Source organism: Seriola dumerili, unplaced genomic scaffold (assembly GCF_002260705.1).
Source record: "Seriola dumerili isolate Sdu_G_001 unplaced genomic scaffold, Sdu_1.0 BDQW01000322.1, whole genome shotgun sequence".
Taxonomy (NCBI): Eukaryota; Metazoa; Chordata; class Actinopteri; order Carangiformes; family Carangidae; genus Seriola; species Seriola dumerili.
In genome coordinates this window covers 3,062,340-3,172,175 of record NW_019174577.1, presented here as the reverse complement: position 1 = coordinate 3,172,175, position 109,836 = coordinate 3,062,340, and the positions used below count along the sequence as shown (strand labels likewise).

At 41.0% G+C, this 109,836-nt stretch overlaps 9 protein-coding genes across 12 annotated transcripts; 5 read left to right on the top strand and 4 right to left on the bottom strand.

Moving 5' to 3' along the window:
- Nucleotides 1-8,500: 8,500 nt before the first annotated feature.
- On the bottom strand, nucleotides 8,501-17,350 carry LOC111232182 (scaffold attachment factor B2-like). Its single transcript, XM_022759580.1, has 21 exons — nucleotides 17,082-17,350; nucleotides 16,674-16,770; nucleotides 15,571-15,635; nucleotides 15,254-15,460; nucleotides 15,106-15,165; nucleotides 14,960-14,993; nucleotides 13,764-14,172; nucleotides 13,353-13,396; nucleotides 13,158-13,267; nucleotides 12,912-13,061; nucleotides 12,349-12,437; nucleotides 12,009-12,058; nucleotides 11,804-11,883; nucleotides 11,543-11,685; nucleotides 11,081-11,186; nucleotides 10,643-10,839; nucleotides 10,256-10,433; nucleotides 9,992-10,074; nucleotides 9,810-9,868; nucleotides 9,524-9,578; nucleotides 8,501-9,397 (listed from the first exon to the last, which is right to left on the bottom strand). Exons 1-21 carry the CDS (start codon nucleotides 17,232-17,234, stop codon nucleotides 9,280-9,282), a joined length of 2,487 nt encoding a protein of 828 aa, XP_022615301.1. The 5' UTR covers nucleotides 17,235-17,350; the 3' UTR covers nucleotides 8,501-9,279.
- Nucleotides 17,351-17,754: 404 nt separating this feature from the next.
- LOC111232180 (mucosa-associated lymphoid tissue lymphoma translocation protein 1-like) lies at nucleotides 17,755-25,026 on the bottom strand. 2 transcript variants are annotated; one of them, XM_022759577.1, is made up of 17 exons: nucleotides 24,944-25,026; nucleotides 24,289-24,459; nucleotides 23,851-24,017; nucleotides 23,043-23,173; nucleotides 22,639-22,786; nucleotides 22,353-22,540; nucleotides 21,813-21,909; nucleotides 21,541-21,591; nucleotides 21,049-21,141; nucleotides 20,713-20,916; nucleotides 20,108-20,285; nucleotides 19,940-20,014; nucleotides 19,640-19,767; nucleotides 19,185-19,334; nucleotides 18,891-19,048; nucleotides 18,540-18,677; nucleotides 17,755-18,243 (listed from the first exon to the last, which is right to left on the bottom strand). In XM_022759577.1, exons 2-17 carry the CDS (start codon nucleotides 24,441-24,443, stop codon nucleotides 17,806-17,808), a joined length of 2,499 nt encoding a protein of 832 aa, XP_022615298.1. In that variant the 5' UTR covers nucleotides 24,444-24,459; nucleotides 24,944-25,026; the 3' UTR covers nucleotides 17,755-17,805. The 2 variants fall into 2 exon arrangements, with proteins under 2 accessions (XP_022615298.1, XP_022615299.1); XM_022759578.1 differs by having other exon boundaries at nucleotides 18,585-18,677.
- Nucleotides 25,027-25,042: 16 nt separating this feature from the next.
- On the bottom strand, nucleotides 25,043-28,286 carry mrpl54 (mitochondrial ribosomal protein L54). Its single transcript, XM_022759579.1, has 3 exons — nucleotides 28,078-28,286; nucleotides 27,571-27,724; nucleotides 25,043-26,973 (listed from the first exon to the last, which is right to left on the bottom strand). The coding sequence occupies exons 1-3, from the start codon at nucleotides 28,202-28,204 to the stop codon at nucleotides 26,841-26,843; spliced, it is 414 nt and encodes a 137-aa protein (XP_022615300.1). The 5' UTR covers nucleotides 28,205-28,286; the 3' UTR covers nucleotides 25,043-26,840.
- Nucleotides 28,287-28,482: 196 nt separating this feature from the next.
- On the top strand, nucleotides 28,483-30,760 carry fam32a (family with sequence similarity 32 member A). The gene is made up of 4 exons (XM_022759576.1): nucleotides 28,483-28,599; nucleotides 29,565-29,709; nucleotides 30,205-30,258; nucleotides 30,524-30,760. Exons 1-4 carry the CDS (start codon nucleotides 28,526-28,528, stop codon nucleotides 30,590-30,592), a joined length of 342 nt encoding a protein of 113 aa, XP_022615297.1. The 5' UTR covers nucleotides 28,483-28,525; the 3' UTR covers nucleotides 30,593-30,760.
- A 105-nt stretch (nucleotides 30,761-30,865) lies between these two features.
- On the bottom strand, nucleotides 30,866-33,159 carry fh (fumarate hydratase). Its single transcript, XM_022759575.1, has one exon. It carries the CDS (start codon nucleotides 33,115-33,117, stop codon nucleotides 31,618-31,620), a length of 1,500 nt encoding a protein of 499 aa, XP_022615296.1. The 5' UTR covers nucleotides 33,118-33,159; the 3' UTR covers nucleotides 30,866-31,617.
- Nucleotides 33,160-34,118: 959 nt separating this feature from the next.
- On the top strand, nucleotides 34,119-41,317 carry hdgfl2 (HDGF like 2). The gene is made up of 16 exons (XM_022759515.1): nucleotides 34,119-34,325; nucleotides 34,830-34,906; nucleotides 35,549-35,690; nucleotides 36,153-36,329; nucleotides 36,724-36,846; nucleotides 36,982-37,050; nucleotides 37,166-37,346; nucleotides 37,482-37,566; nucleotides 37,693-37,990; nucleotides 38,133-38,263; nucleotides 38,374-38,441; nucleotides 38,650-38,720; nucleotides 38,823-38,924; nucleotides 39,459-39,615; nucleotides 39,739-39,856; nucleotides 40,153-41,317. The coding sequence occupies exons 1-16, from the start codon at nucleotides 34,254-34,256 to the stop codon at nucleotides 40,250-40,252; spliced, it is 1,971 nt and encodes a 656-aa protein (XP_022615236.1). The 5' UTR covers nucleotides 34,119-34,253; the 3' UTR covers nucleotides 40,253-41,317.
- Nucleotides 41,318-41,743: 426 nt separating this feature from the next.
- On the top strand, nucleotides 41,744-66,701 carry ap3d1 (adaptor related protein complex 3 delta 1 subunit). Of its 3 annotated transcripts, XM_022759479.1 has the most exons (34): nucleotides 41,744-42,025; nucleotides 44,923-45,018; nucleotides 45,966-46,046; nucleotides 46,233-46,313; nucleotides 46,405-46,512; nucleotides 46,724-46,853; nucleotides 47,584-47,723; nucleotides 48,138-48,211; nucleotides 48,334-48,383; nucleotides 48,840-48,889; nucleotides 49,300-49,348; nucleotides 51,176-51,321; nucleotides 51,802-51,950; nucleotides 52,073-52,303; nucleotides 52,953-53,184; nucleotides 53,386-53,531; nucleotides 53,698-53,839; nucleotides 54,253-54,324; nucleotides 54,525-54,600; nucleotides 54,885-55,084; nucleotides 55,569-55,642; nucleotides 56,009-56,032; nucleotides 57,427-57,595; nucleotides 57,847-57,990; nucleotides 58,433-58,486; nucleotides 60,235-60,348; nucleotides 60,625-60,780; nucleotides 61,294-61,341; nucleotides 62,368-62,557; nucleotides 62,745-62,833; nucleotides 62,944-63,029; nucleotides 63,222-63,343; nucleotides 63,550-63,629; nucleotides 63,795-66,701. In XM_022759479.1, exons 1-34 carry the CDS (start codon nucleotides 41,930-41,932, stop codon nucleotides 63,888-63,890), a joined length of 3,795 nt encoding a protein of 1,264 aa, XP_022615200.1. In that variant the 5' UTR covers nucleotides 41,744-41,929; the 3' UTR covers nucleotides 63,891-66,701. The 3 variants fall into 3 exon arrangements, with proteins under 3 accessions (XP_022615200.1, XP_022615201.1, XP_022615202.1); XM_022759480.1 differs by lacking the exon at nucleotides 56,009-56,032; XM_022759481.1 differs by lacking the exon at nucleotides 58,433-58,486.
- Nucleotides 66,702-67,834: 1,133 nt separating this feature from the next.
- On the top strand, nucleotides 67,835-78,710 carry LOC111232133 (ubiquitin-conjugating enzyme E2 R2-like). Its single transcript, XM_022759500.1, has 5 exons — nucleotides 67,835-68,150; nucleotides 76,607-76,693; nucleotides 76,922-77,019; nucleotides 78,131-78,265; nucleotides 78,416-78,710. Exons 1-5 carry the CDS (start codon nucleotides 67,968-67,970, stop codon nucleotides 78,636-78,638), a joined length of 726 nt encoding a protein of 241 aa, XP_022615221.1. The 5' UTR covers nucleotides 67,835-67,967; the 3' UTR covers nucleotides 78,639-78,710.
- Nucleotides 78,711-88,031: 9,321 nt separating this feature from the next.
- On the top strand, nucleotides 88,032-90,422 carry c2cd4c (C2 calcium dependent domain containing 4C). The gene is made up of 2 exons (XM_022759595.1): nucleotides 88,032-88,102; nucleotides 89,113-90,422. The coding sequence occupies exon 2, from the start codon at nucleotides 89,169-89,171 to the stop codon at nucleotides 90,420-90,422; it is 1,254 nt and encodes a 417-aa protein (XP_022615316.1). The 5' UTR covers nucleotides 88,032-88,102; nucleotides 89,113-89,168.
- Nucleotides 90,423-109,836: the final 19,414 nt, after the last annotated feature.

Sequence of the window (109,836 nt, the reverse complement as noted above, 5' to 3'; positions counted from 1 at the left end):
AGGAAGTGAAATGAACAAAGAATCAAAAAGGAAATGAAAATAAAAACAAGAAATTGAATCATTGTGAGCGGTCTGCTTTGTTAATCCAACATGAAAGACAGATCACATATCACTGATGTTTATTATACCTTAGTTAAATCTGAGTTGATTTTATTGATGGTGTGGCCTGAAAAGCCCGGACAGAGGCAGCTGCTTCTTATGGCATGGAGAATATCCAGGATATCTCAGAAAGATCTTCTGAGCGGTGTGGGTGTGTTACATAGCCCCCCACTCTCATTGGTGGAGCCCTGTTTATATCCAGTCTATGGTCGAGCCGTCTATATTTTGGAAACCGTGACAAAGCACAAAAGGATGACAAATGACCTCAATTTCTTGTCCCTTGCCCTCAAATCGCATGAAGACATAAAACCTTGAAAAGAGAGAAAAGCACATTCCTGGCCCATGTCATGCCATGTAAAACAAAAACAAGATGTTTAGAGACATAGAGCACACTTTACGGTGGCGGTTAAACCTACAGTATTTGTGGGGACATACAACAAGCTCAAAAAAATCCAGCTATGAGGAGGATAAGAGCGGGCCTGAGAGAAATGCCACAAACATTTGATGAAGGTGGAAAAACACGGACACGACCAGAAAGATTTGTTATAAATACATAACATAATAAATAATGTAATGTTTCATGCTTCATGTCGTATGGGCTTTGCATGAATAAATGAATATTTAGTATATTCCCTTTGTTTGCCAAAAGGTAATTCACAGACAAACAAATGTTATCCTATCTTAGCCCACATTACTACATTAGTTATCTTGGGGGGCAGTTAGACCCCAGGGAGGTCTATCTCCTTTATAAACAAATTGTTACACTACTAGTTATAAAGTATCACAATGTTAACTATGATTTTTAAGCTGTTTCAGAGGGCCGATAGTCTCCAGGGCCCAAGACAAAACATTTAGTTTAATGCAAAGATGGGACGAATAAGACAACCTGCAAGTAACTGGTTCACTTTTCTTCATGAAAGACTGACATTTCCTGCATGATTGAACCCTTTTCCTCAGTAATCAACTACTGCTCTATATTTACCTTCTCTAAAAGGTTCTTTTTATCGTACATGTTTGAATATACAGTATGTATACTTATATACATCTACATGTGTTAGGAACGTGATGCTTATGGTCCGACCAGCAGGCCCAACCCAGTGATTACACAGAAGGACAACGCCTTTCCCTCAGCCTGTGATCTCAGTCTTGATCTCTGCATTCACTGCGGTCACTGTGCTTGACCCCGAGGGAGATCCACGGTGATAAACGACAAGGCAGAGATGTTTCAGCATGACTGATGAATATCCTGTATGAGACACACCCAGGCAACATCATCCAAATGATGTTTAGCTTTGTGGAAGATGAGTTTTGTGTTTGTTTGTTAGTTTTTTTTTCTTGTGGTGGTTTCGGTCTGAATACAGATCTGACATGTTCCAGTTAGTTTGGCGTCTGACCCTGAGAACCTGCTGAGGAAATTAAAAGATCACTGCAGAGAGAACATAGATTTCCTGCTGGGGAGGAATTCCTTCACTTTCCTGTTGCTGCTTTTTCTTCTGAAGTCTTGTGAACCTAAAATGCTGCACATTTGTTTTAAATTTCTCTGTTTGCATTACTGGCAGAGCATCTTGTAGCCTGGAGCATGTGCAGAGCCACACGGTCCACTTCACGAGTCTACTGGATGTTTTCGGGTCCATGTGTCGTTTTGACTAATTGCAAATATTTGAATAAGCAATAAACACATCCGACATCCGACTGTTTCTTTATCCATTTCACGTCCTGCCTGAGAGTTTACTTGTGTTTACAGGGTCTAAAAGAGCAGACCACTGTAGCAAACACTCTCTCTCTCTGCAGGTGTAGCTGCAGGTGTAACTTAAACCACCAGTCACAACAACATACAGTCAGTCGTGCACACACAAATCCCTAAAAGTGAGACATAAACCTTATGAACACGTGTTTAAGCAGCCTCACAAACACACACTCGCAAACCCCCCGAAATGGTGAAATCCTCGATATAAATGTTCCTTCTGATGACTCACTGAGAGGCCTGATTCTAGGAAAACCGGAGCAGGGGTTTGGTTTCACAGAACGATGCAGCATAAATATTCTTGGCAAGCAAATTTTCAGGGGCCCCCTCTGTTTAACCATGTGTGTACAGTATGTGGCTCGCAACCTAAAGAGTGCGTTTAATGCACAACCAGCAGACGGGAGATGTGACGGCTGATTTTCATGTTTATTGAGTGTTTTCTGGTAACTTCTAAACCTAACATTAGTTGGTTTTTCTCTGTTCCTTAAACTGTATTTCCTGCATGTTGCTGCCTGTGCAAGGCCATCCTCTCGTTGTTTTTCATTACTTCATTGACACGGATCACGTTGTGTTCTCCTTTATCTGGATGTTTCCACCTTCTCTCATTGCCATCTCTGTCCAAATACGACAGGAGCTCTAATAACCTTCAGGAAGCTCTGCTGAAACCTTGAAGCCAGCTGGTGAAAATAACATCGAAGAAATTCTCTTGAATCATGGTTTCACAAGTCATACGATTTTCACATGTGGCATGAGAGCTATATCCAACACTACACTTGATTTTAGCTGTAATTGCCCATTCAGAAATCCCTCGGAGGAAAACCATTTCCAGGGCAGAAAGAAAGAAAGGCGCCTCTGCGGGAGTTGGGTTTTTATGAGTCTCTTAGTAAAGACGCTGTGAGGTCATGAAAGGGTCGCAGAAAGACGGAGAGTGTGTGTGTCTGTCTGTGAGGAAGGCAGTATTTTATTCCTCTATTCAAGGGTGACATGAAGAGGTTGTGTTATACACTTGTGCTGGCAGTTTAACGAGAAAACTAATTGATGCGCATACTGTTTGCAAGTACACGCAATCTGTGCACTGAGCGTGTCTCTTGTTTGTATCCACACTGTGTCAACTGCGTGCACCACTTTCATGAACCTTTCACTCCTCACTTTCCAGTAAGTGAAACACCGGTTAATCTAGAATTCCTGTGGAAGAAAAAAAAATGTTGTGTCTAAAATTTACCTCTGTTGAATTTAGGAGCTAATACATTTTGTTTCCAAACTAACCATTATTTTTTGTTTTATTGCACATGCATGAGCCTTGAATACTTTTTCAGGTGAAATAGCAGATAAAATCACCTCTGGGGCTCCGCTGTGGGCTGTTTTGCTTTTGCAGAGTCTTTTTTCCCCTCTGAGTCGATCTCAGTGAGGAGCATGCATTCCAATATACCACTGCCAATGTATCCTGTATGAGTGCTGGATGTGTGGTCAGGTGATATACATATAGAAATATACTGTATATATATATGAAACCAAACTCTAAGGACAGGTGCCATACCCTAAAGTGGCACTCCTACATAGCCAGTTAAGTAGGCATGTCTGTGTAAATACAGCTACAGTATATGTACACGTATGTGTGTGTGCATGCATGTGGTGTACATACACTACATGCAGACGAATGAGTGCGAATAGCAACTATGTTCCTCCATCAGACTGCAAACTAACAATTCCGTATTAACACTAATATTGTTATATATGTACATTAACACACACACAGACACACACACACACACACACACACACACACACACACACACACACACACACACAGGAACAAATGGGTTGGAGGCTGTGCATCTGTTGCTGTGTGTCAGTTGCTGTCCTTTATACATTGTGTCCAGTACACACATGCATACACACATTTGTCACGGACACAGAGTCCCAGCAGGAATAATTCAAACATAAAGCAAGCATGCATATATCAGTGTGTGTAGATGTGCACACATAAAGACACACACTCTGCAGTGGCTGTGTCTGCTCAGTACAGTTTTGTGCGGGCTTTCTCTCTCACTGAAAGCCACAATACCTTGCTTTAACATTACATAAGCACTCTTGCTCATGTGTGTCAGTGGTTTGTCTGCATGTTATGAGTGGAATGAAGCAGACCAGAATGAGTCCAATGTTCAGTCCATGACAACAGCTGGTCATGGTAGTGGGGGCTAAAGGGAGACTTGGGTTGTTTCGTGTGCAGCAGTCAGCACCAGTCTGGTCTGACTGGACTTTCTCAACTCACTGATGTCCCAATTCAGGAGAAAGAAGAGGTTTCATAACTATTAGATTGCAACTGCACTAGGAGATGCCAGTGTCTGGGTGGCAGCACAGAGAGAGGGTTGCACATGTGGAACTGGACATGTACTTCTGACAATGTGAATTTCCTATTTAAATTCTTTGAATTATTTTGCACCCTGATCTTATTTCAGATATTGGGTAGTTAGTAGTGTACTGTAATTGTTATTTCTACATAGGATTGGCTGATGAGTAAATGAAATTATGAAGTAGTTGATTAAGTTGTTTTGTTCCTTGTGCGACCAGTGACAGAAAATGATGCAGAAAATAAAAAAGATTTATTAAGTGATGGAATTTGTTTACAATGTTTAACATCCCATTTATATCCCCGGATGACAGAAGCCTTATGTTTGACTCTCCACGTGTTTCTCTCCTGAATGAGGTCTTGGACCGTGATGCCCCATCTTGGCTCTGGTCTGTTCTTTGCTCTCTTTTCATCAGTCTGAGCTGGATGTTTTTGGCTGACAAAGGACTTGGCTTGCTTCGCTCCTCTCATGCTGCTGCCCAGCAGCCCGGCATGAAGTCTGGGTGTTCTGCACATACACACTGTGAGAGGCCTATTGTTTCCACACTGATCGGGTCTGTGGTTTTGCCCAAATCCCTTAAAAATCCTGAACAGAAATCTCTTTTAAGGATTACAATAGCATTCTCATAAATTCTCAAAATGTAAAACAAGACCATCACAGTCTGTTTACAGGTCTTAGGGAGGTCCTGTGTGTGACTGGAGTCAGATGATAAGTTTGAAAATGAAAAAAAAAGTTGAGTTCTGAGTTGAGACTGGGCATTCGCCTGTGCTAGCATAACACACCTAGGCTGTCATGTTGCATTATAGGTGATGTAGGTAACAGGTTTTAACAAGGAAAAAAATGACATCGAATACAGAATATTGTTATTTTTCAATACATTTTTCAAATCTTGAGGAGAGCCATTTGACAAATACTTTCTCAAAACACATTTGTGGTGAGGAACACAGCAGACTGTTTACATCTGTGTACCTATCTGCCTCTTTCTCTGCATTTTTCTGTGGCTCACAACGCTGACACTCTGCAGACCTCCTTCTCTCCCCTGCAGGTCAAGCTGTTGCTCTGAGCCTCATTTCTGTTGAAATATAAAAACGGATGTTGTCACAGCTTTGTTTTCTCTCAGCTGTCCAAGGAAGCTCTTGGTGGATCCACCTGTGGTGGTCTCAGGTCCGGAGCCTTGCAGACCGACATATTGAAGAGCTTTTGCACATAAACGTATAGCATCAAACGAAACATGCAGCACAAACATACGACTCTGCCTCAGCTCCCCCGCTGCAGAGTCTCACATTCACATGCACTGCAACTGACTCAGAGATGTGAACCAAGCGTAGTGATGAAATATGGTAGAAGATGTTACTGACAACCTGCTGTGTGATATGATGTGAATTCCACTGTGTTTGTCTGTTTCTCACGTGCAGGGCAGAGGTGTGGCTCTGGCCCCTGCTGTACAGATTAAATTACCTGCTATATGATCACATGTGATCATGAAAGGAAAAAAACATCGTTTGTCTGATACAAAAAATGCAGTCAACTTAACTCACTGCTCAAAAGTTTATAAATCTCTATAAAGATGCAGATTCAGTCTGGTTTTAACTCACTGTCCTAATTATAGGACATTTTTGTGATATACAGTGGCATCAGAAAGTATTTGTTTTGTTGTGTTGTGGATTTAATTTTAAATGGACACAATCTTGGCCATCAAGCTATGCTCAATAACCTACACTGACAAACTGAAAACATTGACATTCATTTTTTTTTTTTTGCAAATCTTGCCAATTACAGAGAGGTCCTTGAAGAAAATCTGCTCCCGAGTGCACGTGACTCGAGACTGGAGCATCACCTGAAGCACAACCGTGACCTGAAGCACACAGCTGAGACAACGCTTAGTGGCACCAGGACAAGTCTCTGATTGTCCTTGAGTGGCTCAGTCAAAGTCTAGACTTACACCCCATAGAACAGCTGTGGACAGACCTGAAGAGGTTCAGATGCTTCCCATCCAATATGACAGAGCTTGAGAGGATCTGCCAGGAGCAATGGGATAAACTGCCCAAATCCAGGTATGCAAAGCTTGTAGAGACTTGTCCAAGATGACTCAAACCTGCAATTGCTGCCAAAGGGGCTTCTACAAAGTACTGAATTAAGGGTCTGAATAGTTTTGTGAAAGAGAGTGTCCAGCTTTTGACTTGTAATGAATTTACAAAACCTTTTAAAAGCAGGTGTCCTCTTTTTCAGTGTGGGTTAGATCTCACCCCAGGTGAACACCTGTGGGAGACTTTAGACTGATGTGTTGGACAGCGCTCTCCACCTCTGTCATCAAAACACCAAATGAGGGAATATCTATTGGAAGAATGGTGTTCATCCCTCCAGTAGAGTTCAGAGACCGGTGGCCCAACACCTTACTATACTAACACCTAATGTTGGTTTTTCCTTTCATTCGTCACTCATCTGTATTTGCAGCTGCAGGAAATTAGCTTGAGTTTCTGTGAAACGGATATAGATGGAGATATATACGAAGGAAGAAAGAGGACAGAGACACAACAGACACACAGACATGAAGGACACGTCAGTTAGCCGACTCCTCAGGACAGACTTCAGAGAAAATAAATTTTCCAAAGTTCAGGAATCTGGGTAAATGATGTTGCACAGCATGGGGGTGACACAGGGGATCAGTGGTATGTGTGCGTGTGGGTGAGTGCATTCCTTTTATATTGACCTCAGTGTGAGTGTGTGCTTGCATACACATTTTCCTGCTTTTAAGTGTGTGTGTGTGTGTGTGTGTGTGTTAGGCGAGGTGTCTGCGACCTTCTCCACCTCAGACCCTGTGTGCTCATCTCCCCACTGCTCCTTGTCATGCTGATTTAAGCTGTTTCTCTACATCTGGTGGACTATTTGTAGTTAAGAAGCGGTCAGTCGGGGTGAGATGAGGAAAAAGGTGAACCAGCTGCAGGGACCCTAATACATGTCCTGATTTTATCCCGCAACATCCTCTCACTCACAAGTCATGTTCTGTAGGCCTTTTTTTTCCTTCAGTGTTCTGTCATTTGTGTCCACAGGAATATGAGAATTTTTTTGCATTTTTTTTAAAGGTGATTTTACAGTTAAGCTCACAGTCAATTAATCCACACAATAGCATCAACTTAATGTCTAACAATGAATTTAAATGAGCATTTTCAGATCGTATTTGTGATTATATGACACCCTCTAGTGGACAAAAAGAAAATAACAGAGGAAAAATGAGGATTAAGATTATAATTGACCTGACTGCTTCATACATTTCCATACGAAACAGCAGGATGGGGTAGACAGACAGGTTGGGAAGATGTTGGCACAGTTACAAACTGATGCATGCTGGTTGCTGTGTAGCTGCAGACCTGCAGGATTGATATCTAGGATTAATATGTCTTTTGAAAGAGAGGAACTTCACTGCTATAAAGGGAACTTGGAGCCAGTTATAGATGAGATTCAATGAAGTCAGGGTTCCTTTCTTTTCTTAAAAGTAGAAGGAGCTATATCTGGAGCTCAGGACTAATATAACACTGACAGTAGGTGTACTCATGACCTATGAGTGTGATGTACAGGGGTCAAAACCGCATCCTACTCACCTCATGAATCATCCTACAAAATCATTTCCTGTTGCAAATAAATATACATACATACTCATGGATGAGCTGGACAGTGTGCTATTCTGCAATGAGTAAATTACATAACAAATACTGAAATGTACTGAGGTGCTATGTGTAGAAATGTCATGGCTGGATTCCAACCAGTTGTCCCAGGATACCCACTGGATTTGCCGTTGCAGCCACTAGCTTCTCACCTCATTCCTTCAGTCTAGGCTGGAGGTCTACTTGTGTAATAAATCCATTTTCATTGGACACGGATTAGCACTCCCTCAGCCATCTGGAAAAATCTCAAGGCACCACAGTAGCAGTCCGATTGCACATTGATACAGTATGTGATACTAGAAGTCGCAGCTTGGTTAGTGTCTGGTAAGGTAACAATGTTGAGTCAAAGGGGGCGAAGTTCAGTGCGTGACCTGAGAATATTTACCCCACCCCTGTAATACAATAGGAAGCTCTAATAGACGAGTTGAAATTCAAATAGTTGCTTCAGTGCATCATGCTGACTCACAAAAGTGTTGTGGTGTTACGCGTCTGGGAGCATTTGTTTTAGTAGCACGACTTCATAAAGACGAAAAATCTTTTATTCTTGTAGGCAACTTCACCCTGTGAATTTTACATCCGAGCTCCACTAGACCGCTGTGCTGAGCATGGCATTAAAATAAACCAAATAACACTGTAAACAGAGGGACAAGAAAACATAACACTTTTATGCAAAAAAACTAAAAAACACACTTGAGTTACAGAAAACTTAGGGTGACACATCATACATTAAATTTTAGATTTCATCACATCAGTGCACACAAACGCTCCAAGGGGGTTTACTACCTTTACCCAACAGTCACACAAATCAACACTATATACAAAAAAAGCACTGATTGAAATATTTAAGACAAAAAAAAAAAGTCTAAGAAGCTTGGATAATCAGAATGTAACATTTCTTTTAAAAACATTTTCTTGAGCAGGGAAATTTTCACCAACCATCTGTTTTAAAAAGAATAACGTCAAAGAGGAGCCTCAAGCTTTGAACAAGTTAACTGCCACAAAAGCTCATTTAACAAGGATGGAAAACTTCCAAAATGTTTTAGACAAACTGGGATACAGAAATGAGACTGGTGAGGTTAGGTCCATCAACCTACGTGTCAATAAAACATCTGAATTTACAACACAGAGCTCAGATGTGACTCTCCACAAACAGGCCAACCCACATACACGACACATTCCTGTAAGCAGACAGTCGTGTTTAACAAACAAGGTAGGTTGGACTGAATGATAAATATGAGGCAGGTGATCACAATGTCACAAAAAAAAATGAAGAACAAGAAAAATAGGTTTCCATCAAGAATGGATTGGAATTGTGTCAAAAAAGAATTCTTTATTTTAAAAAATGTACAAAAACAAGATGGCCACATCTTCCCTGATATGACCTCCTGAAACAGTCCCACTATTGTCTTCAGATAAACAGACATCAGTAGCGCCGACCAAAAGCTCCACCCTGAAGCCCGCTGCCCTGCATCAACTGGTTCTGTCTGTTGAGAGCTCCAGAGAGGGACTGAGATGTTCCTGTGTTCATGTAGCTTCCACGACTGGTGAGAGAAAAAAAAAAAAAAAAACAGACAGACAATGATTGGCTGCTCTTGTGAGCTTAAGTTCATCTTAAAAGGGATAACATCAACTTTGAGACTTAATTACAGCTGATAGTCACTACTTACCCTGCCATTCCTCCACGTGCCATGTGGCTCTGGCCTGGGATAGCACCATCTCTACCTGGAGTTGAGAAGCACAACATCAGACACACAGACCTAACACAGTAGTTAAAGCTCTAGACTGCCATTAAGCAGGACAACAACTATACACTGTTTTCCCTCAGTCTGCTACTATATCTATGCCATCTGCCACTCCAATCCTCAGAAGGCAAAACTACTGTACTTTAAAATGTAAATCATGCTATCACTAGCAGTACAGTCATTACACACAATACTGCACAAGTATTCATACTTTGCCATGTTCTGTCTCCTTCCATCTTCCGTCCAGAGTCCCAGTCTCGACCTCCTTCCCTAAGAAAAATAATAATAATAATAATTTTTTACATTATTTATCTTGTTCATGAAACATGGCCGCGTTGTATTCTTTCTAAGTTTTATGAGGCTTAAAATGGAGAAGCTCAGAATGATGCTCACCTTGGGTTCATGCGCTTGTCATAGCCTCCACCCCAGGCCTCTCGGCCATCTCTGCCATGCCTGTCTGACCTGTCTGAGAAGTGCTGTAAGAGGAGAGGAGACAGTTAGAACTCTCTCACATCCTGCTCCCGTGTGGTTCTTACAAATTTTAGGCTTCAAAGATTCACGTTTTACTGTTCTTTAGGGCAGTTGGTCACCACTGATCTTTGTGTCAGCCACACACCAACGCAATGACCCTGTGGGAGGAGGATCCATGTCTCTTACCTGACCATCTCTGTCTGCACCTATGCCACGAGCGTTGTCCCGCCTGTCCATCATCATGTCATCTTGGTAACGGCCCCGGTCTCTGTGGTCAAAGTCCTGATAACGCTCCTGACGACTGAAGTCTGAACGGCTATAACGGTCGTCCATGGCCATGCGCTTATCAGGCCAATCATCTTTCCTAAAAAAACAAAACAAAATAATGAATATCACTGGCTGAGCTTGTCTCTATCTGGATGATAAACAGAAGCACTGAAACTCACACTCTTATTATTGACGATATTTTAATACTGATTGAGAAGCCAATTGATATGAACCTCTGCTTAAGCAATAAATCCATTAATCAATCATCCTGTTTATCGTCACTACACCACGTCAGTTATTATTTACCTGCCATCCATGTCATAGGGCCTCTTAACGGGCCGTCGCTCCTGTTCATAACGCAACTGCTCCTGCTGCCGCCTCAGCTCCTCGCGCTCCCTGAGGATCCTTTCCTGCTCCCGCCGCCTCTCATACTCTATACGTAGCCTTTCACGCTCCAGGAACTGACGCTCCATACGGTCTGCATCGAGGCGCTGCTTCTCAGCCTGGGAATGAAGCCATTCATCACGACTATCAAATGATATTGCAATTTTTATATAAAAAGAAAGTTGGCAAATGGCTGTATGAGAGCAATGGAAGAATATATATGTATGGTGTATGTATTCAACAGACAAAGATTTGCACTAGTTAGAGTATAATGCAAGAAATGTGGGTAGCACAGATATCAATGCAGTAAGAGAAAGAAAAAAACCCTCCAAGAAATACACAAGAGTAGCGTGACAGTACCTCCAGCCAGTGTCTCTTCCGGATCAAGTGTTTCCTCTCTTCTCTCTCCCTGAACAGACGGATTCGCTCACGCTCGCGATCTGGACGATTGTCACGGTCGCGGTCGCTGAAAGAAAAGAGCAAGGATCAATCCGTGTTCAGTGAGACACCACCAACAGACGAGCACCAACTGTCTCCTAAGTATGTAGTGTCTTGAATGATAAGTGAGAAAATATAAGTTAATAGTGTCCATCATATGGATCAAACAAAACTACAATGACTTCTTCAGCCTTCCGACAAAGATCTACAGGTATCTACAGAAACAGATGCAGGACTAAAAAAGCTATTTCACATGGACCTCCACACGATAAAAATCTAAAGAAGTACAAGATTGTAATTTCATCAATTTCGATTATTCTGTATCAAACCATATTAGAGTAGGTTGAGATTACTGTTTCTGGGCCCTTTGCTGACGATCCTTACGTGTATCTGCGTCTTTCCACCTCTCTGATCTCCCTCTCTCGTTGTCTCTGCCTCTCCCTCTCTCTCTGCTCCTTGATCTGGTCGAATGACAGGATGTCTTTCTTCTCTTTACTAGGTGACTTGCGGTCCCGACTCTTTGTGCTCTGGAGAAAGGAGAGCGCGAAAGACAGGATAGAAAAAAGTTTAAGTTAGAGGCCGATTGCAAAAACACATTAAAATACATTGTATATTAGACATTCTCTATGGTGTATGTTTACTTACTCGCTCCTTGCTTTTGGTTTTGACGCTGATAACAGGCTCTCCCTTGGACTTATCCATAACTACAGTCCTCTCATTTCGCCCTGTGAAAAACAAATATAGTTGACATTGTCAAGAATACACAAATAATAAGTAAATGCTTTCAAGAGGTAACTTTTCCAGCATTTACTTGATACATAGAAACTGGGAAAGATCTAACTTTTCTCACCTTTGCCATCTTTTCCTTCTCCCTCAGATTTCTCATCCTTTCCATCAGACCTACAAAAAACACAACAGTGTGAGCTCTATCAGAGCCATATTAACCAACATTTTAACCAACAATTCAGTGACTGGTTTACTTTTCTCCCTATAGTTGACAGTTCATCGCGTCATTGTATAAATCAGGATCTCTCAACTACTGAGGTTACAGGTTACCACTGGGTAACGCCATGCTAAAAATGTCTGCACCCATGATATTTAAAGGCACACCGTATCAAAATACCAGGCCGCTAGGTCAGTTTTAGTAACAGACATGACTCAAACACAAGACAGCTCGTAAGCGATCTTACTTGGAGTCGGAGGAGTGTCTCCTGTCGCTGCCAGACTTCTTGATGTCATTCTTGTCTGCTGGCTTCTTCCCTGCCGGCTCATTTTTTGCCTACAGTTAAAACAAGAACATGTTTATTCACAAAAGCTGAAAGAACAGATTCAGTTTAACATACTGATTATACCAAAAAAGTTATATTTTAATCTTAGCAAAAAGACATTATTCAGTTTATAAACCCTCTCTTGATTTGCGTGTATTGTTTTCTCCTGTCATCTTCTCCTGTCAGTGCCTGCTACAGGAGAGTGAAGCCATAAACTGAAAATTTAGCAACAATATGTTTGATAAAAGCTAAACAACTATAATGTAAATAAACTTAATAAGATTTATTTTATTTTTATCCTCAAATCTTAATCTTAATAATCAAAGTGTATGTGTTGATTAAAACAGTTTCCACAGAGATTAAATTCAATAAAAGGAAACTGTGTTGATTCACTCAGATTCATGAGGTGTTTTATTTGGGTGGGACCTTAGTTATTAGGGGACCAATAAAAGCAGTAAAAGAAAAAGTCTTCCCTCAACACTCACCCGCTCCACAGAGATCATCCTGCCATGCAACTCAGTCCTGTGAAGGTGGCTGATACACTTGGTCGCCTCCTCTGTGGAGGACATGGTGACAAAACCATAGCAGCGAGCCCCGGGGCTCTTGGCATTGGTGACCACCTTTGCACCAACAACCTGCAGGACATTAAATTGAAATGATCAATTTTAGATGAAATATAAATGATTTGTAGGCATGTTGACAATGGTGAGAGATAGTTTGCATAGACTAACTTTGCCATATTTGCTGAAGAGAGTCTTCAGATCAGTCGCTCTGGTTGTGGAAGAGAGACCGCTGACCCACAGATTCCTGCTACTGCTTGCTGCAGCACCACTTCCAGCGGCTACACATTTACAAAATAAAGGAATAAGCATACATCCATTGAATATGAAAGATACAATAGGACATAAACCGCTTCATTCACTCACCCTTTTCATCTTTTGACTCTGTCTTGCCATCTTTTTCCTCAGCGCTAAAGACAAAGAAAAAAAGCCATAAACATACAGCAGTGAGGACACCAGGGCTCTTCTCACCTAAATGTATTTACTTATGTGTTTTATGGTTGAATAAAAAAAGTTGACAGTGATCAGCCCATCATGTACCATAGTGCCGTGCTTTAACAGTGAAAAAAATGGAACTATACCCTATGAAAATCACAATACATTACTCGTTAATGGGTAATAACGAGGTAATAGGTGAGTGTAAGGAACGACAAATGAAAACGGACAAATGCACAGAACGTTTTTACCTCCAAAAGAGCATCCAAATTTTTCTAGCACAAAGGAGCCAATGCAACAGAGATAGCCATTTTGGTTTCTAGTAGACAGAAAGCAACAAACCTCTTTTTCAGATCATCGCCCTCTACAGAAGAGGACTCTTTCACTGTCGAGGCTGAATCCGCAGCAGCTTTCTCTTCTGTCTTCTCATCCTCCTCACCCTTCTTAGACCCAATTTCTGAATCAACGGTTTCACCCACAGCGCCCTGTTCGCTTACACTAACAGCCTGCGAGCTTTTGTTTTCAGCGTCAAATGTCTCTTCTGGGACATTCTGTGTGTCCCCAACCTCTTTGGTGTCAGTCTCCATAACATCCCTGTCGCTCTCCACATCTCCAGGGGCGGCTTTGTCAGACACACTGTCTTCCCCTCCGGCGGTGGCAGCTTGCTCTTCTTCAGGGCTCGTCTCGTGGCTCTGGTGGTGATCTTCGTTAAGCGGCTCAGATAAACAAGACCCGGCTACTTTGTCATTTTCTACGGATTTAACAGGAATAGAATGGCACAGAGTTTAATCACTTCTGAAACACAGCAATGGTTAACGAGGAACTGGCAAGGCCTGGATTAGGAACGTCATGACCACTGGTCTGTGCTCTTACTACTATGTATTAAAACGATGAAGTAGTCCCTAATGAGAGACTGGAAGAGAACCCAAAGGCTGGAGGACAACCAAGCAACTAATGCGGCTAACACTTTGGCTCAATTCTCAAGTTGAACCACTTCACTCTGTTCACCTGATCCAAAGCAGACAAAGACTTCAGTGCTGAAGAGAGCCACAAGATCAGCAGTGCAGCAGTGGAGGCTCACTGTAGTCCATCTTCTTTCAGACTTTCCAAGTGTCCATTTGTATTGACCAGAACTTCAGCTCAAGTCCAGCATATTCATATCCAGCTGATTTCTGAGTCAGAGTCTTTAAAAAGATGTAATGGCTGAGGAATCTTGATGGATCTTCTTAGTCTTCATGTGGCAACCTAGAAACACTGCAATCACCTGCAACAGCTCAAACCTCCCTGACCATGAAATGTAATTGCTGTCAATGTGCATCAAATTGTTAACCACTGTGATTTTACAACGTGAAGAACGTTATTGGTAACTTGACCAATATTTGATGGGGAAATTATCAATTATGGATAACCCAACTTTCAGCACAAATTCAGCAATTTCCTTTGGGCTTCCAGTCTCTCTCTAAGCAAAGTGTTTGCATTCCAAGCTCAACACTGTAAAAAGATGCCTCCACCTTTTTTTAAACCATTTTCTACAGTACCTGTTTCTTCTTTCATGTAGTCTGCATCTGGATCCTGTGCCCAAAGAAAAAAGATGCCTTTATGAAACTGCACGCTTGTGGCACTTATATTTACCACAGTGTCACAAGCTTTACATACATGAAAAATATTTAGTGAGGGAACATACCATATTGACTGATGAGCATGTCATATATTCATCCTTATCTGTCATCTCAGACTCGTCCAACTGTTAAAATACAAACAAGTACAGCAACATTAAAACTTGCCGAGTTAAAATATAAGAATTAGAGGACAAGTTTCCAGTCTTGTTTCACCTCTGGACGTCTTGCTTCATCCTCTGACTCGAAATCCCTGTTGTCATGTTCATCTTCATTCATCTCTGCGTCTTCTTCATGGAGGTTCTCTGTTTCCTCGTCATCATCCTCGGCTGGTATTCCATTGTCGTTATCCGTCTCATCCAGCACGTTCATATCGAGGATGTCCATTTCCTGCATGTTCTCATGATCATCCTGCAGATCCTCCTGACAAAGAAATGGCAGAATTTGTTAAAAACAGTAACAACAATACAACAGCATGACCCAGAGCCTAACAACTTATTACAAACATTATAAAGGACTTTCAAGAAACTTACGTGCCCATCATGGGAGTCCTCCTCAAGAGTGCTGTCCTCTGGTTCATCATTCTCTTGCCTGGTATCTACAGAAAATATTCTTTATTTTAGACCAAGTTTTCATTGGGTGTCTAAGAGCTACCAAAGAAACCTGTTATGTTTGTACATTACAACCTCCAAAATTATCATGCCTATATAGACCAAACAAAATTTAACATTTTCAAACTCATAAAAAGGTAGATTTTGTGGCAGGGCTATTGCCTGATGCATGGCAGACATTGGTCAATTGACACACACTTCAAGAAACAGACACTGCCCGACACAAACCTAATCACATATAGAGGTATGACTACTCCCCTTGACATGGACAAAAACTCAAGGCTCAGAAGCAAGGACCACCATAAACCTTTTAGAGATTTAATTGTCAGTACTAATCCTCGTTGCTCTGAAGTGCCCAAGGAAATTTACACTGTTCAGTTTTTTTTGTTTTATTTATGTAGTGTCCTTGTGTTACATGAAAGGTGCTTAAAATTTAATCTAACATTATGATTTTCATCATTAATATTATTATTGTAAATGGAAACTGAATAGTGAAGCATTTATCACTATTAATTACACTATATTATAAATCAAATTTGGTAAAAGAACACTGATAAAGTTTATCATAAAGTATGCCTAATCAACGATCAAAATCAACTTTTCATCCATGTTCAGATTACACATCCATGACATCTAAAACTCTATTCATTTAACACCTGTTTCTGCTTATCCAACCTCTGTATAACACATTGTATCCTACCTGAAGTTGCACCCAATAACATGACAACTGAGTGTACAGCTATGCTCTGTACTCTGACAGATATGTGAGGTGACTATAAATAAAAGTACAATTGGTAAACGTCAGATTAGAGTCTCTCAAACACTAAAATATTTTGTTGCTTCTTAAGGCAAGGTGCACAGGCATTAAGTACCACGAGACCAGGTATCATGTGTCATTTGGCAAGAAGAGGACTCTCCAGTGTTGTTTCGTTTTTACTGAAGCTAATGAGACAAGACCTTGAGTCACATTGTACAAACATTAAAAGCTTAGGTTGAGGCGTGTGTGCAGCTTGTGGAGACTTTACCTCTGGCAGCCCGCTTAGGTGTAACGTTGACTTTCTTTGGTGCTGAATCTGTAGCCACAATAATTTCATCAGGATTTCCACCCTCCTCCTCGATGGCCTGTTTATGGAAAGTAACCCCACAATGTATTCTTTAATAGACTGTACAAAGAAGAATGACGTTTTCTAAAAAAACAACGTCAAATATGTACAAAGCCACGAAAAAAAACACATTTAGCTGTCAGGTGTTTGGCGCAAACATTAGCTAAGGGTTAGCATTAGCATATGGTTCAGGTCAATGGGTTCGTATTCGTAAACTCACGTAGCTTCGTGTTTATACTAGTTTGGCATGGTGCATTCACAAAGCCAGTACATGCATGCTTGTGTGGTAATTCTGTTCCTAGTTATTTAACAAGAGAGCAGTCAGAAGACCTTTTTCAAACGCTCCGACAGCACGCTCTTGACGCCCGTGGTGTCCAGATTTCGTTTCTTCAGCTCGGCCTTCAGATCGATAACTCTCAGCTCGGACAGCTTGCGAACCTCCGCGCCCTCCGGAACCTCCACGTCCGCTGATGGGTCCGCCATCGTTTTTCTTTGTGAAAATAATTCCTTAGCTTGAAATGACCTTTTTATGCACTTTATTTACTACTGCTACGTGACGGTTGCAGGCAGCTGGCTTGCAAAACTACTGCAAAATGGAGGCAGCGCGAGCAAGTGACGTCAGGCCGCATGCGCAGTACGGTTTTAGCGCAGAGACGAGCATTACACAGGCTGCATTTGGTAAAAAAAATTATGAATGACAAACGCATCTTGAACAGGAAATACATAGTCAGGGATGGCATTGAACTGTTTTTTTACGTTTGCACAAAAAGTTGATACAATTCATCTTCAAAGGTTAGCCTATTTTTATTTACTGCCTCTTAAATACAGAACATATCATAATTGATCTACAGTGTAACGGGTTATAATGTACCGATTTCTTATAAAAAAAAAAATGTTTACAAAACATAAAAACGTAATACAATTTAATGCAATGACCACATTAAATGGCAAATGGCAATGTCATAGGTCCCACCACCCCCACCCCACATCTTTTTTTTTTTTACGTGTACTCTGAGTTATCAGACCATAATGGTCAAATCAGGGATCATAATGCCTAGTAAGAGTGAAAATTGTACATGTCACTAAATTTGTAGTTTGTGTCATTTATTTGGCTGTGGGGCAAGCTTTTGCTGGCAACAATAGATTTAGTGGTGTCAAATACTTCAGGACTGTCAGTCTCCTCTGGTATATTGGCACTCCTGGATGCAGTCGGAGTAATGGAAGACTCTCTGCCAGTTTGTGCATCATATAACGATGTGTTTGAGGCTGACTCGACAGAGGTGAAGCCCTCGCCAAAGTAGGAGCACTCAGCAAGGTTGAAGGGGTCGGGGCTGAGGGATGAGGATGCAGAGCAGGCACGCGGTGGCCGTGGTTCATGGAGGTTGAGTTTGGAGACCAGTGGTTTGCCAACTGTCACTGGTTGCCTTTCCTGTACTTCTTCATCCATGTTGGAATATGTGTAATGAAGACAGACGGTGAATGTGAGCTCCCCCTATTAAGACAGTTAAGAGCAGAATGTGTTTTTTAGCTTTGGAGAAAAAATATAAAAAGGCTTGAGAGGGTCTGACCTCCTCCACAAAAGACAATGAAGTATATCTCAAAATAAAGTCCACTCTTCATTATAGACTTAATCAAATATTATTCAACATAAACCTTGATTAAAATACTTAAAAAGGTAGTAGTGTTATTTATGACTCTGCTCAACATAAGTAAATTATTTCCAGAGGGCACCTAAACATTAATAAGTTTTCATGTAAGACAGAAATCAGAGCAGTAATTATGTCTGACCCTGAGTCTCTGCAGGCTGCGGATGCGAGTGTAAAGACTGGGGACCTCTGGTGAAGGAAGATTTTCCTTGATCAATAATAAACTGCCAGCTTCAAGCAGAGTCTCCTGGTTACTCTTCTTCAGATCGATGTCCACATCCTGCCAAAGAAACATATAACACGGTGTAAAAGTCATTAAAGTTTGAATTTTTTGTGTGCTTCAAGTATCCACAATAAAAAATAAATTTCCTGCTTAAAATAGTGTATTGCCAAACACTGACTGATTCCAGGTCTCAAGCATGATGTGTCATTTTAAGCCAGAACTTTGTGTGTCATTAAAATCTCAAACTTGCATAAGTATCAACTAACAAACCTGGGGGAAGTCAGTAAGCTGAGCAGAGCAGGAAACAATTTCTTTGGGCTTCTCAAGTATCCGAGTGTAGATGACCATGATGTTGGAGAACTCTGCAGCAAACCCAAGCTGAACTGTCACGCCACAGTCAAACTTCAGGTAATGGCTCTTAGGTAGGACTATGAAAACAGGCATTTGAATTAGGTATGCTTTATTCAAAAATGTTCATGCCAACATTAAATAAATGATCCTACAGACATGGCAATAACTCTTGCTATATTTAATCACTTTAGTTGATTTTTGTGGGAAGAGTACCGTGAGCGACGGCCCACTGCAGGTTGCGAGCTGAATAGGATGCAGAACATTCAGCGGCCTGTATCTGGTCGGTGAGGGAGCGTCGTTCAGACAGATTACTGCGGAGCTCCAGAGCCTGCCTCCCGCGTGTGATTACACAACGGCCCATGTCTGGTAAGAGTAAACAAGTAAACAAGTAAACAAACATGTATAGGTTCCACTTCTTCAAGCTGTAAAAGAGTAATTCAACATTTTGAGGAGAAAAAAAAACTTCTGGCTTGAGATTTTCAAGAAAGTTGCTCATCTGAAACAGATGAATCAGAAAATCAGACAACCTGCACCACTGCAAAATACATTTGCAGATAGGAGTTGCATGTGAGCCACTTTCAGGTCACGTATTGATGCAAAGTAAATGGTGCAAATCTGTTGTAGGACGAAAGCAAGGATCTCATGGTTCACATGTGTGCTCTACGTACCTTCAGCCACTCTGTCTAGCATGACTGTCACCTTCTCATCCTCACAAACCCGCTGTTTGAGGAAGTTTATGAAGATGCCATTGGACACGTCTTCTCTCTTTACTTCATATGCCTCTGCATCTACGCATCTAAACACAACCAAGTACACATGAGTGACACCTTACACACTAAAGCAAGAAGACTGTTACATAATTAATACGTATTAAATATACGTCTCTTGTCTTAAACACTGGACTCATTCAAAGACAACAGGCGCTAACATAGTTTGGAAATTACTGTGTCGGAGGAACGGCAACTTACGTGGCATAACCATACACTATATTTGCTGTGACTTTCAGCAGTCCTGGTTGTACAATGAGATCATCATTTGGGTTTCTAAAAAAGAAAACATGTGACACACAAATATGCACAGCAGGTGGTCCAATCTTACAGGTATCTCAGTTCATTCTTTTAAATAAACACTGATACCTTTTGCGACACATGTCCAGCAGGAATACGTTGAGTCCGGTCTCTTTCTCCTGCATCCTGGTGAGTATATTCTGTACACACAGGCAGTGCTCTGATGTGTAGGAGTTTGGTGCATCGATGGGAACCATGAAACTGTTGCCGTAATTCTCATAACCATGACCAGCAAAGTATAGCAAGCCTGCAGAAGGAGGGACAAAGAAGTTTTATAAAATTTGATGAACTGTGTCAATATCACAGAGAATCAAAAACTTTAAACTAAAAGTTGGCACGTGTTATTGGTCAGATTCTTCTTCTCAGGTTCTCATTTGCTTATTTTTATTTTACTCTTAAATGGTCTGTTTTTAAAAGTTTATTTTTTGTACCATATTATAATTAGGCAAAGTTGTTTATATTTATTTCATTACATGAAAAAAAGTGACATATTCAGCAAAGAAAAGTGTATCATTAAACCATTAAACCATACGCTGACTGCAAGTTATACTGTAAACAAACATATTACATTCACTTGGGTCGGAGCAGTTTATAGCCTGTGTAATCTTTAAAAGTACGGACACAGAGACTAAACAAGCTTTGAGATAGATTGTCTAAATGGCTACGAGACAAACCGTAGACTCCCTTGTCAAGCAGCATAAGGAACTCTGTTACTGCGCTGTGCATCTCCTGCCAGTTGAGGTCGAGCAGAGAAACCACCTTGAAGTCCATTTGTCTGAGGAGATTGGTCAACTCATGGACGTCAGCGATGGGAGCACATAGCTGAGTGTGGTAGAGGTAGTTCATGTTGCCAATCAGCAGAGCAACTTTGCCTGTTGCTGTGGAGAGGAAGATAGAGCATCATGAAAGACCCGCTAACCTAATAAATGATGTCACGTACTTATTAACAGCTTATATTTTAGTCTACAGATACTGTATTGTAGCATAGTATTTGTTTGGACAAAACACACCATAGAAATGCTTGGCTAATGGTGGCCGTTCGACAATCTTTGGTAGCGGATTTATTCCTGGTGGAAAAGTTGACCTGTGGACTTCCTGTGAGTCTGACAAGACAATATGAAAAGAAAAAAACTTAAAAATGTCCCACACTATGTGATATAACATCAGCATGTTTAATGTCTTTTCAACAGTGCTTGGTAATCTCCCATACACATTGATTTCTTTTGATCAGATTGGAAAAACTAACCTGAGCCGAGTCCACACTTATCAAACACTCACACACAGCCCACTACTAGCTTAACTGCTTTGACACAAACACACACACACACACACACACACACACACGCACAAAGGCTTACGTGATACTCTTTCTTTCTCACAGATGTACAAACAAAAAACAGGAATCAAAGTGATTCAATGTTTCAGAAAATGACAGAGGAACTAAAATACTACTCTGGTTCTCTAATTTCCTTCTAATTATTTGATTAGAAAATAAACAATACCTGTACCACGATCAATTTCTTCCCAGGATGCCTCAGTAATGGAACCGGGACCTGCATAAAAGTGCAAAAAAATAAGTTATTCACTGCACAGTCCTACAAATGTGCACTCTCAGACTTACTGTACTGTTGTTCTATGCATGTTCACAAATTCCTCAGAAGTATTTACTTGATTGTTGTTAAAAGAATTTTAACATTAAGATCTCTTTGATTTTTCTCACCTATACTTATGCATTCTGAATATAAAACATAGACATTATGCGTCTGGGTCTTACCAATGGTGACTGTTGCTGTGTGGCTCCAGGCCTCATGATAGAAATTGAACATCTTACATTTGTACTGTCCTCTGTGTGCTGTGGTCACACAGGGGATCTACAGGACAAAAATGCAAAATTACACAACATCAGCTACACAGAGTATACCAATACAGAGACTGCATACATTTTCCTTCATATGACCCCGTACAAAAAGTTAATTGTAACATTTGCAACATTTTAATCCATGTCTTGTCAAACTCTTCAGCTGGTGACCCACCAACCAAATGGCACTATGGCATTTCATAACTGGTCTCCAAAACACATAAAAAAGAAAGAAAATATGCCTTTGCCAGGACAAGAGGAGCTCAAGCTCTCCAAGTCACTAAGACCTTTTTTAATTTCTGATACCCCTTTCTTACCACTTGACCGTGGCTTTATATTGCTTGTCTTGGTTGTAATGCTACTTTTACTTGAAGTTTTAATCAAAAAAAGTGAAGAAATGATGACTCCCACATGCAGCATGTAAGCAGTCAGAGCAGACTCTGTGAATACACTTACTTTGAGTGAACGCGTCTTGTGTTGTGGCATGGGCACTGTGTTGTGGTACCACTCATACTGGGCGGGGGGGTTGGCCTCTGCTTTGCACTCAAGGAACAGAGAATCACCCTCAGACACTTCCTGGGACTCAGGCTGCTGGACGATAAGCAGCCCACTCGCTGACCCTGGAAACAGGCCGCTGCTGCAGCCTGAGATGTCAAGATTTACCAGGATGTTACATCACATGACATGAGATGAAATTATAGCATGATAAACGAGGAGATGAGGAAGAAGAGAGGAGAGGTACCTGGACTAGAGTGAACCGGGCGAACTTGAGCCCACTGAGAGAAGATGCAGTTTTCTCCATGGTTGACCCGACAGATGTAGTGACCCTGGTGGACCGGGGCTAACGGACACAGAACCAGCTCTGGCATACACCCTGTCTTGTCCAAAATCTAACACAGGAAAATAATAAGTAGCCTATATCTTATAGTCTACATGACAATTTACAACTGATATTTGGTAACAGCCATCGATTGAACTACATTACATTACTACATTACCATCAGCACAGTAACACCAATATGATGCAAAGGTGGCAGATTTAGCCAAAAAGTTACATAAATACGGAACAATCCACAGAACTCAGGGTTTGACCTGAAATCTGTCTTTACTTTTTATAATCACATAATGATAAGATGTTGGACTGACCTCCTCTTTGCCTCTGAACCACTGGTAGCTGAGCCCAGGGGGGCCAGCAACTCTGCAGGTCAGTACCACCCTGCCCCCCACTGTGGCCTGCTGGGACTGTGGTTGCATTGTAATCCGAATTGGCTGTGCCACTACCAGACAGAAAGACAGACAGACAGACAGACAGACACACACACACGCACAAAATAAACATTCATAAGCTCACTCAGTTGCAAAAGTATTTCCATTTAGCTTCAGGGGATGTGGCATAGTTACTAATAGGCACTAACTTGTGGAAGGATCTGGAAAATAAACTACTGCCTCATAATATTTCCTCTATCTATATGGTTGATAGAGATATCACTATTTTTTTTACTGTTGTTAACAACAAAAATAGGAAGCTGTATAAAATGATTTTCAAATGAAGTTAAACTTCCTTCTTTGGCATTATGGCCCCTGTGAGGCATGAGAAAAATGACGTAACAAAATTTTCCAGGTATTGCTATGGCATTGCAGCTTATGACTTTATGATTTACTACAACACATAAATGTGACAGAGGCATCATTCATTTATGTTATTAGTTACACCTGTGCTTTTACTGCTATGAGAAGTCAGAATGTCCACGATGAGAAAATGCCAGAACTTGAAAAATATCCACTGTACTCTCATTAGTACTTGCCCTTTTCAACCTACAAATTCAAGAGATCAGAATTTATGGCTGAGATCAAGGGCTGTCCAAAGTATAATGTTAAACCCAGCTTAGAGTTAAAGGGGTATTTCCTGACAAACATCTCTATACATTTGCCTATGTACACTTCACTATTCTACCTGTGGTGGTAATGTACTGCACAGCTTCCTGGTGGTCCACCTTCCTCAGGCAGTGGAGCAGGAAGTCCAGGGAGCAGGAACGATCAGCCAGCCAAGCGAGGAGGGTGCGTCCTGGGCTGCCAGCAGCGCTCAGCACCTGCAGTGAGCAGCTGGTCAGCTCTCTTTCACTGCAGGGAGGGAGTTCAATGGGCAGAGTTAGAAGAGGTGGTGACAGTCCTAGGGCTCAAACAAAAAAAACTTGCAGGAATGTACAGTAATAATTGGGAGTGTGTGTGAGTGTGTGTGTGTGTGGGGGGGGGGGATACATCTAAGAGAATCATTGTAAAATATGTAAAATAAATGTTCGAGGCAGTTATTGTGATCAAAAAAAGTAAAAAACAAAAATGATAAAACTGCTGTAACCATGTCCCCCTTTGTGTGATGCCTTCAATGCCTCACCTGCAGTGGAATTCCGGATGCTCGGACAACGAATTGGCCAGCTGCCTCCACCCGCAGGTGGAGTTGTCCAACATCTTCGCCAGCCTGTTCAGGACTTCTTCACTCAGAGTAGCAATGCTCATTTTCCACCCCTCCATCTTCTTCTGCGTCTCCATCAACAAACCCAGAGATCTGCTGGACAAACAGGGACTTTAAACTAAAAACTTTACGCGCTATATCTGTCCCCAGTTGAGTCCAGCACGTAGCAGCTTTGAGTCCATAAGAAGTTTCCTCAGGGTGGGACTCTCAGTGATGAACGACAACAGTGAGTTTTAATGGTGAGTGAATCTCCCTCTCGGTCGCCTACGCGGCTGGTATGCAACAAAACTAACAGGTTGTAAATACAGCTTCGGGTTTTCCCGTGGTCAGCTTTGTGAAAATGCGTGGCGCGGGAGGAAAATCCGCCGTAGGTAACTGTACACACACATGGCCCAGGTCAATTGATCCTGCTGAGGAAACAAGCCCACGTAACTGCGGAGCTCGAAAATGAAACTATAAGTTGTATTCACACCAAACTAAACACCAAGAAGGGGATTGAGAGCTGCGCTGCCACTTGTCGCTTCCGCGATTAATATCCTGAAACATATATTAGTCATAAGGAAAACTAATGACTTACCGACTTTATTACAAAGTTCAAACCGGTGAACGAATCCAGTGAGAGTAAAGAGAGAACGAGACTAACTAAAACAGAGATTTATGACGCATTTTACACCCATTACTCTTCCAGTCTTACATGATTTAGTTCCCCATTTTATTTGCTTCTCATTTCGGTTCCTCATTTCTGCCAACAGGCTCGATCATTTGCATAAAGCGTTGTCACAGCAACGCAAATTATTGAAGCCAACTTATCAGAGCAAAAACTATTCACGGTAGATTGTAACGTGGCAGAGGTAGTAGTAAGCTCAACATGTGCGAGCTACAAGCAAGTCTCAAGTCTTTACAGTCTCAAACAAGTCCAAAGTTACTGTGGTGAGAATCAAGCAAGACACGTCCAGACATTGCTCTGATTAAACAAGTTACAGGTCTACATATAGTTTCCACATTTAAATCAGTTACAGACAGAGGTCAATAAAAGTTAATTTTTACTTTCAACATTAATTAAATGAATGAAATTGTTGCTTACACCTTAGAAATCTGACTAATATTTGACATTCTGTGGCAATGTATCTGTGACTGCAAGCCACTCACTGCTACGATTATTTTTATTAGTCTTATTACCTATTATCTTTACCTTCATGCTTTCACACGTGTTTAAATGTCAGCAAAACGCACAAAACTTGGTGGAGTGATGGGGCGCAGGCTGGAGGCCAACCCATTAAATTTTGGTGCGGATCTGGTTAAAGGAGTGGATCCAGGATTTTTTAAAATGACTTTCATCAATGTGTAGGATTGTTTGGCCATGGCAAAGGTATGTGCTCTACTGAGTGCCATACTAGTTATTACTATTACAATGCATCTCTATGTGGAACTTGCATTGTCCAATGTTCTTCCTGCAATCCAAATAGCTGGTTGGTAGGCATCATACAAGAAATCACCCAATCATGTTTCAAAAACAACATGTAATTCATCTAAAAAATACAAATATTAAAAAAAAGCCCTTTCAAGTCATCTGTCTAAGTCAAATCTAAGTCAAGTCGAATCTTTTATCACTTTGTCAAGCAAGTCTCAAGTCTCCAAATTTGTGACTTAACCTCTGCAACCAAGCAACACAAATGTTGCTCTGGAATTGAGAACTGGTCCATGAAACATTAAGAGGCATTAATTTCAGTTTATAAACCTTTTATAAAATGGTTCCAGATTTATATTCATACCATGGATTAAAGCTGTACAGCATTCTGCAAGAATAGAAGGCATCATTTGTTGGATAATTATTCATATTTATTTATCATAAGTCTGCAAAAAAAAGGTGAAAGTGATTTATGGAAATATCATCAGGTCATCACCATTGTACAAATGAATTCAATCCAGTGCAATGGCCCTTCATTGAATACAGTAAGCACTACCTATCTGAACTCTCATCACAAGGTCAATGTAGTAGCTGTTTTTGGAGCTTTTGATTGTATCACGGGCTTTGCTGAGAGGGTCAAAATGCACTTTTAATCTACTTTTCTGCTTATGATGTTCACTTTTTGTTGAGACTGTTAATGTATTGGATTCCACTGTACTGTTAGTCTCAGGTCTTATATTTTTGCCACCTGTATTCAACATAACTTGTGATGAACTTTCTAAAGTTATATACTGTACTCAAAAGCCTTAATCAATAACAGTTTCTCCCAGCTTTCAAATACTGTTACCAGAGGGCCTATGCAGGGAAACCACTGAATATGCTGCATGATTTCAGATAATTGACTAGATGAATGGCAAGTGGTAAAGAGTTGGTGTAATGAGGTTTCATTGATGAGATCTCTTGACATGAGATCTGAACATGTCAATGTCATGGTAATTCAGTTCATATAGTCTGAAGCACATCGACGCACAGGACGAGAGCTGCTCACTGTCACTCCAGTGATGGCTTAAAACTTCTTCCCTTTATGTAGTCTGTTGAAACGCCATATGTTTTCCTTCCTCAGACGCTTCCAGTATTCCCAGCTTTCTGGCTCCAGCTCCTGCAGATTTTTAGGCGCTCCCAGGTTCAACTCGAACAACCTGAGCAAATTATAAAAGAAGAGGAGAATCGGATCGTTGAAGACACATGAAATGCCCTTATTATCCAGAACATTTACATTACAATGGGTAGACAAAATAACAGGATAAAAGAAGTATGATCTTGAACTGCAGTCTCCCTATTACCATTATGGATGATTCAAAATCTGTCTGACTGTTATTTTGTCCACCCCAAGTACAGTATATATTCTTTCACTGTTATATATTATCAATCTAGAATACCTGCTTGTAACTGTTTCTGTTTGGAATTTCCTGCATGTGTGATTTCAAGAAATGCATATCAACTACTGAAACAACATGCTTGAACTATCTTCACCGTGTGGGTGGAGAGAGCAACAGTAATAGTAAGAGGGAGCATATGACGTCTGAAAATGTGCAGATCTAAGTAAATAAATGGTGCATATTAGGTGTAAAATGGGCAAAATACATGTGTAACTGTAAACCACAGAAAAACCAGCTAAAAACTGTTTTCTCAACAGATTTTTTTTTTTAAAGGAGGAAATGAAATTAGACAAACAGTTAGTTCTGAGTGCAAAAGAAAAAAACAATGTGGCTGAAACAGAAGAAATACATGCTCACCACTCTGGATATTCCTCAGGAGGCTTCAGTTTGGGGTCATCTCCTTGCTTGAAGATGTTTACTCCTACAGCATAAGAAGTAAGTCTGACAGGGTCTTTACACACTTCTGGACCTTTCAGCTCTTCCTTCACCATGCCTTTTTTTCCTTTGGTTGCTGGAAGACAGGGGAAAGAAGCAAGTGTCATCATGTGAACATCAATACAAGGATGTGTTCATTGAGATTGGCTCCAGATTGACTGCAAACAAACCTACCAGCGCTTTGTTAACCATAACAGAAATCTGTGGAGGAATATATTGACAAAATTGTATGTCTATTATATCACAACAGCTATTATCCACCTTTCTAAATTTATTTTTAATGGCACACACAGGGGTGTAAACAAACTTAATGTGTCAACTACATTTGACACATATGTTTCATCACCAGAGCCAATTTAAAACTGGAACTGAAGAACACGGAGATTTTGTAGTAATAGTATCCTGAATACAGATGTCCTCTTTACTCACCAACTTTCTTCGCATATCCACATGTCTGTATTCTGTTTAACATGTTCGTCCTGCAGAGCGCAGTACCACCGTTGGCTGTGATGCATTTTGTTAACGCTACTATCCTAAATAAACTGTATCCCAACATTTTTATTTTAGGTTACTTAAAATCGCAGTCCGTACCATACTAGTTTGACATTCACGGCTCTCTTTAATTTCCGCTTTCCGCTTTGTCTTTGGCTCTATGAAAATAATCTACTGCCCCCCGCTGGACGGGAAGACACACTACAAGACTGCTGATATAAGGTGGTCCGCTTGGGCCATTGGTCATTTCCCTTTAGTCCGACAGGTGGCACCACAAGTGTACCAGTGTCTGGTATTGTAATAATAAAACAGAAGAAGAGGGAGGATCAGAAGAAGAAAAACAAGAAGAAGAAGAAGTAGAGTGGGAGGAGTAAGCTTCTCGAAAATGTCGGAGTATGCCACAGTCCAGAAGAGTGCACTGAAAATAAAAGGCCTGGGAAACATTTCAGCAGGCAAAAAGTAAGTATTGTGGCATTTGGAAACATACTTTGACAAGCGACAAAAATATATAAAATACCTAGTCACGACTGATTAAAAAACCCTGGTATTCAGGCGAGGCTAATGTTAGCCTCTTGCCTTGCTAATAGAAAACTCGATGTTTCTTTAACGTTTACTAGGATTTTGTGAATACGATAAAGATTTATTTTGGCAAATACACTAGAAAAGAGCATTTTATTCTGGTAAATCACTGGTCCCATTTGTGATCTCAGCACCGTTCGCCGTAACATTATGAAGTGTCTAATAAACATTAGCTAGTTAGCATTAGCTCATCAAAAACAACAAACAACGTGTGATTAAGGAGATGAACTCGACCTCAACATGTCAAACTAATAGCGAAATATATACTATAAACATTGTCTAACACAGTCACTTTACACGACAAATGGTTAAACATAGAAACCTAGACACCACAAGTACGAAGGATATACACGAGCTTAATAAGACAAATGACAGGTTTGTCTGTGGACGTGTTTCTTTGTGGCTGGCACTGGATGGCTTGAGGCATGTACCAGGAAAAAAACAAAAACATTCCCAGGATATCTTTTCATTATCTGGCTTTATTTAAAGTAACATTGCCGTCCTGGATAATCTGTTATACGAAGCTCGTAATCAACTGGCTCAGTTAACCCTGGGTGTACATATCCGGCCACGAGCAAGTTAACGTGAAAGAGGCAGGGTTGTTCATTATAAGGAACACCGTCAGAACCATGAATTAAGTATTCAATATGATATGACAAGAAATGCTGAAACCTGCAGGTAAATTCGCTTGAAGCATGTACCCCAATAAGAAGTGAACCACCGTAGTAACCCTGAAAACCCAGGGTTAAATCTGAAGTTACCTCGCTAATCACAAATCCTACTTCGTAGTACAGGCCTCTGACAAGCCACTTAATCAACTAATTGTTATTACATGTCTTTTTTAGGAAGAAGAAGAAGGATAAAGAGAGTAAGCATCGCTTGGAGCAGGTCGTGACGAGTCAAAACGAGGAGGAGGTGAAAACCAAGAAAGCCTATGTTGACAAAAGGACACCGGCACAAATGGCCTTTGACAAGATGCAAGAGAAGAGAGTAAGTTATTGTTATTTACCAGACCCTTTTTCTATTCAAGGAACAAAGTTCATCATTTGAAATCTTTAGTGTTGCAGCATAATGTGTTGTAGAGCATAGACATGGTGAAGCACCAAAACATGAACACAGTGAACATTCTCTTCATTTAATGATCAACATGTGTACTGCTAAAAAACATGATGGGATGATGTTCAAAACTAAGACATACACCCTTCATGTTTTCGGTATATTTCCAGCTATAGAAGGCCATTGGTATTAGAACAATTTGATTGAATTATGGAAGTTTTAACATTTGATTTATTGCGAACAGGTGATAGTGTCTGTTGTCACTAGCAGTCACAAATGACAAGTTCAGGACCCATGTTTTCTTGTTGTCATTTAGAAGTATACTGGTAGTAATATGTTTGTGAAGGTGTTTATAGTGTGACTAAACTGACGGTGATAGTGTACATTTTTCAAGGCATTCATTTTGCCTCTGTCTCTCTTTTCTTACAGCAAATGGAGAGGATATTGAACAAAGCTTCAAAGACACACAAACACAGAGTTGAGGTAAGTTGTGTATCAGGCCTTGCAGAGCACCTTTCAATTTGGTTTAATTCAAACTTGTAAAGCAGCACAATCATTCAAGTAAATTAAGTTGGGTGATTGACATACTGTAGCTCTAAATGGTTGTTTTTTGTTAATCATTTTAAATGTGAAACATTTGTTTGTATCTTTTAGATGTTCCAAGTTGCACCAGAAATGCGCTCATATTTATTAACAGAGAAATGTGGGCAAAAATTAACGTATCTTCTGTTGTTTCATTTGTTTGCAGGATTTCAATCGCCACCTGGACACCCTGACGGAGCATTATGATATTCCCAAGGTCAGCTGGACCAAATAGAAGAGGAGCAAATGTTCACCATGTTATTTTATTTACTGCTTGTGCAAAAATCTCATTTTTTGAAATGTTTTCTATATATTTGAACAATTAGAATTTGTTCAACTGGCAACCATTTATTCTTTGGTTGTAATTCCTGGTGTATACAATAAAGGATTTGAGTAAACATAATTTATCTTTGTTTTCTTTTTCTTACATACTGTATATCCTTGATGATGTAATTAGACAAGTGTGTGTGTGTGTGTGTGTGTGTACACAATATAAATGTCAGAAAACCAGAATAAATTTGCTTTTTAATTAACATATAATTCATTGAACTGGAACGCTGCACAAATGGCACACATGCTGTAAACCAGAACACACTAGGTACAGTAGCCCATGTTAAATTATTTGGGATGGCACAGGGTGAATGTGTGAACAACCCTGAAGGTACCAACTAATATCTGAACAGAGTCAAAGTATTTCACAGGACTGACCAGCAAAACCAACAAGTTGGTTTACAAATTGACACAGTTTACTACAGAAAAAGTTGTATTGATGGTGAAACTTCTTACTGATGAGGTTAAGCAACAGGTGTATCCATTAACAACAATACACTGTTTGATAAAACAGACATTTAAGACATAAAGGTGTATGTGTGACAAACCTGGGTGAAGTAACATCCACAAATATGTGAGATATACTGTTGTGTTGATTTTCAACATTTTGACAATCTTTGCATCATGTGTTACAAATGTTTAGTAAGCTGAAGAAAACTGTAAAATTTAAATATCATTTGGCCCAGGTCTAATATGACATGAGAAAACTTTTTCCCCCACCATATTCAACTGGGGTTGAATAACACCAGTAAGAGGCTGCATCAAACAACAGCAAAGGATTCTCAAACTTTTTATTAAGAGGTAAGAGATGTTCAGGATTCAGAGCAAGTTTTGTTCGAACAGTTCTTATTTGATTTAACAGAAATACTATTTTCTCTCAATAGAAAATGTATTTTCTTTGCTTTGTAGTGTTTGTTGTGTTGTCAGAGTTCACTTTGGCCCCAGCATGTCACTTGGTTTCACCCACTGGTCAAACTGCTCCTCGGTCAGGTAGCCCAGCTCAACAGCCACAGCCTTCAGTGTAGAGCCTTTCTTATGAGCGGTCTTGGCGATGGTGGCTGCTTTGTCATAACCGATGTGTGGGTTGAGTGCAGTGACCAACATGAGAGACTCATTCATGAGCTTGTTGATTCTCTCTGTGTTGGCCTCGATGCCCACCACACAGTTGTTGGTGAAGGAGACGGACGCATCACCCAGTAGCCGTGCAGAGTTCAGGACGTTCTTGATCATCATAGGTTTGAAGACGTTGAGTTCAAAGTGCCCGTTGCTGCCTCCGATGGTGACCGCAACGTGGTTTCCCATCACCTGGGCTGCAACCATGGTCATGGCCTCACACTGGGTGGGGTTCACCTTGCCTGGCATGATGCTGCTTCCCGGCTCATTCTCTGGTAAGATGAGCTCCCCCAGGCCAGATCGGGGTCCTGATCCCAAGAAGCGAATGTCGTTGGCAATCTTCATCATGCTGACAGCCACTGTGTTCAGAGCTCCACTCAGCTCCACCAGGGCATCGTGGGCTGCCAGAGCTTCGAACTTGTTGGGAGCTGTCACAAATGGCAAGCCGGTGAGAGAAGAAACAGTGGAAGCTACTTTCTCAGCAAAGCCAATGCGGGTGTTGAGTCCTGTTCCTACAGCGGTGCCTCCTGCTGCCAGCTCATACACCCTGGGCATGGCGGACTTCACTCTCTCTATGCTGTACTTCACCTGCTGGACGTAACCGCCAAACTCCTGTCCAAGTGAGAGTGGCACAGCATCCTGAGTGTGTGTGCGCCCAATCTTAATGATGTCTTTGAACTCTTCAGCTTTAGCAGCCAGAGCATCATGCAGAGTCTGCAGGCCAGGCAGCAGGACATGGTGGACTTCTGTGGCTGCAGCAATGTGCATGGCAGTGGGGAAGGTGTCATTGGAGCTCTGACTCTTGTTGACATGGTCATTAGGGTGGACGGGATCTTTGGAGCCTAGTTTCCCTCCCATGATCTCAATAGCTCTGTTGCTGATCACCTCATTCACATTCATGTTGGACTGAGTTCCAGATCCAGTCTGCCACACCACCAGAGGGAAATGATCATCCAGTTTACCAGCTGAAACCTCATCTGCAGCCTGAATGATTGCATCTGCTATCTTTGGGTTGAGGCCGTACTCCTTGTTCACCTCAGCGGCCGCTCTCTTCAGGACACCAAAGGCCTTGATCACTTGGATTGGCATTCTCTCACTCGGTCCCCCAATCTTGAAGTTCATGGTAGATCTGACAGTCTGGGCACCGTAGTACTTGTCAGCTGGGACCTTGAGCTCACCGAACGTGTCCCGCTCAATCCTGAACTCTGAACCGGCCATTCTGGACGTACAGATGAGGAGTTTAGAGTTGACTCTGTGTCTTTGCAGAGTCAGGAGGTTGCAGTTAAACTGCTGGACGCGACTCAGAGACCGAAACATGGCTTCGCATTAGAGGTGAATCCGGTGGGAGGTCAATGCATCCTTCCACATTGTAATATGTCATTGGATGAATAGGAAACTGATCGCAAGTCAGCCAATAGGGAAGCACAAAAGGCGGGATTTCCGCTCCGGTTGTCGTATCGAATGGAAACGACCAGGCTGCTACATCCGGATCAGTGAAGCGTCTCACAACATTACACGACAGTATATCCGCTATGGCAAACAAGCTCAATTTGCTTTATAGAATAAAAGTCGGTAACGTTACATAATTTAGTCATTTTAAAATGCATACATTTGATTTATCCAACAAACAAAATGACAATTCTGACACGTGGACTTTCCACCGTATCACTGATCAATCAATGTGTACATGTGGGACTTGGACTGATGTTCAACATCCTGTGTGGGACTAAGATTAATTGACAGAAAATATTTGATTTCAATGCCAAGTTTTAGATTCATAAATGTAAGTGGTCACAAAGAAACCTAACATACACCTTTTTGAGCATAAGAAACCTATTAAGAAGTATCCACAAAATGTAGTTTCTTTTTTAGTTTCTATATGTATGTGTTTGTGTGTGTATTTATGTGTATGTATTCTTGTTAATTCTTCATATTTTTAGAGAATTTTGTTCAAAACAAATCAACTTTGAATATATATGGAAGTTGGAAGTTGACACCTTGACAATGATGAGACTGGCAGCTAACCCTAACCCTAACCCACCTACGAAAAGTTTACCCATTTCATTGTCTAATCAGCAAATAAGACATAATTTAAATTTAAGATTATTGAAATTGATTATTATTTGTATGGCCATTTGTTTTAGTTGTCTATGTCATGCCAGATGCACCTACGATTGACCGATCTTCCATTTCATTACAATATTTTGGTTCCGAGTATATCGACCTTTATTTTGAAGTATGAGAACAAGCCTTCACCGGAAGAATGTAGTGCGTTGTTGCTATCTTCCATACGCTATCTCTTCTCGCGGTAACGTTAGTACACTGTTAGCTTGCTAGCTAACCCCATCGTTTCCAGGTTTCGTGTCGACCTGAAAACAGCAAACGAAGAGAGACACAGAAACGCTACGCAGCTGAATATTCTTTAAATCCAAGCTGCACTAAGGAGCGGGACAATGCCACACAACTTCCAACCCGGAGACCTGGTCTTCGCTAAAATGAAGGGATACCCCCACTGGCCAGCCAGGGTAAGCAAGTAACGTTAACAGCAGCCGGAGGGGCGGAGGGGGTGGGCTGCTCTGCATGGGACGCAGTAGAAGGTTCTCTGTGTATCTTCGATTATGTCTGACATGGATACCTATCACACAGATACATAACTTAATCTTTACTGGGCTGAGGGGCTGCGTTAGAGGCCCGCAGCCAGTGCACCAGCAGCACAATTTGCATGAGATGCTGTCGGCCTCATCTATTTTTGAGACGTACAGCAGCAAAGCTAACGTTATTATTTTGGAAATGACGTTCTAGATAACCGCCTATTTTTTCCAGACAAGAATGTATCTTCCCCATGTTAAAACTTCTTTATTGTCCATTGTATATCCAAAAAATCCAAATAAGTTTAAATTAATTGATACTGTTTTGTTTTGTAGAGGTAACCAACATTAGTACATAGTACCACCATAGTCGAGTCCCAGGTCCACAGAAAATGTGTCAAATGTTGTTTGACACTTGTTTTTTGTTGTTGTTGTTTACAGATTGAAGATGTGGCTGATGGGGCAGTGAAACCACCTCCTAATAAAATCCCAATATTTTTCTTTGGAACACATGAAACGTGAGTACAACGCTATCGTCAGTCTCTTAAAGGTAAAGGTTAATTGCACTAGCAGAACTGTTAAAAGTTATGTGACTACAATTGATTTTCTTATCAGTCTGAAAGGAGGGGGATCAAATCACATTACTGGCTGAATTCCATTAACTGTAGAACATTTCCCTTTTTTGTGATGCATGGTTGAATTGGCAGTGCCAAATTTAAATTTAGGCCCTGACTCATCTATTTTTTAACCTGCTATCCTATGTGAGAACAATGGTGACGAAAACAAAAACTTCCTTTTGTGTTTTATCACTACTTTTGTGTCAGACCACTGCTTGTTAGTCTCCTTTTGTAAACTTTATTCTTTTCTGAAGGTTCACTGTTAACCATTGACTTGTGTGAGATTGAGTGTGCAGTATGTTTCCCAGAGATGTGTTGACATGTTTGATCCAGCATCAAACACCTTCTGTTTGACAAGATGGCACCTGCAGTATATTAATCCATCACTAGATGGCACAGTCAACTGTTCTAATGTCTCAAGTCAGTGTAAAACTTGGTTAACCACAGTGTAAAGTAAACAATCTTTTATTTTAAGACAACATTGGTTTGGTTTCAGTTAAATAAGTAAATTGTTCACATTTTCTTTATCTCTTTGTTTCACAGAGCATTCCTTGCACCAAAGGACCTTTTTGCCTATGAAAAGTACAGAGAACGCTACGGAAAGCCCAACAAAAGGAAGGGATTCAATGAAGGTTTATGGGAGATCCAGAACAATCCACATGCCTCCTACAGTGCCCCGCCTGTAGTAAGTCACCCTGATAATCTGAAGCATTCATAATTCTTCATTACCCCAAACGTAAAAAGATACTACTGATGTTGACTTAACTTAGGATGTCATACTGTGTCACCCACTTATTTTAGTTTTGGCTCAGACTCATTTGTTGTTTGTGATCCTAATTTCATTAAATTTTAGAAACCATGATATCTATTATTTTAGAATTCTGTGGCGACATCTCTGCTCAACAGTAACTTATGAGTTTCTTCCAATTAAAGTTTCATGTATGGTGCATAACTGTTTAACATGTTGAATAATCGCAACTTCACCCCGTTGTAATGCAAATTGTCAAGGAAGGGCGAAATGTCATAAAATATTCTTTAAAACACTGAAGGTGCAACAAAGAGACTGGATTTTTTGACAGGCATTGTAGACTGCATTTCATGTCAATTCAAAATTTGTGTTAATCATCTTTTTGTGGTTCATCTGCAGCCAGCCAGCTCATCTGACAGTGAAGGCAACAATGCTGGAGGAGGAAGTGATGAGGATGAGGATGAAGAGGTTGCAGTTCCTCAGAAAGCCGACTCAGGAAGTGAGGTTGACTCAGATTCTGGGAGTGAAGACCGTGGAAGGGGAGGCGGAGTGAAGCGAAAGCCCCCAGCTCCCAAGGTAGTTCAGAAATTCAGTTTCATTTATGATTAACTTCTGTGATCACAATATAACAGTGTTATTGATGTGAATAGAAAAAGAGGTTCTTGGTCATGGTTATCATAACAATTAGCAGTGCTTGGCTACTTATTGAGAATTTGTCTGCTTAAGTAAGAAAGGAAAAAGGATGCAAACAAAAAAAGACGACTAATTAGCTTCCTTTTTCAAATCAGGGGATGTCACAGCAATGATAAAAAGCATAATGAACCATGATTAATGGAACTCATCTACATGGTTTGAGTGCAAATTTTACAGATCAGGTTGTTTGGCTTTAACAATTGACTAGAATGACAAATAACTTTAATAATATAGTTGATTCAGTTTAGTTCTGTTGCTTGTTCTTTTTCTGTTTTAGCGGCCTCCTCCTCCAAAAAAGGCTCGAGGCTCGTCTAGTGACCGAGATGAAGAGGAGAGTGGATCCCCCTCTGAATCAGAACCCACACCTTCAGAATCTGACTCTGGAAAGAACAGTGACCAGGTAATTACACACACACACACACACACACACACACACACACACACACACACACACACAAAACATGGTATGATTTTGCGTGCTCTGAAATGAAACAAACAAAAACTAAAAATATTGCACATTTGTTTTTTCCAATAGGACTTTACTCCAGAGAAGAAAACTGGTGGAAGAGGTGGAAAGAAAACAGGAGGCAGAGGGAAGAAAAAGGTGAACCATTTGTCCCCTTATACAGTAAAAGAATTTTGAATATCTTATGTGATGGCAGTTTTTGAGTTCTTTGCACTATCTCCTCCTCTATCCCCTTTTCTCTGTGATGTTGCAGAAGGCTTCGTCTGACTCGGATTCAGACTCAGGATCAGGGTCAGAGAAGAAAGTAGTGGACAGCGACTCAGAGGATGAGAAACCTCGACCAGCTCTGTCTGGCTCAGAATCCCAGTCTGGCTCCAAGTCTGAATCAGACTCGGAGCCGCCTCCTCGGAAGGGCCCACAAGCACGCAAGAAAGGTGCAGTCTGATCTATTTATTTATCAATTAGAGCTTCATGCAAAGTTGTAGACATGTATGTTATTTGATATTGAAGGGGAGGTTTCATGCCCTTGTTTTTGCTCATGTAAATGTGCTTGTTTTTCTCTTCCACAGAGAAGCCTGCACCAAAGCCTCGTGCACGGAAACCCAAACCCACCCCGGCAAAACGAGCACCATCATCATCCTCCGACAGCGACAGGTCAGGTTGCCCTCAGGCTTCTTTTTATCCGCTCATGCACCACATATTAACACACTATTATGAATTCTAATGTGCATTTTTGCTTGGTGTAAAAGGTACCATAAAAGTTGCCCTGTGTTGTCTCAGTGATAGTGAACCTGACCGCATCAGTGAGTGGAAGAAACGAGATGAGGAACGCAGGCGAGAGCTAGAGGAGCGCCGGAAAAAGGAGGAGGCAGAGGAGCTCCGGCGGTTACGTGAGAGAGAGAAAGAGGAAGAGGAGAAAAAGAAAAAAGACAAAGATAAGGGTAAAAAAGGGAGCGACAGTGATAGCAGCAGTAGCTCAGACGAGGGTGTAGATGATCACCCATTGAAGAAGTCAAAGAAACCCCCTCCACCTCCGATCCCTGCACCCTCAGACTCTGACTCTCCACCACCAGCTGAGGTACAGTGGCTTACTGAAAATAAAAATAAGCACATGTTAATTATCTAAATTATGTGTTATATTTAGCTTTTTTTTTGCAAAGTAACAAGATAGCAGGTGATTCTTGGTGCTATTAACAAATGTAGCTTCTTCTCATGTAAAGGTGAAGAAACCCAAAAAGCCAGACAACCAGAAAAAGGCAAGAATAAAGAAAGAAAAGGAGAGAAAAGAAAGAAAGGAGAAAGAGCTAAAAGAGAAGAAAGCCAGACGGTTAGAGGAAAAGTCCAGAGCAAGGTGAGTGCACAATGAGGAACAGACTACAGTTTACAAGTGGCATTAGAATAACGTCATTAAAACGTAATATACCCAGATCACAGAGTTCCCTCCATCTCTCTCTCTCTTAGGTCTAAACCTGAAAAACCCAAACGCAAACCAGAGAGGCCACCAGAGAAGAAAGTGGAAAAGAAAAAGGGTCGGTGTCTCATACATTAACACTCAGTTTCACATGCACTGCTCTTGTTTACTGCAGCTGACTAGCAGTTATTGCCTGGAAAACCTATTTGCACAGATTGAAGCTGTGCTGCACTTCCATTAACGGTTAGTTGGTTGTTATTTCAGTGAGAAGGAAAGTAATAATTCAGTACAGTATATTAACTGTAATTTTGTGTATTCATATGCAGAGCCTTCACCAGAAGAACGGTTACAGAAACTCCACACAGATATCAAGTTTGCACTTAAAGTGGACAACCCAGTAAGTGACACCTGTGGTTTTGGTTTCAGACAGTTTTTTCTACTTTCTGTGGTTTTATGTCAGCTTGAAAACTTAATTTTGATGTTTTTCCATGTTTTCTAGGACATAGAGCGGTGTCTACAAGCCCTGGCAGAGCTTGAGGCTGTGCCTGTCACCAGCCAGATCCTCCATAAGAATGCTGAAGTTATTGCCACATTAAAGAAGGTGCATTTGGCTTACTTTGTATGTTTGCAAACTCGTTCTAGCATTAAGACAGGGTAATATACATGCTTTAAATAATGGAAACTAGGATACCTGATGTTCCTATTCTGGAAATTACACTTGGAAAAAGTGGTGTCCCTGGTTGTTAGCAGTTTCTTCCCAGAGTGTTAATGGTTATTGAACACTAATCAACTGCTTTTGTGGCATCTCTGTATGATGCTATAGCTTGTTTTGTCAATTATATTTTATTTAAATAACTCAATATAAAACACATTTACTTATTTTTAGTTATTGATTAACTGTGCTGCAAATTCATTGAAATGTGACAGTTGATTTACAAGATGTTAACATCTGCCTACCTCATCTTATTCAGAGTTCTGCTTATTTTCATACAGTGCTCATTAAAAAACAGATGTTGCAAAATAGGTGGTCTTATGATCAGGGCCAAGCTATATTCAGGCCAATGCAGCATGTTTCTTATTTAATTGTCCTCTCCATTTTAATCCCTTTGTGTTTTTTGTGGTTGCAACAATTTAGATTCGGCGATATAAAGCCAGCACTGCAGTCATGGAAAAAGCTAGTGACGTTTATAACAAGTTAAAACTTCGCTTTGTGGGAAAGACAGAGGTGGCAGCTAAACCTCAAACAGAGAACAAGGAACCAGATGATAATGAAAAAGAAACACAAGACACAGGTAAAGAAAAGCCACATTTTGGATCTTGTTGTGATCTTGGTTCTACATTACGTGGATTTTTTTTCATCAGGCTTGGTTTGCTTTGCCCTGCATGCTTATATCATCTAAATTTGGCTTTTCTAGATTCCACTCCAGTGAACGGGGAATCAGAGCAGAAAAAAGATGACATGGAGACAGAGGAAAAACCAAAATCACCTGCCCACGAGGAGAATAATGACGATACCCCTTCAAGTCCAAACAGGTGAACATCCCATTTGAAGCAATATAGAGTAGTTTTGCTCTACTTTCAGTTGTCGTGGCATATGCGGCTGAAAGGATATGATGGCAGGTATCTTATGGACAATAAGAAAGGAGAAGAATCTCCTTGGAAAATTTCATACTTAGAACCTTTGTAAACTTCACTTAGCACATATGTAAGAATGGCACCCATTTGTTAACCATGACAACGCTTACGTGAGCATCATCCCCATTTAATATACACAGAATTGTGATTTAAGCGCAGCAGTAGTTGTGACTGAATGTGCACTTTCTCTTTAGACCGAGCCCAGACAGCCCTGCTGAACAACAGACACACACCTATGAAGAAGCAGACAACTCCATCTCTGCAGAGGCGGAACCACCTGCTGTTGAAAGCTGAAAGACCCTTAACCACCAATGCAGTGGACCAAGTACTAAAAGATGGAGGCCTCTTTATTTGACATCATACAGTGCTCCTCGCCCAACCACATTGCAACACACACCCAGCATTTCCTACAGTATCTGTTACATCATTGTTGATGTTTTGGACATTTTGTACTATAATGATATCAAGCCAGAAGGCCCTGTTGCTCACACCCTTTGGTCCTTTATTGATCCCAGCAAAAAGGAAAGCTTATTAGTGTGATAGTTTGTGACGCTGCGCGAACCCCTTCTGTTTCTGAAATGTACTTTTCCTTTTATACGACACTCGGCCCGTCCTGGATCCTCAACCCAACCCTCTACCCCTGGCTACATGTTCTTTCTACCACATGAACTCTTACTTTGGTCTTTCCACACCATATGTATAATGAATGATTACATTTTTAGCACTTCTAACCGGTGTTTAGGCTGGGGTAGTATGAGATCGAAATTTAATGACTCTTGTGGGGAAATTGGGTGGAAATGGAGCCATGCTGTTAATTTTTCGCTTTGAAGATTTTGTGCAGCCCTTACATCTGTTGGCTTCATTTTTTTTTTTTATAAACTACAAAACATCACAAAGGCCTCTTGTCTGTGTGTATGGCATTGTGAGAGTGGTGAAGTACTATTTGTGAGTCTTTTATGTTTAGTATTTTTTTAATTATCTGGTTTTGATCCAGTTAATACAGTCTGACATGTAAAGCGATGAGTTGAGTCACTTAAAACTGTTTTCCAACTGAGGTCCACCTACTTTTTTATAGCCTCGTTTTCAGATATTTGCATCTACAGGTTTGTCTAAAAATAATAATTGCTGTGGAGTTACACACCTTGCACTCTCATCTCCCTGTAGTGTCTGCATTCAGTATTGCATAATAAATGGAATAAATGTACAGGTCGAAAACTGCACTCACAAGCAATTGAGATCTCATGTAGCTGCAGCTTATTTTGACATTTTCCCGTCATATGCATACAACAGGTGTTTTTAGTGCTCTGTAAATTGGTAAAGCATTTCTATCACTTAGTTGAGACTTGAATAAAAATCTCAGCATGGTTTTGTTTTTATCTCATTTCTCTGAAAAACGTGCTTTTAATTAATTTGCTGCCAACTGCATCACCATATAGCCTAGTTGATTATTTGTTGCTTTCTGGTACGCAATTAATAGTCAGCCTTCTTGTATGCAATATAGCCAGAATATAGCCTACTGCATTACTTTAGGCTTTTGAATGACTGGTTGAAATTTCATCGGACTCATTAAAGTAGTTGCCTGCTAGACTGCCAGAAAGATTTTATATTGTGTTACTATTTTGAAATTAACCATATGGTACAACAGTTTACCGTTCTGAGCGGGGGGGCTAGACCTTTAATTCCACTGATTCCCATATGAGAATCTCGCATAATACTGAAGTCAGCTGACTTTGGACGCCATTTTGTCAGCCATTTCCTATACTGATCCATTGCCAGCGTCTCTGCACGGCACGGGACGCCCCGTCTGGCCTCAGCTTCATCTGCCCGGGCTTGGTAAACAGCAGCGGACCCTGCACACACGGTACCCGGGTTGATGAGAGACAGTCTAGCGGGTCGGTCGGCACCCACTAGACCTCTGCAAGGAGCTTGGCCCCGCAGGACACTTAGAAGCGGTACAAGTCAGAGACAGACATGGCTTTGAAGATTGTCAAAGGGAGCATCGATCGGATGTTCGATAAAAATCTTCAGGATTTAGTACGTGGCATTAGGAATCACAAGGAAGATGAGGTAAAATAACCGAACAACAATTGCTGTCACCTGAAACATTTTTAACATCACATTCATAAATGTTTTTAAGTCACAGTACACATTGCATTTACCGTTATCGTTGACCAGCTAGCTAACGTTAATAGCTGACGCTAGGTATATGAACGTTAGGTATTCTGGCTGGTCAGCTAACGTTAGCGTCCGCTCAGTCATTTCACCCGCTAGCTACAGCTACTCAAAACAGTCGTTTTCAGCAGCTAGTGCAGCCGACTGAAAGCTAATTTAATGTTTGCTAAATAACATGTCATGGCATGCATACGGTTACTAACTTTATTGTAACGTTGCATGTCATGTTTTAAGCAGGTAAGCTGGGGTTGTTACTATCAGCTAGCTAACCCAGCTAACTGAGAGCCAGTTAGAGGAAGCAGCTAGCTAGTTTATCACAATTTACCAGATTACCCTCCTGCAGCACACCTGAGGGTACTGCTTCTTAGCTCTCAGTGACTGCTTCATGTGCGGGATATGGTTTTCGCTTTGCCATTGACATTTGTCACTTAATTGAGTTGAGGACAACAGAGTCACTTGAGCGCTGAATGGATGAGGTGATGTTCTGATGACAGTGGGTGAAAGAGGCCTTTAACTTGTACATCTCCCATTTTCAAAATGCAGATATGACCAGTATGGATGTTTATGTGAAAATGCATCTTGTATAAATTCGGAAAACATATGAAATGAATCAGCAAGCATCTTGTTTAGAACACCCCATCAGTGATTGAAGGTGATGTCATCCCAGTCACAGCTCTGCCTGTGGGTGAGGACAGGCTCCTGGCTACATCACAGCACCAGACATGAGTGGGAGTAGGGTGAGATGGGCCATTAGAGGGCACTATTTGGGGCAGCCACGTTTCCATCTCTCACATCAGCCTTCTCCCCATAAAAGATCTGAGGCTGTTGGCTGTGTCTAACCCTGTTCCTGCTGTAAAAATGCTATGTCAGGTAGTAACATATGGTGGGTATGAAGCAGAATCCCTGGGGTGTTGTTGCACAGAGCTGAAGAGCTGGACACACCTGTCTCAAGCTGTAGGTCAGGTGTGAAATGTAGATGTAGCTTGTCTCACCTGAGGGTAGCTTTTGGATGGGACTCTGTCTTGTGACAGATTTGCTCTGCTTACCATCTAATCAGGGAAGCAATTTATATGCAGGAGCCAAATCAGCAGTCCAAATCAGTTATATACAGATTTTCCTATGGTATAATGTCATCTGTGTTGTGTCTTCATGATTTTGGTTATTTTAAAAAAAATCACTTAGATTAGCTATTCTGTGCAAGGCCATCAGTGCTTGATCTCTTGATTCAGCGTATGGTCTAAGCAGTTCGCAAGTGGTAACTCAACCAGGGCAGCCTAGATAAGGCGGTGGTTGCCCAGTCAACAGTGGACAGTTTGCTGAAATATTCATATGATGTGCGTGTGTGTCTACACCTGAGTGTGTGTTGACTTTATCCTGGCCAGCCCACAGTTTCTCATACAGTCTATTTGTTTTTCACTTATGTGCTGAGTCTTTGCACGGTCCATTCAGTCACTCTCTCTTCCACACCTTTAGGACAACAGGCATATTGAAGAAAAGTGTGGTTATGTCCTACGTGTAATTCAAGGAGGTTATGAGTAGGAATTTAGGCCTCCTTTGTCTGTTGAAAGAAAAGGTGTAGCACTAGTTATCATCAGCTAGCACTGAGTCTGCTCATTCTTACTTAGAAAGAGCGGGCCCTCCAGTACATCTCCAGCTCAGCTTGCATTACTGGCAGAAAGGTTTCTGCTTCGGCCCTGTGACAACTATTTCAGTTATTTCAATGGGTTCTGAATTGGTCATTGAAGAAGTGTGAGATGGAGAAGTAGTACTGTGTGCGTCTGGTGATAGTGTGTTGAAATCCTCCCTGCCTGCCCTCCAGCCCTGTTAGCAACAGTTCCTCCAGGAACAGCAGGACTCGGCCCCCCTTCTTGTCACTGTGCTGTCTCATGACTGCACACACATGACCAGCACACTCTCACAGTCTACACAGCTATATGTGTGTGTGTTTGTTTTGCATGGGTGCTCTCAACAATGGTTGACTGATTGCCCTATCTGAGCTTGTCTTCCACTGTTCAAATGGAATTTATCTTCTTTCACTATTTATGGAAATCCTGTGTATTAAGCACAGGCTTAAAAGAGCAGCTGTTTTGTCTCTCATTCATTCAGGTGTGAGGCTCCTGGAAACACTCATTTGTTAAAATGCTTTATTGGATGGAAGAGCTGTTAAGTCACCCATTACCTTTTAGACCCACATACAACAACCTGTGTTTAGCAACAGTGTAATTAAAGTGATACAGATTAATCCTTTGGTCATGATCGTGTTTAATATTTTTTGGTCTGTAAGCATGGACAGTTTGTTCTTGTGTGACATACGCAAGTGGTACTGTTTTATGTTTGCCAGTAATAGCATTGAGGAGAGGAAGTGTTTGTGGTATACAAGCCACAGCCACATTCAAAATGTTGTATTTTAGCAATGAAACTGTGCTAGCTCAGCCGTGGAGCATACTCTGACACAAGTCATTTATTTGATGACAGGTTAGGTTTGGCATAACTTTGAATCCCATAAACTTGTGACTTGAGTTTGACCTATGACTTAAAGACCTGGTGCTTTCCCTAACCCCTGAGTGGAAGAATTTTTGCTAATGCTAGAAGAATATTAAGAAATGAAATCTACACTATGACTTCAGCTTCAGCTTCACCCCTGCTTGCTAGAGTCTTGGATAGCAAAACTGGGCAGACCTGGATTTTCCAGATTGTCTCGGTGCATGGTAACCAGCCTCCAACTCTGGATATTACTCCACCTAATCTAATTTGATGTCTGTTGTTTGTCCTTTCCCTTTGTCTGCCCTCAGGCCAAGTACATCTCCACATGCATCGATGAGATCAAACAGGAGCTCAAGCAGGACAACATCGCTGTCAAAGCCAATGCTGTGTGCAAGCTCACCTACGTAAGATACCCTTCACTGATTCACTGACTCCTTCCGTCTAACACTTCTGCTTGGTACACAGGCACTGATAAACTCAGTAACAAGTAGTTACTGTGTGTGGCTCTCAGTGCAACCTCATCTGTGTTCTTTGAGGAACTACCTACGAAAATGATGCCAGAGTCTCTTATTCCTATAGCACTAGCAGGATAATAACTTTGATATTCAGCACCCAAGATTAACGACAAAAGAAACTAAACAAATAAAACAGATCAGATTTGGTTCATTTGCAGTATATGATTATGTGGTTTGGAATTTGAATCTAAAGCAGTTAAGAAAAATAATCTTATACAATTGTTCTGTCTTAAATACAATTAATTCAACACACTTAAGTCGGGTAGGAACATTTTTTTGAGCAGGCATTGAATTTCGTGTCTTCCAATATGTTCAAACAGTTTTATGCTCTGCAGGTGTGGTATAGTGTGTTGACACACACAATGAAACATTTTGTCAAACTGTGATGACTGTAGAAGGGAACCACATGCAGACTTCAGTCTTTGTATATTATCTTTTATATTCAAACAGCGTCATGCTGAATCAAAGCCCATTGTTTTGGCTCAGGCCTTGATTAGGGGCAAAAGAAGGGACTGGTTAGAAACCACCTCATACATTTGTAGAAGAGAGCTGTACAGAGCTGCATGAGAATGTTTTGGTTTTGTAGGTGAAGAGTAGTCACTACAGAGCCAGAAGCCAGCACTTATTGTGAATAGTGTGCAATTGGTGCTTAAATGAAAGTACTCTTTCTATTTATAGCCAAGGCCTGCATTTAGGTGTAGATGGCTTGTTGCGATTGGCATCAGTGATGTCTTTGAGAGCTTTCAGCTCAGCTCATTTATGGGACAGCGTAGAGCCCCTCTCCTCCTTCTGTTCACCCACATCTCTCACTCTCTCCTCTCTTTCCTGTGTTACAGCTTCAGATGCTGGGCTACGATGTCAGCTGGGCCGCTTTCAACATCGTTGAAGTCATGAGCTCCTCTAAGTTTACATACAAGGTACGACTGCAATATAATGATTAGTCTTGGATTTGATCAGATTGATTAGGTGAAACTCTATGGAACTGCTGCAGGTTGGTAAATACTTGTGATAGTAGCATTGTACTGAAATAAACAGTATCCAGTTACACAGATAAAATGCAGCACAACATATAATTCTCTCTGGTTGCTTGGTCTTCCCTGCAGAGGATAGGCTACCTGGCGGCTTCACAGTGCTTTCACGAGAGCACTGATGTCATCATGCTGACAACCAATCAAATCCGAAAGGTCAGTTATAGTCTTGGTCTATTTCCTCTATGAATATCTCTTGAGTGTTTCTCATCCCTCAGCCAACCTTTTCTGTCTTATGGACTTGCAGGATCTCAGCAGTCCCAACCAGTATGACACTGGTGTTGCCCTCACTGGCCTCTCCTGTTTCGTTACCCCCGACCTGGCACGGGACCTGGCCAATGACATCATGACACTGGTGAGTCATGGGGAGTATGTGAAGAGGTTTACCCAGAGGGTTTATCCTGTTTGGGTTTTTTTTTTCTCGCTGAAGCCCCCCCACCCCCAACTTCTCCACCACCTTTATTTACCTTAAAACTTTGCAGTCAAGACGAGGTGTTACTCCTTTTTTCCTCTTTGAACTGGTTGAACAAACTGTCTCTACTGTTTTTGCTCTTTTCCCTCCCTAGATGTCCCACACTAAACCTTACATCAGAAAGAAAGCAGTGTTGATCATGTACAAGGTGTTCCTCAAGTACCCAGAGTCCCTGCGCCCTGCTTTTCCAAGACTTAAGGAGAAACTGGAGGATCCAGACCCAGGTATCAGGAAATGCACCATATTCTCCATAATCCCGAAGCTTTTTCTCCACAATTTACTGCTCTGAAGGAAAATAAAGTTTTCTTTTTTTATTTTTTGGGTGTGCCTCTTGTTTTGGGCAAAATAATATTTTTCTCCTTCCAGGTAGCTAAATCATATACACTGCTGGCACTGCTGGTGACGGGCGTTCTCTGTCACCTGAACCCTGTGAATTATTCAGCAGCCAAGAATATAAGATTAAGGAAGGCTCATTTGTGATTCTGTCAGGGCTGTCTGGGACTGTACAGAGGTTCACAGAACTATTTTTGGTGCACAGACAAGCATCTCACAGGACATTTATCTGGTTTTATTGCGTATAACAATGGCTGTGCCAGTGGTGTTTCACTCATTTACTCTTTATTAGTGAATCATTTTTTATTTGTCTGAGACTCTGAAAGTGCTTTATCTTAAAAATAAAGGCTGCCTCCAACTGTTGTTGAAAGGATATTTCAACAGTTCTGTGAGGTGAAGTCACAAAATGGCTACACACATTAATGAAAAACATGGATCTATTTGAAAAATTTGGTCACATTTGTCAAACTGCATATATTTTATACATTTTTTTCTGTGTTGTACTCCTGTGTTATTGCATACTTATTTTGAGCCATTCTTAATTTACCATAACCCAATAAACACACAGGTCACAGTTTTTAATCATCCTTGTTCCTCTCTAATGTGTTTTCTCCTCTTTAGGTGTGCAGTCAGCAGCAGTAAATGTTATCTGTGAGCTTGCCCGGAGAAATCCCAAGAACTACCTGTCTCTGGCCCCGCTCTTCTTCAAACTCATGACCTCCTCTACTAATAACTGGGTTCTCATTAAGATCATCAAGCTGGTTAGTCAACAGGACACAATGTTTAAGGGTTTGCTGAATTGTGCTGGACAGTATAGCACCAATTGTACAGGGACAAATCCATCAGAAAAGAGGAATTGATTCTAGTTCCTCTACCAGAGCTGGCTTCTGTAGACCTATTGGAGTGTAGTCGTATGACAGGTTGCATTGCATAGAAATCTCTGTTTATGTCAAAAGAACCACCTTATTTGAAAGTAACAAGTTCATGTTCCTTCTTTTGCAATTATGAATAAAATGCAGGTAAACTATAGCACAATATTACTCATTAAATGTAATTAGGGTCATCTGTAACATACAATAGTTCCATTGTAGAAATCCTATGTTTTTCTCTATTTATCTAGTTAAAATGTGTAATGGCACTCTGTTTTTTTTTTTTTTGTTTTTGTTTTTTTAAAGTTTGGTGCCCTCACACCACTCGAGCCACGATTGGGGAAGAAGCTGATCGAACCTCTGACAAACCTAATCCACAGGTGAGATGAAATCCCTCAATTCTAAACATTTCTCAGATTGTAAAAGTCATCCGATGTGATGAATACAACAATAATAATCTGCATTCTCTCTCTGTTTCTTACCTCGTCCTCCTATCTCACAGTACCTCTGCCATGTCACTGCTGTATGAATGTGTCAACACTGTGATTGCAGGTCAGTGCTGTTATTCTGTTAGGCGGTGTGGTGGTCTCACTCAGCTTAGTGTGTGTATATTGTATATGTATATATAGCGGTATATTAGTGAACACTTCTCTTTCAAATGTATTCATTTATTTATTTATTTTGCCTCCATGTTCAGGAATATCTCTTAAATTCACTAATTTACAGAAATGTAGTCTATAGCAACAGTGTCTCTCTCTGTATTAACTCTTTTTCAGTCCTACTTAATGCAAAAACCATGATTTTGTAAACACTGCTTGACTCAGTTAACCTGAATTTACCAATTAACTTGAAAATTGACTTTTAACTATGCTGCGAATTTTTTAGGATACTTTTGTATTACTAAGAAGTTCATATACAAATCCTCATCTTGAAACCTTTTCTTTTTTTCTTCTCACAAAATGTTTAATTCACATTCAGATCTAATTTAATCTTTTCCCTGTATTACAGTGTTGATTTCCTTGTCCTCTGGGATGCCTAACCACAGTGCTAGTATCCAGGTAAGCCGGAAGCCTGAGGTCCACTCCTCCATCTGAACTTTAATGTGTTTTATCTGTTGATTTTTAACCCTTTCCACTCCAGTTGAATCGCAATGCATGCTTTCACCAGTTTCTTTCTCTTCACACGTCTGTCTGTCCTAACATAGTTTAAGTGCAAAGCAAATGTCAGACAGGCAAGCAAAGTTGTTTTCATTTTCAGAAATGCATAAAAAAGTCATTTTGCACCATCTAATATAGGCTCCATTTCACCCACTTCTGTTTCTCTCATTTTTGTTGTTTGAATTGTGCCCCTATGATGAGACTGAAACTGGTGTGGAAGGTTCACAGTGATGTTAATGTCTCTCCACTTCTCCCCCTCTGTTTTTCTCCTGCTCTCTCTCTCTCTCTCTACCCCTCCCTCTCTCCCTCAGCTCTGTGTGCAGAAACTGCGAATCCTGATAGAAGACTCGGACCAGAACTGTGAGCCCTCTGTCAATGCCTGCAGTGTGTCATTTTCTCATTGTCTGCGTGTTTCTGACTATGGAACAGTCCACCCTTTTAGACGACAACAACATAGACCCCCTGACTCTGGATAACTCGAACCGTTTTACCTTCCCACTCTCAATTAGATGGCCTGCTTGGAATACCATTTCACTTCAGTCACATCTACACCAAACCTGTGCATGACAGAGAAAGTGAACAACTTACAGCTTGTTTTTCTCAGTTTGTTGCGATCTAAAAGTGGTAAAAGTTGTCAGTTTGCTATTATAAAACATAGGGTTCTATAAATACATTCCGTTGCTCACTCCCAGTTGGCTAGCGGGGGCTGCTGCATCCAGTCATTCGAGTTATCTGGATCCCCCATACATAGATAGTTGTGTGTGGAGTAGAGTATAGATGTCTGGTGTTAATAGAACAGACTGTGAAGCGGTGGTTTAAGGTTTTCTTTATCCACTTTAACAATTTGTTATTGATGAATAAAGGGGTGAGAGAGCAGATCTTCCCAAGGTTTTGAAGTACTTAACTGATAAAGTCAACAAGGTAAAGTAACAAACTTGAGCCTGTCAGAGCCCTGAGTAAAAAAGGAAAAGGCCATGTTGAAAGTCAAAGTACATATATAACACTTTTAAGTTTAATTGAGATGGCTGAAAGAAAGTGAAGTGACATACTTGGTGTATTATGTGTTGCTGCAGGCACCAGATGCATTTGGATTTATTGTCGATTATGCAACGTAACACAACACTTTCTTTTAACAGCAACAACCTTGGGAAGGAATTGATTGAAGGCCGCAGCATAGTAAAGAATCTTTTGAAATATTTTTCACTGAGCAATTGTGCCTTTGTCACCGACACAAAGTTGCACACAGTCTGGATTTTTTCTGAAACATTTTTCTGAACTGCTCAAGTCACTTTTTCATAGCAGAGGTAGATTCGTTATGTCCTGCAACTACACGGCGTCCACGTCCCTGGTCATTTCTGCAATGTAGTCACTGCAGTGACCAGCCTCACCTCACCCCAAGGTCACTACCACACACGCACTTATTGATCCAAGAACCTGAGAGACATTCGTCTCTGCCGGATTAGATGATCGACAGAATGCTGTGATTCAGTAGATTTCTGAATTTTAACCATCTTTTCGGCGAGTAGGAAAAGCTGCCAGAGATACAACAGAGGATAAAGCAAAACAAAACTACTGTGTCCAGTGTGTGTGTTGTCTTATGTGTATGTGTTTGTATGTCCTTTCCATTGTTCTGTGTGTTTTGTGTTCCTTGGTATTTAGTTTGTGTTTGTGTGTGTCATTTCCATATGATTTTTTTTTTTTTATTGTAATTGAGTATAACACAACAGTAACTGGTTCATACTGTTATATGTAAATATTTCTATATACAGCCAGCTAGGCCTTATTGTGAGACTAGATGGAGGGAAATGTAGTATAAAGTGACACTTTTGAATAAGTAGTCCAATCCAAAAGAGTTCTCTGTCCCCTGGAAACCATGGACAGTTTTATTACTGCAGTCACAATCATGTAAGAATAGCCATGTTTATAAATTATAGGATCTTGAATGAGAAAATATCATATAAACAAAGTTTGCTCTTTATACAGAGAATAAATTCAGGTGATTGAGGTTAGAATCAAACTGACCTTTTCTTGGTAGGGCGCAGAGAACTAATGATGCACATATGTCTGTTTTTAAATACGCTAAGACCGTGTGTGTGTGTGTGTGTGTGTGTGTGTGTGTGTGTGTGTGTGTGTGTGTGTGTGTGTGTGTGTGTGTGTGTGTGTGTGTGTGTGTGTGTGTTTTTGTAGTGAAGTACCTTGGCCTGTTGGCCATGTCAAAGATCCTGAAGACCCACCCCAAGTCGGTGCAGTCTCATAAGGACCTCATCCTCCAGTGTCTGGACGACAAGGATGAGTCCATCCGCCTTAGAGCTCTCGACCTGCTCTATGGCATGGTATGGAACCAAAGTTTGGACTTTTACATTGCTACAGTTATTCTTTAGCTAATGTTCAGTTGAATTGTTCAAGTATTGTTGAATATTTTTAGAGCCAAATTATCTTTGATTCATTGTTAGTTTTTAGCCAATTATCTGTGTTCCAAGCAAGGCAGGAAGCAACTTTTGCTGCTTCTTGTTGTATTTCACAAGCAGACTTGATTTGTACCATACAGAAAAATGGGTTTACCAGGCAGTGACTCAGTAGCCAGCCAAAATAATGTGTAAAAAAGACAAACCAATCATCTCCTGTTAGACAATTCTGCCAATGGATAAATTAAAGTGATTATCAATTACAGAAACTAAACAATGCTTTAAGATATTAAAATTGTGGTTATTTTTAGATATGTCTGCCTTAGCCTGAATTTATCATTAATGGTCTAGATTTTCATTAATACATTCAACTTTGATCATTGTCGAACTGGTGTCTCCTCTCTCCAGGTATCCAAAAAGAACTTGATGGAAATTGTAAAGAAGCTGATGCTGCATGTGGACAAAGCAGAAGGAACCACCTACAGAGATGAACTTCTCACCAAGATCATCGACATCTGCAGCCAGAGCAACTACCAGTACATCACCAACTTTGAATGGTCAGTCTCTTAGCCAGTAACTCCACAGCAGCTTTGTCCTATGTATCAACCCCAAATAGATTTCTTTATTTTCCACTCTGGCACATGTCACTGAACTGCACCTCTCCGTATCTGCTTGACAGGTACATCAGTATTCTGGTGGAGCTCACCCGATTAGAGGGCACGCGGCATGGCCATCTCATCGCCTCTCAGATGCTCGATGTTGCTATTCGGGTTAAAGCCATCCGGGCCTTTGCTGTTGCTCAAATGGCCACTCTGCTGGACAACGCCCACCTGCTGACTGGCAACATGCAACGAAACGGCATCTGTGAGGTGTTGTACGCTGCAGCCTGGATCTGCGGCGAGTTCTCAGAGTATGTTGATTTCTCCCATTGGAATGCAGTTATTTTAACGCTGGTATAAGAAGACATAAGTAAGCATAAAAAGGCTGTAAAACTACTCTCCAACACAGTTATCTGTCCTTTAGTAAACAATAGTAAAACAGCAGACCTGCATAAAGATTTCATGAGTGTAAAGTGATAGTAAGATATCCCATTACCTCAGTTGTCTGTGACGATGAATCTATAGGGAAATGACTGACAGTTTTGCTCAGATCTTGTGCTTCCCACCCTTGTGTTTCCCCACTCTGTTATCATTCTAGTACAAGTTAACCCAGCCCACCTTAACCTAACAGACATTTTCTTCACGCGTACAGCAGAGCTAATCCATCTCTCTAAATTTGACTCAGTGACACATGTGGTGTCTCTTAATTCACAAATTTTAAATGAATAGTAGGATTCTTGTTGGTGAAAAAATGTCTGGAATATCTTAGTATCTTCAGATGGAAACATTATCCAACATGTTTCATGCACTTGTTGCATTAGATGGTAATTATGCACTACCTTGGGTCTACAGCAAGCCCAAATGTATAGTCCTACTAATACTAATACTGTATATGGTTGTAACTTATGAGTGTAGGGAGTAGTAAACCAGGAATAACAGAAATGCTCCTCCTCCACTTAGACACCTGGAGAACCCTATGCAGACGCTGGAGGCCATGCTACGGCCAAAGGTGGCCACCCTACCAGGTCACATACAGGCAGTGTATGTGCAGAATGCAGCCAAGCTATTTGCCACCGTGCTGAAGAGCCAGGAGGGGAACACAGACAGCACAACCGCACAGGAAACCAGCCAGCTGATGATAGACAGGTTACCGCTGTTTGTCCAGAGCGCCAACCTTGAGGTGCAAGAGAGGGTAAGAGAGGAAGAGCTACATATTTCAGAGGCATGAGTCACATGTTTGTTTGTTTTTTTTCTTTTGCCAAAACCAGTACATATGTTTACTTATGACCTCTTGACCTTTGGCATTACGTACCTCACAAGGTTACTCCCTGCATACACATCTGATAGATACCTGTGCTAATTTACATGTTTGACATACTGTCAATGTCTGCAGGCGTCTTGCATCCTGCAGCTTGTCAAGTACATCCAGAAACTGCAGCAGAAAGATGTAGAGGTAGCAGAGGAAGTCAGCGCTCTGTTTGCTGGAGAACTCAACCCTGTAGCCCCCAAGGCACAGAAGAAAGTGCCTGTTCCTGAAGGGTATGTTAGCGAACACACACACACATTAAAAGTGCAATATTAAAGTTAGACATCACTTCATTTTAAAGCTTGTTCAGTAAAATCCAAGGCATAACTGAATTGATAGATTCCTATGTTTGTGTTTGAGTCTTGAACTGTGAGGTGTAACTGAGTTTTTTTTCTGCAGTCTGGACCTGGATGCTTGGATCAACGAGCCTCCATCTGAGAGCGAGTCTGAGGATGAGCAGCCCAAGGCTATTTTTGCCAAGGAGGAGCCAAAACACTCCCGCCCCCGTCATACAGAGGTGGACGAGAAGGAGTTGGCAAGAGTAAGCTCATCAATGATTGTAGCTTTTGCGGATTTCAACAAGTAGTTCAGAGATACAATACTGCATGTTTAAAAAAAAAAAAAAAAAGGCCAATTTAAAAATTCCAAATTCTTTTTGATCAAATTTGATCTTAACAGCTTATTTGAAAATATTATTATGTCACTCAAATGCCATTCATACCTGGAAATGCTCAAGACATTCATATTAAATACAAAAATTAGACAAATGTGATTGTCCATGTAGCTGTAATCATGCATATTCTATCCAAAACAAACAATACGAGCAATATTTACCTTCTCAGAGTTCTACTGTCAGTAAATCTGGTTTCCCATGTGGTTCCCCTCTCATGCTATAACCAAGGCACGCTTTTCTTCATTGATTTAATTCATGTTGCTGTTTTTCCCTAATCCCAGAGGAGAGAAGCCAGAAAGCAGGAGCAAGCCAACAACCCATTCTACATCAAGGCCTCCCCATCGTCTCAGAAGGTTAGTTTACCAGTCATCACTATTTTTTAAGTACAGTATGCATGTCTCTCTTTAACCCAGTCTGTTTAAAACCTCACTTGTATAAATAAGAATATATATACAGTGTATTGAATAAATGTAGTCAGACTTTTGTGTGAAATGTATACACTACCAAACCGTGTTTTCAGCATGTTTTAAACCAATTTTTTTTTTCTATGCAGGTTTACCAGGACACCCCAGGAGTGGAGCACATCCCAGTCGTGCAGATTGACCTCAGTGTGCCTCTCAAAGTCCCAGGTAGGATACTACTACAAAACACTAATGTCACACTCATGACTCCTAATATTATGTCAATGGTTTGCTTTTCTGTCATTGTAGTAGAAGTCATACTATATATAATGCCAATGCTGTAATGGTTCAGGGTTAGTTAATTACTAGTTTTCTTTCTCATCATCTGCTCATACCTTCTCTGTTGTTGTTTCTTTTTAAACTTGGATGATTCTTAAAATATTATATACTACTTGTTTGTTTTTAGTATCTGTCTTTTTATAATGCGCCCATGGTGTTCCCCTGTCCCACAGGTCTACCGATGTCTGACCAGTACGTCAAGCTGGAGGAGGAGCGCCGGCAGAAAGAGAGGGCAGAGAAGAAGAAGAAGGAGAAGAAGAAGAGGAAAGAAAAGCGCAGTGGACGAGGGAAGAAACATGATTCTGGCCCAGAGAGCGAGGAGGACATCACGCCTGCGCACATGGTTGACATAGTTACGGAGGAGATGCCAGAGGTACGCTGGAGCTGTGTAAACATCAAAATAAGTTTATAAGAAAACATTAGAATTAATGTTATGAATAGTAAGACACACTTAAAAAGCCTGATACATGGGTCATAAAATGGGGAAATGTGTTACAAACAATTTTTTTTCTCCTACCAGTTGTGGTTTTCATGTTATTAAAATGATTCAACATATGAGCAACATATCAGTTTTGGATGGATGGATTGAAAATCCTCAAATTATAATGCTGTTTACACATCAGTCTGACCTTATTATTGTTTCAAGCACAGTAATTGCAGCTGTGAGAAACAGTGACTGTGGAAATGTATCTGTCAGAATTAAATACAACCATTTCTTTATTTGTTTCTCAGCTCTGAGACTAGAAGTCGGCATCTCAACAGATGTCTTCACATTCTCTGTGTGTATCATTGTAATCAATGAGTTTAGAAAAGATGTTAAGGCTCCTTTATTGATTTCCAACCTCCCATTGCTTCAGAATGCCTTACCCAGTGATGATGATGACAAAGACCCCAATGACCCTCACAAAGCCCTGGACATCGACCTCGACAAGTGAGTTGACACTATATAGATCCTAACGCATAACATATGCACAGACCTTTGTATAAATTTCAAATGAATTTTAGTGCACAATGCTTAAGTTGTAGAAACCCATCATTAATATATCTAAGCCAATCAACCAGTCATTGAAACTTTGATTTTCAGCCCAAAGCTGAAAAAGCTGAGGAATTTTTTTATTTTCTCGTCTTAAGTAATTCAGCATTGATTCCTGATTATATCTTGAGCTTCCCGGCCACAGCGTCACAGCCGATGTGCCTTGGCCCTTTCCCTCCTTTGACTCCTTCTGATGGCGTTCTGCTTTCTGCTTCCTCTTTTCTATGCCTACACACACCCATTACTGCCTCTCTGTGTGGGCAGCTTGGTGGAAACGGCTGGGCGCAGGTGAGTAGCACTCCAGCCACAGGACCTGGGCTCCAACATGTACATGGACTGCCTCTCTGTCTTTTCTCTTTCTCTTAACAAATAGCTGTCTTGCTCCTCTCGCTAACATAGCTGTCCTTTCTTTACTCATTTGGAGTTTGCTGTACCTGCTTCCTCTTGCTCTTCTTTCCTTGTATTTTCAATAGCTTCATTTTAGCTTTTGACCTAGTATACTATATAGTATGCCTTTTCTCTTACCTTGCTTCCATTTTTTTTAAACTTGTATAAGCTTGACAATATCAGCAGCTGTTTCTAAACAAACAACTCTACAATTTCCCTGCCCATAAAAGAGATATCTCTTTGATAAAAGTGACAGTTTCCTAGAAAAAGACCATTTTTAAGTGGCTGCTGCTGATCTTCTCAGGACTTAATCTTTCCCCACCTGTCCTCCTGGAATAGGCTCCTAAAAGCATTTTGGCACTTGTTTTTCTATGAAAAGATCATCTGCATCAACATGCTTTTAGAAGACCTATCCCAGGGGTTAGGTCCTACCGTTCCTTTGCTCAAAGTTCCCAGATTCTCCCCAGTTGAGTTTGTTAGACTAGTGATGCCTCCAAATTCTCACTAGCTGTTTTCTAAAACAAACATCCTCATTGTCTGCCCTTGCTGGAAATGACAAACACGTGTGCCCTTAGATCAATGCTGTAATTTAAATTATTGAAAATGGTTTCAGTAGTACTGAGTTAAACCCATGTTGTTGACTAAGCAGTGAAGAAGAGTAGCAAGTATGTAGTAGAGTACTTTGAACATCTGGAGGAGATGACTATATAGCCATACATTTACATTCATATCTGTAACTTTATTTTACAGAAAATTGGCCTCAATAGTAATGACTCTGTCATTTTTTCTTAGACTTAAACTGATTAAAGTTACACTGTGGAAAAAAAGACAATTAAAAATGTACATTGTATGTATTATTGCTATGGTATGCTAATGACAGAGTAGTAGTGTGTCTTTATAGAGAGGAGCCAGCAGGGGGCTGCAGTGAATGTGGTTACTACTTACAAGGGCCAGGCTTTGGGGAAATAAACTTTACAGCTCATATCAGTTCAATATGGAGGAATTTATTAGTGTAGTTTCTAGCTGTCTGGGAATGTCCAGGACTTCCAGCTCTGCCAGATGAATGGCTTAACTCAACGCTTTGAATGAGTCCTGGCTGCCACACACTGCAGAATATGTGCCTGAATACAATGGGTTGCTGCACCCTACAAGCCTTGTTCACCTTTTCTAACAAATTAATGCTCACTAAAAGAATGAAGACCTTTTTCAGATGATAACACTAACTCCAGATGGACGTCATAAATCCTCATCCAAGCAAAGTTCAGACGTGTATCTGTACTCTTTTGTTTGTCCAGGCCCCTTGCAGACAGTGAGAAGCTACCAGTCAGGTCACACCGTGCGGCAGAGGCTCCAAAAAGCCCAGCAGAAGATGGAGATGCAGAGAGTGCTGCCACACAGGCGCCCAAGAAGAAGAGCGGCAAAGAAAAGAGGGAGAAGAAGAAAGATAAAGACAGTGATAGGAAGGTGAGGTTAAAATTACTTTTTTTTTTTTATGTCTCAAGGATTATCCTCCTTTCTTGCTGGAAACCACACTCGCCTCATTCTGTCCAGCTGACGGAACTGCTTCTTAAAACCAGTAAATCAGATTTTATGGAGCAGTTTGAGTGAGGGAAGAACAACGAAGAGCTGTCAACCACTTTGGTGTGATGACTCAGCAGTTGTGTTTCTCAATCTTACTGTGACACAGAGCTGAATTTAATCTCCTGTTTTTGCAGAAGAGCAAAGAAGAGAAGAAGAAGAAAAAACACAAACATGAGGAAAAGGAGGAGGATCTTCTGGGGGGTCAGGCAGACGAGCCCGTGGTCCAATCAGAAGAAACCAGTGAGGTGGCAGCGCCGCCCACTTCCACCAGTGCTGAGGTATACACTTATAAAAGGGTGGAGCATGGCTGTTTTCTACCTAGCAACAGAGTTTGTATCTAATATTTTATTTAATGCAAAAACCTGATTAAATTAAATTATCTGATCTAAAATTCATAATTATGAATGACTTTAAGATAACATTATACATAGTCTACAATTTCTGCTAAAAGGTAACACGCAAACGGATATCTTTGATCATTTTCATTGACTCAGCGCTTCCATTGCTTCTTCCCAGCCTCTCTTTCAGTCAGCTTTAGAGATCAAGTATCAGTTTCCTCGTAGCCGACTGTGCAGTCTCTTGCCAAATACTTGATTTATTCATGAAACAGAACGGTGTAATCTCTGTATCCTTTTTCATGAATAGTAGTAAGATACAGAACCTGTTTGGCCCTCACCCCTCTCACCGCCTCGCATTCCTTTCCCTCCCTTCCTCTTCTAGGTTTCGGATCTGGATTTCTGGCTCTCAAACGCTCCAGTGCCCTCTAACACCCAGGTTGAGTCACCCCCCCACCTCTCTCTCTCTCTTTCTTCCCCTCACCTCCCCAGTTCCCACCTTCTTCATTCATAACTCCCATGTTTTATTGATGTGGCTCATACGTTCATTTTGGTCATGCATTCTCCCTCTATTGCCTCTTAGTATGGATCAGTTGTTTTTTCTCATCTTCCACACCTCAACTTTTTGACACAACTTCCTCTCTTTCACAGGTCACATAACACTTTTCCTCTCCCATTTTCCAGCCCCCCTCTGTTTTCTAGCATGTGTGTGTTTGTCTCACACTGCCAGTGGTTCTCTTCCTCAGCTTTTGTTTGCTCGCTGGATGTCGTGTCGGTCTTGAAGTCAAAGTGGTTGTTGTTGTGTTGGTGGTGGTGATAAGTAAGTGCAGATTGTCTGAGGTTCTCTGGAATCTGGCCTGGAGTCAGTTCCTTTTGTCACTGTTACCACTGCGTCACCACATGTGTGCTCTGACTGCTTCCTCTGTGGTGGGGTCACGCCTGTCTTTGTTGCTGTTTGATGTTTTTAGTTGTGCACATAGAAACAGGAAACACCCTTTCAGATATTAAATTAAAAATATTGTTTGAAGTAGGGTCAAGGTAAAGGTAACCTAAGGATAAGTACTCTATGAAGCAGTATTTTATGAATGAGTTTGCATTTTATTAGACTGCAGATGAATGCACACATACAACAGTTGACTGTGGTAAGGCACCAGGAAACGTAGAAATGTGCCAACAAATACAGTGAGGAAGAAGGCCACTAGCTAGTAGAGATGAATGTAAACAATTCAGGACTGAAAATAATCACAGAATTGGCTTTGCAAATGTTTCATGAGCATGGACACGCATTCAGCTTGTTTAAACCATACTACATTGCTTTTGACATTAAGCATAGATGTTAGCGCAGGCTTTGCACCTTCCATACCATCTCGTCTTTAGATATAGGGTGAGTTCAGTAAAATCAGGTCTGTCAGGTATTTTGTTTTGAGGAATTCTGATTTCAATCATGTGAGCTATTAGCCCCAAAGTAACAGCTAACCTAGAAACAGGACCTTTCAAAGACATGCCTCAACATGCCTTGGTGGAAGACTTGTTTTTGTATTAGCTGTCACTCGAGAAAAACATTAGAATTAGACCTAGAGAGATTACAGTACTCATAGGTTATTACTAAGATCCTCGGGCTCTTAACTATGGGAGCAGCAGCTTGTATGGTTGGTTAGTACAGCTGATCTTGCACATAACATACTTGTTGGTTTTGTCGGGCAGGTTCATTTGTGGTTTAGCTCATTTGGCTGGTTAGTATTGTTGCATGCAACACATGAGCAAATCAGGTTTGTGTTTGTGGTATCACAGAGCTCAGTAGTTTGCAGCTGATCATGAATTACTTTTTTATGAATGGGATAACTCACTAACTTCACTTACCTCTATCAACACAGAAGTGGCACACTGCTGTAGTTGTTGCATGCTATGGATGCTCTTGCTAATGCCTTTATGTGTTTGTGTTTGTTTGTATGTGTGTGTGTGTGTGTGTGTGTGTGTTTGTGGTATCACAGAGCTCAGTAGTTTGCAGCTGATCATGAATTACTTTTTTATGAATGGGATAACTCACTAACTTCACTTACCTCTATCAACACAGAAGTGGCACACTGCTGTAGTTGTTGCATGCTATGGATGCTCTTGCTAATGCCTTTATGTGTTTGTGTTTGTTTGTATGTGTGTGTGTGTGTGTGTGTGTGTCTGTGTGAACAGGAAGCAGCTACAGTAGCAGCAGCAGCAGAAGCAGCCCCTGTGCCCAAGGTGGAATCGGGCACAGCGCCAAACTCAGAGCCTGATGAACCCAAAGACACTGAACTGGAGGAGACTGTGAGTCACCACTGATGATGTGATAATTACTAAGTAGAAAGTTTGGCTATGGTGCTAGAGATCCCAGTTCACAGTGACCTGACAGGATGCAGCACATTGGCAGCTCTTCTTCTTCTCACAAGTCTGTGTAAATGATGACCAGAGACCTGCCATTTCGAATGTAGTCTCTAGGGAAATATTTCTACCAGTAGCCAGGTTTCATTACAGATTCAGTTTTAAATGTCTAGAATTTCTCATAAATTGTCTCTGTCTTCGTTGTGGGTTTTCAATGATAAGAAATCCTCCAAACACAAGAAGAAGAAGCAGAAAAAGGAGAAGGAAGAGAAGGAGAAGAAAAAGAAGAAGAAGCATCATCACCACCATCACCACAGTGACGGAGGTGGAGAGGAGTCGGTGCAGAATGGCACCGTGGAGGAGGAAGAGCCTCTGCCGGTCAGTGTTTTTTCATCAGCGTTTAACAGCCTGACGTCACCATCGTGAATGAAAACTGAATATAACTCATGAATGTTTTTATTTTCTGCATTGAGAGTAAAGTTGAGAATCATTTGTAGGATTGGCCCAATGTAGTGGTGTTCCACTCAGATGTGTGAGATTAACCAACCACTTCATGTTGATGTCTATAGCACATTTAAATGTTTTCATCATTGCAAGAAATAATGATTTCTGAATTTCTGAATGCATCATTCTGTTCTTTTATCCTGATTTAATATTGTTGCGTGGTCGAAAAAAACAAGACACTGACCTCAAAGCCCCAATTAACTTAATGCTACATGTAGCCCGCATGATCTTCCTCGCTCCCACTGTTTAAACCTACTTACCACTGCAGACACACACACTCTGCCTTACATGTTATGCGTCAGCCAGGTAGAAGCAGCTCCTGTTGCCTAGTTAGCATTTGACTGACAGAGAATGCCTGATCTGACCTGAGCTCGTCTCATTTTTCAGCCCATGTCCAATTACTGCCTGCTGGCTGAGAACTCCTACATCAAGATGGTGAGTGATGGTGACTCGGATGTTGCTGAGGGAAATTTCTGTTTTTTACTCATCATTTTCACCATTTGGCCTTATTTTGGTCATAACATTGAATTGTTATTATCATTAAAGATATAATCAATATCACTGCTGTTAATATCAGATTATATACATTGCTTATCAGCCTGATTTGATCATGTTTATATCCTTTCATTCACTTTACTATATGGAAGGATGATGAAGAGGTTTGCACTAGAAATGGGTTTGCTCGCTACATGACAACACACATTGTTGTCAGATTACTGAAAAGGAGAAACGTGATTGGCCACATATGATGTTTGCCCTCAGCTGACTTGTTGCTATGTCACTGCACATTCGTGTCTCTACAATAAAATTGATAAGTACAATGTAATAATAATATAATAATAACATCCAGGTTCCGGAAAAATCTGACTTGTTCCTCAACACTGAGCAAATTGTAACCTTTACACTGTTACTCTGCATAGACAAATGTCCAAATGTTCATGTTTAGGATATTTATATTAATGTACAAGTTATGTAAGGCCCCAGTAGCAGATCTCTAATTTCTCTCCCTCTCTTCAAAGATGATAGAAGATGCTGATCAGGTATTGGTTAAAGTTCTGTCAGTGACAGAATATTATTAAAACTCTTGTTTAGATGTGTTTCTTTGTATTCTTGTTACTCTTCACAGACTGGCCTCTGGGTCTGTTTAGGTTAATGTGTCCAGGGCACAGCAACATTGCATCAGTTTCTGAGAATGATTCTGTGCTTTTGATTTTCTCCTGGTGCTGAGACTGGTTTCTTGAAAAACAGTGATGTGTGCTTTGGTGTTGGGTTGATGAATTGGATTTGCTGTGTTTTCTGCATGTTCTCTCTAAATAATTATTGGTCAGATTTAAAAAAAATAAATAAAAATAAAAATAAAAAGAGGGGGGGATTACACAGCCTGAGTTTAAACAGTAATTCCACTTGCATATAATTTATTTAATAAAAATAATTTTCTTTTTTTCCCCCCCTCCGTCTAAGGTATATGACATCCAGGGGAACCTGCAGGACGGCAGTCAGGTCGTGGTGTCTGTCATATTTGAAAACAAGTGTGACAGCTTCCTCAAATCCATGGAGTTCAACGTCCTGGACTCTCTTAACTCCAAGCTGCAGAGGCCAGAGGGCTCGGGTCCACATGATGGCCTCACAGTCCCATTCCAACTTCCACCAGGTTGGTGAATGAATGCACATCTGTAATACAAGAGATGGTTTACAACAACAATTATAATATACAGATTTTTGCACTTTGTTTGTGTCTGTTCACAATGTTGCTCTCAAATGGTGCATATTCCAAACCTCACTTTGGGAAGTGTTGTTAAGTCTGATTAAGTAACTGTAATCTTTTCTCTTGTGGTCAGGGGTGTCCAATGAGGCGCGATTTGTCTTCACTGTGCAGAGCATTGTGATGCCACAGAAACTGAAGGGAACACTCACCTTTATAGTCAAGGTTGGTCAGAAAATACATACATACACACAGCAAAAACAAACATTGACACATGTCAATGTGTCACTATGTTACTGATTATCTTTATTTGTTGTTGTGTTGTGTTCCTCCAGAATGAGGAGGACTCCACTCATGAGAAACTGGACTTCAAACTGCACTTTACCTGCACCTCCTACCTAATCACTACTCCTTGCTACAGGTTGGTGATTAAATTTTTTTTGTGGGTAGAGGAAATGTCACTGTATCACAAAAAAACATATGATTTGTCCTCTGAGCACCATGAATATTAGCACTAAAAGGAACAAAATTTTGGCTGTTCTTTTTTGAGTTGTCTTGGCTCTTGGTCCTGGACAAGGTGAAACTGAAAACTGATTTGTTTCTGTTTGGTTAGTGATGCGTTTGCAAAGCTGCTGGAATCGGGGGACCTGAAGGGCAGCTCTGTCAGACTGGAGGGAGTGAACATGCCCTTCCACCACCTACTGGCCAGGATCTGCTTCCATCACCACTTCTCTGGTACATATACACCAGGACATGTACTGTTTGTCTCAAGTGACAGACTTTTGTCCTAAAACATTAAAGTAACAAAATGACCAAATGGGTAGAGTGTTGCACATTCAGAATACAGTAGGAGTGTTATTCAAGATAAGCATCATAATAATTGCACGCAATTCTTCTGAGCATTGCTGACTATTGTGTTTTTTTGTGTCTTGTTTGACCAGTTGTGGAGAGGATCGACTCCTGTGCCTCTATGTACAGCAGGTCTATCCAGGGTCACCACGTCTGTCTGCTGGTCAAAACTGTAAGTGAACAAGTGAAATTCCTCCTTTATCCTCTGTTCAACAGTAGCTTGAGATATTCAAAACCAAATTTTTGTTGTTGCCCCACGAATGAATAATAAATACAAAACAGGACATTTTCTGATAATGACCTTGTCCTTGTCTGTCTCCCACTCTCTTTCTCCCAGTCTGGTCAGACAGTGTCCATTGACGCTAAATGTGACGAGCCGACGCTGCTTGGGAATGTGCTGGATGAGATCAAGCAGACCTTCTCTCAGTGCTGATTGTGTCTGACAGCCCCAGGGTGCCCCCAACCAGGCCACATCACCACCCCTCCCTCGCTGTAACACAACATAATCATGTTACGAAACACTGCGGCTGGCACTTCAATTATCGCCCTATTTATTAGTCCTGAGGTTCGCAAGATTTCTTTCCCCTTACCTTCTACGTCAGTGTCCCACACTCTGTTGTTCTTCTGCACTCTGAGCTCTGTGGTCACTCCCCGACACTTGATGTTGTTTTACAGACTCACTGTGTACATGCTCCGTCTCCTCTGCAATGCACTTTCATTTTTACTTCCTGGTTTTCGACCCCTAACAGCCACCCTTTTCCACCCGACTTTGACTCTACTGAGCTCCTGTTTCTGGATGCCCGGCATCCTCTGCTCTTTCCTGTGTACCTTTCCGCCCTCTACTCTGTCGGCAATTCAGTCTATGACAGTCATGTAATGTAATGTTGACAACTGGACTTTTGCCGTTGATGGTTGAATTGTGTTTTTACTGTTTTGAAGTTCTTTTTTGTCTTTGGTTTGTTTTTGTTTGTTGTATCTGTCTAATTTTTTTTGTCTAAAGCCTGTCTGCGCCTTTGTCTCGCCCCCTTCTTTCTGCTCACTAAACATCTGTGTGTGTGCTGCTCATCTGTGTAGGCCTGGAAAAACCATGTGACTGACTCTTTCTCAGACTGATCCTAGCTGGAAAAATTGGGGACTCTGTAGTGAGGATAGTGCAGACATGAAACCAAAGCTACATTTAAGGCATGGGTCTTTAACTACTATCAGAGCTGTTTGCCCTACTTGCCTTTTGGCAAGGCTCAGAGCAGATCTGCTAGTGTTAGTTTAACAGAATCCTTGTGTGGCACTGTGGAAGATTTGAACAGTAGATCAGTGGTTTTGCTCTGTGCCTTTAGCTGTGCAGTCTGACCTACTCCAGCGCTTCATGCGTCTCATAGAGCTCCACCTTCCTCCCCAGTATTTGCTCCCTGATCCAACAGTTTGACCCAACCTCCCCCCTTCCCAAACACAAACTTCCAGTATATCATACCTTTCACCAATCAAGGATGAATTTGAAGACAGGAGAGTAATTGAAAGAAACTCTCTCACCAGAGTAGAAGTGTAATGTGAGATTTCTGTTTCAGCACAGGACATTTTGGTGTCAGGCCAATGCCACCTTTGTCAGCCTCCTCATCAACTCATAGCTGGAGTTGTTAGTTGTATAGAAGATGTTATATTGTAATTATACAGAAACATGTTATTCCTATGAGGCCGCTATGGTGCTGACGGTCCTCATTTGTGTCACCATATGGTCAAATTAGCGACAGAATAATCTGACATGAAGAGCTGCTCATGTTATGTCATTGCCCTTACTCCTTTCTCTGAAAATTCAAACTGATTAGCTAAAGGATGACATAGTTACACTATCAGCCTTTCTCTGTTTCTAAAACCAGCTGCTCTGCATATCAGGTTGCTGAAGTTGTTTTCTCTGTAAGCAGAGACTGTGAAGTGGTCAGTGATTTTTAGGTTCCCTCTCAATCAGTATTTTGCAACGTAGCTTCCATGTTCTGTCAACAGCAGAATGGAGTTTTGTCTGTCCTCGTGAAATCGTGAAACAAATACTGCACCACTTTTAACGTTTGCATAACAGTAGCTGCACCCAGGCTGTTTGACACCCAGCTGGTGTGCACCCAGATAAATCCCCAATGTTTCTTTTCCCTCCTGAAACTGCCTTGCCACTTTTTTGTGCATTGACATGTTATGATGAACATGAAAGGCCATTTAAAAAAAAAAAAAGAAAAAAAAAAAAAAAGAAAAAAAATGGCCTCCTCTTAAAACACTGAGGTACGTGATGTTTTAGTTTGCGTCATTCATGTCACTACCTGGTCCAGAACGACTTAACCTAGTAGTAGCAAGATAAAAACTGACTTGGTTGTGTCTCTGTTCATATATACTGATAAGACCCCTTCACATCTGTCTGCTATTGTAGATAACAACGATAATGATGTCTGTGACCTGAAGATCAGGTCAGCCATTCCATGAGAGCTTCTGTCCAGTAGTAGTCTGAATACAGAGGTGATCAGCTGTATATCAGGAATGTCAATAGAAAATGAGTATGTATGTATTCCCTGTTCTTGAAAATGACTGATATCAGTGAAACTGAAAAAAACAACTCAACCAATCATACTTTGTCCTGATTCTGATCATTTTTCCTGTGCATAATATTTGATTAAAATTTGTATATTGCATGATTAGGAATGTACACTTTTTATTTCCTGTTTTCTGTTCCATGGACATGCTTACACAAACAAAAACTGGTCATTCCATCTTGTCCTTTTTCTTTATAGTCTTTTTTTTTTTTTTTTTTTATAAAGTTTACTTGACCATTCTCTGTTTTTGATGGTATTGTGTTTTTATCTACTCTAAGATCAGACAATTTTAAAAAGTGATATTATTGAATGTTTTAAATTATTAAACACAGGGGAAGGAAGGGGGTTCTATTTGCTGTCATGACACACAGGGCTTAGGGCTCCGATTAATAAGTTGAATAGAACGGGTCACATGAAGCAGTGTACTGAGAGGCAACCCACTCTGTCTTAATTCTCTATTGGTTCAGTTGTAGTGAGTTATTTTACCAAGTTTGGCTGTGACATTGAAATATACTCCTATATGACTCTGTTTCTGAAGGTCCTGTCTTTTTATTTCTCCATACTCAGTTCTCCAGCTGTATAATGTAATATATGTTTTAAAGGGGGTAACATAAATTATCTACATTCCCTTTAAACAAAGTCCACCCTGATTAAAAATAAAGGCTGTAAGAAGCTGATGTAGTCTTTACTGTGTGTGTGTGTGTGTGTGTGTGTGTGTGTGTGTGTGTGTGTGTGTGTGTGTGTGTGTGTGTGTGTGTGTGTGTGTGTGTGTGTTACAGTGAACCAATAAACACCCACATATGTAAGGAGACAACAAATGAAAAAAACAGTGTTAGTATGGAGGTGTGTTGTTACATATATTTATATGTATCCCTATTATTATTATTATTATTATTACATGGAGGGAATGTTATCGATATACTGACTTTTAACATTTGCCCAATACAGTAAATGTAGATGTGTTCCTTTGAACTTCAATTCCCAGAAAGCCTCGCCTGACAGCAGAGGAAATCGAGATAACCTCACTGACTGACAGCGAGCAGCTGAGTTGAGTGAAGTTCAACTGACAGAGCCACTGGTTTTGGTTTTGTAGTTTCATGCATAACTAGTTTGTTTGAAAGCAAAGGTCGCTCCGCCGACCTTCATTTACTTCTGGTAGCAACGCACCCAAAAGAGGAGACAGGCTAGCTTTCGTTAGCATCACCACCAAGCTAACCAGGATAAAACGATAAAAAAAAAGTTTCCTGTTTGTACTTTCAAAATAAAATCCCCACTTGAACACGTGAACCGTATATCCTTAAAAGGGTTATGCGAAATGGGCACAAGGCTACGACTTATGCCGGCTGAACTTCCAAAATTAAAAAGCATCTACAATATGTAGGTTTATCATATCTTTTGAAAACAGGTCAATAGTTGAGTTTACCTTTGAGTAAGATTGCATTTTGAGCTAGCTAACAGTAAACACCCTGAAAACCGACGGGAAAGTGACGCACGAAATATATACTTCAATAATGTTGGGGTGTATATAACAACAAAAATCAAAAATAAATAGACTGTGAAGTTGTGAGCTGTTAACTATGGAACGAAACTATATGTTCAAACAGATAAATAGAGGCTAAATTTCGAAAGCTATAGCCGGAAATCCAGTAGATGTGTCAGTGTCTGACTTGATAACAGTAGGTTTAGATGGTTGTTCATAACAGCTACGAGGGATTGTTCACAACAACAGAGGAAGGCGCACCAGCTCTGACCAAATAAAGCACAGTCGCGATTTTTAGATCCTGTCTCGGAACCACACAAACGGAAACTAACGTTAACGCGTTCTGGTGCGACAGGGCTTCGTTGTTCTACTGAAAGCTATTGTTTGTACCGAGCTAGCTTTGTCCTTCGCAGTAACAGCTCTGGTGGTGTTGCTGATATATTTACACAAATCGTTGTGGAATATGGCTCAGCATGGACATCATGTAGCCAGTTCCCAAAAAGCACTAATGCTGGAGATGAAAAGTCTCCAAGATGAGCCGGTCGAAGGGTTCAAAATAACTTTGGTGGACGAGTCGGACATGTACAACTGGGAAGTAGCGATATTCGGACCCCCAAATACTCACTACGAGGGTGGTTATTTTAAGGTGAGTAGCTAATGTTAGCTAGCAGTCGATCTATTGTTCTTTAGCTGGTTGATTTAGCCTACATTTAAGTAATTTGCTCATAGAGCACAGCTCAACGGTTAACCTTAGCCTTTAGGTAACCGTCTTCATCAACGGCAGGTAACAGTTAATAACGTTAACTTGGCTAATTGGCAGTTGTTTACTGTGATAAAACTCTCCCCTTCTTTGTTCAACTTTAAATCAACTCCACTCAATCAGGATTATTACATTTTAGTGGTGCGGGCTACTAGACACTAAAACTTTTTAGCTATGGCTCATTTTTATATATGAAAAAAAAAAACAAGTTAACCGAGGTCCCTTATAGTGACAGTCAGCGCATGATCACGTTTGACAGTCACTTTTGTGTTAACATGAAACAAAAGGTTTGTTAGCACAACGGCCCCAAGCTTTAACGTTGCTCTGATTAGAAAAGCTCATCATCTAACTAATTCAGTCAATTCCTTTGTGTTTTAACAGTACAAATCAGCAGCCCTAGGTTGACCAAGCATTTTGTTTGTATATGAAATTAACTCAAGCATGGATTGCCTATGAAGCGTAGACATTGAGCGTGTCTAACTTTGGCAAACTCATCTGTCATTTAATTTGTTTTCTGGCATACTTCCTCCCTTGAGAGTGAAGGATGTGTTGGTTTCACAGATATCTTGTTCCCGTTTTAGAGCGTTTGTGCAGCTGGCCAAGAGAGTTGGAAGTTTACAAAGCCTCTACTAAGTTATTAACTACTGAATTGTCTTGGCTACATTTCTTTTAATCTTCTCTAGCACTTTATCTATAATTGTGATATCTTTTTAGAGAAGGAGCATCAGCTCTTCATTTTCATGTCACCCATGGCTGTGACCCTTGACCTGTTAACTGCTGGTTATTTATACTGTTTTCCACAATGGTTGGAGCAACAGAAACAGTCTCACTTCAAGTCCCCCTGTAAGCTACACACCTACATTGTAAATACTGAATATCCTTGCGTTTGTTGGCACAGCAGAGAGCCTACTGTTATTTTCTCTCAAACTCAAATGAGTGTTTGAAAATCATATGTTGCAAAACACTGAGGGGATTGTTGTTCACTCAGATTTCAAGTCCTATTCTAATATGGGTATTCATCCAATAATCCGTTTTGATTTATTGCTTTGTCTGGCAACATCAACAAAACACCTGGTAGGTCTGCTTCAGACTTGCCCTAGATAGTTAATTTATTGTACATCAAACAAAAAATAATGGGCATTTATTAAGGTGGTATTAGTCCTGTCTTTCTGAGTAAAAAGACAAGGATAATATAGGTCAGGGCTCCGAAAGAAGATTTAAATTCGTAGCAAAAGACGCCCACAAAAATAACAACATACTCAAATTGTACATAGTCTCGTTAAAAGGGCTTTTGTCATGGGCTCATAATGCTAATGCTATGTTGTCTCCATACAACAACTAAACTGTAATGTATCGGCAATTGCTCCCACTGTGTTCAGCCTATCCAGCATATTGTATCACTTAAGCTATACAGTGCTTTGTGAGTCCAGTTCTTGAGAAGCCTCTTCATTCTGCCTCTGGTTTTTTTCAAGCCTGTGAACACAGGCAGAGGGCCCCGGCAAGGCTACCGTAGACGGTGTTCAGTGTATCTGTGTGGGTGCTGTGTACAGGATTCCTTTGTCGGGCCAGGAATGCACAGCCTGGCTGCGAAATCCACCGCATGGTTGTGACTCATTGTTCTGTGTTGGGTTTCCATCCAACCAGTTTGCCATATTCTAACAGAAAAGAACAACAAAAAAGCACACCGCTGCAACCAGGTTAACCAAACAAACAAGCAGTTGTGACACGCTGCAGCTGCCTGTTCATTAGAAACAGGGCAGGTAATGACATCACATGAAACCAGGCTGAGTCAGGTATTTATTTCACATGGGTGTTGCTCTCAAAGAGTCACACCATGATGAATACATCATGACTACAGACACACTGTAGACTGAGACATACTGAATTGTCACTGAAACAGCATTAGATAACTGACCTGGATACACATAAGTAAACACTAGCTTATCGTGATGTATTGACCATTGACCCGAAGGTCTCACAGTAGGCCCAGATGCTGACACTCATGCATTGGTTCTGAGATATTTCCAAGCTTAAGATCCTTTGTGTGTGTACTTTCTGCTTTGTCATGTGAGGTAAGCCTCCAGGGTCTGAGGGCCAGTCCGTCCCATAGCCAGCAACAGTCCTGGGCCATGTATGAAGCAGAGGAACTGAGATGCCGACCCCAGAATTCAAGAGTTGAAGGGGTGTTAGGATAGTGACTCACTGTGTTTGTGTTGTTATTGTTCACGTTAAGTTTGAATTTCCAAATGATACGCTGACTATGAGGTTTAAGCTATATACTTTAGTGTAATGCATTCTTAATCTGCGCCTTTAATACAAAAACCTTGAAATTGGGACACCATTAGAATTTTTTTTTTTTATCCCACTCTACCATTAAGATTAATGGGGAGGTTGTCTAGTTTTATGGTGCTTCAACTGTATGCTGACCGTGTCATACAATCATGACTGAAACATAAAAACTGTGCAAGTCATTTTCTGTCTAGCGCATCATTTTTTCTAGTAGATCTCTGGTTCGTGACTGATTCTCTCTTTCTCTCTCTGCACCTTTTTCTTTCTCTTGAACACCTGTCTTCTCTTCGCACATTTTCTTGACCCCAGGAACATTTCAAGATGTGAGAATTTATTAAATAACACGGTCACATTCTTGTCACCATCACAACCACAACAACTTACTCACATTTATTCAAGACTTCATGTGAATGATTGGTTGTATTTTAGATTTTTGGGTATGGTCAAAATCTTTAATTGCTGTTGAGCTACTTGTTTGTGATTTGGATCCGCTATCCCGTCTCCTTAGGAATTTGCAGTCTCACAATTTGTGGCTGCTTGCATTTTGGTGCAATATCCGCATTAAATTAGTGGAATCAAAGTGGAAGAATAGTGGTGAATCACAGCACTTCTACTTATAATAATGTAATTCAGAACAGTTGGTATGACCCCAGTTCAAATCAAGTCACTCTTCAACAGGTCAAAACTAATTATTGTACTTTCCAAGGAGCCCACACAGTGTCTGCAACAACAGGCTCAACCAATAGATTTTACCTTACATGGCATAAAGTACAGGAACATATTTCCATTACAAAGTCTAATGCTCTGATTTATTTTTTCTCTTTACTGTGTCAAGTATTAGTTTCATATTTACACAAGTCAAAAACACCAGCTACACACACGCACACACATAGACAAAAAAAACTACAGTTTTTTATTTTTACTGGAACTAATTAGATACAGTAATTCACTTTTTGGCTATTGTTGAACTCTCAATTTCTCAGTATCCATTTTATTTATAAATACATTATATTGTTACTACCATCTGCATGGTTTATTAACATAAGCACAAAATCCACCAAATCTATGACAAATCTGTGACCATAAAGACTAGTCCATTAATTCCACTTGAGAAGTATGACATTGCTTTTTCTGTGACCTCACAGGCAGATTTCACTCTTTCCTGCTTCGTATTGTGCCATGCACCACAACAGCAGAGAAATAATGTTCTACATCCACAACCATTAGTTCATCTGCATTTGTTTCACAGAGAAGTTTCTCACGGTGACATACAGCAGAAATCGTGCTCCGTGGGTGGCGACACAGGTCTGAACTGCACTGCTGTGGAGGTGCCTGTGAAATTGAATGGATGATCGTGTTTGAAGTGTTGCTGTGTCAGCACTTGATAGCTTTAATTATAATTTTTGTTGCATGTAACACTGATCCAAATGGGCCCTCTGCAACTCATACTGTGAAACAAAACCTTTCATATCGCAGTCAAGTGGTTTAATCGACTGACAGACCACTTCATAGCAAATGTGAAAGCGGGAGGTGTTGCCCTTCAGTTTTTGGCCTGGGCCTCTCTGTCTTTTTTAGCCTCTGACAGACCAGAGTTGTGTTGAGCAGCTGACTCTGTGTTTGTGCCTGCTTTCCTTCCTCCTCGGATGCATGCTACATAATTTGCACAGGCTCTATGTTAGCCTTGCAGTAGCAGAGGAGGGGAGGGTACAGGCAAGAGGACCCAACCGGGCCGCAGAGGGCTTGGCTGGGCCGGGCCTAGCTGAGCTGTCGGAGTCATGTTTCCCCCTCTGGCTGTGTCACAGAGAAACAAGAGCAGGAGAGAGGGAAAAAAGAGGGAATACAGAAACAGGCAGATCAAGAGCAGGCAGAGCCCTTCCTTGCAGTGGTGCCCCTTTGAAAGGAGAGCCTGCTGTGAGAAGAGGTGAGTGTGAGGCCCCAGAAGACAGTTATAACCATCCCCTGAAGCCCTGGCCATGTGTTCTTTTTCTCTTCCTGTATGGGCCTCGAATGTGGACATCACACCTTTCAAACATTGCTACAAATGGTTGTTTTCATTTTCCATGTGTTGCAGTCACCTAGGAATCGGTTTGTAACGTAACGCACCAGGTTTTGATCCTTTTCTTCTCTACATCCTCCTTATGAATTGAGTTAATGACGCTGGGGGCTGTTGGGTATGAACATGATAATCTCTGGGACGTGTGCATGCGTGTGTGTGCGCGAGTGTGTGTGCGTGTGCGCTATGGAATTTGCTCTACACAAGGACCTTTTCCTCGTGTGTGTGTGTGTGTGGTCTGTAGAGAAGGTGGATGAGGTGCACAGGGAGAACAGAAAGATACTTTTTTTTTCTGTTCAGGGTCTTTGCATTGACCTGGTTTACTTCGCCTTGCTGTCATTTTCCACAGGGTGGGCGCATTCACTCTCATTCCCATTATCTTTTCAAGGCAGCTTTTTTAGGTCACAATCCAAGAAAGAGTTTCATAGAAAGAGCAAACTGATCTTGTCTTCTATATTCTCAGTAACAAGCCCTTCATGTGTCTTTCTTTTTTTTGCATGCGTGCATGCATGGCAGGAAATTGACTACACTTCATTTCTGCTGCTCAAATGAGCTCTTCAGAGTGAATCACCTTTTGACCATGGATGCTGTTAAATCTGAGCTCAATTCAGTTCAGTCCAATTATGAGGCATGACAGGCAAGCCAGCGGTGGCATGTTGCAACAAATGTACTGAGGCTAGCACTTTGTGACGGGCAGAGATCTTTGTTGAGTTGCCGTATGTGAAGCAATACCTAATTTTCGCTTGATCCAAAAGGGTTGTGGAGGCAGAGTGGGGAAAAAGTGAGTGTTGTACAGGATACACTAAGATGTAAGTATATAATAAAAACAAGAACTTATAGAGAGAGTATGATCTCTGGAAACTTGAAAGAGAGAGCTGATTTGCTGCATTATCCCCTTTCTCCTTCCGCCTCTTCCTCCTCGTCCTCGTGTTTCTTCACTTCTGTCTGCTCGGTGCTGACTACAGAGGAGACAAGCTGCTCACTGCTGCAGAGCAAATGAGCCAACCAAGCAGCCTGTCTGTGTTTAGGCCAGCTCTGTCACTCTTCTCTAAAACCACCCATCCATCCTCTCCTCCTATCCTTCCATCCACGAAAGGGTTTAAGTGTCAGCTCGCTGGTGGGTGGGCAGGTCAAGAGTTGCAGCGTGATATTCGGTTCAGTGAAGTTTTACACCGCATTATTCGTGTTTTATGGTTTAGAGTAAAGTTTATAACCCACTCATTCCCTCCACAAACCTGGGGACACTGCACCTATTTCCATTGGTTGTAATCGATCTGTAGTTTAAAGCACAAGCAGCCTTGATCTTTCCCTTCTTCACAAGCCCTCTTCAGGGTCAGTTATAATTTTTTGTTTGTGGTATTGTGTCACTAGGAACACTGTACTAAAGCCTCCCGGTAAGCTGCATTACCTTCTTACAGGGATCAATGCTCATGCTTTCCTTAATGCAATCCCCACCTTCCTGCTTTACTTGCATTCAGACTCGCAGGATCACGATGAATGAAGGTATTTTATGGGAAGTGTTGATGCATAGATCTCCCAGCAACAGGCTACAGAATGAAATATGAGATTATTTTTTTTTATTCAAAAACGTATTTTCATAAAGATGTTCTTATATAAATGAACGGTTGGGACCATTTCTCTGTGTTCATGATGAGATGGGTAGCTCTGGTTTACTTTCCACTGTTGGATGCAGTGTAGGTTTTCCTCCATGTCTGATCGTCTTTTTGTTTCCAAGATAGCTTAGTGAGTTTTGGAAGAAAGTACGTAGACGGACAACTCTTTGCCAAAGGATGAGTGATTTAGATTTTGGTGGTGTTTTGGGATTTTTTTTTTTTTTTTGCCTTTAACTTTTTTTTAATCCATGTGGACTAAAGAGATCTGGGTCGTTCAGATTCAGAGCTGTTGGAGAGGTTTTCATTCACACACTGTTTGACTGGAAAATCATACCTGGAAGACAAACAAGCATTAAACCACTTCGCCCAATGGAAGCATTGGCATAAGTTTGTGCCCTGCCAAATCCCCTCTAGTTCTTTTTTGTACCATTTCCACCCCCATTTGAATTGGACCAAATGGTTTCTCAAAGTAATACTGAATGGCTAGTGATGGGAGCTACTGTGGCTTATTTAAAGCATCACTGGCAGATGCTGTAGCTGTCAGCTCATCTTATTGGGGTCAACAGAAAACTGGCATTGCATTGTAAATTAGAACAGACATTTGACAGTCAGTTGGACATGATGTAAAGGAGTTAGTTTTCCCAAATACACAAGCAAAGATATTCTTTGCCCAGTTTTCAGCCAGGCGACAGATATGATCTTGATGTTTATATTGTTTGGGAAGACAAACCAAGCTCTCACTGTTGCAGCCCCCCCCCTGCCTGGCTGCTATGTGTTGCACTGTTGCCAGCCTGTAATGTGTACAATGTTGGCTTGAACCCTGCACTCTGAAGGGCTGCCAGTTTTTTGGCAGGGTCAGTCATACCCTGGGATTTTGTTTTTGTTTTTTTTTTTGTTTGTTTTTTTGTTTGTTTTCCCCCCCCCCTACAAGCGGCATTCTCTCAGGGCTGAGTCAGTGTTTCCTCTCCAGTCTGATATCATATGGTGAGAAGAACAGGTTTATTCTGTTGGTTGCAAGTCGGGATCATGAAAGACATCCATTACAACAAATGTTTATCTTGCACTGTAGATCAGGACATACTGACACACACTTCAACAGAGCCTTAAATACAGCTCTAAAAGTCAGGGTGGATATGAACAGATCACACTTGTAGCGTTTTGGTCTGAGCGTTGATATACAGCATGTGTCTGCTACATACAGCCTGTTTTAAATGCTACAATGCAGTCAAAGAGGGCTAAAAGCTTACAGCATTATATAGAGCACAACCCCCTTTATTCCAAGTGGAACCCCACCCCACCCCTCCCACTACCACTCCACCACCTCCCTGCTCCCATGCAGCCGGCAACCCCCCTCACCCATCCCACCCTCTCGCTCGGTGGTTCACTGTGGCGAGGACCAGCTGACCATGCCGAATCAGCAAGTGTGAGCAAGTATGTGTGTGTGTATTGGGGGGGGGGTGGTCAGCAGAAGGTTTCATGCTGTGAGTGACATGCGTGTGTGTAATCAGTGTAGTTTGGGATCCTCTACGCATAGTAGGATTTATACAGAGTGTGTGTGTGTGTGGATGGGTGTGGTTTCAGTATGAGGGCATATAATAGCAGAACACGGGTCTGAGTGGTGGATTGTCTTGGGTTGCAATGACAGCTGGAGAGGACAAACCCCCACAATGTCTTTAAACCAGCAACCCCACCCCACCCACTGGTGTAAGCTCCACACTCTCAGCAGCTGAAGGCACTGCAAGCCTCCCTCCCTCTCTCTACACCATATTACATTACACTGTCATTAGTTCCTCCGGGTTTGCCATGCGTCTACAGCTACTATTTATAGGTCTCTCTCAGTCACTATTGAAGCTGATCAGCATGATCGTCAATATGTTAATTTAGCCGCTGCTTGTTGACACCAGAGCGCTGTAAAACATAGGTCTCTGTGGAGAAAAGCCTTGACAATGAAGCCCTCTCTCTCCACAGCAGCTGTTTGTGTGTGTGTGTGTGTGTGTGTGTGTGTGTGTGTGTGTGTGTGTGTGTGTGTGTGTGTGTGTGTGTTTTGATCTGCAGCAGTGTACAGACTTGATTTCAGTTATCCCCGGGAGGCTGTGTCCATCGTGTTTATGTGTGGATCCAACACACACTGCAGGTTTTTCTTAAAGCAAAAAACACCACTAGTGCGCTGAAATGATATACAGCAGCCTAACTGTAATTAAAGGAATCACCATTTACTTTTCTGGGATATTTTGAGTAAGTCTCTGCTGGTTAAATCGGATGAGAAGGTTCTCCCAAACGGTTAACAGTTTACAGGGAAGTAGTCGTGACTTGTCTGTTGGCAAAGGAGAAGTGTAGATAAACCGCTGCCTCTCACATTGCTATTATGTGTCTTCTTTCACCCTCAGGCTCGGATCAAGTTCCCTGTCGACTACCCATACTCTCCACCTGCTTTCCGCTTCCTCACCAAAATGTGGCACCCCAACATTTATGAGGTAAGTCTGACCGGTGTAAACGCTGGTTAAAACTTGCAGTAGCTCCTCATAGCCTTTGATTATATACTGGTGCATTACTGCATTTTTTAAATCTTAAATGTTGAGGCATATAAAGACAAACTGCAGAATGGTGTCCAATCCGAATATTTTAATCTTAAAACTCTATCTATGAAGTAATAATTAAAGTATTACCTCAACATGTTGGTGTTGGTTCTCTTGCGTCCCTAGAACGGGGATGTGTGTATCTCTATCCTGCACCCACCAGTGGACGACCCACAGAGCGGTGAGCTGCCGTCAGAGAGGTGGAACCCCACACAGAACGTCAGGTACACAACAGAATGCTCTTTATCCCATCCTAGGTTCTTTTTGTACATAAAACCAGATCACCAGAGTTACTCTTTGTCCAGTGTCTTACAGCGACCTCCTTAAATATCGCTATTTGAATTATCTGTCAATCTGTTATCTCGACTATCAGTCCAGACCGTAAGTATTTGGACAGTTGCACATTTGTTGTCAGGCTCTGAGCTTCACTACATTAAGTTTGAAATACATTAAAGAACTGTGTATGGGAGATGTAACCCTTTTAATATAGTCTGGACTGGACTTACAAGCTTTTTTCATACCAAAAGTTTTTTAGACTTATTTCCTACACTCAAGTTTTGATTCCTGCTCATGGACATAACGTAATGGTAGACAGTTATTCGAGATCTTCCCTCAACTGCCAACCATCTTGCTGCAGTGTAAATGCAGCAAACTTACAAACATGATGTATAATTCATACCCCTTTATTTCCACTAGACACACATTCTTTCAACCCCTGCAGCTTCCCCATTTTCTCTCTCTCTCTCTCTCTCTCTCTCTCTCTCTCTCTCTCTCTCGCATTAGCTTTTCCTTTTATGCATTATGTTTATGCCCAACTCTCACAGTTGAACAGAGGTGTGTAGCACAATAATGCGTCCTTTGTAGCCCACGAGCTGATGATCAAAACAACAACAAAAACAAAAGGAAATGGTTACAGTTTAGGGACGAGGGGGGCGTACTGTAACACCCAAGCTTTTTACGCTCTAACCCCTATATAGTTGCTTGGTCAGATCAACTAGGTCACCTAGTTGATTCACCCAAGTATAAATAATATGGTTGTATTGTCTGTTAGTATCTTTCTTGGAGCCAAGAGTTGAAATCAACAGATGACAGCAGAGACAAATGGATGTTTAGCAGGCTGCTTGTCTGACCCTAACCTTCATGTCTCACCCCTCTCTGTCTCTCTTTGTTCCATCTCTGTGCACGTCTTTGTCCTGCATTCTCAATGTCTCTTTACTCGTCTTACCTCCATCTTTGCCCCCCCCCCCCGTGTTTTCCTTTTCCTCCCCCTGTATTGCTTTCCTCTATTTTAATCTCTCGCTCCTCTTTTCCTCACCTGTTGACATCTCCTCTCAGGACCATTCTGCTCAGCGTGATCTCTCTACTGAACGAGCCCAACACCTTCTCCCCGGCCAACGTGGACGCGTCCGTCATGTACCGCAAGTGGAGGGACAGCAAGGGCAAGGACAGAGAATACATCGAAATCATCAGGTGCCTAGAGGACACGCAACACTCTTCCCACTTCAGAGAGTTTGTCAGTTTATTAGGTACAGAGAGTACTGTCAATAAAGGTCTCTGTGGCCTCACCTGACTGCTTTGTTTTTTTTTTTTTCCTCCCCCTTCTGTCATTCCCTCTCGCAGGAAGCAGGTGCTGGCTACCAAAGCTGACGCAGAGCGGGACGGCGTCAAGGTTCCAATCACGTTGGACGAGTATTGCGTACGCACCCAAGTCCCACCCACAGACGACGGCTCCAACCTCTTATACGACGACTACTACGACGACGAAGAGCTGGAGGACGACGATGAGGATGACAACGAGGACTGTTGCTATGACGATGACGACTCGGGCACCGAGGATTCCTGACCTTGCCACCCCGTGACGTCACCCCCAACCCCCCTTCCTTATTCACCAGTCCTAGCCCCCTCCACCCCCCACTCCGCCCCACACATACACACACACGCACCTCCCTCTTCTGTCATGGACTGAACTTTAATTCCCTGCCCCCCCTTTTTCTTCCCCTCAACCCCTTCATCATCCTCACTTAGCACAGGCCTCCCTGTCCACCTTCTGTCACTTGTGCAGTCACTGTATGCACACTAAAACCTGATGCATCGAAGAAAAGAAAGCTACAGAGTTGTTTTTGTTGGTTTCTTACATGTTTTCTTTTATTCTTTCTTTCTTTTTTTTTTTTTTGTTGGAATAGAGGTTTACACACATGATACACACACAGTAAGAAAACTTATAGTAACAGTACTTCCTCGTCTGCTTCTGCTTGTCTGCACTGGTACCTGGTTTAAATTCCCACAAAAGTGTTTTTAGCTCCAACACCTATTTCTTCCTCTGGCTTTGAGAGGAACAAAGCCAAGTTGTGTTTTTTTTCTTTTCTTATAACTTTGGCCTAAGAATGGTCATGCCTTTTCTTAACATCATCAGCAGCAGGGAGGAATGTAACGTCACAAGTCAGATCAGAGTAAAACATGCAGAGAGCATTTGTAAAGGAAGCTAATTTAGAAAAATTATACAGTTTGTGTTTGTGTGTGTGTGTGTGTGTGTGTGAGTGCGTGTGTGTGAGTGCGTGTGTGTGAGTGTGTGTGTGTGTGTGGGTGTGTGTGTGTGTGTGTGTGTGTGAGTGCGTGTGTGTGAGTGCATGTGTGTGTTGAAAAGCTGAGACACGTCCGCCTCTGAGCCATGTGTGTGACCTCCAGTTACCAGGCTGTTTGAAGCCCTGCCATGCTTCACCTCTGACATTTTTAGAGCCCCAGGGCTTGTGCTGCTCCAAACAGGGAAGCTGTTCACACTCCCTTGTGCCTTCCCTCGCTCCTTGATACCGCAGATCTGAATGACTCATGGGACAGACCGCTCAAAGCCAAAAACCCAAGCAGCCAGACAAACAAAAGGTGGCAGAGGGAGATATTCAGGCTCACAAGGTCTCAGGTGAGGGACAACTGTGCAAACAGCGCCCTCCTGATGGAACAAGTTATTAATAGCAGCACCTGTCAGATTTGTCCAGGCTGTGAGTGAGAAAGGTAAGATCCAGCAGCTGAACTAAAGAGTGGAATGTAAATCAGGATCCCACAGACGTCCTCTACCGACTGCCACGCAGCCTTCATCACACAAGCACGTGCTACTAGTGGCCTGGATGCATTAACAAACAGCTAGCTGAGCCTGCTGCTGCTCATGAAATCCAATGTACTGTATAAAAAAAAAAAAAACATAAAAAAAACCTATGCAGTCAGGGCTTGAACTCACTTATTATGCAGTGCTTTAAACGTGGCAGTGAAGCTGAGCCTTTTCAACGGTCTGACCTGAACTTCAGCTTGAGTTTTACAAGCCAGCTACATACCTGTTAGGACTTTGGACTGACGGTGTCCTCGGTTAGAGATGGACATGTGCAGTTGTGTCCGTTTTTATGTTTGTCAGTGGTTTGTTAATCTAAACCAGAGTAGCACAAGTCTCCAGAGCAGAAGAAACAAGAGTGAGATTGTACACAGGCCTCCACAGAGCACATCCCCCTAGTGGTGGCTGTGTGTACAAGCAGTGTTGGTTTTTATTTTTTATTTTTTTTCTCCTTTTTTTTTTTTTATTTTTATTTTTTTTTATTTTTATTCCCCTGCTCTGAAATGTTCAACAGCCATCTTGACTCACCTGAATCAATGACACCTGCTACGTGAGAGGAGATCAGGTAGCAGTGCGAGTGTTTCAGAAGAATGAAAATGGCCTGATGCGGTTTTGTGTTCAGTCTGTACTGTCAAAGACCCTCTTTTTAACTGCCAGGAGTGCTCTGTTGCACACTCAAAAAGACAACATTACCACCATCCAGCAGTATTTCCAATGAAATTTTCAACATCGCTGTAACCATGTGTCCGTTGCGTGTGTCTGTGTCTGTGTGTGTGTGTGTGTGTGTGTGTGTGTGTGTGTGTGTGTGTGTGTGTGTGTGAATATTCACAGATCGTTCATAAGATGTGCTGAAAAGTTGTGGAGAAGAAGCGCAGAAATGGGAAGGCATGGGGATAGGGTTGATCTTTTGAGCATGGACAGGAGAATGTGGTTCTTCACTAGCATGCTGTTAATGATGTGTTTGTGGTTTTAGATCTGCTATAAGGGTCGGGATTGTGTCCAGGGACAAAGGTTCTCAATTTTATCTAAAAACTGTCACATTGGGAATGGGCTGAGGGTTATCCGTTTATTTTGGGCTTCTTTGACTGTTTTTGATGTAATCTTTTTATTTCCAAATTGTGGTGTGAGCTGCAATGTTTTCTGTCTGATATGTATTAAGTGCTAAGAATATTGACCTGATTGTTTAAAAAAAAAAAAACCAAAAAAAAAAAAAAAAAACCCCAGGATTGTCCATGGACGAATAACTAAATGTACCAAGTGAAAATCAAACAACAGAAAAGTAATACCGAACCAAACTGACACAGCGCACCATACATAAATTCTTCCCAGCCTTTCTCAGCCCTGAATGCTCAGAAATTAGTTATCAATACCCGATAATTGACTGATGTCCATTACACAGCCTATGAATGATTCTCCCCCCTCAGTTTCAATGTTTTAGGGTGAATGGGATTTCATTTTTTTTTTTTTTTTTTTTTTTTGTCAAACCACTGTTATTTTTACCCCCCCCCACCCCCAAGTTCTCTGAGCTCTGATTGGTGGCAGCATCACTGAGGGAAAAAAACCCAGCTGTTAAATACAGAAAACAACCTCAGGAAAAAAAAAAGAAAAAAAAAAGAAGAAACAACCAACAAACAAACAAATCCTTTTCCAGCTGAGTGAACCTGACCACGGGGAGTCTCACTTTTTGGCTTCAAAGGACTGTTTACAATCCCTTGATATGCACATGTGGATATTTTGACGATCACTTGATGTTTTGTTTTTTTTCTCTTGTTTATATTTTCTTTTTTTCTTATGGTTTGTAAATCTATTTAAAATCTGAAATAAAGATCTTTATTAGATATTGACTGATTTTGTTATTGGGAGGTGGGAGAGCTTCTGTTCGTCTCTGTTTGAGAGATTTAAAGGTCTCACTGGTTTCTCCCTTTTCTGTGTTCTCTTATAGACACTGAAATGGCGTGAGTGCATGAAATTTGAGTGAAACTCAGGGCTAGCTCTGAGAGGTAAGACTTGTGTCCTTTCTTTTCACTTTCACTTGATGCTTTTTGTAAACCTTGTGGTGGAGCTAAGGTGTGAGGAAAGTGCATGATGAAATGTGTACTCAGCAGTCACCCTGCTATACTCAGAGGGTGGTGGAGACTTTAAAGGATTTCCTGATGCTTTCCATGTTTTATCTGTTCAAAGTGGGAATATAAGAAAAGCCCTCTCTAAATGGCCTTGGTTTCTATTTCCTTGTCTCCTGTTGTTGCTAATCTCAAGTCTTGGAAGGAACTACGGTAAGACGTTTCTATGTTTTGTGAGATCTGTCGTTAATTTAGCCCCGCTTTGCATGAAATAAAGGCAATTTCCTTTTTGAAATGCAGTGCTGTTATGCATCACTGTAGATGCTGCTGGAATATGCAAATCAAATTGTCAGTAAAGGAGCTGAAATATGAAAATTTACAAACCTTCCAACTACAGCGGAAACAATCAATTAGTCGATCCTCTGTTTTCTATCAGTAGATTTGAGCTTCACCTTGGGCTCTGGGAACTTGTGATGGGCATTTTTAATTATTTTTGCAACATTATAATAAACCAGCCAGTTTAAAGCTGAGCTGTACAACTAATCAAGAGATGAAAAATAATAAAAATAAAAAAACAAATAAAATGGGAATTGACAGCATTCGTCCTCTAGAGCCTGGTGCCGTGGAGAATCTCACATTCTTCTTACACCTTCCCTGATGTAGCTGCCTCATAACTACCTGCCTTCAGTTTCAGATCACTTCTTGCATGTCAAGTTTTCTGCTGCTTCTTTTCTTTTTTAGAAACTAATCAGAAACAAGTTGCATATAAGCATGGCAAAACTTTAAACTTATCCACTTTAAAGTGTCAAAGTTCCTGTCCGAGTGAAACATTTCCTGTGTCTGTTCAGCTTTACTGGAGCTTTGTTTTTTGTTTGTTTGTTGTTTTTTTTGTTTTTTTGCAGGAAGACTTGTATTTTATAGTAGATCCTGCTTATTGTCTCACAGGTGCTTTAAAGGCATGCATGGTATCCTGCAAGAAAAACAAGGTGAGACAGTGTTTGTTCTTGCTTGAAAAAACACCAGAGCGTAATAAGCTTTTCTTAGTGGAGACAAACAAGCTCATATTAACAGCGTTCAGGGGTGTGCTCAGCGAAAAATAGATAAAACCCTTCATTTTACAAGGCAACTGGTGAATCACACTACTCTTTTTTTTTTTTTTAAGTGTAATCTCCGACACTCTCTATTCTTCTTTTTGCACTAACATTCAGTATCAGCTTTGATCAACACATTTTTCCACAAGCTTGTATTGGTTTTCTGTCCAGTGTGTTCAAGCTGTGTGAAGAGTGTGTGTGATGAGATCTGTACCCTGCAGTCGCCTTTATTATTGGGGTGGTGGAGACTTAAAGGATTTCCAGCTGCTCTCTTCATGTGAACGCATACAGTATGAACCACATGCCTTTTCTTCAAAAGAGTTTATTTTGTGGGCCCTCTAGGGGGCAGCAACAGCTTGTCTCTGGTTACACTGGAGGTGTTTGACAGCAAGTTTGTACCAGCCTAAGTGAGCACAAAAAGTTAAGACGTCTGGCGAGATGGTAATTGTGTATTTTTATCAACTTGTGCCTAATAAAGTGTGAGTGCCTTTTCTTTTCTCAGTTCAAACGCCTGTGATTCTGCAATCAACACTACAAGCTGAAGCCTGCAGTGTCTCCCTGCCTTTATTCTCCAGCCGGGGGCGCTCCCATCCCCTCAAAGAAGAGTACAATAATAAGAGTGATATGGGTTATATACTGTATATATATATTTCACCTTCTTATATCTAAGTGGCAAAGTATCTACTGGTCATTTCCACTTTTCTCATCACCCACTGTGAAACCACTGTAAGTAGACTCTATGTGCACTTATGCTGCTCCTGTACATGACTTATATGGTATCTCCATACTCCTGGTTAAGTTGAGCCTGTTATCTGGTGCTTGAAAATGAAAATCATCAATCTGCAAGACAGCGTAGAGGGAGATTCCCCTCATCAGTATACTGTATGCTGGTGCTTCAGGTCAGCTCTGAGGGCAATTTTCTCCAATCAATTTTTTATTTTTTTTTCTTGCATCCTTTTACCCACACTCCCCTGAGCTCCTAGGTCATCCCATCAGTCGCCCCTCTACCCCCTCAGAGACATACCATCTTTGCTGCTGAGCCCATCAAATTTGTCTCCTATGGTGACAGGTTTGACCTTTCGCCCTGCGTGTGTCCAATCCAAATGCCAGTTCAGCGGACCAGAAAAATCAAGACACTCAAATGGACCTGGCATTTGCAGAATTGCTTCTCTCCCTCTGTGGTTTCTTTCATACTTCGCACTGTGTTTTTGTCCAGAAAGGATAACACTCTGCTTAAACTGCAGGTTATAAAGCCGACTGCCGGATCAGAGCCAGATGTTACAACCCGTGACCCTCTCTCAGTGGTTTCGTGCTGTGACCGTGAGTCACATGCGTTTCTGCGTCCCCCTACTCCAGCTGGTGGTTTTGGCATTGATCTCCTCCAGCCTCAGTGAGTAGAGGCCAACTGAGTCAGAGTCGTAGATGACCTATGGATAGCCGCACTGCCCGAGGAATGAACGAACTGGTTGAACTGAGAGGTGAAGAAATGCGAGAGTATACAGAGTTGGTTAGTGGGGGGGGGGGGGGGGATTGATCCATATGTCAGGATATGAGATGTCTCCAAGGCAACAGAAGTTGTGTGGAAGGTGGAAGTGGGTTGGCAGGAAGAAAGAAAGATGGATGGCAACAATAAGAGGCCGTGGGGTAAAAATGGACCCTATGACGTGTTAGGCCTCTTCCTTTTTTTTTTTCTTGCTTGACCATAATGAGTGACCATATGTGCTAAGAGTCAATGCAGACACACACACACACACACACACTGTAAAAGGAACAATGAGCAAACCTGGAGGTACACTAGACGTCCTGCAGAGCTTTTGTGCAGCTCCTCTTCAGTCTGACAGCCTTGTTTCTACGTACCAGCCTCAATTCCTCCTTCCTGTCCTTCCAGGAAGCCAATCGGACATCAGCAGGGAAGATGTTGCGCCACAGTGGTGAATTGACTCCTTCAGCTGCTTTTTTTGTTATATAATTGCCCTCATCACTTCCTGTGTGTAGGTACATCTGTCTATCCGGATGACAGGAGAGAACAAGCGAGCACGGCCACAGTGAATCAGATCCGTATTGTTCACTTCTGTGCTTTTACTAGTTTGTAATAGCTGCAGAGTTCCTCACGTTTTTGGACAGACAGAGATGTAGGGTCCGGCCCCTTAATGAGAGCAGAACAGACACATTAACCTTTTCTCAGGCTGTAGACTGTCTTCGTCTCAACACTAAAGATTCTCAGACGCTTGTGTATCGATCTCATTATTTTGTAAAGGAAGCTGTTAACAGTGCGGACCTGGAGTTGTTTGCAGAGTGGTATGACATTCAAATGTTCCCCAGGAGATATTGTTTCCATTTATTTTAATAAACATAACCCATTTTGTTGGATTCATGAGGCAGTTTTTCCATTGCTTTTCCTGTAATAAAACTAAAAGCTGTATACTTTAGTGTTGAATGGATTAGTTGATTAATCGATTGGATGTTTTTTGAGCAAGAATGCTCAAACATTCACTAGCCCCAGTTTCTTTTTTGTGACATCTTTTTTTAAGTTAATTTTGTAGTTTGGTGGAGCCAAAGGGACATGAACAAGATTTTAAAACCACTGGTGCAGAGAATGTGCATCAGATAATTAGATATCTACATTTACATACAAAAAAACAGACAAAATGTGAAGAACATCTCATACAGACCAAATCTCAGATTATACTCAGAGTATACTTCTACTGTCATTTTCAGATCTTTGGGTTCAAGACTGTTGGTCTCATGAAACCAATAATGTGAAGAGGTCACCTTAGGCTGCCGGAAATGGCGGTGAGCATTTTTCACTATTTTATGACACTTAATGGCTAAAAACAGATTAATGGGGGAAAAAAATTGTTTATGTGCCTCTAGTCGACTAATTTAAACCTTAAAACGTGTTTTGTTTGACAAGCGTTACAGGTCGAGTGTCTATAGGGTGCTGAGTAAGAGCGGACAGCAGAAGGTCAGGGTTCAGATGTGCCTCTGCAATCTATATGGTAAGTAGCTCTTTCCATGGGTTGATAACATCGGACGGTGACCTCTGGGAGGACCCCAGCAAGAAAAATGTGTTATTATCCCCACTCAGAGCTCAAATAGCTCACATGGTTTACATGCCATGCTGAGGCTGTCCTCATGAGTGTCCTTGTCGCTATAGGTTGAACCATAACGTGCAGGCTCACTTCCACCGCCTGGTGCAGAATGTTGTGTAGCAAGTTTATCCTCCTCTGTGGATCCAGATTTTTTTTTGTGTGTGCATATTTGCACATACACGTATGTAAATAGGCATTGTGCTATATACCTCTGCACCACCTGTTGAATGACAGCACATGTGCTATACATTTGGGTTTAGGCTGATCTCTCTGTGACTGAGCTATTCCCACTTAAAGGCCTTGAAAACACATTTTCTCAATAATATTTTTGCTTTGGTAAGTTTTTCTTTAATGAGAAATTTCTGTATATGTGTTATGTTGTCCTTGGTTTTTGCACTGGTTTGAAGTGGGGAGGGCCTCGGCTGGAACGTCACATACTTGCGTGCATCATCAAATTTTGTACAGACATTCATGGTTTCCAGAGAATGACTCACACTGATTTTGGTGATTCTTTGTAAACATCCATGATGTTTAATTATGTTTTTTTTTCTCCCTAACTTTATCTTTGATTGTTTCTCATGTATTCATAAATATTTAATGATATTAAGAAATACTTAAGATTTGAGACAATATTTTTTTTAAGGAGAGGCTGAAATGAAAATGGGGGTTTGATCCAACAGCTCATTTACCCTAAAGCTCTGGTTGTTTTGTTCTGCGAGATCCCAATTATCTGTGACAAGAAGGGCAACTCCATCTAAAACAGTCAAACTCATCTCATTTTCCATCTGACTGAGGCAGAGACAGAGCTGACACCTCTTCCAGGGCTGTTCACACTAAATATTTGTTAATCAGCTGTTTGTAAAGCTGTTGTTGCCACTGCCCCTCGCTGTCACCAGGTATCGACTCTCTCAGTAGCTCACATCTTTCAAAATTCCTCCCTGTCTAGTCAATGCAGCGCTGCTCTATGTGTCTGATCTCTGATAAAGCAGTAGTTTCACCCCTCTCTGTCCATGAGATACATGGCACTTGACTCAAAACCAAGCAATCTGGACAAACAAAGTGCTTTTTGTCCAGCAGATCAATGAAGTCAGTGGGGCTCTTCCTATTTTAGAAAGACAAATGTATTTGTTGCCATAGCAAAGTTTCCAGGGTCAGTTTAAACCTGAAGATAGGCAGGCAGATAGAAAGAGAAGAAGGGGTAAAAAAAATAAAATAAAATAAAATTGCTTCTGTAAATTGAATTAGACCACACAGCACACAGGTGCATGTTCTCCACGCTGCATTGTCTGCTCAGCTGCATGTGCGTCTCCTGGTCAAATAGGCACAGTCTTATTAGATGTAATGGCTTACTGAAACACAAGCTCTGTGCTGTGTGTGCTAGTGGAAAAAAACTAACAAAAGTGGCCTTGTGTATAGAGCTTGAGGTGAAGCAAGTAGGCAGTAAGTGTTTCATGTCTCTCTTTTTAATCATGTTCATATCCTTGGATGAAAGTTTGATTTGAGTTTAAAGACAGAGAACAAACTGAGTTAGAGAGACTGTGATGCATTTATTCTTACACCCAGGTAATATGACAATACAATACTTGCAGCTGTGATGAAAACAGCATAAATACAAATATAATACAAATGTAAAACACCAGATTTCTTCAGCATGGCGCAGCACTGGCTGTTAAATACTGGCACTTACTGCGCGGGATAACGCCACCTGTAAGATTCCTCCTCCTCTGAAATGTGACCAGTGTGTTTCTATAACTGGTTCTGCTGGGAAACACGGAAACGCACAGTTTGATCTTATTGGTCAGCCGCAGCCGCGTGCCGTGTATAAAACGCACGACAGGAGCTCCGGAGCTGAGACCGTCTGAGGGCGCAGAGCAGCGTCACGGAGCGCACGAGTTTATCCGAGGAGAAAACACCTGTTACTGACGGAGCAAGTGGAGGGAGAGAAGCGTGTCGCTTTCTGTAGTGCTGTAAGTATATTATCGGTGGATTTCTGTAGATTGGAGCGGTGTGTTGTCACAGATTTCACGGCGACATTAAATTTGAGAGGTTTTGGAAAACGGACTGGTGCGTAAAAGGAGGCAGCTTTCTTCTCGCACCTGCTGAAGTGAATTTTAGTTTTTCACTTTTATCGGATATTTTTCACTGCTGTAGTTTTCGCTGCAAACTAAAAGTGCAGATGTTCTAAAGAAGCAGGAAAAATATCTAATGCTATACTGTTAGTTATTTAAGTTGACAAGGGAATCAACTGTAAAATGATGTTTTTCTGACCCTGTATTTAACACCATTTACTTAAAACTGAAAGCAAGAATTAAATCACAGTTTAAAGAATAACATGCACATAAACAATTCTCAGTTATATCAAGAGAGGATGTAGTATACACGTTTAAATTAACACAATGTCAATTAATAGTAAAAATAAAGAATGCGACTTTAAATTTAGTCTTTTAAAATCTCGAGAATCAAAAGAAAATAGTGAAGAAGCCCCTGGTTTGTTGTTAATCTATTCCTACCTTCACTCTAAATTTACTCCACCATTCAGTGAAGCCTCTCTGCAGTCTAAACACTATTATGGCTCCGTTTCATTTGTTATAAATGTTGTAATGTTGGCTAGTTGAATTCTGGTTGATTTTGTATCGTTTGTCAGTTTAAAGACTTCACACTGCTGCCTGCTGAGACCTGTTAGTCCCCCTCTCCTAAGATGTATTGAGCCTAGTAAATTAACTGCAGTCAAAGAAAACCTTTTTACAGCTGTGGTATGTATCTTTTGTGAGAGCTTTTACTCCATAGCGTCTGTTGTCAATAGCTCTGTAAATGCTCTGTAATATTTCTTGTTTATTCAGTTTTAAGCCTTTAAATACCTGAGGTGTATTCATAGACTGTTTTCTCCTCAGAGCTACAACGCTGAGGTGTTATTTTTATCTCTCTGTTGCCTCCTCGGATCATTTACATCTCCACCCCTTTGTGTCATTAACCGCAGATACACCTGACTGCACTTAGTCCACTGGCCTGCACATCCCACTGTCTGGTGGGACCATGTGGGTTCTGGATAAGATCCGTGGTTCGGTGGAGACTGGTGTTCTGCGACAGGGAGAGAACGGAGACAAAAAAGGCGTTGCTCCAGCCTACAGCAACGTCCTCACCCCTGACAAGATCCCAGACTTTTTCATTCCTCCAAAGCTGGTCAGTTGCCCCCCAGAGCCTGAGATTCCTAATGTGAAGCCCAAAGAGGGGCTGCAGCCGTCCACGTCAGAGCAAACTATCGGCAGTGGGAAGAAGATCAGCAGCCCAAGAAGTCCACGTCTGGTGGCCAAGATTGCGGGAGACACTAAGAACTTGTTGAGAGCAGCAAACCGCCACATCATACAGATAGAGAGTGCTGATGATGTTGTGGCTGGAGACACAAATGCAGACCCCCAGTCGCAGACAGCTATGTCCCTGCCTTACGTTCCCAAGACTCAGACATCTTATGGTTTTGCAACGTTGAAGGAAAGCCCCCACACTCGCCGAAAAGAGTCGCTGTTCCACTGCGAACTTACCAGTCCCATCACCTCCCCAAACACCCAGAGGAAGATCCCCGGGAAAAGCGAAGCAGGAAACCACCTGAATCCAGCTGACTTCAGCGCCTCTCACATGAATCCTTATCGATACTTCAGCGGTGGTGAAAGTGACACCTGCTCCTCGGCTGAGTCCTCTCCCTTCAGCTCTCCCCTGCTCTCCCGCTCAGCATCTCTGCTCAAGATCTTCACCCACGAGACGCAGGCCAAAGTCGTGAAAGCCAAGCGGACGTTCGCTCGCCACAGCTCCCTCTCCACCGATGAGTGCAGCTCGGCCGAGCCCAGCCCCAACATCCAGAGACGCCTCCACGTCCCCTCCCTCCACGGAGCTGGAGCGTCCGACCACGGCCTCCATCGAGAGCACACCATCAACCTGCACAAAGGCGGTACGGTGAGGATCAGCGCCAACTACGACTCAAGCACCTCCCGCCTGCTGATCCGCGTCCTGGCAGCAGAGAGTCTTTACGACAAGCACTTTGACATCAAGAGCATCAACTGCTGTGTGTCCGTCTACCTGAACCCAGGCAAGCTGCAGAAGCAAAGGAGCAACATCATCAAGAACAGCCGCAATCCAGTCTTCAACGAGGACTTCTTCTTTGACTCAATAAGCTCGGTTCAGGTGAAGAACCTGTCGGTGAAGTTCAAGGTGGTGAACAAAGGCACCAGCCTCAAGAGGGACACACTGCTGGGAGAGCGAGAGGTGCAGCTGACAAAGCTGCTCTCAGGCCTTTAAAGCCGCACGATCTGGAGGTCAAAGGGGGCAAAAACCAAGGATACTGATTGAAGCTTAAATTAGATGTTTGCACTGGTTTCTATACAACCTGCTCTTTTTATTTGGATAGATTAAACTACTGAACATAAATATAAAGGGAGAGGGAAAATTAAGGGTTTCTAGCAAGAAACAGATTCCTAGACAGAAGAGATGTTTTATTCTGAAATCTGAAAAAACACCAAGCTGAAGTAAATGAGTGTCTTGACATACATGGCTGGATTTATGGTGGTTGAGGTTTACCTCTTTCCTTCTCCCAATAATGAATGCTCATTAAACCAAGCTGGACTCAACAGCAACAGATGAATTTCACAGATGAAAGTTGTTTGTTCCGGACATGTCTCCCGGCCAACTTCCTCAGCCTGGTCTGGTTCAAAGGTTGGACGACAGTTGTGCATCAGCCTGTCTCGGTGTCCTTGCCTGCACTGTTTACATCATGTGCGGCATGGTTTTGTGACATAAATTCACAGCAGCACTGGACGGGATTCTACATGAGCTACACCGTGCGTTCAGCACAAAGATGCCTTTGTGAATCAGCGCAAGCTTTGAAGTGGCACTACATCCTGATGTGCAAATGACCCTTTGATCCCAGTTGCCATGGCCCACCTCTTACAGTGGAGGGGGTGAGGACAAACAGAGCAGTCACGATAATCACATTTACATACACATCAAAAATATAATTATAATGTGACTGATAATTGCAAGTATGACTTAAGCCTACGATTGCCATAATCTGATACTGTTGTTGTACTTATGCTCTTATTGAAAGAGAGTGAAGTCAATTCACATACATGCACTGCAAAAAGGGTTTGTTTCTAGATTAAAGGTGCCCTGTTGAGTTTTCTCAAACAAACAAAAGTTATGTTTTCACCAAAACACACTGTGTGTATCCGTGAGGTCTCACAAATGTGTTGAAATCATTCGCTTCCTCATGACACAACAAAAAAATTTGCTCCGTAGCACTACTAGTGGTCAAAAACTCCACAGGGTACCTTTAAACTGTGTTTTTCTTAAAAAGTAAATTAGAAAATCTGTGTATGCAGAAGGAATATTTGAGCCTGTTTTCAAAACAAATCCACTTATTTTAAGCAGTAAAAGAAAAATCAAGTTTCATTTTTCTGATTCTAGTGCGACATTTAAAATACTCATTTCTAGATCAGTCTTGGAAACAGGTTAAAATAGTCCTGCTGCACCTGCACATTTCTTTGCTTACAAAAAGAGACAGAAATTATTTATTAAGATAAGATTTTATGCAGTGCGGGGTACATGGATTTTAATGTCTTTGACAGCCACTAGTTATGTCTTTGACTGCATGAAACCCAGCTGAGTTAATAAATGTAGAGGAAGGAGAAGAACATTTTTGCAGAGTATATGAGAAAGTTCCTTCATATATTTTACATGTATATTTATTTGGTTGATGAAATCTATTCAGCCATATGTGGACTTTACAGCTGCAGCCTGTCACACATGCCTCATTCAGTGTCTGCACTTTGATTAAATCTTGTGCAACTAGGCAACAGGTTCTCACCAAATAGGTGTGCCAACATTTTCACTCTGAATTCAGGCCAGTTGGCATCACCCCAGTGTTGCTCAACACCAAGAATACAGGATCAGAGGGGAATTCAATTTTGCAGTTGGTCACACAGCCACATGAAAGATCATTGGGACTCCACTCTGGTTCACTGACGTCCCTCAGGATGACTTGCTCCCTCAATTCTTAAAAGATAACTTGAAAATATCCGGTCACTATGCTTCAGTTGAACATGTCAAATTCTCTCCAACATTTTATTTTGCTATGTCATTTTTAATGGAAGTAAGTCTGTGGCCGTGATAAAGTGCTTTCGCTGCTTTCACTGCTTTTTGGTTAATCCTGATGGACGAACTAGTAACAAGGTTATTAAAAGTGACACTTTCTACTTGTGTCATAAAATTAAATACATCAGTCATGTAAACAGAATTTAACACTCAGTTTATGCAAACAGGCTGTTGCCTTGGTCACAGTATTGACAGTGGACAAATACCGTACTTGTGCGCATGTAAATGTATTAAATGTCTCATATGAGAAGAATAGAGCACTGTAGTCAAAGTTCAGAGTACCAGTTGCATGGCATGAATATGTCAATAACACACTGGTGTTTGCATGACATGCTCAAAGCTTAATGAAACCCTAAAGCCTTACTATATGCATGTGTGTGCGTGTGTGTGTGTGAGTGTGTGAGAGAGAGAGAGAGAAAGAGAGTGATAAAGAACGAGAGTGTGTTTTGACTAGCATGATATTTTGTCCAAACTTGTTAATTTTCTATGTAGTATTTTGTAAAATGCTTTCGAATGATTGAAATGACTGTAAATGTGTTGGATTTGTACTCTATATAACTACATATGTACTAGTTTCTACTATTGTCAGTGAAGTGCCAATTATGCACCAGCGAGTGATGAGAGGCATTTTAATTATGTCTGTTTCAACTCTAATGAAGCCCAGAGGACCAAGCAGAGATGTCAAGGAAGAAATACGAAAAACAAGGCAACAAAGAAAATCAATATTATGCGCTTTGACATGAACAGCAGCCTTCTCCTCTCTCAATGTTCTCTGCTGTCCTTTTGAGGAATTAGAAGAAATTGCATGTGATTGCAGCCTCGAGTGCTCGGCAGAGGAAAGAAGTCAGGGACATCAGAGTGATGCAAATTACTGAGGTTTTCTTACACACTGCCCCGAAGCTTCAGTTTAATTCTGGGAGGATTTCTCTCACCTGGTGTTTGTAGCTCACCTGTAGCACTGCTGTTGATATGCTCTATAATTAGACTTTATATACAGTGGCACTGCTTGTTGGCTTTGTGTGAAAGTCGGTGATCTGTTGTAATCCCTGCTGCATACTTGTGTGCAATCATACAGTGCCTGCTCATAGAGTTATTGTATTTTCTACTCAGACTTCCTGAATTGTACTCAGTCCTGTTGTTCTCAAGCCTTCTCTGAGGTTTCTTCTAGCATGACTTCAGTAGTGTCAGTGCAAAATTTCAGTGGATTCTTATTGTGCAGTGGTGGGTCGCCTTGTGCTCAGATTCTAGATGAAGATTTGCTGCTGACACAAATGTTTATAATAATACACCTTAAATAGGGGTGACGTGTTCTGCAAATTATCTGATGGAGTCCTATTTTTATAGCTGATTGCAGTGACTATTTTCATGTAGCTTATCATGTAATAGAACTGAAATGCAAGGTGGAGAACAATAAACAGTTATCTGAACACCTCTGCCTGGACGGGCTGTGCTGTCACATCTGAGCGGAACAACCTAAAACATGAAGAAATATCGTAGATGAAAGAAATGGTCAAAATAAAATTCCCCTCTGTTTTTTTGTTTTTGTTTTTGTTTTTTTACTCTTAACTTAACTACTCTTAACTTTCTTTGCCACATACTTCCTGTGTTTTTAAAAATCTGACAGCTTGAAAAACTCACAAAAATATCTGATAAGAGACCATCATGTTCCTGGTTTTATAAAACGGTAGAAATTTAGGACAAAAATGTAGCCTTTACATTTCAGAGAAATAAAGCAGCACAACGTTGCATTACTTTGCTGGGGATTTATTGAATTTAATGATTTGTGCATTTTTCATTGCTCTCGTGGTGACGGCTCATTTCTGACTGAAATATTCTGGACAATGTTTAGATGTGATAAGATCTAATTAACCCACCTGAAAAAAAGACAATTTTTTTCCTCATGCTGATTGTTTTTTACAATATGAAAACACATAACATCCTAATATAAACAGTTTATGAGGTACCGTAAAATAAATTGGAGAGATGGATAATAAATGGAGAGATAAGTTTGAACAACTATATAGGTTCTAATGTTACCTAACCTCTACCTTTGGTCCTGTAATATGGGAGGGGGGTGGGGGTAGGTACACCTACATGTACCTGTAAAGCTGACTAATTACCACGTTGCATTGTGTTTGTTTAATCTGTACACAAACTAAAATGAAAAATACACAGTAAGTTGTGGTTTTGTATGGAGTAACTATTGGCGACAAGCGCAGGGTCCAAACGTATTTTCAAAAAGGCAAATTATTCTCCTAAAGGTTTTCTGACATTGCAACTGAAATGTTAGACAAGTGGAAACGTTGTCTTGTTGGTGGCGCGAGATAAAATGTCCAGCAGAGTCATCAGGATTCATCCTCTGAGGACCATGAATATACAGACCAAACATGACAAAAGCTCATTCAGTAATTGTCATAATCAAGATATTTCACTCCGGAACAAAGTGTTGAATCCCCCGAGTAATCCCACTTATCACTGGTCATTTTGAATGCTAACCTTTATTTGATCCGCAGAGGAATTATCAGAATGAACCTTCCCATTATCCAGCCGGTTGTTGTGGTGAAAAATCAGTCCTTATAACCATGCACTCAATAGCTGTTTAATTGGGTACAGGGTGGAGAGGCTTGAATGATGACATTTAAAATGAGTATTGAAGAAGGCATCAGTGTGTGTGTGTGTGTGTGTGTGTGTGTGTGTGTGTGTGTGAGAGAGCGCTGGTCAGTTGGTCAGTATTGTATTGTTTTTTAAATATACTGTATATATGCAGAGGTGTCTCTCAAGTCTTCCTGTCTTGACAGCTTCTCTCTGAAAAACAAAACTGAAAAGTGCCGGTCCGTTACTTGACGATGAAATCTTTCATTTCTCTCTAGACTTAGTTAAACAATGGAGGTGGATTTCTATGTGCTGTTGCTGTTCTTGTGTTTCTGGCCTGTGCAGGTAGATAATTTTATACTGTCGTGCTACAACCGCTGACAGCTGTTCTGTGGTTACTTATTGTGTAATATATAATGGGTGTGAAATACTTTAATTAAAGGAGAACTTCCACAGCATCTCAGCTCGTGTCATTATTGATTTGCAATTAATCAGTGCACTTATTACTTTTTTCTAGGTCTCTGATGATATTTGTGCCAATTAACTTGAATCATCATTAATATTGCATGTCCACTGGTGGTGTACACAGACTTAGGGGGTCAGAACTGAAGGTCTGGGCTGATTACAAGTAGAGCCAGACTGATAAAGGAATTTTGCGTCCAATATGAAATCTGATATATTGGTACATATTGGGGGTTTTTTTGTTTGTTTTTTGTTAGTTTTTTTTCTTTAATAACATTGATATCCAGTAGAAAAAAACAACCCTTTTTTTTTCTATTGACTATTTGAAAAATGCATCGTCACAAATATATGAACAAGGATGTTTTTTATTAACTCATAAAATATTATTTGAGATACATGGCATGTCAACATTTCTAGTAAAGGTTCCCTCATATTTAGATTTCAAAGACTTTTGATAAAAAATAATGTTTTCCAGTTGGACCAAAAATGTTTGTAACAGCAAAAACAAGACAAAATCTGTAATAGACATAAATAAATATGCAAAAACAATATGTATTAAACTAAAATTAAGAAAACAGTGGGTCAAATGTTGATGCAGTTTTACTACTGCTGTGTTTCTTTGTACATGAATATTATTTAAAAAAAATAATATATAAGTAATTATTGGTCAAAAATATCAGCTTTATTGTTTAAATTATTTCGGCTCCTTACTTTGCACATACCTGCAACACTTGGTTCAGCTCCTTTCCTCACATTTTCCACGTTTTCACCAGAAACTGTATAATAATGTATAAATGTCACAAACATTATCTTTAAAAGGGCACTTCCACAGAAATTATAGGATGGTCTGAGAGAGATCATTTTTTAAAACGCTTAGCTTTTAAAACTTTTGTAGTGGTATGTACAGCACAGAGCTGCTAAAATGAATCTATTGTATAATCCAATCAAAAATAAGAAGTATGAAATAAAATCTGTATTGAATATGAAACAAATGACAAAACTAATTCATTTATCATGATAAGTTCCATGTTTTTTTTTGATGTTGAAGAAACTAAAGAACAAAACACAGTATGATAGTGCCTCTGTTTAGTCTCTGTTACTGGTGTTCAGTTTTGTTTTTTGAATGGGAAACTGGCATTCAGTTTCTGCTCAAAGATAGTCTTATTGGCAATTTGATATCGACTTTTAGATTACTGCACCATGCTATAAGACCAAAGGTTAACACAGCTCAAAGAACATCCAGTCTTCTTAACAAATACAGTTTCTGATTATTAATTTTTTACATGTTTTTTTTTTTACTGTTTTATGTATTGAAACACAAGTTTTAACAATAATTGTTCTGGTGCCTATAACTTGCACAAAACCTTCTTTTTGTGGGTGAGAGGTTGAAAGGTGTGGCACTCAGAGCTCGCATGTGACTTTGAGTAAATTCTCAACATTTTCACCACCACCACTTTTCCCCTCCTTCCCTCATCTCCGGCTGCTCTGCCTCTGTCCTTTCTGTCTTTATAATTATTTTATTCACCACAGTAATGTGACACTTCACTCTTGCTCCCTTGGACTAACCCCTAGTCTCGTTAATGATGTCCTCCCACATAAAATCCCATATCCAACAGAGTTTTCAGGCCTCCTCTCCTTCTCAACCCATGTCCCCTTGTATCCCCTGAATTAACAGCATGCAGAAACAGCAACATTAAACACCTCAACTCTGCCTTGCTGTCTTTAATTGGCAGGGTAATACTGCAGCATCACCATTAGCCTCAGGGAGGAGTCAGCCTTGGAGTCGCCAGTTTGGAGAGGAAGTGTGTGGGAGGGCACAGGAGCTGATACACAACAGGGAAACACCTCTAATAACCGCTGCCAATGTCACATTACTGTTCGACTCATATACAGTCTATGGTTCTACTGCATATTTATTTATACAACTTAAAAGCTGCAGTAATCAATATTATGTTAACAATAACTCAAATGTATGATGTAAAATTGATTGCTTACATTGATGAACCCACAGAGATTTATCTATCAAATCTACAGTTCTCTTCAGCTCAACAGAAAGTAATTAGTGTGAATCAAAACTAGATGTAAGCCTTTATAGATCTTTTATCACAGTGCTGTGACAGAAACATAACTGGAATAGAGAGAAAGTTTCATTTTAGTTGCAATAAACTGAAATTACATTTAGTTTAATTGGTCACCATCAGTTATTGTGTATCTAAACTACTGTCCTGTCAATTTAAACCACACTGAAAGTGCTTTATTGGAATATAGCTGGTATAATTGGAATAACTTGGTGGAAACTGTTAAAGTGTACAAAAAGTAGCCCAAATTATCACAACCTGCCCAGCAAAATTTTACCCGCCCAATTAAATAAAAGTCGGCCATTTGGGCGGAAAACAGCCCGATCTGGCAACGCAAGTCGTTGCGCAGTGTGCGCTGGGAAGTATGAGGGACAGATCGCCGATGTGTTGCATTAGCCTGGCGAGTTAGCGCTCAGTAATGGATGAGTGAACCAAAAAACCTGTAAAAATGGAATTACTTAAAGTCCTCAATGATTGGGGAGCATTTTCATCACACTGCGGAAACTTTATGACCCTGCTGTGACAAGAGACAAAAACCTGCAGCCCTCCTCCACAGCTCCTAGCATCGGGATCAAGCCCGTTATGGATTCTTTGGTACAAGTTCAGCTGCGACTGAGTTTACCGCTTCCTCTGGTCTATACTGGGAAAAGGCGAAGTTGATCCACCAACCGGTAAGGCAGATAATTTATTATTTGGAGACGCTATGGTGTTACGTGCTGGTAATTGATAGCAATGTGTGTTATCGCTAAACCACGACGCTGAAGTTAGTTTCAGATTCGTAGCTTATTTTCATAGACTGTAAATAAAAATGGACGTTGTCTCCGTGACGTCACCCATAGGTCGTTCCGTCGACGCCATCTTGCCAGTACCTGACTCCGCCGAACGCCCGGTTGATGGGCAGAGAGGAGGGGCGCGTGTAAAGCCGAGCATACGCTCATCCGCCTGTCACTCAAAACGGCACGCCCTCAATTCTCCATAACTTTAAGCCTAAGTAAAATGTAAACAGGTGAGTTATATAAAAAATCACCCCCCGCACAGTTGTAACGAAGGAGGAAATTAGCTATTGAGACCAAAAAAAATTTTGTACAAGGCTGTAAACATGTTTATTTCTGTTGTAAAGATAGGCATTTTAACATTGGAGTGTATGGGGATTGACTCGCTTTTGGAGCCAGTCGAAGAAGTGCAGTTTTTGGTGTTGGCTTCAAATATGTAACACAACCAAAAGTAGCTAATTTAGGCTTTATTTGATATGACTGCAAGGTTAGCATTAGGGCTAACATCTTGGAACAATGCCAGTTCGGAAGTCAGAATAATAATTACAGTGGCAATGAAGCTGAAGCTCATATTCAGGTTGGAAAGTGGGCAGCGTGTCCTGGTGCCCACGGGTCTGATCCTGTGAGACAGAAACATGCCTGAAACCCTATACTCTGACCTCACTGATGAATACATTCAGCTTTTGAATTTCATGTGGTCGAATGAGGTGATAATCTTCAAATCAGTCAGCTCAATAGATCCACAGGAGCCACAGCACAACATCCACATACTCAGTCATGACAGCTAAGGTAGATCTGGCTGATGGTTTGTCAGAAATGTGAGCACTTTTTTGTCCTCTACTCCACCACCTCATTCAGCAATTGAGTTAACTCAAACAACTTTGCCTGCTATGATTGAACATTTCCACTATTTATTATTCAGGATCTCACAAAAGCAACAGACTCATACTGATCTTCTACCTCTCTGCTCATCCTTGCTGTCCCTAATTCATCACACACACACACACAAACACACACACACACACACACGCACACACATGGACGCGCATGCACGCGCATAAGTACTATTAGGTTTCCTGTGCCAGCTGCACATGAGATGGTGCCACTGCCTACTCCCTGTTCACTGTGGCCGCAAGAAAATGTTTTCCAATATCCCTCATCTGCCATTGTTCATTTCCATCTTGTGCCGGATGTCTCTCCCAGCTTGTAAATTGATTTATAATGCTGTCTTCTCGCGAGTAGGGTGGAGGATGGGGGAAACACAGTAGAGGCTGGGGGTCTGGGAATGGGCGCAGGGAATGGGCGTAATGTGGCGGCTGCAATGTAAACCTATATTCTGGAGGGCAAATTTGATTGGGGCAATTTTCATCCCTGGCTTCCTTGACTTCAGGGAGGAAAGGTTTAGGGCTGTTATTGGCTTTGGGATCACTATGGCAACCACAGAGCAGAGTGCTCTCCGAGTGAAGGAATGAGATGTGTGTGTGTGTGTGTGTGTGTGTGTAGTGGGGGGTCGAGTATTGCTGTTTAAATTGCCATCCAGTATAATTGTAGCACGCTGTGCTTTACCTTTCAGCGTTAACCCTCAAACAAAAGACAAAATTGGGTGAAATCTTTAATTAGTGGTCCTCATATTGTTTGCAATGTGTGTGTCCAGTCACAAATTAGATTTTTTTTGTATGTTAGCTCAATGTCAGAGGCCAAGAGATGTTTTACTAGAAACTATATAAACCTGAGAACCCCATGATCCAGTTGCATTGAATGTCAAAATGTCCACCTTAAGAACATCTATTGCTTCTACTGGTGTGCTCACTGAAATTTCATGTGTTACTTGAATTTGCTGTTCACTGGAAACTGTGCCATACTTTATGCTTGCATATATAATAAACTTTTAGTATTTATTACAAACAGATTGTTGGGTAGCTCTTAATAACGTGGCCTGTGATTTAAATTGTAATTTTGGTTTAAGAATAATGTCACAATAGGATTCTTACTGGTTCCTACTGGTATATAAATGTAGAGTAGGAAATGTGAAAGAGATCAAGGCTAGGTGGAACAAGGGAGTAATAATTAGGCATCTCAGAGGAACTGGATAATACATTTTTCTAAGTTTAAGTTTTTTAAGTATTTTGTAAGTACTGGGTATCTTCCGTGGTATACAGTGATTTTGACTGTTGCACTGATTACCTGGAAACTTCACCCTGTGTCACTGGCCTGTAACTGAGCAGGTGTTGACAGGTTGTCAGTTGTTAATGGCTTTTACATTGGTCATGTCATACCTTCGTCATTTACCCTGTATAAACTCTGTATGATAAATATAACTGTGTCTCTGTGGGGGACATGAAGCATATACTGTAACTGTATGTCTCTTTATGTCCAGTGGTATCTGGTTCTTCTGTCAGTCTGTTTCCTTAAATGATCCTTTTGATAAACATTGACTACACCTTTACTCCAAAATCTTACCAGAAACAGCACTTCTGGATGTTTGAAGTTATGGCACTGTTTATCTGCAGAGGCATTTTGATGTGTCAACACAAGAGAAGCACTGGTATAATTAATCACACTAATGATGTCTGTATTCCATTTAGGTGTGCAGTACCAGGGCCCTGGTATTGTTCATGTAGCTCACTGGGAAACATAATAGAACAGAAGCATGTCATTTTATCAAACACCCGTGTTGAGATGTTTTAAACTTATTGCTTAGTTCTGTCCTCAAAAAATTTTATTGTGTAAAAGTGAAACACTGTTTGAAAATGCTAATTTACATAAAAATCTCTAATCTCAGTTTGTCTGCGTTTTATAAACATTTAAATGAAGCTACTGTACATCAGAAAGAACCATGGTAACAGTCTAATCTTGTGCTCATTTTCCCTTATACAAATAGTCAATAGTGCTAACTAGCTCTGCCTACTAATTTGCATGAGTCCTGTAATTTGTAGCCTGTCTGTTTTAAATCCTTACATGCTGCGGTTCTGAGATAGCATGGTAATGTATGTAACCATCATATGCATCGTAATCCATGGTTGTGATTCTTAGAAAGAAACAAAACCCACCTGCAAAGTTTGACCAACTCCTAGAATTGATGTTAATTGCTAACTAACTAGCTACAGCAGTAGAATTAATCAGCATTTTCAATGACATGGCAACTGGAGCTGGCAGAAAATCAGAAGCCTGCTTTTGTTGACTGTTTGAAATCAAGGAGCTGTTGTTCCACAAATGACTAATATTTCCATATGTGCCAAAGCGAGGATTCAAAGCTTTACTGGCACAGCAGCAGTAATTCGGGGAGGAATGGCTTCGTTAAGGGTCAGTTACAATCACATTTTAATTCATCACCCCAGTCAGACATGTGAGAGTGACTCTGGAGATAAACACAGTCTATGGGATAAACACGTATGTTGAGTCCTGACAAAGGCAGGATATCCATGAGCAGTATTTGTGCTGTATTTATCGCCCAGCAGCCAACACCATTAATGATGTGCTGGCTGCTTCTTTGTTGGCCTGGCCTCCAGTGACCTGTCAGCGTCCGCTCCCGGTGGCCCTAACCAGAAAGATGGCTGACCCTCAGACACCAGTGCTGTGGCACAACCGCTGTGATCACAGGAGACACTTCAGCTATGAACTCTGTTAGGGCTGAAAACTGGATTCAACCGTGCTGTCAAACCAAACCCATGGTGTTAGTGTTACCATAGCAACCAAGGGAACATTTGCCTCAGGTGAGGGGGAAATTAAGGTACTCTGGAGAGGAGGGCGTGGGTGGGGGTGTGGAGTCTTCTTCTTTTTTCTTTTTTTTCCCCATGATGAACATCAGGTGGTCAGTGTTGCAGAAAAGACATTTTCTAAGCATTTGGATTCAGGTGAAGCAGGTAGGGAATGTGTGTAATTAGCCGCTAGAGGTCAGCTCATGTAGAAACAGGTTTCTCAACAAAGCTGAAAAAAGAACTCATTTTATTTCTAAGCCTGACCATGGTATAATATGTATAAATGTAAATCTAAATGGATTAGGTAACTATTGAAATTATAAAAATATCACAAGTTCCCAAAACTAATGGTGACTTTTTGTCAGCCTAATAGACCAAAACCCAAAGATATTCAGTTTACTATCATAGAAGTGTATGATCACCAGAAAATAACATTTCAGAAGCTGGAACCAATGAATTTATTTTTCTGAAAATAAAGGCTCAAATTGTTATTCAGTTATGAATATAGTTTTCTCTTGATCAACTAATTGATTAATCGACTAATGGTTGCAGCTGTAGAATTAATTAAATGAATGGTTAATTTCAAAATAAGTATCTTATTTTAAAAATTGTCAAAGTGTTGGCATCTGCTTTCTCAATAAATGATGGAATAAATATGAAGCTCGTGAGACAAGATTAATGATGTGATAATTTATGTTGAGGTGCTTCTCATAAAACTGCATCATTATATAAAAGATCCATCCTGGAAATATTGACTGGTAAAGATATAGCTTAGCATTAGGCTATTGCTTTCTGAAACAGAACAATCAATATTGATTGTGATGTACCCACATTTTTTATTCACCAAACATCACTACATTGATGGAGGAGGTGCAACGATGGAAAATTGTATGAATTAATCTTCTCTTATTTGTCCCTGAAAATAGAGGACAGGAAAAGACCCACCTCTGTGACACTCATATTGATTTTTATTATGGAAATAAATTGGCCTAGACTTCCCCTTTTCACTGAAAAAACAATAACAACAGAGACAATAAGCTGGATGAAAGGAAATGAAAGCAGTTTCATTAACTAGTCATCAACACCCCGTAGAAAAGGCAAGGGCTATTTTCTACCCCAATCTCTGCTCATATTAGGACGATATTGAGGGAAGTACTGTACTGTTTGTTCCTTCACAGAGAGGCAAATTATGTATCTCTTTCAACATGGTGACAACATCCTGATATGATGTTCATATCAACAATGGTACATAACAGTGTTTCAACTCCAAAACTCTTGTTATCCCCCTCTGACTATGACTGCATCATGTCCCTTTTTAAACCTGCTTCTCTGCTTGTCACGACCTCACAGGTAGAGAGAACATCACATAAGGCTTTGTGATTGACACTCTGACCACAAGCTGTGTGCATTTCCCCCACGAGCTGAGATGAAAGAGGCTCTTTGAACATTATGTGCAATCACATATACACAATCAAAGACAAAAGGTGCGGTGCAGTCCAAATTGTACAATCAACATGGGTAATTTTTAAAATTTGTCTAACAGAGTCAACTAGAGATGATTGACGTCAGCTCTTTGGGAACGAGCCCTAAAGACGTTGTCAGTGTCCTAAATACACTTCATTAAATGAATAAAGGACAATTTTATTATTGTGTCTTCCATACAACTGTACTTAGATACCACGAAATCATGTAAGCCAGATTCAGAATCAAAACTACAGAAGTCTTAAAAATAATGAAAACCAATTTGAGCAAGTTTCACAGTCAGATTTTCAGACCTCCATGTCAACAACAAAATGCATAAATAACCCACAAAACATGTACAGAATAATATTCAAATAAAAACTAATGATATAATCCATTTTACATTCTTTTCCAATCATTTGAGGGAAAGTTAGCTAACTAAATAGACTAGTTTGACTTTTTGGGAAATATGCTCAGTTGCTTTCTTGTTGAGAGTTTAATGAGTAGATTGATATGATTATGAGCCTACAGTCAGGGGACAGTCAGTGTAGCATCAAGACTGGAAATGGGGAAACATTCAGCCTGACTCTCTCCAAAGGCATCAAAGTCCGTCCACCAGCACCTCTAAAGCTCACTGATTAACACATTATATGTTGTGCATACAATCCATTGGTGAAGTAATCATCAACGATGCTTTGCTACAAGCAGAACCTACAGGAGCTACTAATCTTGGTGCGACAACCAGTTTTTGATGGTATTGCTTGGTGACAGGGTGGTCATAGCCGTGCCAATCTCTCCAGTGGCTTTCTTTAGTTGCTGGGAAACCACGGCAGCCAACTTTGATGGGGAATACATGCCATCCTTTGACAAGAGCCTCATCGATCAAATCCTGGTACTTGGCTTTCTTCAGTTGGTGAGAGATGGATAACCTGTCTTCTCAGGGCACTGTGAGTTTGACTACTAAGATGGTTTTTGCACTCCTGGGTGAAAGAACCATGTCTGGCCTGAGTGCGGTTGCTGCCACCTCCTCCGGGAAGACAAGTCTCTTCTTTAGGTCCATCTCGGCCTCCCAGTCTGATGCCCTATGCAAAATTGAGGGATGGATCTTGGTGGTTGTTTTTGTTTTAGGTGTTTTGTCACCTTCACTCTTGAAGTTCATAACTTTGGATGGCAATGTCAGGTGTATATTGGCTTTAACCCTCTGCTGGTCTGTCCACCCAGCCACCTCCACACAAATGTGGTGCACAGTCTCTCCATTGCGTCCACTTGAGTCATAGGAAAATCGTATAACAGGAATGGCCATTGCAATCTGGGTATGATGCCGTAATGGAAACACCACACCTTGAACCTCACAAGCAGCTGGCTGTTGTCAATCACCTTGAACCATAGTGTCTTTGTGGTTACGACCGTACTTCAGCGTGCTGTCGTCGTTCCTTCAGAGGTATCGGATTCTCTGTTAATTAATTGCAGGAATGTCAGGACACCAGAGTCAAATATGACAACTACTCACTTCAATGAAAATTACTTGTCTTGCCTACCACACATATACATTAGTGTTTCCCCCATTGGCCTTGCCCTCACATTCCCACTTGGCCAATAGGCTTTACATTGGGATGATGTTTTATTTTTATTTTTATTTTATTTTACCTTTAGTTAGCCAGGCAAGACATTAAGAACAAATTCTTATTTACAATGTCATGGAATAAAAACAGCTTTTCCATGCTCTGGGAAACTGTTAAAATTTTAAAACCTCCATGAAATAAAAATTCTGAAAATAAAGTAACCGACTTGGTTAGCAGTTCTAGGTGTCCTGTCAACAGTTTTACAGGCGTTTCTTTTGAAATGGTGGTCTATGAAGAAAATGCTTTTGATCTTCTAATCACCAGAATATTTAAGATTTTGTCTTTCCTCTCTCAAATCATTACAGCATGTTCAATACAAAGACAGAGGCACACTTTCCACTTCTCCCAAATCACACAGCTCACACATTCTCTTGCAAATGTCAATTGGTAGAATACCACTTCTTAACTGTGCAACTTAAGATATTAGACTTAGATAAGTGATGTAACATATGCTTCATGGCCATTCTGTGAAGTATAGATTTGCGTATTACTGGGGCTTAACACAGAGAGCTGTAGGTAAAAGATTAATAAAGACTCATGAAAGGGAGGGATGTATGTTGAGATGTAAACATGTACTGAATCAACCCTGAGTTCCCGTGATAGTAAGGTCATTGATCTGACAAGCTTGTTTTTTTTAGCAATATGTCGCTGCCTTTCCTGAGACTGAGCATTAACGCTCACATTTACAGTGATCCGCTCTTCATGGCCTGGGTAAACATTCAGGGAAGTTAGGCAGCTAAGGGGCTTTAGTGTGCTTTCATGAACAAGCATTTACGATGTGTTTACTGCCCAGAATACACTTTAAGATCAGACTTTTACCAGACAGCCTCAATTTCCTGTTCCGAAGAAATCAGCGGCAGGTTGCCCACGCTACAGAGAGCATAGTTTGTTGTCCAGATTAATCAGTCCTGATAAGAGGAAGGGAAAAATATATGTGTATGTGTGTGTTACGGATGAGATAGCATACCTTGAGGTTGCTATGGTGACTGGCAGGCAGCAGACACCTGTGAATTAACATTAGTGCTGCATCCCCAGGATCTTAATTTGAGACGCAGGGAGAGAGCAGGATGGCCACATGATTCAGTGCGTTACCCCGACCCTTTATCAACACGCTGCTTCCATAAAATCAAAGAGAATTCAAATGAACAGGTGTCAGATAGAGGCACTGTGAGAGGGGGATGAGGAGAGGGATGGAGAGAATGAGTGAGAGGGGTTTTTACATTTACGCAAACTCTGGTTAGTTTAAATGTAACCTGGTCCACATGACATTTTATGCAGACTGACAGGGTGAAGAGCGTGCTAAATGGAGGGTCCTGGCTGCTTCCCAAGCGGGATTTAAAAAAAAAAAAAAAAAAGAAAAAGTCTGCTCATTGCGGGCTAACCCACATCTCTTTATTCATGTTTCTGTGAAAATGATTATGGCAGTGGCAACATTAGCATCTCTGTGCTCTCACAGGTTCTCGTAAACAAATTTTCATTAGTTCTGGACTCACCAGGGCTACACTGACTTCTTCAGAAAACATTGAATGACACTGCAGTATCAAGTGTCATTAATTACAGGCCAAAATAGATCGATGAACTCTTTTTCTTAACTTACAGCTGAACTATCTTACTCTATTCATGCCTTTCAGGCTTTAAATGATTTAAAAAAATACTGAGGTCACAAGTCTGAGTCTCTACATTAATTTTGAGGAAAAGGGGAGTAAAATTTCCTAATAATTTTTAATATTTTTACATCTTTAATTTCTTCATAAATCTTTAAAAACAGCTCAGCTTCACTACACAATGGTCTCTATGAGATGCACATTTTAGTGAGGCCCTGGAGCTACATTTTATTCCTGATGAAATATTTATTCAACAAACATGGTTGCCTCACGTTCACACAGGAGTTAGCTGATACAGGTATAAAAATACACCTGTAGATAAAGAGAAATCACCAGTTCCAGTTGTTATTATCATTTGCTAGCTGATGTTGGGCAAGAAAAGTGTAATGATATAATTTGGTGAAACAGCAATAAGCTATGGTTATTATACTATGATTTATAATAATACTCTTTATTGTGCACGCATATGAAAACTTGCCTTTGGCTTCACAGGCTGGTTAAAACACATCATTGTAACTCACAAACAATAAATATATCAACAATAGCGGACATGACTCCAGTGTGAATGATGCTAAGGAGTTCAACAAGGTTATTGCATATGGTAATTTCTTATATTTTCTTGAACGAATAGATAAATGCTGGCTGAGCAACCATTATTGTTGGACAGGGCAGCCTAGGCTAAAGGGTGAATTTTGATTGGTCTTTACTGAGACACTGAAGTTTGAAAAGTAAACACTGCAGTCTGCTGCTTGAAAGTAGTTGCTGAAATATAACTATCCTCTCTGTTGTCTCTTTGCCACCTGAATCCGCTCTTGGCTCATTTCCAATTAAGACTCTTCACTTTAATAAAGCCTCATTTCCTTGACTGGAGAAACTCGGGCTGAACGGGAACATCACAGTTGTTAAAACCCTGAAAATGTCTCATTCATATCCATCTCATTCAGAGGAAACAGAGTTTCATCCCTGCTGATGCGTGATTGCACAGTGCCATTTTGTGGAATTTCTTTCAAATTTTTTTCTCTTCTTTTCACTTAGGACTCATGTCATGGATTGCTGATTTATTCATTTTCTTCACAGTTCTCCTGATCGTTTTATTGACCCCAGGGCTTTACAAATTTCTCTCTTTCAACTCTCTTATAAAACTCTCGATTGCTCAGAGTGCGCTGCAACTGTCACCTGTGCATGCAGTGTGATTCAGAAATGGCATACAAAACACAAAGGTGTCTATTGTGTCATCTTCCCCTGATAAATTATTCATCATTATTATTGTTAGCATTTAATGATCTTCATGATCAGGTCCTCAGGTAGGTGTGTTAGACCTGATATCCTCTGTTTCAGTGATAGTCATCCTGAGGTCCACAGTGACAGCAGATGAGTTAATGTTTGCAGTTAGAGTTTAGTTACGGTCTTAAACTCTGAGATTCTGATGTCCCTTCACCATCTGCAAAGAAACGAGAGCAGAACAAATTAAAGTTGGTGAGAATATGAACGTGAGCCGCTGGATTTATTGATGAGCAAATGACTAATTGTCTTTGTATATAATAACTACTTGTGTTGTGTAGCAGGAAATGTCAGATTGGTTCCCCGCATTCTGCCTGACACCTCTTTTAATGAGCAAGTAAAGTTTTAAATTGACACAAAAACTCCTGCAGAGAGGGTTTCATGGAAACTGTGGGGGGTGCTAATTAATACACATTCACAGTGAGAACGCAAATGTCTGAATCAGTTGAACCGGACTGACTTTACTGCTCCAGCTTCATAGTACAAAGTCAGTTTAATGTTTGATTGAGCCGATGTGTGAATAGAGCCATTGCTCAATTGCTCTATCCAGGCACCACCCCTGACATAAACCAAACTGAGAATTAGAGGTCGGTGAGAATACATCTGACACAGACAATCCCCTGTTGTGTGCCGCAAGTGTGAAAGGGCAGCTCCAGACAATGTTTATGTTCCACACAAAGCAAACTGCCTGAAGATACTCAGCAACTTTTTTCTAATCTTTTAAAGCCCTTAAAAGATTGAAGATTTTCAGATTCTGTGTGTGTGTGTGTGTGTGTGTGTGTGTGTGTGTGTGTGTGGGTGTGTGTGACTATAAAGCAGTATCTTTTTAATGTTAGATGGTAGAATAATGGAGTGGTGGGGTTTTAAATGTATGTAAATGTGGAATTTTTAAAAGTGCTTTTCTAGAAATCTCACATGCATCTGGTTTTAAATTCAACAGTACATTGTGTGAGATTGATGTTTCACACAACTGAAAAGTTTCTTTGCTTGGTGTTTGCAACTGCTGTTATGTTTGTATGGAATTTTATCAGAGTGAAGATGCAGCAAGAAATCAGAAATACATTAAAGGGAAACAGATATTTTATATGCTTACAGTGACTGGGCTAAGTGGATCTTTAATTTCTGCACGTAAAATAAACTTATGTGAGTTTGCCTTAATGTACCTCTAAATACAAATAGTAGTTGATTGTAGGTAGATTGACCCTCACATTATATTATGTATGTATGTAATGTAATGTTAGTTTGACTATGTAGATTCAAAGTGAACAGTCAACATAAAAGCCCTTAATCTTTATTAAAACAGACGAACACAGTGTGCAGGCATCCGTTGTGCTAGACAGTTCAGCATCTGATTTGTCTTCACTGCTAGACAGCAACAATGCTTTTTCTCAAAGTCAGTTTTTATTGCCAAGTTGTATCTGAAAGTGCAGGAAATGGTAACTGTCTGCCAAGGAAAGAATTCATCAAATCTCCCTCTGGAAGCAAAGCACATGTAGTTTTCTGCCAGCTGCTCAGTGTGAATGCAGCCTCACTGTTGTTAGTTGTACAAAGAAATTCATTCTTAGGTAGCAGCCGAACACAACCTGTTTTCTCATTCCACTGTCGTCTCCACAGTCCACATATATTTCTGGGAAACACGTTGTTAACTGTTGACTTAGTATGTGTGATCTCACTGTTGTTGTGCGGTTGGGTGTGGCAATGCAGATGAGTGATGTTTGCAGAGTTCACACAAGGATACGGGCTGGGAAAACTAACCACTGAGAACACGAGGGAATCTATTCAGAGAGAAAAATGAAAGTGGCATCTGTGACATGAAGCATTTACATAGCAATAAGTAATCATCATACTAATAAATTGTGAAATTTCTCTCTCTTTGTCCTTCGATTTTCTCCACAACCGCTCATCTGATTGACTTTAAACTTGGCGGGGGTATTGCTGAGGACCCGAGGAACCGCAGCCTTGTCTGAAGTTTTTTGGATGAGCGATTGGCTA

Bases quoted from the DNA above. Each gene is read 5' to 3' on its own strand.
- ap3d1 (XM_022759479.1), top strand. From the start codon at position 41,930: ATGGCTTTGAAGATTGTCAAAGGGAGCATCGATCGGATGTTCGATAAA. The intron at 55,085-55,568 runs GTACGCTGGAGC...CCATTGCTTCAG, and splicing joins TTACGGAGGAGATGCCAGAG to AATGCCTTACCCAGTGATGA. The intron at 61,342-62,367 runs GTGAGTGATGGT...CCTCCGTCTAAG, and splicing joins AGAACTCCTACATCAAGATG to GTATATGACATCCAGGGGAA.
- fam32a (XM_022759576.1), top strand. From the start codon at position 28,526: ATGTCGGAGTATGCCACAGTCCAGAAGAGTGCACTGAAAATAAAAGGC. The intron at 29,710-30,204 runs GTAAGTTATTGT...CTTTTCTTACAG, and splicing joins ACAAGATGCAAGAGAAGAGA to CAAATGGAGAGGATATTGAA. The intron at 30,259-30,523 runs GTAAGTTGTGTA...ATTTGTTTGCAG, and splicing joins CACACAAACACAGAGTTGAG to GATTTCAATCGCCACCTGGA.
- hdgfl2 (XM_022759515.1), top strand. From the start codon at position 34,254: ATGCCACACAACTTCCAACCCGGAGACCTGGTCTTCGCTAAAATGAAG. The intron at 35,691-36,152 runs GTAAGTCACCCT...GTTCATCTGCAG, and splicing joins CCTACAGTGCCCCGCCTGTA to CCAGCCAGCTCATCTGACAG. The intron at 38,442-38,649 runs GTCGGTGTCTCA...ATTCATATGCAG, and splicing joins GAAAGTGGAAAAGAAAAAGG to AGCCTTCACCAGAAGAACGG.
- LOC111232133 (XM_022759500.1), top strand. From the start codon at position 67,968: ATGGCTCAGCATGGACATCATGTAGCCAGTTCCCAAAAAGCACTAATG. The intron at 68,151-76,606 runs GTGAGTAGCTAA...TTTCACCCTCAG, and splicing joins ACGAGGGTGGTTATTTTAAG to GCTCGGATCAAGTTCCCTGT. The intron at 76,694-76,921 runs GTAAGTCTGACC...TTGCGTCCCTAG, and splicing joins GGCACCCCAACATTTATGAG to AACGGGGATGTGTGTATCTC.
- mrpl54 (XM_022759579.1), bottom strand. From the start codon at position 28,204: ATGTTGGGATACAGTTTATTTAGGATAGTAGCGTTAACAAAATGCATC. The intron at 27,725-28,077 runs GTGAGTAAAGAG...CCTGTCTTCCAG, and splicing joins TGGATATGCGAAGAAAGTTG to CAACCAAAGGAAAAAAAGGC. The intron at 26,974-27,570 runs GTGAGCATGTAT...TAATTTGCTCAG, and splicing joins CCTGAGGAATATCCAGAGTG to GTTGTTCGAGTTGAACCTGG.
- fh (XM_022759575.1), bottom strand. From the start codon at position 33,117: ATGTTTCGGTCTCTGAGTCGCGTCCAGCAGTTTAACTGCAACCTCCTG.
- LOC111232182 (XM_022759580.1), bottom strand. From the start codon at position 17,234: ATGGCGGACCCATCAGCGGACGTGGAGGTTCCGGAGGGCGCGGAGGTT. The intron at 15,461-15,570 runs GTAAGTTTCTTG...TTTCTTTGTCAG, and splicing joins AGGACTCCCATGATGGGCAC to GAGGATCTGCAGGATGATCA. The intron at 10,434-10,642 runs GTAAATAATAAC...TTGTTTTTTTAG, and splicing joins CCCTATGACATGGATGGCAG to GAAAGATGATTGGCCTGATA.
- c2cd4c (XM_022759595.1), top strand. From the start codon at position 89,169: ATGTGGGTTCTGGATAAGATCCGTGGTTCGGTGGAGACTGGTGTTCTG.
- LOC111232180 (XM_022759577.1), bottom strand. From the start codon at position 24,443: ATGGAGACGCAGAAGAAGATGGAGGGGTGGAAAATGAGCATTGCTACT. The intron at 21,592-21,812 runs GTAAGACCCAGA...ACTTTTATGCAG, and splicing joins CACAGCAACAGTCACCATTG to GTCCCGGTTCCATTACTGAG. The intron at 18,678-18,890 runs GTTTGTTAGTTG...TTTCTTTGGCAG, and splicing joins AGCTTACTGACTTCCCCCAG to GATGTGGACATCGATCTGAA.